The sequence below is a fragment of the Pongo abelii genome, chromosome 8 (genome assembly GCF_028885655.2).
Source record: "Pongo abelii isolate AG06213 chromosome 8, NHGRI_mPonAbe1-v2.0_pri, whole genome shotgun sequence".
NCBI lineage: Eukaryota > Metazoa > Chordata > Mammalia > Primates > Hominidae > Pongo > Pongo abelii.
This window is the reverse complement of record NC_071993.2, coordinates 131,072,752-131,215,346: the sequence shown is the minus strand read 5'-3', so window position 1 is coordinate 131,215,346 and position 142,595 is coordinate 131,072,752. Positions and strand designations below refer to the sequence as shown.

At 50.9% G+C, this 142,595-nt stretch overlaps 1 protein-coding gene and 1 pseudogene across 9 annotated transcripts; one reads left to right on the top strand and one right to left on the bottom strand.

The window, feature by feature from the left end:
• Positions 1–39,318: 39,318 nt before the first annotated feature.
• Positions 39,319–128,705, top strand: CHST15 (carbohydrate sulfotransferase 15). Of its 9 annotated transcripts, none has more exons than XM_054523007.2 (8): positions 39,319–40,926; positions 89,337–90,394; positions 91,135–91,474; positions 93,669–93,815; positions 97,484–97,640; positions 113,461–113,617; positions 122,350–122,497; positions 124,327–127,120. In XM_054523007.2, the coding sequence occupies exons 2-8, from the start codon at positions 89,849–89,851 to the stop codon at positions 124,365–124,367; spliced, it is 1,536 nt and encodes a 511-aa protein (XP_054378982.1). In that variant the 5' UTR covers positions 39,319–40,926; positions 89,337–89,848; the 3' UTR covers positions 124,368–127,120. The 9 variants fall into 9 exon arrangements, with proteins under 9 accessions (XP_054378982.1, XP_002821284.3, XP_009244163.1 ...); XM_002821238.5 differs by having other exon boundaries at positions 39,322–40,926; positions 124,487–127,120; XM_009245888.4 differs by lacking the exon at positions 124,327–127,120 and adding an exon at positions 128,227–128,705 and having other exon boundaries at positions 39,323–40,926.
• Positions 128,706–132,319: 3,614 nt separating this feature from the next.
• LOC129048384 (Y-box-binding protein 2-like) lies at positions 132,320–142,331 on the bottom strand (annotated as a pseudogene).
• Positions 142,332–142,595: the final 264 nt, after the last annotated feature.

The following is a 142,595-nucleotide window of genomic DNA, read 5'->3' as shown; positions in this document are numbered from 1 at the left end:
GCGTCTGCAGGGACGTCCCAGGACGTTGAGTGCAATGCTATCAATGACGCTATTTCAAAAGACTTTTTTTCTGACTTCATTTTTTTGAGCTACTTGGATTCCTTCTTTATCTTCTTATCCCATTGCTCGTGACCCCCAGGCTCCTATCACCCCTCGCTATTTTCCTGCTTTCTGGGTTCATCTCTGTCCTCTGGACACATAGCATATGCCTGGTGGTGACCTGAAATCTGGGAGCATGAGGGAGGCTGAGAGAGGAGTGAATGACAGATGGGAAAGCCAAGCAGGAGAAGCGGCGGAGCAGGAAGAGGAGCAGAAAGAGGAGCTTTCTACCTGCCCGTTCTGTTGCCCTGCAATGGGGTCACTTGTGCCTGTCCCTCAGGCTTCAGACTCCCCCCGCCCCAGACAATGGGACAGCACCTGGGAGCATGTGACTGTCCTGCCTATGATGTGCTAGCCATGAGCCCTGGGTGAGTGGGCCTTTCCACCATGCCACAGCATCAGGGTGCTCTGCATTCTTGGGTGGCTGCCTCAGTTTCCCTGTTCAGCAAACTAGGTCTTAAGCTAGTCCTAAAACGTGTCCTGAGCTGTGGCCTTCTTGGCTGGAACCCTGACAAGCAGGCTTCACTTCTGCTCAGACAAGGCAGCCTCTCTTGTAGCACCCACAGCTGAGTTATTTTCCAAAGTCCCTTTACACTTTCCTCTGACTCCAGCAGGTGAGTGGAGGCTCTGAGGCCCCTGTGCATCTCAGGGCTGAGCCATTGTGCATGACAGTGGGCTTGGACTGTGCACAGAGACTGCGGGGTCCCTCTTTTCTTCATCCCTCCACTCCAAGGAAGAGGCAGTGCCTCCCAGCTCCCCCAGGGAAGGCTCTAGGAGGGGTGGCAGGTGCTCAGCAGGAGATAAGTTTGTTCATAGTGATCTGGCAGCTCCTAGGGCAGGGAGAAGGGAATGGCATTTGGAGAACACGGCTTAGTCCTGGCCCTGCTATTCCTGAGCGTGCGTGTGGCACTGTATAGGATGCCTAGCACCTCTGGGGCTCAGGTAGCACACCCGTAAAACCAGTGACCTACTTCTCGGCTGCTGCAAGAGTGGGGCGCCCTGGCTGGGAATCACACTAGGCTGCATCCTAGCTTTGCTCCCTGGTGGCGACAGCCGGCTGCCCCTGCTCCTCCAACCTCAGAATCGGGCAGTCTAGTTTCACATAGCTTCCCCTTTGGAGACCAAGAATCACTCTTTATAAAAAGAGAGTGGAGAGGGAGAAATGGTGGCCCAGCCCTCTGGGAGAACCCAGGCAAGGCCTTTGGGTGGGGTATGCTTTTGGGACAATGGCTGTCTGTCTCCCTGCATTGCACCTAGACACAGGCCTGGATCCTAGAAAAGTGGGACTCCTTCTTTAACAATCCCTGGAACAGATGTAAGTGGATGGGACTCCTTGGAGGACACACATGGGAAAGGCTTAGGTGCTTCTAGGAGTATCTCAGGAGGATTTGTAGGAGGAAATCCAAGCTGAAGCAGGAATCATCATTGGAAACCCCTTTGTGACATTAATTACTCCTCTTGGAGATGAGAGCCGTGTCTTCCCAGGAAGCTTTTAACATCCTGCATTACGGCCACGGATGTCTCAGGGCTCCACCAGAGAGAAGAAAGTCTCGTCAATTATACATGGCCTGCTGCCCCGAGAGTGACTCGATATTGACAGGCAGGAGTCTCAGAAGGATGATCTGCTGGGAGAGGGGATGGAATGCGGCTCATTTCCCAGGCCGCCCCTGCCTGGCCTCGCCCCACATAGGCTGGGCCTCCCCTCAGAAGTTCCTTGGGAGTGAAAAAAATATTATTTGTAGGTTAAAAGGGAAAATAACTGTTTGGAGATGTGCGTAAAATGGGGCTAGTTAACATGTGTGGACGTGGAGCAGGAAGAGCTTGGTCTCTGGCTTTCCCGGGCCTGGGCTGGACCCTGGAGTTTGGATTTTTAAAAGCTTCTGCAGGAAAAGCCTTGAACGACATCTAATCCATGTCCCCAGTTTACAGTGAGGCTGCACAGAGGGGAATGCAGTCGTTTAAGGCCACACAGCAGGTCAGAGAGAGTGAGATGTGGCAGAGCTGAGGGTGAGCACAGAGAGGCTGCTTGGAAGGAGCCTGGGAGCCTGGGATGGGGCAGAAAAAACTGCTCGCCCTGCTAGGTTTTGTGGCATCACAAACACGGGAGGCCGAATGTCTGCTGGTCGCTCCTGGCCAGAAATTCAAGTGTCCTGAGGCCTCCAGATCCTGAGGATTTGGGGAGAGAACCATGACAGCAGAAAAGGAAGGAGACAGCAGGGTCACAGGAGGCAGGGGGAGGAGACAGAGCTAGACATGTGATGGTGACGTGTGCACAGGAGCGGGAGTCGAAGCCACCTGTGTCCTCTGCAAAGAGGAGGCTCTGGATAAGTATTTTCTAGGCACAGACCCTGCACCCAGCAAGGGCTAAGCACTTGTCACATGTCACCTGCTGGCATCCTCTCAACGGCTGCCCAAGACAGGTACAATTGCTATCCTGTTAACCAGAGGTGACAGCGACCCTGGCTGCAAGAGGTCAGGGACTTTTCCAGGCTCCCAGTCAGCAGATGGCAGAGCCGGCCTGGGCCTGTCTTCTTAACTAGACAGCCTGTTCCACCTCCTCCAGCTGTGGGCTGCTCCCATGACCCCATCCCACCCCGCTGTCCCCACCACGGCCCTGCCTTCCCTTCTGGGCCTGCCCTCCCCTTCCAGCATGTGGAGGGAGAGTGCTGGGCTGAAGTCCAGGACCTGGTCCTAGTTCTGCTCCATGGGCCAAACTGTGGTCGCAGGCAAATCATTTGTCCCCTCTGGGCTGGGCCGTCCCATCTCAGACCTCTCCCGGGCTGGCATTCACCGAGTCCATCTTCTCCGGTGGATTCCAGATGGTTCTCACCCACCCCTCCCACCCACAGGAGGTGGAGTCTCCTGAGTTCTCTTGTGACCGCTATCCCCACCCTCAACACCCCCATCCTCATGAGGAGGAGAAGGGGGCCCCAAAGCAGCCCTCCAGGCTGGTGTAAAAAAGTGGCAAAGTAGTTTCTGTCCACCCTGGGGATTGGCCCCAATTTTAAATACACACTGTTTAGAAATGTTCTCGGTGTGTTTTGAGATTCTCTCCAAGCAGTAGTCATTGCTAAGGACCCTACGGGCAGTTAGAGCAGTGTAGGACCAGGACAGGCCTGTGCAGGCACAGCTTGCAGTGCCCTCCAGCCTCCTGTGCCTCTGTCCAGTGCCTGGCCAGCCGAGCAGGGTGTAGGGCAAGGCTCTGTTGCAAGGAAGGAGTGGCGGGGGAGGGAGGACGATGCCCCTGTGTGGGCCAGGCCTTTCCATAGCACGTTGACTCACAGCCACCCGTGAGGCTCACTGGGTCATCTCCTTTCCCCAGAAGAGGAAACCAAGGCCAGGAATCAGGAACAGCGGGGCCACAGTCAGAGGCAGCAGCGGCAGAGTAGGGACTTGAGTCTAGCCTGCCATCCTGAGCCTTGCCCCCAACCTGACCAATGTGGGATCCCAGGCCATGCCAGGAAGCTCCGGCTGAAGCCTGCCCATACCTGGCACTGTCCTCAGTCCTTCTCACCAGGGATGACCCTCAGTCCCACTGGCCAGCCCTGCTGTTCTAGGGCCAGGATCTCTGCAGCCCCCAAGAGTGTGTGGAGCGGGGAGGGTGGCCGTCCCAGTGCCTACCTGGTCATGGGGGCCACAGGGCCCATCGAGAGGATGGAAGGAGGCTTTGGAAGGTCAGGCTGGGCTCGGTACTGCCTTGTGAGAGGAAGATAGTGGCAAAGGAAGTGGGCGCTAGGGCTGATTCTGGACAAGAACTTATGTCTTTCCAAAGGAATGTTGCCACCTGGTCATGGTGACCATCTAAGTAGGTCACTCTCCTGCCTGCCACCCCTGGAAGCATGTCATTTCCCACTTTCCTTGGGGACCAAGGGCCAAGCCCTCAGCACGGCCTGGGGACTGCCCCGAGCAGTGGCTGTGGCTGGAGCCTCATCTTTGCCTACACCCAGCTCACTGGCCAGGGCCCCAGTGTCTGCCTCACCACTGCCTTCCACTGCCTCTCCAGTCCTGCTGCTGAGTCTCCTGGGAGACATATCCCTGCTTTCCCCCTCTGCTGACCCCTCCCTCCTTTCCTTTGCATCTTGCTGGGGTTGGGAACAGAGCTCAGCAAAGGAGTGCTCAAGCTCAGAGGAGGAGGCTGAGCTTCTCCCAGCCCGGTCCACCTCCACCGCAGTGCTGGGCTGGCTCTGCAGGGGGGATCCTCTTGGCCCTTGGTGAGGCTGGTGCCTAGCCTGGCATCCTGGGTGGCAAATAAGCCATGGACTTCTCAAACCATCAGCTGGCCAAGGCTGCAGCTGAATCCCAACACCAGAGCCTGGCCAGGTGAGGGGGCAGGAATGGCAGCTGTGGCCATGTTTTCAGAAGCCCCTCTGTACCCACAGCAAGGAAAAGAACAAGATGAGGGCCTGGGGTGGGCTCACCAGCCAGTGAGTGCTAACAGGAGGAGCAGCTGGGAGGCTGATGGCTGTGGAATCTTCTGGGGGCCGCTCAGGGTTGAGTGGATGGGGGGATTGGGGAGGGATGATCCTTCCTAGGCCAGAGCGGCTGGAGGGGGTGGGGTGGGGTTGGAGGCCCTGGTGAGCACAGACTGCAGACTGGATAAACAGTTAATTTCTGTAGGCAGCTGTGCCACCCCTCCCCCAGGGTCCCACTCTGCTGCTCAGGGGGCCTCCTGGGTGAGGCCCAGTTAGGGTGAGGCAAGCCCGGTCTTGCCCATGGGGTCATCACGGGGGCTGCCGCCTACTCCAAAGAAAACCCTGATGGCCTGGGCTTGTCCAAGGAGATTCAGGTTCCCTGGGGCCAGGGTCCCTCAGGTCTCTCAGGGACCAGGGGAGGCTGGAGGGCTGGTGATGCAGCAGGGGGCCAGGCCACTCCCCGCCAGCAGGAGGGCCTGCTCGGAAGGGGTGACTGTAGGACCCTGGTAGGAGGGACCCATGGACAGCAGGGTTAACAGATCCCTGGGCCGCTCACTGAGCACCTGTGCTGGACTTGCTGCACCAACTGTGGGCTTGACCCAGTTCATTTCTCCCTCCCAATCTCCTGGTTTACAAGCCAGAAACCGAGACTCATTCGTGTTCCGATCTGGTGTGTCTAGAAGCTTCCACCCCCTTGGTTGGGCCAACTGCCCCTGTTGTCATCCTCTCAATGATGTCCTGAGCATCGGATCTGGAAAGCTCTTCTAGGCTTATCCAGTGCAACCCGTGAAGGGTGCATGAGAAAATTGAAGCCCAAGGCCCCAGGGCCAGGGAGGGTCAGAACTGGGAGTGGAGGGGAAGCTGCCTTCCCGACACCCTCACCCAGGCAGTGAGCTTCCTTTAGAGTTGATCTTCTTTTAGAGTTGAGGCCAGCACCTCATGCAGTGGGGACGGAGGAACTGCCAGGGCTCTGTGGAAGACCCAAGGCCTGGGGCTCAGGAGAAGGGCTGCCTGTAGGTCTAGAGGATCCAACAGCTCAGAGGCACACTGATGTTCCTGATAAAGAAACCTCAGCTCTGAGGTGCCAATTACAAACATTTAGAGAAAATGCCAGCTTAAGTTCTCCCCACCGTCAGGCAGGATTGGCAGAGCGCTAGATCATGGGCCCAGTGCGACCAGGAGGCAGAGAGCTAGACCATGGGCCCAGTGCGACTGGGAGGCAGAGAGCTAGACCATGGGCCCAGTGCGACCGGGAGGCAGAGAGCTAGACTATGAGCACAGTGAGACCAGGAGGCAGAGAGCTAGACCATGGGCCCAGTGCGACCGGGAGGCAGAGAGCTAGACTATGAGCACAGTGAGACCAGGAGGCAGAGAGCTAGACTATGAGCACAGTGAGACCAGGAGGCAGAGAGCTAGACCATGGGCCCAGTGCGACCAGGAGGCAGAGAGCTAGACCATGAGCACAGTGAGACCAGGAGGCAGAGAGCTAGACTATGAGCACAGTGAGACCAGGAGGCAGAGAGCTAGACCATGGCCCAGTGCGACCAGGAGGCAGAGAGCTAGACTATGAGCACAGTGCGACCAGGAGGCAGAGAGCTAGACTATGAGCACAGTGAGACAGGGAGGTAGAGAGCTAGACTATGAGCACAGTGCGACCAGGAGGCAGAGAGCTAGACTATGAGCACAGTGAGACCAGGAGGCAGAGAGCTAGATCATGAGCACAGTGCGACCAGAGCTGCTGCTCCCCTGCACACAAGAAGGTGCTCAGGGCATACTGGGTGAGTGGAAGGCGGTGGAGGGGACAAGCTTGGATGTCTGGTCTTGGCCTTGCATCCAGGCTGTCCTCAAAAGCTGCTCTCGGTCTCCAGTTCCTCATCCCTCACCAGAGGGTGGAGTGAGGCCATCTCTTGGGCTCCTTCCTCAGGCTCCAAAACCTCCCACTGCTGGTATCTGCTGCCATCCCCGGGTGCTCAGGTCTGGCGTCCTCGTGGGTGCGTGGAAAAGGCATCCACAGGGACCTTGCAGGAAGACCCGGGCCACAGGCATCACAGGGGTCCAGCCAAGAGCCCCACGTGCTCACCCTGGGGAAGAGGCTGCTGTGGAGCATGACCAGATGTATCTCTAAGTTCTGCTTCCACAAATGGGCTCCGTGCAGTAGCTGAAGAAAGGCCAGGGTTTTGTAACTATGAGTTCAAAATGAGAATAGATTTGGTGTCTGGCAAGAATACCATATTGAGGAGTAATTTTTTTCCTGTTATAAATCCATTAGGAAATTAAAAATCTAGGCTGTGACTTTAAAATATGGAATGTAATTTTCTTCTGAGCCCCCTAGGTAAATTTTTTTCCTTGTTAAAGGCAGAAATCTGATGAATCTAAATCTTCTCATTGAGGATAATGTTCCCAGAGGCGACTGCTGCGCCTTAGCTATTCACTGACATGCAGCTAGGATCAGATTTTCAAAAAAAAAGTTAACATAAAATCTGACAATGTTTGCCCTGGGCTGGAACTGAAAGCTGAAGGGTATTAAGAAATACCTACTGTGTGCCGGGACACAATGGGTGCTGGGCCAAGGTGTGGAGAGGGGAGGGGAAGAGGGACGGGAAGACTCTGAGATACGATCAGCCCTCAGCGGCTCCCAGCTCAGTGTGGGAGGCACAGACTGGAGAGAAACAGTAAAGAGATGGTTTGACGAATGAGCATATCAACCAGGACAAGTGTACAACCAGGAAAAGTTAGTGTACAACCAGGATTAGTCAGTGTACAACAAGGACAAGTTAGTGTACAACATGTGAACACCCTAACACTCCACCAATCTAGAAATCAGAATGAGTAAACCTGGATCTAGAATAAACTCGAGATGTGGATCTGGGGCTGCAGAGAGAAGTCAAGTCGGGCTCTGCAAACCCTGGCATTTGACTGTGTGGGCAGAGAAGCTTCGGTCCTCCCTCATTATGTGTTCTTCTATGAAGGTTTGAGTGGCAAGCAGCAGCACCTCCAGCCTCACCAACCGAGCCATCAACAGCAGCCAGGAACCAGAGAAAAGACCCATGGCGAGCCCCAGGGCTCAGAGCCTCACACGCTACCTCCGATGGAGCAGGTGTCTCCGTGTTAGCTCATGCCCCTAGTGGTGATCTTAAACTATCAAGAAAATTGTAGTCATCCTATTACGTGAGAATCCAAGAAATGCACAAAACATTTTATCAAGGTTTTTGATCAATGTGGTTGAATTTTAAAAACGTGTATCACTGGTCTGGGATAGTTGATTTCATTGGATGCACATTCTCCAACCATGCTGGGTGAAGTGCAAGTGTGTGTGTGTGTGTGTGTGTGTGTTATATGTGTGAGTGTATGTATGGTGTGCATTGGTGTATGTGTGAGAGTTTGTGTGTGGGTGTGTGTGTGAGTGTGTGTTGGTGGATGTGTCAGTGTATGTGTGAATGTGTGTGGGGGGAGGGGTTAGATGTGTGAGTGTGTGTGGGAGTGTGAGTGCGTGTGTGTGGGGTTATATGTGTGAGTTTGTATGTTGGTGTGTCAGTGTGTGCAGTGTATGTGTGACAGTGTGAGGGTGTATGTGTGAGTGTATTGGTGTGTCAATGTGGGGGGGTGTGAGTGCATGTATGTGGGTGTGTTATATGTGTGAGTGTATGTGTGAGTGGGTGTGTGTGCGGGTGTTGGTGTATGAGTGTGTGTGTTGGTGTGTCTGTGGGTGTGTGGGTGTGAGTGCATGTGTGGGGGAGGGGTTATATGTGTGAGTGTGTGTGTGTTGGTAGGAGTGTGAGTGCATGTGCGTGGGGGGTTACATATGAGTTTGTATGTTGGTGTGTGTGTGGGTGTATGTGTGTGTTGGTGTATATGTGAGTTTGTGTGTGAGTGTGTGTTGGTGCATGTGTGTGTTTGGGTGTGTGTGTTGGAGTATGTGTGAGTTTGTGTGTGGGCGTATGTGAGCGTGTGTTGGAGTATGTGTGAGTTTGTGTGTGGGTGTATGTGTGAATGTGTGTTGGTATATGTGTGAATTTGTGTGGGGATGTATGAGTGTGTTTGGGGGGCATGAGTGTGTGTGTGTAGGTGTATGACTGCATGTGGGGTGTGTATGTGTGTGTGTGTTTATTTGCTGACTACTGAAGTGCCAAGGAGATGTCGACCATGGGCTTAACTGGTCAGGAAGGGTTTTAAAGAGAATGGGAATTTGCGATGACCTGAAAGGTGGGGAGAGTGTGTTGTAAGCAGGAAAGGTATAAACAACTGAACATACTGTTTTGACCTCCAAAATCAGTGAACAGTTTTCTCAAAATATTTTTGCACAACTTGGTTGCATCTAAGCCCTATCAACAAAAAGACGTCCCCTTGGCAAACATCCCGACAGGGCCATTGGAGGTTTAAGAATGTTACAAGGAACTTGTAGATGTAATTCCTGAACAGGGAGCTCTGTCATATAATCTATGCAGTGCTAGGAGACCAGGTTCTGGTTCCATCTCTGCCCCTGCCTAGCTGTGTGACCTAGTACAATGATCTTTCTGGGTCTCATTTTCTGTAAAGTCTGTAAAACGAGGAAGTTTGTCTAGACTTCCAGAGGATCGTGATCAGAGTTTGTATCAGAACCACCTAGGATGCTTTTTCAAGATGTGCATGTCCAGACCATCCACGAGATCTACTGAACCAGGACATCCGGGGTGGATCTCAGGGGACCTAAGATGTCAAAGAAGGTCCACACGTGATTTTAGTTGTGAGCCAAAGTTGGGATCCGATCGTGTTAGATGACACTGGCTCCTGTAACGAACAACGCCTCAAATCTCACTGTTCAACATGATCCAAGTTTGTTCTCATTCATGTGTCAATCCATGCAAATGCACCAGCAGCCAGCCAACTTCCAGGTGGACGATTGGATGACCCTGCCTCCTCTGTCTTGTGTCTGTCATCTTCAATATCATCTTCAGCTACCTCCATGGTCTCAGTGTGGTCATCTCCATGCTGGTGAGTTGGAAGGGGAGACAGCGTGGGACATACTATGTGGAGATGTGTCGATGGGCCAGGCCCAAAGTAGTGCACACCACGCCCACTTCTATCCCTGTAATGGCGACGCAGTCACCAGCCACTCCTACTGCACGGCTAGCTGGGGAGGGGAAGGTTGTCCACAGGAAGCAGGGAAATGGGTCAGGGTCACAGCTGTCAGTCTCTGCCACCAAACTAACATGAATAATTTTTTTTTTTTTGAGATGGAGTTTCGCTCTTGTTGCCCAGGCTAGAGTGCAATGGCATGATCTCGGCTCACCGCAACCTCCGCCTCCTGGGTTCAAGCGATTCTCCTGCCTCAGCCTCCCGAGTAGCTGGGATTACAGGCATGCACCACCACACCTGGCTAATTTTGTATTTTTTGGTAGAGTTGGGGTTTCTCCATGGTGGTCAGGCTGGTCTCGAACTCCTGACCCTCAGGTGTTCTGCCTGCCTCGGCCTCCCAAAGTGCTGGGATTATGGGTGTGAGCCACCGCACCCGGCCCATAAATAATTTCTAAGATTCTTTTTAGCTGCAAAGTTCTGGAATGTTTATCTTTTTGCTGCCACAGTCCTCACTAAGAACCTCTACAAAGAGCTAGTTTCTTTCCACCTTGCGTTCAAGTGTTTATCTGTGTCATCATCCGCCCCAGATGGTGCTGTCCCTGAAGCAAGGTTGCACCTTATTCATCATTGTTTCTGTTCCCCAAAGCACCTAGCGCAGTATTTTGCACATATTATGAACATAATATTAACTGAGTGAATGACTTAAATGCATGATTTAGAAAAAGTTCATTAGCCCAAGGAGGAAGGGCAGGAGGCCTGGTGTCTGCAGACACAGGATCCGTCACAGCGCTGTCTTGTACTCAACTGTAGTGCCTTCCCCAGGCCTTGGTTTCAGTAGAATTTGGCAACAGCAGAACCGGCTCATTAAGTTGTTGAAAGGATTAATGAGATAATGGTTGTGAAGTGCTGAGCACAACATCTGGGTGAACAACTGCGTCTCCTTTCATCTTGGCATGGGCTCGTGCTACCTCGAGACAGTCTCAGCGGAGGTCATATTCACAACCGGCAGGACCGGGACTGATCAGCTCCATTTCGTATTTGCAAACGGCCTGGAAGTTTGGCATCATGGAAAATCACATCTAGAATGGTTGATACTTTATCCAGGGGGCCCAGCAGACTCTCGTGAAGTCCTGGCAGGATGAGGGACAATGTAACTGTCGCTAGAATTCCTCATATTTATGCAGTGCTTTGTGGTACTCCTGGATCTTTTACATTTGTTTTCCCAGTTCAGGGTTCAGAAAACATAGTAAAAATGTTAGTCTTTGCAGGCCATAGAGCCTCTGTCACGACTACACAACTCTGCTGTTTTAGTGTGAAAGCAGACACAGACAATGTGTGAATGAATGGCTGAGGTCATGTTGCGATGAGGCTTGATTTACACAGACAGGTGGCAGGTGGGATTTGGCCTGCTCACAGCCCCACTGAAGGCTCAAGCTTGGTCAACTCGGTGTCACGCGACTCTTCCTGCCGTAGCTGATGGACTAGGGGTGATGGAACCCAAGACCAGCCAGGGTTTGGCCAGTGACCAGTCAGATTCTTTCCTTGGAGAACTGGAAATACCAAGTGAGCACATGAGGACCAATCTGCCCTACTCACTCTGCATCCCTTTTGCTTCTCAGTGCCTGGGCGTGGTGGGCACCTTTTGGATACCCAGTCAGATGGAGGAATGGCCCAAGCAACCTGGAGACTAGTAGAGGGAATGTCAGCACTGCAAGATCCTGCACACTGGATCCTGCACACCGGGTCCTGCATACTGGATCCTGCACACTGGATCCTATATGCTGGATCCTGCACACTGAATCTTGCACAGTGGGTCTGATCAGAAGAGAAAGCAGAGAGGCCACGTGGCCCAGGAAGAAAGGAGAGGGGAACAGAGAGGCAAAGAGAGACACAGGCAGAGACAGAGATGGAGACAAAAAGACACTGAGTCCTATTGACATTCCAGCTCCACCTGAATTCTGCTGATTCTTAAGACAAACTCCCCTTTCTGAGCTTTCTCGTGTGGGTTTCTGTCCTGGCCAAAGCAATGGTATGGTGAGAATCAGGATTCAGGCTTCCCAAGTCTATCTGGGCAGTTTTCTGCTATCAACAGTTCCCAACCCTTTACCTTTTAGTCTGTGAGTGGCTCTCCCAAAACCCCTGGGCTCCTCCACGTTGGACATGGAAGCAGGCTTCCTGAGAGCGTGGCCCCAAGTCCTGGGTGTCCTGGGCTCCATGCTGTTCCGAGCTCCTGACACCTCACTGCACGCCATCCTCCCATCCCCGGGATCACCCTGGGCCTGGAGAGCTCCTGGGGGTCAGGACGCACCTCAGGCCACCCCATCCATGGGTGGGCTCACTCCACAGCCTGTCCACACCACACACACACACACACACACACACACACACACACACAATACATCCATATACACACCACACACACCCCCCCATATACACACCACACACACCCCCCACACATATACCACACACACTATACTCCCATATACACACCACGTACCCACACCCCCATATACGTACCACACACACACCCCACACGCTATACACCCATATACACACCACACGCTCCACACACACACAAACAATACATCCATATACACACCACACACACACCCCCATATACACACCACACACACCCCCCACACATATACCACACACACTATACTCCCATATACACACCACGTACCCACACCCCCATATACATACCACACACACACCCCACACGCTATACACCCATATACACACCACACGCTCCCCACACACACCCCACACACTATACATCCATATACACACCACACACACACCCCCATATACACACCACACACACCCCCCACACATATACCACACACACTATACTCCCATATACACACCACGTACCCACACCCCCATATACATACCAAACACACACCCCACACGCTATACACCCATATACACTCCACACGCACCACACACACACACACTATACATCCATATACACACCACACACACACCCCCATATACACACCACACACACCCCCCACACATATACCACACACACTATACTCCCATATACACACCACGTACCCACACCCCCATATACATACCACACACACACCCCACATGCTATACACCCATATACACACCACACGCTCCACACACACACACACAATACATCCATATACACACCACACACACACCCCCATATACACACCACACACACCCCCCACACATATACCACACACACTATACTCCCATATACACACCACGTACCCACACCCCCATATACATACCACACACACACCCTGCATGCTATACACCCATATACACACCACACGCACCACACACACACCCCACACACTATACACCCATATACACACCACACACACACTCCACACACTATACACCCATATACACACCACACACACACTCCACACACTATACACCCATATACACACCACACACACACCCCGCACATATACCACACACACTATACTCCCATATACACACCACGTACCCACACCCCCATATACATACCACACACACACCCCACACGCTATACACCCATATACACTCCACATGCACCACACACACACACACACACACTATACATCCATATACACACCACACACACCCCCCCATATACACACCACACACACCCCCCACACATATACCACACACACTATACTCCCATATACACACCACGTACCCACACCCCCATATACGTACCACACACACACCCCACACGCTATACACCCATATACACACCACACGCTCCCCACACACACCCCACACACTATACACCCATATACACACCACACACACACTCCACACACTATACACCCATATACACACCACACACACCACACACACCCCCATACATGCACCACACACACTATACATTCATTTACACACCACACACCACAGACACCACACACACCCCCATACACACACCACACACACTATACATTCATTTACACACCACACACCACACACAACACACACCACACAAATGCACCACACACATCACACCACACATACATCTCTCACACACACACCACACACGCACTCCACACACACACCACACCACAGACACCACACATACATACACTCACATACACCACACCCCCATATATACCCCACACACCCATATATACACTCCCCACACACTACATACCCATGTACACACATGTACACACACACCACGCACACCCCCATACATACACCACACACACTATACATTCATTTACACACCACACACACACCACAGACACCACACACACCCATACATACACCATACCCCCCCCACACACACCACACACAGGCACCACAAATACACATGCCATACACTCATACACATATCACATGTACATCACATACCACACATACCACAGACACCACACACATCACAGACACCATATGTATACCACATCACATATTACACACACCACATATCCATACCACAAATACACACCCTACAAATACACACACCCTTCACACACCACCCCCCACCACCCCCCGCAGACACCACACAAATGCACATACCACACACCACACCACCCATACCACAAACACACACACTCTACACACATCACAAACACACATCCACACACAAAGCACACTCTATACACACACCACAGACACCCCACCCATACCGCAAACACACACACCACACCCCCCACATCCACCCCACACGCCCTGCACAACATAGACACACACACACCCCACATACGCACCACATGTCACACACACATCAGACACGTCCAACACCCCCAGCTTCCCACACCAGTTCCTGTTTTTTCACTGTCAGGCCCACCCTCTTGGGCCTCCTCTCCACACCACCCGCATCTTCTATGCAAGGCTCCTGAACAACTGGGCAGGATTCAGGTAGCATTCCCAGGCCCCCTCATTTCCGCCTATTGTTCCCGGGGACTGTGTCTGGTGCACGTGGGTTTGTAAGGCGGAAGCTGCCGCAGGATGGACTATGTTTGTCTGGTTTATCAGTGATGGGGAAGGTGGCTTCAAATTCTAATTTCTGGAGAAGAAACACAGAGGGGAGGCAATCCCAGTGCCTTTCTTTCTGGGCACTTTTTAACACATTTAACACAAATTTGCAAAATATTTGTGCAAGTGCCTGGCCAGGCACTAGAAATGCTGGTGGGAACTAGGAAATGCAAAGGGAACTGGGAAAGGCCCGGCCTCAGGGGCAGGAGGGGCTGCCCATGGTCACGAGGGGCTCAGGGAAAACAACACCGTTCGCTGGGCACTGTGGTGTGCCTGGGACTGTGCTGACCACGCTCTTCCCCCTGCAGCCCCAGGAAGGTAGGCTCCGCTTCATCCCCATTTTAGAGATGACAATGAGGCTCTGATAGGAGGTGACACAGCTACTAAGTAGAAAATCTGAGACCTGAACCCAGGTCTGCCAGGGCTGGGTCACCAGCGGCCCATGAGACAGGAGCTGGAGTACAAAGAATTTAGGCAGCAGCCAGGGTGAAGAGCAGGCTCCTTGGCAGAGGAGGTCCTGAGGGAGGTGGAGCAGTGGCCAGTTCTGTGTTCAGAGGGGAACCTAGGAGCCCAAGGTGGTGGGAGTGCCCATGCCAATCTCGAGGCTCCTAGGGCCAGGCCCTGCCCAGGGTCAGGGGCTGAGTATCCCCTGCTGCATCGGGGACCTTCCTTCCTGGCCTGAAGGGGCTTGGATCCAGCAAAGTTTCCTGCCCTGGCCTGCCTCCCCTTACCTCCTCCTCCCCATCTCCCATCCCTATCCCGCCTCCTCGTCCCCATCTCCCATCCCTATCCTGCCTCCTCGTCCCCATCTCCTATCCCTATCCTGCCTCCTCGTCCCTTCAGGCACAGCTGGTGGGTGCGGTGTTCGATGAGCTGGGGCTCTTCGTGTCTGGAATGAGCTTAAATGTGAATGTTTCCCTAGAAAATTGCTTATTTCACAATGTGACAAACGAAGAGCTATCTTTCTCAAACGTATGGAGCCCTGGTCTTAATAATACCCTCCAGTGAGAAAGGGAGATGGCTCTGAGCCATCCTTCAGAGTGCTGGCATACGTGGGCTGACTCACCTGCAGTTGGCAAATTAAAATGGCACAGGTGGGCAGAAGCTCCGCTTGGGCCACAGCTCTGTTACCAGGGAAATCAGGAGGTCGCCTCCCCCCTGGACCCTGCGTGCTGCTCCCAGAGCCTGGCCCAGGCAGTGCAGGGAGCTGGGGTCCTGCTCAGGCTCTGAGATCAAATCATGGTGTGACCTGGACAAACTTCTCTCCCCTCTTGGCCTTGGTTTCCCCACCAGTTCAGTGAAGTTGTTGGACAAGACAATGGCTGTGTGTTAGAATCTATGAGGAGCTTTAAGAACACGACTAAGCCCAGCTCCAGCCCCAGTGATTCTGACTCCATTTGATTGGGGTGGGACCTGGTTATTAATGTTTTTTTGTTTGTTTGTTTTTGTTTTTGTTTTCCGAGATGGAGTCTCACTCTGTCACCAGGCTGGAGTGCGGTGGTACGATCTTGGCTCACTGAAACCTCCGGCTGCCTGGTTCAAGGGATTCTCCTGCCTCAGCCTCCCAAGTAGCTGGGATTACAGACATGTGCCACCACGCCTAGCTAATTTTTGTATTTTTAGTAGATTCGGGGTTTCACCATGTTGGCCAGGATGGTCTCGATCTCTTGACCTCATGATCTGCCCACCGCTGCCTCCCATAGTGCTGGGATTACAGGCGTGAGCCACTGTGCCCAGCCAATTAGCACTTTTAAAAATATACCCCAGCAGATTCTATCATTCAGCCAGGGTGGAGGGCCACGGGGCCAGACGGCCGCTCCCGTGCTCCCCCAGGTCTCTTGTGGTGGGTGGGGTCTTTTTCTTGGAAGGAGGCACGAGTCCATTTGGAAATCAGAACTGCTTCACTTTCGTCTGCATCTTTATGTTGTTGATCAACTCAGAGAGTTTGCAGGTAATGTCATTGCATGGTTGGCTAATGCTATTGCATCATTCTGGAGTGTTGGATGAATGGCCAGCGTGGTTAGAGTCTGACACGGTAGCTACCAGCCACATGCGCCTACTCAAATTTAAATGGATAGAAATTAAATAAAAAAGCCAGTTCCTCAAGTGCTCAATACCCACACGTGGCTAGTGACAGCTGACCTGGGCACACAGATGTACAAGTTCCCATTAGCGCAGAAAGTTCTACAGCACTGTGATGATCTAGAGGTTATAGTCCAGCCTTTTCACTTTACAGGTGGGGAAACTGAGGCCTGAAGCGGCTAAGTGGCTTCCTCTCTGTCTCAAAGCTGAGTGAGGCTGGGAATCCTGGGATCCTGACATTCCGCGCCAGAATCCTTCACTCTGGGGGAACTGGGGAAAGAGTCTGGACATGCGAGACTCGAGCCTTCTTGATCTGCACCTTGTTTGTCTTCCTATCTGCCTTACCCGCTAACATGGACACTCAGTGTCTATTCCCCCCTGCCAGGGCCTGGCCCAAAGTGGGTGCTCAGATATCTACTGATGGAATAAGGAAGAGCAGGAAGCTGGATGGAACCCTGCAGGGGTGTGCATGGTGCCAACGGGATGGGAAAGAGACCAAGGCAGAGAGGGAGGGTGGCCCCTAGTGACAAGTGCTGTCCAGAGGCTAAAATCAGGACCAAAAATGTGCAGGGGCCTTGAGGGCATTTCATGGCATCAGGGCTGAGGGCAAGGACCAAGGCAAAGGACCGAGTTTGGGTGAGGCCAGGTTTGCACAGCCCCTGGCTCCATGTTTGGCTGTGTTCCTATTCTTCTGGAGACTTCTATGCCAGGGTGTGTCCCAAAGGGCTTCCACTTCCTTGCCCTGGATCCCCATTCAGCTGAGGATGAATAGGCAGAGCACTGGCCTATGAGGGGAGCAGACCACGCTGGTTACCTGAAGAGCTGCCTTCCCTGGCAGCTCCCTTTCCTGCCACACCAGGTGCGGAAGAAAGTGGATCTTCCTCCAAGGTCCCTTGGCTCTCAACCCCAGAACCTGGAGCTCCAAAGCCTCTTGACGAAAGGGTGCTGATTTGATCAAGCGTGGCTCAGAGCCAAGTCTGTTATCTGAAGAGAGGCCTCAGCTGGGCTGCTGTTAGCCCATGGCACCTGGAAACAACCTCCCACTGAGGCCTCCTCCTTCTCCTGCAGGCCTGGCCCAGGCTGTCCCCTGGAGCCCCCACAGCCATGTCTTCACACTGAAATGAAATCCCAAGTGGAAGGTGTTTTTAGAATAACATTGAGTGGATTTTTAAAAGTACAATTTCATTTCCTTTTCTTTTTTCGTATTCTCAGTGGAGCATATAACTATTAGTATTTCGGGGTGTTTTTAGTATTCAGGAGGCTGAGCCATGGCGATTAGAACAGTCACTTTAAAAATTCCACCCCAGTGCTCTACAGTGGTGTGCTAATGGTGATCAAATTATAAGTGTTAGCAGGCTTCCTACTGGAAGGAGGAAAAGAAGGGAGCAGCTTTGCGAGTTTGTGTTCTGCTTTGCGAGTTGGGAGCAAGAAATAACGCTGGCAGGAAGGTGCCCTCGCCCCTGCAACACGGTTGAGATGTTACAAGCCAACAACACAAAGATGTGTGCTGGCATCCTTCGCATCCCCATTGCGAGGTAGGAAGGAGGTTCTGACCGCCCCTTGAGATGCAAGGCTGCCCCATCCTTAGGGAGACCACACAATGTGTACAGTGGATGGGCTGAGGTCAGATAGCTGGCTTCCCTGGTTAAGTTGCCGAGTTCAACTGAAAGCTGGAGTCACTTGGTGTCATGCCACATCCATATAGACTCCAGTGGGGATGGCATTAGGTTTAAGAGGCCAAAGAAGAGACCCAGAGCCAGCGAATGAGACATGGGGTTTTACTGGGGGCTACATACAGAAGAGAGAGTCCAGGGCCAGTGGGCTGGACAGGAGAACCATAACCACTTGCAAAAAGCATGCACTTTATGTAGCATTTTCACTTAGCACACTCCCCCTAACGACCTCCACCTGGCAACCTTCATGTAACCCAAAACAAAGGGCCTCAATCCCCTGTATGGCCAGTGCTCCACGGGACAGGCTGGAGACTCAGATGTTCCCTATAGATGAGGAATGAGCCTCTGGGTTGGGCATTCCCGATTCCTTAGCTCAAACTCTGAACTGCATTCAGGTGCATCTTCCATACAGAGTCATTCTCAGGGGATGCACAAGTTATTGCTGTCAGGTGCATTTACCATACACTGGGGAGGTCTCTCAGCCAATAAAGGTGAAGTTAGGATTTGAACCCAGATTTGGGACTTTAAGTCACGCAGGGTTTTGCCTCAATGCACTGCAAAAAACCATCCTTTGGGAAGGCTTCCTCCTCTTTGTGCCTCAGTTTTTCTACCAGTAAATGGGTTTATTGGACAGACTTGACGAATAGTTTGTAAACGAGGTAGGATCACTACCTTTTCAAAGCAGGGTGGGGGTTCCATGTGTGGAACGGGTATTGGGGAATGGTTAAGAGCCTGGCACTGGAGTCAGACTGCCTGGGCACACGTCCAGCTCTGAGGCCCCCTCTGTGGCTGGGAGCAAATTACTTAACCTCCCCAACCATGTCCATGTGACTGGAGAATGGTACTAATTCTCCCTTATTATCTTGTTAGAATTAAGAAGGACAATCTATGCACAGGGCTTAGAACAGGGCCCGCCATGTGTAAACATGTGAGTAGTCCCTGCAGCACTATTTGTCAGAAGCTCCAGGGAGGTGAGTGATTTGAAAAGTACCCCAAAGTGTCTTCTTCTAAAGGGACCATAGGAGCCTGGAGGGGGTTGCCATCCATCCACCCATCCACCCATCCATGATCTCCTCACCTGATTGTGCTTAGGGGAATGTTGGCCTCATAGAAAAGCCCAGCAAATACTTGAGTGAAGATTTGCCCAAACCAGAGCCACAACTGGTATTTGAACAACCACCCCCTGCCTTGGTTTCTTCCAATCCGACGATCCATTGACCCATCAGGAGGTTCTGTCCCTTGGTCCTGCCATCTTCTCACTGTCCCCCACCCCATCCTCACCCAGCTTGAATTCCCTGGGCTGTCATCATGACCACTGCCTCACATCCTTCTCCACGCCCCAGCCCCTTTTGCTTTTTTGTGCTTTCTGGGTAAACCACACCCCTCTTAAATCTACCTTTCTGCTACGTACCCTGGCCTGCACTCTGGAAGCCAAATGTGGCTGGAGGAAGACACAGCCACAGTGCCTGGTCTGCCTTGGGATGCTGGTCCAGGACCACACGCAGCTGGCCATATGTCCACTCTCCTGTCCCTGCAAACCCCAGGGCCTCTGCCCCATCTCCGCTCAACACTGAAGGCCTTGTACCTACTTTAACGAGAAAATTAAAGCAACCCAAGAATGTCCGTAAGCGCCCCACCCACCAGCCTGTTGGCCCTCACAATCTTCTCTCCTATTACTGTGGACAAACCATCTCTGTGTCCAGCTAAGGTCAATCTCTGGTGCCAGATCCCATCTTCTCTTTCCTGCTCTAAAGGATACTGTTCTAGAAATTTCCCCCTCCTCCTCCTTCAAGGAGGTTTCTCTCTTCATGGGTTCATTCCCATCAAAACCCAAACGTGCCATACTTTCTCCTTGTATGGAGAACCCCTCCCATGACCCCACCTGCCTTCCAACTCCAACCCACTCAGTTCCTTCCCTTCACAGCTAAACTCTTGGAGAACCTGGTCTCTGCTCACCATCTCCAATTTCTGTCCTCTTATCCTTTTATTTCTCCTTCCCTGATGTACGTTTTCTCTTTACATTTTTTGCCACTGAAGTGTTACACATTTTACTTATTCGTCTCATCACCTGCCTCCCTACTAGAAGCCAATCTCTCTAAGGGCAAGGATTCAGTCTGGTTTACTCATGACTGTAACCTTAGTACCCAGAACAGTGCTGATGTATTTGGGTTGCTTTAATTTTCTCGTTAAAGTAGGTACAAGGCCTTCAGTGTTGAGCAGAGGTGGGGCAGAGGCCCTGGGGTTTGCAGGGACAGGAGAGTGGACATATGGCCAGCTGTGTGTGGTCCTGGTCCAGCATCCCAAGGCAGACCAGGATATATATATATATATATATATGGAGAGAGAAAGAGAGAGAGAGTTGGAGTTTTGCTCTTGTCACCCAGGCTAGAGTGCAATGGTGCAATCTCAGCTCACTGCAACCTCCGACTCGCGGATTCAAGCGATTCTCCTCCCTCAGCCTCCCGAGTAGCTGGGATTACAGGCATGCACCACCACGCTTGGCTAATTTTTGTATTATTAATAGAGATGGGGTTTCACCATGTTGGCCAGGCTGGTCTTGAACTCCTAACCTCAGGTGATTCACCTGCCTCGGCCTCCCAAAGTGCTGGGATTACAGGCGTGAGCCACCGCACCCTGCCAATAAACATTTTTAAATGAATGAGTAGATGCATTCATAGATTACAGAATGCTTTTATGTACAGCAATGAGTTATTTCATTGGATTTTCACATATGAGGTGGTTTTCAGTGGGTCTCACTTTGCAGCCAAGGGGACAGAGACATAGGGGGTCTCATGGGGTAGGATGAGGGTAGGATGAGGGTGGAGGCAGCCTTGGATGCACATCTCTGACTCTTGGTTCAGTGCTCCATCCTTTGCCCACAGCTCACTCCAGCAAAGTGCTCCCATCTCTGTTTTCTAGGCCCCTGGTGGGAGGGGCTTCCTGCCCACCAACTTTGTTGATGGCCAAGAATGAGCAGGAGGCGCTGCATTGAGCCCACTGCCCAGTGCTTTAGTGCTCCCCTGCCCCCGCCTGGGGCTGCACTGCCATCGCCTTCCAAACCTGCCTAGTTCGGCAAAGCATCGATTGTGTGGTGCATTGGTTAAGATATTACATGTGGGGGTGTCATTAATTCAAAGGCAATTAGGTGTTCGATATTTCTTATTCTGCCTGCCAGTAGGAATTAATAGAAAACCTTTCAATCAGCAACAACTGCAAAACAACTTCTGGCCCCAAAGATAATCAATATTAGCCAGCAGAGCCTTCTTCTGTCTTCAGGAGGCTATTCATTTCTGGTACTTTCAAAACCAGAAACGGACATTTCCATTTCCATCTTCTTCAGAAGCCCCTGCCCGCACAGTTCTTTAGACACAGTCTTTACAGTCATCTATACGGCTCTCTCGGGCCCTCCCTCCCCATGTCATGTTCCCAGTGCTAGGAGTATTCATAGAATAGCCTGCCCAGTGGGAAGCAGATGAATGATGTTCGAGTTCTTAGGAACATTGGTCGCCACCTTCCCCTGAGCATCCCGACCAGAGTTGCTGGGGCTCATGATGGGAACCTAAGGATATAAGATGCTAATCTTGCCACTAGGTGGTATGTCCTGGAACTCCTCCAGAGCCAACGAACCTGACATCATCCAAGGAGCCCCTCTGGAGCACTTGATAGTGTCTTCCCTTCCCTCTGCTCTACAGGCCCAGTCCCAGGGCTGGCTTCTGCCTCAGTTTCCCTGCTTGGCAAGGTGCCTGACATCCTATCCAGCTCTTGCCAGCCCTCTCCCCTGGATGGGGCTGAGTGAGGAGGCTGTGTAGAAGGTTTATTGTTGAATTCTACTCCCTCTATCTCATATCCCCTGACTTTTCCTGCGCTCACACCAATGTTCTGCTCTTAAGCCGGCAGGAATTATGAGACGGACTCTAGAATAATGTCCATCAACGGCCTGGGAAGGTTTTTCCTCTGCTATTAGGGGAAGTCGATCTCAGACCCCCATATATACAACAGGGTAAGGGGGACTCTAGGTCAATCAGGTCACAGAGGAGATGCAGAGAATGATCTAGAACAGTGGCATTTTTTGCACCAGCTTCCCAGATATGTGGATTCATTGGAACTGACACCATTTATGTACTTTCTGGCTTTTCCATCCTCTTGTGGAAACTCCACAGGGTGAGTGCCCAATACTTTGGGTTCATCCTAATGCTGGCCACATAGGCTGCTGTCTTGGAGACACCATGGGAGTTTTGAAAGCTCATGGAAAAATGACCACATAAGCACCCCTGCTGAAGCTCCTCACCTCCGCCTCCTTCCCTGACCCTTACATAAGGGCAGGGGGACATACGGGGCTCAAAGAGTATGAAGTCAGAGGTGAACCGTGAGGGTGTCCCTGGCCAGCTGAACCTGAGGGTGCTGGTGAAATTGGAGGAAGCCTGTGAATCCATCAGGGTGCTGACAATCTTGGTTTGTGATAAGGTGGATTAGGGAGGGGTGTGGCTCAGCTCCGGCCAACACAGAAAGTGCTTCATTGGACTTTCACAACTGAGATAGGCCTCGGTGGGTCTCATTTTGCAGATGACTGATAAATAAACTGTTTAAGCGGAACCCAACAATGTAATATTGAATCTATGGCAGAGAATAAAATTTTAGGAGGCTAAAAATCATGGTGAGAAAACATGAAAAAGCCAGCCCTTCTGTCACCTACACATTACACCCTCCCTCCCTCCCAACTGAACTCCCTGCTTTCAATTCCTCCAAGGAACCCAGCTCCTCTGCTCTCCCTGACATGGACCTAACCCTTACGGAAAAAAATCCCCCCTCAAACCGCCATGTTACACTTGCCGAGGAGAGACCACCTCAAGATCATCCAGGCGGGAAATGACAGAGCCGTGATATAAGCCCAACCAAGTGTGATTCCCCGTTCCTGCCCCAATAGGTTCTCCCAAGAGATTTCAGATGAACTCCACACCAATGTCCTGTAAGCACCCTGAGCATCTGTTGTCCATGACCCAACAGTTAATGAGCATTTAGGATACACAAGGTGGCTGCCTCGGGCAGGGTGGCTTATCGGAGTAGCAAGCGTATAGGAGAGTAAATGCCCTAATTTCGTGATCTGTTTTCTTCTCCCAAGTCCCCACACTGACATTTCTTGGGCTTTAGGTCTGAGATTTACTTCTTCGTTTATTAAAGGGAATAGGAGGTGATGGCTGTGATTATGTGGTTGTGTTTTCAATGAAACATGCTTTTTAATGACTGTGTGCTGACACAGTCAGACACACAGTCACTCCGCTTGTCTCTGTGGGTGGAGAGACAATGCACGTTGTGCCTCTGCAGAGTTTTACTCATGTCGGCATGACAACAACAGTGGGAGCCGTGTTGCACTGGATGCCTGATGTCCTTCTAGGTCATGGCGCCATCTCAGCAGATGGATAGGCTGACTGCTCCATGCAGGGGCTTCCCATCTCTGGTGAAGATTCTCTGCAAAGGTGGGGCTGGCATGGACTGGTAGGCCCCTAACTCCTACTAGATTCCAAGCCTTCCTGCTTTTGGCTCCTGAAGCCTCCTCCTGACAATCCATTTCCTTTATAGCAGCCTCATGTTTTTTGACCAGGCAGTGACCATCAACCATCCATCCATCCATCCATCCATCCATCCATCCACCCACCCACCCATCCATTGATCTGTCCATCCATTGATCCATAGATCCATCCATCGATCCATTCATCTGTCGATCCATCCATCCATCCATCCATCCATCCATCCATCCATCCATCCATCCATCCACCAGCATTCATTATCTATTCTCCATTGCCCCAGGATAAGACCCGGACTCCCAAAAACATCCTTAGGATGATGTTGTTATAAGCAATAGAAGGTCTCAACTCAAACTAATCTAAGACTTAAGGACATTTGTCATCTCACAGCCCAGAAATCCTGACAGGGCATGCTCCAGACAGGATGTCAAAGCTCTGACTTCACTTCTCCTGGATCCCATGAGCTCTGCCCATTGGCTTCATCTTCAGGGTGGAGGTGAGGTGCAGCTGCTCTGGGCATCACAGCCAGACACAAACATGACAGTATCCCAAGGGAAAAGAGGGGCTCTCTCTTCCACTGTCTCCTTCCTGCAGATGGTGGAGGTGGGTGGGGCAGGAGACGGCTTTAGGCTGTGGATTTTCTAATCCCCAGGAGAAGCTGATCATGAAGAGTGAATTCAAACCCCACAGGCTGTCTCAGTGGGTCTTCAGGCAGGCCAGGCAGAGCAGAAAAAGACAAACAACTACCTTCGGCGGGTTCCCGAGGCCCAGTGACCAGTCAATTGGGTACAGCCATGCCAACAAACCCCTGCCCACGGAAGGCAGAGTCCCTCTCTTCTGCCCAGAGCTTGGCACCATGCCACCAGTCATGGAAGGACAAACTCCAAACTGTCTGCTCACCTTGCAGCCCTCCTCCTTCCATCCAAACCCCCTCCCAGAGCTGACCACCCACCCACCCCCAACTCCTCGGGGACTCTCAAACAGCCTTCTCACTTGTCACCTTGGCTGTGCTTTTCTTTTGCCCAGGAAGGAAGACAATTGGCATAATGGTTCTTTGTGCTGGATGTGTCACCAGAGCAGAGGCTTCCAGAGCCCCTGCAAGCTCCCCTCTTCATCCTGGCTCCCAGTGCCCCACCCAGTGGCTCAGGCCCAGCTCAGCCATCTCATCCTCCCTCCCCCAAACAGAGGTGGTGAGAGGCAGGGGCAGTCACCTGGGCGCTGCTGCCAGAGGTCCTGAGGCCAAACCACAGCCTTTAGATGAGTGTCAGGGTGGATGCAAGCGAAGAGGACTGTGGCCAGCCCATCCTTCTTCAGTTTTCTTTTGAACAAAGAAAGGAAAAAAAGGCCCATCACAAAAGTACCCTGCAACTTGAGTTGAGGGAAAATGTCTGGAGTCACCTGCCCTGGATGTACCTTCCTGGGCACAACTTGCCATTTGTCCCCAGTGCCCAATGGGAAACCCACCCCACTCGCCCAGCCCCAGGCTCCACTGCATAAAAGGAAGGTCAGAAGGTGGAGCATCTTTTAGGTATTCATTCAACAAACTTCACCAGGCTCCCACTGTGGGCACCCCTGTGCTAAGTGCTGGCTGTGGATACTGATGTGGAAAGCATGTGGGCTTGGACAGGCTGTCCCTCAGTAGCGGGGTGGCTAAACAAGCCACTTAACCTGTAAGAACTCAGTTTCTGGGTTGGCAAAATGGGAATAGTATAGACCTCAGAGGGTGACTATTGGGATTAGATGAGATGTGTAAAGCATTTAGACAGAGCTCAGAACATGATAGGCAGTGATGGCAGCAATGACTATATTAGTCCATTTCGCATTGCTATAAAGGAATACCTGAGGCTGGGTAACTTATAAAGAAAAGTGGTGTGATTGGCTTATGGTTCTGCAGGCTATACGAGAAGCATGGGTCCAGGATCTGCTTCTGGTGAGGACCTCAGAGAGCTTCTACTCATGGAGGAAGGCAAAGGGGAGCTGGCATATCACGGAGTGAGAGGAGGAGCAAGAGAGAGGGGAGGAGGTGCCAGGTTCTTTTTTTTTTTCTTTCTTTTTTTTTTAACAACCAGCTGTCATGAAAACTCGCTTGTTACTCTGGTGGACGGTACCAAGCCATTCATGAGGGATCTGCCTCCATGACCCAAACACTTCCCACCAGCCCTCACTTCCAATATTGGGGATCACATTTCAACATGAGATTTGGAGGGGACAAACACCCAAACTCTATCAGACACAAAGCTCCTTCCCTCAGGGAGATCACAGGATACTATGGAAGCACCGCTTGGACTTGAGTTTAGCTGGGGGCTCCTAGAGGAGTGACTGAGCTGGGCTTCGCCAGGCATAGCAGTCCACGTATGCGTACTCGGCATCCAGGTGTCTTTGCAGTGACTCAGGGACTGTGGCTGCCTTGACCTTGGGGGTCCTTGGTCTCATCCTGAGGGAGACAGCACTTGGGGAGCTCCTCTGGGCCTCAGCTGGAAATGACACTGACCATCCTGCTCTCCGTCCCTGGATCAGGACTCACCACGTGGCCCCACATCACTGCAGAGGGGCTGGGAAATGCCGGGAAGCACATGGATACTCGACCAGCTGTAAATGTGCACCAATCAGAGGGTGGGGCCAGGGGGCTTCCAGGCCGGGAGAGCCGGGACAAGAGGCAGAAGGGCCTCTGGGAGCCGTCAGTGCTCCAGGTGCCTGAAGGGTGATAGCAAGGAAGGTGGGTGGGGGCTGCTTGGTGGCAAGGATGAGACGGTGGGTGGGGCTGGGCTGGGCCGGGCTGGAGAGCTCTGGCTACAATGAAATGAAGGCAGTGGAGTGTATAGGACACAGAGACCTTTTGGGAGGCTGTTGCAGAGATCTACACCCGGGGGATGGACTCCTGAACTGGGGCTATGGCAGTGCAGTAGGGGAGGAAGAGGCAGGGCCTTAAGCTATCAACAGTGGAATCCAGCTGGGGAGGGGGCAATTCCCAGACTCCTCACTTGGGCGACTGTCATTCACTGAGCTTGCGATCAGGAAGGCTAGGGCAGCTTTGGGGAAAGATGACGGGCTTGTTGATGGATTGCCCCAACAGGCAGCAGGATACAGCGTTAGAGGGCTCAGAGAGACCTGGGCCAGAGTCATCAACCTGCTGAACACCAGGTGCCCTGGCCACCTCCCCTCACACCCTGCAAAGCACCCACCGCCCTTCTGCCCCTGACCCCTGCTGGGCAAGCTTAGCAGCCAGTCCCCAAAGAACAAAGGGGAGCCTGACAGATTAAAAAGCCGCGTGTGTTATCCTGGCAACTGAAGCTCAGAAGCCAGTGATCAATTCCCAGTCTGAACATAAGTAATCCCAGGACAGGCAGGGGTGGTATCGGGGGACAGACATGAAGGTGCTCATTATGGCAAGTGGAAGGATGCTTTTAACACGGAGACGGCCAGGGCACATCACGTAAATATCATGCTTTGCAATTGTGGAGGTAATTGAAACATGATTAACCCCCCTGGTCTTTGGTCGTTGGGATTTGGAATCCAATATATTATGAACACTCTGTTCTGAAACTGGCTCTGTTGGCCTCTCCTCTGCAGACAGGAGCTCTTCTCATAAGCATCATAAAAAGCTTTGTGCATTATTGAACAGTGGAGGTAGTTTTCCTGTGCCCTGAAGTCCTTTGCCATTTTCTCTGTTGCATTCTGGCATTTATTTCAAAGGCTCCTTTCAAGTCAACACGGGCCCACCCGTTCAGCCTCCAAGGAGCCCCCTCAGCCCCAAACACAAGCCCTCGCCTCTCACTTCTGGGAAGAATCAGGTTATCTGGAGGTGAATCAGAGGCTAGCTCTTTACAAATCAATCAGCGTCTACATTACATTCTAGCCATTTCACAGATGGGTAAACAGAAGTGCAGAGGAGTTAAGTCATTTGCCTAGTTCACCAAGCAAAACCAAAATAGGGTGAAAATAGAAACTGAAAAACCTGCTCTGACTTAGGTAAATCATGGCCGCACCCTGTGCTCTGCAGAGGGAAAACACAAGCTCTATTGGACAACTGAGGATGAAGCTACCCTTGAATAATCCCAGTGGAAAGTGGCAGGCTTGGGAAATAGAGTCGTGCTCGCTAGAGCCTCTCTGCCCCACCGAGAGGCCTGAGTGCCTTTTATTAAACAGAGGACTATTCAACAATAAATATTTCTCACGCAAGGCCGGAGAAGTTACCACACTTGGCTCCCTCCCAGCCTGGCTGAGTCAGCAGGGAATTTGCCAAGGTGCGGAAACCTTGTGTTCTGTGGTTTTGGTGTGTTGATATTTTTTAAATACTGAGCTGGAAAGCCTGAGGACTGCAAAACACACATGGATGGACCACCCCCATGGGTTCTGATCCTGAGAAACATGGGTTAGGCTCCTAGGGTGCTGGGAAGCTACAGCGGGGAATGGGTGGGTGGACGGATGCTACAGGGGATTTGGGAAGGGGTCAAAGGCAATGCTCTCTCTCAAATACAAGTTTCCTTTTCTATAGAATGGGTCGAATAAGGTGTAGACCCAGGGATGCTGTGAGATTAAGATTTTTAAAGTGCAGGGGCTTTAGCAGGGAGAGCACTGGACTCGGATTTCAATCCTTCCTGATACAGTTATGACTTATCGGCTGTGAGTCCCTGGGTAAGAGGTTTCCCCTTTCTGAGCTTATTGTTTCATTTACAAAATGGGGCATTAATATTTCCTACATGAACCTTTAAGAGATAGGTACCAGGGCCCAAAGAACTGGATGAATATAAATGCGTTTGCACAGAGATACTTACGGCATGATTATTTTTGGTGTGTTGCTACTGCAGCGCTTTGCCTGGGGCAGGTCCTGTTCAGCCTCGGGACCTTGTTTATTTGTATTAGGCTTTTTGATGAGACTGGGGAGAGCTCCTTCACTAGGACTTCACAGAAAAGAACTCGTCTGTCAGTCCCTTCACATAATTAATATTCCAAATAAGAATTACACAGCCATTTCTATTAATATTTTATTCCTTGCCTCTTCAACTATTGGCTCAGTTTTCCGACTGAGATGAAAGAAGAAATAATTGTTTTTATAGCCACTCCTACTGAGGAAGCGGCTGTAGACCCTGATCGCAGCTAGGGAAGTAACAACTTTGTTTGGCCTGAGGACAAGAGGTGGGATGCCTGTGTTAGCCTCGGTGGTTCCTGCGGGGACAGAGAAGCCCCCCTCGGCTGCTTTTGAGGCAGATCCTGAAGGAATCAGCTTCTGAGTTCTGAGTGCCTTGGAGGCACGGGGAAGGCCTGCTGGAAGGCTGGTTCAGATGTGCTCCCTGCTGGGAAGAGATTGGTGCTCCGCTCCCAGGACTTACAGAGGCCCAGCCTGGGGGAGGCAGATAATTAGCAGGTGGGGCCAGAGGGTCACTCTCAGCTTTGTCTCCAACACAGCCCCTGTTGGGCACCTGCAGGAGGCAGACAAGGACCTGGCTCGGAGGACGACTGGGCACGGCCTCCTCATCTTGGTAAAGACGATGGGGCTTCCCACTCTGGAAGGACAGAAGCCAGCCCTACACATGGTGCAGGGCCTGGGGGCCTCTGTGGTCCAGGAGATGTCCTTCTCCACTCCTTCACTTCTCAGAGGCTGGGCTCCTGCCTCCTGGAATTGCCCTCACCTGGGGCCCAACCAGAAGCCAGAGGCATGGGGATAGTGAGGGGGTAGCCCCTGATCAGAGTCTCCACCTGGACTGAATTCTTAGAATTTTACGTTGCCCCAGCATCCATTTTGAATATAAATTTAACTTTCTCAGACTAGAGGTAGAACTTAGACCTGCCTGACAGTTTCCACTTCTCTGGCTCCTCCCAGTTCCTCAATGTGTTTGATCCAGACATCTACCTTATACCAGGCCTCCTGGTGGCCATGACCCCCACCACCTATGGGACAGCTGGGTACAGCCTACTCGATTCACCCCACCGATGTCCAGACTGCATGGACTGAGCAGATATGCCGCAGCGACCCCCTCTCGGCCACAGCAACCCCATGGAACGTGTGCCTGCTTGCTCCAAACCCAACAGCTAGAACTCCCATGGGAAACCTGCTTAGGTAAGGCCCTGGACCCCAGTAAAGGTTCTGGCCCATGGATCCCCCCGGCCCTGTTCCCGACATGCTGATGGAGCCTGCGTGCCCCAGACAGCTCCCTGCTGCTTGCTGGCCCTGAGGCATGCTGCCCTCTTCTCTCTGGGACCTGTAGGTAATAATACCTGGTTCTGTTATTTCATGTGTTTTGCTGAGTTGCCTCCTCTGTGTCTCACTTCACTGAGACACCCAAATCTACCTTCCCTCTTGTTCAGTGCTGTCCTAGAGAGTGGCTGTCCTGGTAGGAATAAACTGGACAAAAGTCAGGCAAGAGTCACAAGGGCATCTGCCAGCACAAAGGACAGGGACACCTGGTCATGGGTCAGACACTTGGGCCTCAATCAGGTCGTTCCCCAGGGCAAAGAAGCATCCCATGAAAGGTACACAACCACCTCCCCTGCAGCGCTGTCAGGGCAGGGCTAGAGCTTATAGTTGCTCTCCTAGGAGAGATCTGAAGGCCACATTAGGGGACAATATAACACCAGCCTTGGAGCCTTTGCAAATTCTGTTCCAAAGCAAGGAGTCATTGTGATGCCATGTTTAGAGGCAGGTGGCCCCAGGCAGCAGGGACACCATCAAAGGTGGTGTCCACCGTGAGTTGTGCCCCATCTGTAGGCCCTGCTCCACCTCTGTTTTGTCCTAGTCTCAGCTCCATCACCCCTCTACCCTCTCCCATGATAGAGCCTGGCCTGTCTTGGGAATAAAAGGAGAAAACAGGAAATAGCAAACTGCCCCAAGGATTCTAATTGTGACATTGTCATCTGAAAATGTTTGCAGTCCTTGTTGGCATATGCTGCTGGAGCAAAAACATGCAAATCTGGAGCAAGGTGACAGGTGGCCCTCAGGATCCTGGAGGAGACCCCTGGGTTCCAGTTTGGTTCTAGTCTGCTGGGGTGGGATTCTCAGACAGCATCTGGCCCATTTCTGGGTTGGATGGTACTCTGAACAGGGCACTGATTCAAGGGCCAATGAGTCCCATCCCAGCTCCTGCAAAGCTGTGTGCATTTTGCCAACCGCATGAGCTTATAGACGGGGTAGTGTCCTCTTAGCCCTATTCAAGCCCTTGCAGGCTCAGCTTAGCTGGAGCACCTGGAAACCATTGGTGCAGAGCTGCAGACTCAGCCGCTGGTGTTTATCACCCCAGAGGTTGCAAAGTGATGGCCTGTGGGACTCTCCTGCAATCTGATGGCATTGGTTCTCACTGTGTTGTACAATTATTTTTTCTGATTTAGTTGCCAATCCAAGATTTATTTTTTAAATTGGGCTATTTCACAATAATGTTCAAGTTTCAGACTCCCATGCTCCATCCAGTGGGAGCTGAGACATAGCTGCTTCCTTGGATGGGCGTGTGTGCTCCACCGTGCTGAAGACCCGTTTCCTGTTGGCCACCTCAGGTCCTCTCATTCATTTCCCAGCCCCCCTGGCCTGGGTGGGTCAGGACTGCCCAACCATGCTCTACACCATCTAAGAGAAGCCAGAACAGGGCAGGTGGCAGGCTGCGGTGTCTTTGCCTGAGCTAACAGGCATGCCCTAGTATAGTGCTGGCCACAAGGTCAGTGTGGGATGAGCATCCTCTTGCCCTGTCCCTTGCAGTGAGGTCAGGAGAACACTCACTGCCCCTAGACCCTGTGCTCTTTGAGGGGGATCAACTTCTACTCCCATCCTTCCCCTGTAGCTTCAGCACAGCCAGTAGTTTGCTATAGCCTTGCTCAGCCTCTGTCCTTGGAGACTGGGGTGGGCTGGAGACCTGGACTCAGAGAGGCCAAGAGGCCAGGAGGCCTGGCCTCACCAGGGACCCTAAGGCCCAAAGCCCAATTCTGGATGGAGGGACCAGCCGTGAAGCTGGCCTCCCTCAGGGTTTCAGGGATGTGGCCCACAGGTGTAGGCCCCTGAGCTGTGCCTGGGCTGAGAACACGACACCTCAACCTCCTCAAATGCTCAGGACATAAGAGGCTTAGCAGACAACGAAGTACTCCCCTCTTAGACCTGGGGATGGCGGGAGGGGCAGGGTTTTCACTGGATGCTGAAACCAGGGTATGGAGGGCCCTTGGGCCCTTTCCCAGAGCAAGCTTGGGGCAGAGGGTGGGGAGCATGAACAGTGCTTCCAGGTCTTGAGTCTTAAGGGCAGGGGGATTGCAAGTGGGACCCAGAGAAGAAGGTCGGGTCCTGAGGTGGGAGGAGGGGCCTCGGAGGCCATCTCTGAGCCCGAGCTTCCCTTGCCGGAGTAGATTCTCCCTGGCTGCTTCTGGTGCTCTCTCCATCCTCTGGCCCCTCTCCCACCTGCATTCCTCTTCCCCCTGCACACATGCAATGTGCCCAGACAGGGCTCACCAAGACCACAGGGGATCCTAGGTGATGCAAACATCCAGCACTAAAGACAGCAGGGCCACAGACTAAGAATGGCATTTTGTTATCAGCTTTCTTAAAATCAGAAAGATAAAAATAAATCTGATGCATCTTCTTAAAAACTGATCCCTGTGAGAAAGCCTGCTGGACCCTGGGCCCTAAACTCTGGCACTCACTCATATTCCTGTTAACAAGGAAAAAGGACTCATTAGTACCTAGTTGGAGTTGAGTAACTTTGTTTTCTTTTCATTGTATTTACTTTGTGACTTTTTTTTTATGGTAAATGATGGTGGTTTTTCCTTTGTGATGAAGACAAAAATTGTCATTTAAAATGCATTTTTAAAACACTTTTTTAATGAGTTTCCAAATATAGACCAGAAATAGGGATGAATGCCAGCATGCCACCCGCCAGCCTCAATGACCTTGGTTAGTCTCATTTTTTGACACCCCCAGCTCATCCCACAGCCCATTATTGAAGCAACTCCCAGCCACCATAGAACTCCACCTGTGTATATTTCAGTGTCAACTGCTTCTGTGTGACTATATCAAAAGAACATGGTGAGTCAGTCATTGCGCAGGAAGTCCCCATGTAAAGCAAATCCCTGAGCATGGCCTGGAGTGATGTGGCTGGGAACACTTGCCTGGGCTGGCTTCTCACTGAGTGCACAAGAACTTGCACCTGATAGGGGGCAGCCACCTGCCCCAGCCCTGACGTGGGCATGGCACCTGGTTCTTCCCTATCTGTAGCCTTTCAGACTGTGGGCCTCCCAAGGATAGGGCGGGAGTCCTGGAGGCTCATGTGTGATGTCCCTGGAGCCTGCTCAGAAAATATTTGCTGAAGAAGTGGGACAAGCTAGCTGGTTGGAACTCCTAACATAAAGGGTGAGGTAGGTCGAATTTTAAATGACCCCTGGGATGGTTAATTTTTTGTGTCAACTTGGCTGGGCCATGGGGTGCCCAGATATCTGGTCAAACATTTTTTTCTGGGCCTGTCTGTTGGGGTATGTATTAGTCCATTCTCACGCTGCTAATAAAGACATTACCAGAGACTGGGTAATCTAAAAAGAAAAAAGGTTTAATTGACTCACAGTTCAGCATGGCTGGGGAGGCCTCAGGAAACTTACAATCATGGTGGAAGGGGAAGCAACACGCCCTTCTTCACATGGCAACAAAAAGGAGAAACACTGAATGAAGGTTGGGGGAAAGCCCCTTATAAAACCATCAGATTTCATGAGAACTCACTCACTATCATAAGAACAGCATGGGGGTAACGGCCCCTGTGATTCAATCACCTCCCACCAGGTTCCTCCCACAACACATGGGGATTATGGGAACTACAATTCAAGATGAGATTTGTGCAGGGACACAGCCAAACCACATCAGAGTGTTTTGGGATGAAATTAATATTTGCATTGGTAGACGGAGCAAAGCAGACTGCCCTCCCCAGGGAGGGCGAGTCTCCTCTAATTCAATAAGGGCCTTAATAGAACATAGGGCTGAGTAAGAAAGAGTCCTCTCTCTCTCTGCCCCACTGTCTTTCACCTGGGATGCCGACCCCCTCCTGCCTTCAGAGTCAGACTCAGGCTGAGACTTGTGGGCCAGGATTCCTTAGCTTCCATGATCATGTGAGCCAATTTCTTATAGTGCACAAATACATACATGCATGCATTTATACATACATCCTATTGGTTCTGTTTCTCTGGAGAATTGTGACCTTTTCCCCCATCACCTTTACCTGTGCCCTGGTGTCATGCTCGTGAATATGTCGGGTTACGTAAGAAATGAGACTCTACAAATGTAATTATGGTTACTAATCAGTTGACTTTAGCAGAGGGGTTTATTTTTGGATTATCCTTGGTGGGCTTAATGGAATCACATGAGCCCTTAAAAGCTGGCAGAAAAGGAGGGCAGAGGGGTTTGAAGAGTGAGAAAGGCTTGAAATGCTGTTGCTGTTTGGAAGGTGGAGAGGGCCACATAGAAGGAATGTGGGTGACCTCTAAGCATAGAGAGTGCACCCACGTTGGCACCCAGCAAGGAAACGGGGGCCTCAGTTTTATCAACAGCTAAGACTTGGATCCCTCCCCAGGACCTATAGGTTTGAGCCTAGCCTGACTGACACCTTCCCTTCATTCTTGTGAGACCCAGAGCAGAGACCCCACCAGAATTCTGGTCTACAGCCTGTGAGATTAAAAAAAAAAAGGATGCTGCTTTAAGTCATGAAGTTCTGGTAATTTCTTACTCAGCAACAGATCAATTCAGAGAGGGAGGAAATCCCTTTCTGTTCACTTCCCACAATGAGTGATAGTGATTTTGGATGACCCTGGACAGGGGACAGTCCCAGAAGAGAATCCTGCTCCACATTTCATGTCACGGGATGTGAGGCTCAGAGGGGGTCACAGCAAAGGAGGAGTGGAGCTGAGGTCAGAGCTGGAGTCTGGGTGCTTGCAGCCCATGTACCAAGTGCTCAGGTGAGCCTAGCACGGGTCTGGTGGGGGTGGGGCACACCCCTGAACAGGTGCTCACACTGCTCCCCGCCCCCAGCTCTCACCCACATCCATAGCCATACCTACAGCAGGCTTCAATTTTGCCTAAGCAACTCCTAAGAGCCAACCCCCATCTAAGAGCAGAGAGTCCCTGGAAGTAGACACCAGTGTTCTGTGGTGACATTGTCACAGGACTCATCTTTTCAGAACCACTCTGTCTATTGCCCCTGAGCCACTTTGGGAAGCCATGTGGGTGGAGCTGATGGGTGTCTGGGAGCCAAGGAGGAGATCGGCCCAGGGAAGAGGCAGGACCACAGCTGCACGGCCTGGCAATGTGGACTCGGACCTGGCTAACCTTGTTGGTGCAGTGGAGGTGCTAAGGATGGGCATCAAAGGTGTTTAGTCATGGGGCTGACAGGATCAGATCTGTGTTTTGGAAAGACCCTGGCTGTGTAAGTAGAAAGAACCAGTTAGCAGATGTCGGGAGAGGAGGCAGGGAAAGTAGCAGGAGGAGGATATTGTGACAGCCCCAAGGGAGACATGAGACCGGTCCAACCAGCAGCTATCAAAGGTCAATGCGAGCTGAGGGAGCTTGTTAAATCCACAGGTGCCCAGGTGCCACCCCAGACACTCTGATTCAGATGACTGGCCCCACCCCACTGTAATAGAATCTCTGGTATTGGGGCCTAGGAATCTGCATTTTGAAAACTGTCCAGGTACTTCCAAGACGAGCCAGGCTTGGGAAGAGGACGGTGGCTCACTGAACTGGGGTAAAGGAGCGGCAGTAAAGATGTCATGGAGACTTCTCCCACAGGCGCCACCTGAGAAGGTGCACAGTGGACACTCACAGAGCCCGGGGTGGTGGGGGTGAAGCAGGTCTGGGTTGGAGCTGGCAGCAAAGCTGGGCTAGGGAGGAGTGCCCATCATGATGCACTGCTCGCCACGTCTGCCTGTGGGTGTTCATTTCTATTATCCTCCTAAACACCGCTTTGTAACATTTCACTGCATTAAATGCTCAACCAGGAAAATGAAATTTATTTAGAAGGCTGAGGTATTTCACATCTAGGGCAGGCAATGCTGCTCTAAATTTACCAAGTCAACAGCTCATTTTTGCTGTTGAATGGGTTGTAGATCTTATGACAGAAGCAAGTAAGTGAGAAAGCTACCAGCTGTAAACTTTATCTTATTGGCGAAATGTCTATTATGCAGCTAAAAACACCTACTTAATAGGTGCTGTCCTTCAACAGTTGGTAGCAACAGAGTCTTAGGTGGTGATAACAATGACATTATGTCTCTTTTATCACCTGTAGGTTCTTTGTATTGTCAGTTACTGGCTGCATATTCCTTCCGGCCTCAGAGGCTGTAGGATAAACAGGTTGCACCATTCTGATGAGGTGGTCATCCCTGGAGGCACTGGGGGTCTGCATCTGATTTTCCTTCAGAGGCTTCTGCCTGTATTTTAGGATCCCCAGTCTTCATCAGGACATAGTGAAAATCATATGAAGCTAACTAAGTCTGATGGATGAGTAAGTGCTAATCAAGCCAGGTGATTCCAACTGTGTCATTTGTAAACATTTACAGGCTCTGAGCTAGGGGAGGGGAATGCAGAGACATACAGGACTCCATTGCTCTGGAATAGAGTTCTGAAATCTTAAAGCTGCAGCAGCACTTTTGGAACAAGCGAACCGCCCCTCAGGGGGACCCTGTAAGAGCACACGGCGCTCGTGAATATACAAGTCTGGACATTGGTTTAAAACAAGCCCCATTCCTTTTTTCAGTGAAGGTTTGATGCAGAGCCAAAGTCTGCTGTTCTAAGGAACCACTAGTTGTTATTGTCCTAAATCCGGTAGAGGTTTTGGATGGGGTGTAGGAAATTTTCACAAGAACCCAAATTTCATGTTGATTTGTGATGGATTAGCATACCAAAATGGGCTTAAAGTGCACTTAATGGATGCATTACTGCAGAAGGGAGCCGCCTAACCAGAGCATTGCTAAATTTATGAAATTGAAATGCACTTCAGGTTACTGAGCAGTCTAAATTTGTCAAAGTCACAGAGTGGGAAGCAGGTCGTTACTGGTGGCAGAGGTGGCAGAAATCTGAAGCCAGGGCTCCCAAAATGAATTTGAAGGCCTCCGCAGTGACCCCAAGGGCTCCCTCACACCCAGGCGCAGCCTTTTTCAGTAGCAGGAGCAGGACGTGGGGCTCCTGAGCCTCAGTGTTTACTGAGCCCCTCCTAGCACGCAGGAAGCAGAGAGTGACAAGGTGTGTCCATTCTTTGCCCTGCCCCACGGTGCTTCCCTAATGGGTCTGCCCACTATGAACTTGAATTCATTGGCACTGGTGCACACTCATGAAATAGGCATGGCCTTTTGTCTTTGAGTGTTTGGTTTGTAAGCCTCAGTCTCCTGGCCTGAAAAATGGGGATAAGTAATACGGGCCTCATAGGCATGGGAAAGTGCTTAGCACAGTGCTTGTCACAAGGTGGGACTGTGAAGGTCCCTTTCTTCAGGAGGGGGCTGAGTCTTAGTGACCTTTGTGGTTCCCACATTCAGCCCTGTGAGTGGCACACAGCAGGTGTTCAGAGAGTGTCTGCTGAATGAATGAATGAATGAATGAATGAGTGAGTGAATGTGATTTTAAGGATTCTGGCAGGTCCCTGACATTCCAGGTTGCTGGTGTCCTTGTAGCATCTCTTACAGAATCTTTATTCAAGTTATACTTATTAATGGATTCAATTCATTACATAATTGCATGTTAACAAACATTCAATTATGTGACTATCATGGGTAAAACTACTTGCAATAATAATGATTACTAATAAGAACTACTATTTTCAACTCTTACTGTGTCCCAGGAATTGTGCTGAGCATTTTTAAAATACTTTGTCTTCAGTCTTGACACCAGCCCACTGAGGCCATGTATCAGCCAGCTACAGCCACAACAATGCTGCGTAACAAAACACTTTGCAACATTCAGTGGCTTGCAACAATAAGCATTTTCCCTGCCTTGCTCATGTTCTGTAGGTTGCCTAAAGCAGCTCTGAGTCCTGCTGTATGTGGAGTGACATGGCTCCAGACAGCGAGTCAAGTTCAGGTTTCTTCCTTGTGTGTTCATTCTGAAGCCTCTCTGAAAGAGGCAGCCAAACGTTCATCTCATGGTGGACCACCAGAGCAGAGGAAAGCAGGTCTGGCCCTGCAAGCACATTCCAAGCCTCTGATCCAGTTATATTCCCCATTATCTCATTGTCTAAAGCAAGTCCAAAGTCAAGGAATGGGGAAGTACAGTCCCTGCACTGGAAGGCTGTGACAAGGATGCAGATGTGTAATAACCAGCACAAGAGAACGAGGAGCTGGGATCAACAGCTCAATTGACTGCTCGTAGGTGCTATCAGAAGCCTCAAACTGAGGCACGGAAAGAAGTGACTTGCCTACTGTTGCTCAGCTAGTGGGTGGCAAAGGTAGAATTTGAATTTACTTCTTGAATTTACAGGCAATTTAAATCCACAGTTGTGGGGGCCTAGAGTGTACACACAGGAAGCGGGGATTTATTTTCTGAAAGTACCTGCATTTTTTTTTCTTTCTTTTTTCTTTTCTTTCTTTCTTTTTTTTTTTTTTTTTTTTTGAGAGGGAGTCTCACTCTGTTGCCCAGGCTGGGGTGCAGCGGTGTGATCTTGGCTCACTGCAACCTCTGCCTCCTAGGTTCCAGGGATTCTCTTTGAATCTACAGGCATGCGCCACCACGCCTAGCTAATTTTTGTATTTTTAGTGGAGACAGGGTTTCACCATGTTGGCCAGGCTTGTCTCGAACTCCTGACCTTAAGTGATCCACCCGCCTTGGCCTCCCAAAATGTTGTGATTACAGGCGTGAGCTACCGTGCTTGGCCAGTATCTGCATTTTTTTCAGCCATGACTTGCTAATACCATGTTGGTACCAATCTCTCTTGCAGTTACACATTTATTTGTCTATCCTTCCACCCATCCACAGGGACCTGGCATTTGGGTGTTCTTTCAATTCTCTGCAATAACAGGCCCAAGTGCAATTCTTGGGTAATTTTTTGAAATTAAGGTTGAGAGGAAAAAATCACCCTCTAGTTAATCTCAGGCACGTGTATAAATACCTTTGGAAAGTCCCTGGTGGAATTCGTATCAAAGCGGCACCGTGATTTTTACTTAAAAACAATTTGCTCCATGTCAACCGTGGTTTCTGACACCTGAATTTGAAAGTGATCTGGGTGGGCCCAGCGCCATCTCCATAATGGAGTTATGTGTTTACTTGGAGGGAGGAGAGGAAAGGCATTACTCCCTGGCAGTATGTGTGGCCCTGGAATAATGTTCCACACACCCTTACAGGAGGGGATTTCCTCCTCGCTGTTTCCACAGACCCTTCCCTGTGTTTGTTTAAACCCGTTGCACACTGGTCTGACAGCTGCCTGGCCCAGGGCCTTCCTTGCAGACGCATGTACAACCAACCCTCTTTAACAGCAACCTGCTCTGTGTCCCCTGATGCAATTACTCGAGTATATAAACCTCACTGAAAGGCAGGCTTTTCTTGGGAGCTAATAAATAAGCCCCAAAGCCACAACGTGTGTGAGACCTTGAAAAATGGCATCATCATCTATTGGGAATTGTGAACGCTGCAAAAAGCAGCTCATTGTATTTTCAGAAATAGGTTTTTGTTTAAAAAAATAATAAAGAACAAAAATCACCAAGTGGAGTCTATATGGAAAAGGCAATCTAGTCTGAGATTCTAAGGCAAGTCTCTTTGCTACATTCATCTTTCTTCGCAGATTTTATGTAAGAGGCATTATTTGTAGGAAAACAAGACAGGATTTTAAAGAACTCCCCTCTCATCCCGGTTTCCCATCTGCAGTTATAATCCTCTGATGGTGACCTCTGCATTAGTTGCCATGGATGCTGAGCAGAAGTTTATGACCTCAGGGTGGACTGTAGCTTCAGGGGGGGTGAGATGAAGCCTCCAGCAATAAAGAGATAATGGGGAGAAGCCACTGTCAGGAATGACCCTTTGGTGGCATGCAGTCTATAGTTAACGGAGCACTTTCATTTCCCCTTCTGGTTGCTTCGAGGAAGAGGGTGCTGGACTCTGGCCACGGGAACACAGGCCGGCAAGACTGCAGATTCTTTTTGTCTCTTGGACCTCAGTTTCCTGAGAGGCTGGGCTTGGTGCTCCAAGCGCCCTCTGAGCGAATCTGCCAGAGTTTCATGTGTCTTTTCTTTAACTGATGGCATCTTCAGCCCAGAGTCAGTGGAGTCGGCCACTGGTGCCGCTTTCTCGCCCTCGGGCTGTCCAGGTGGTTCCCTGGGGCAGCCGACTCCAGGCCACTGCGGCAGGCAGTGGCGATTGGGGTCCTGCAGAGCTTTACCTCCCCGCAGAAGCAAACACGCCGGGCCACAGAGCCGGGCCAGCCTTCCCGGGATGCAAAAATACAACAGAGGGCGCCGAACTCACCAGCGCTGTGGCTTTGAATATTAATGTATGGGCTGGCTCCAGACCACCAAGTTCCTTAAAGATGTCTCTGGGGGCCGGGCGCGGTGGCTCACGCCTGTAATCCCAGCACTTTGGGTGGCGGAGGCGGACGGATCATCTGAGGTCGGGAGTTCGAGACCAGCCTGACCAACATGGAGAAAAATACAAAATTAGCCTATTTTGCGTGGTGGGGCATGCCTGTAATCCCGGCTACTCGGGAGGCTGAGGCAGGAGAATCTCTTGAACCCGGGAGGCGGAAGTTGCAGTGAGCCGAGATCGCGCCATTGCATTCCAGCCGGGACAACAAGAGCGAAACTCCGTCTTTAAAAGAAAAAAGTATCTGGCAAGGTGTCACTGCCAGACTTCAGGGGTTTCGATGTGCTTTTATTTGGAGTCACCGCAACACACAAGCAGTGTTGACTCGGAGGGGAGGGGGCAGGGGCCAAACCCACCGCTCGGCGCACACGCCTTGATCTCGCATTCCAGACTGGAGCTGATGTGTGTCAGCGCGACATGGGGCGGGGGGAGGGTTCTCTTCGGATGTTTCATTCGCCGTCTGCACGTCACTCCCAAACTTTTCCTCCCAGCGCTCGAGGAGTCAGGTTGACGCGCCCTAGATGCCGGGCTAGAGGCTCGGGGCTGGGCGCGCTCTCGCGGAGCCGGAGTCGCAGAGGCTCCCGGGCTGGACTCAGGCTTCTCAGGTACAAGTTAGGTGCCAGACGCCGAGGTGGGGGCGGCGAGGAGCGGCGGTAGTAGGTCTGGCCCTCGGCTCGGGGCTCCGGCGCCCCTCCGCGGGTTCGGGCCAGGCAGCGCCGGCGGCGGCCGGGGCTGGGCGTAGGGAGTCCAGGCCGGCGGAGGCGGCGCGCAGCCTCACTCCCCGCGGCGCTCCCGGCGCGGTGGTGGCGGTGGCGGCGGCGGCACAGGCAGACAATGAACTTGCTAGCGCGACGAGCCGAGGCAGGTTTGGGCCCCGGGCTCCTTGGCCCGGCCTCCCCGAGGCTTCAGCGATCCCCAGCGGCAGGAGTCCCTTCGCCATTGGTCCTGGCCGCGCTCAGGGCGCCCTGCGCGCTTGAGGACCCCGCGGGAAGGGTTACCCAGCGGCGACGCACGCCCCCTCCCTCGCAGAGAGGACGCGGCCGGAGCGAGGGGACAGGGGACCGAGCAGTGGCGTGGTGGCGCCGTGGATAGCCGGAGGCCGGCGGGGGGCGCACGCCGCGTGGAACGCACCGGCGGGCTGTCCGGGAGAAGGAGCCCAGTAGTCGGAATCGGGGCGCCCCTGCACCGCCTAGCTCTGGGAGCCGCAGGCGGGGGACCCACCGACGGACAGACCAGTGCTTTCGCGGCGTGAGCGCGCGTCGTTTGGTGGTAGGGGACGGGGATTCCCCCCAGCCTTGCGCTCCGCCCCCACACCCCTATCGCACTTTGGGGAAGTTTCCAGGGGCGGCCCGGGGCAGGTAAGTGGGCATCCGCCACTCTCTCCCCGGTCTCGAGCTCGGATGCGCTTCCAGAACCCTGGCTCTAGCCTTGCGGCGGTTGCGGGCGGGGAGGCCAGAGCTCTCCCGCGCCTAAGCCCGTGGGACCCGGTTCAGGGAAGGGGGATGGCGGGGCGGGCCTGGGAAGAGATGGGGGCGCGGCTGAGCCCCGAGCGGTGTGAACTTTTGCTCCCCACCCCCTCCTCCTTCCTCCTCCCCGCCCCGCCCCCACTGCTGTCCCCTCCCTGCGCCCCGCCGCGTCTCGGGAGGCGGCGTGACTCGGGAGTTGCCGGCGCTTCCCGGCGGTGGCGGCGGCGTCCCTGGCCGGCCTGGGTGCGGCGAGCCGAGCGAGGCAGGTCTGAGCCGCGCGGTGGGGCCAGAGGCGGGGAGCCGGGGCTGCGGGGCGGCGAAGCTGGGGAGCTGGGCGGCAGCGGCCGGGGCGCGGAGGCAACGCTGGCGGTGGAGATGTAATGCGAGTCTGTTGGGTTGTGTGTGCCGGGAGATAGGACGCGGTGGCTGTGGGTGGCTGGGTGGCGGGCTGTGGAGCAATTGGCACCCTGGGATGGCAGGATAGAGGCGCCGGGGCGAAGAGAACCTTGCCTTTGGGAGAATGAATGAATGAAGAGCCGTGGAAGCACCTTCCCGACTCCTCCAGGCAACCGATTGGCCGGCGTGCGCCCGAGTGTGTGCGTGTTGAGGCTTCGGAGCCGCCTGGGTCCTGGGCACAGCTGCTTGACCGCCCCGTCGCGGTCCGGGTGTCCACGTTGCCCGCCCGCTCTGCGCCCGGGGCCGGCCGGCGCGGCTGGGACCGCGGGTATAGAGGAGGAAGGCTGGGGCTGGGTTGCCGGCTGCTGGCGGCTGGAGATCCGCGCCCAGTGTAGGGAAGTCCGCGAAGGAGGCTGCCAGGCTGGGGGCTGGGACCAGCTCCTGGGGGCTGAGGCCCTTCTTCGTCTGCCTGCGTGCGCGGAGCCGCTGTGACAGCTGGGCGCTTTCGCCTTGTTCACGTTGGGTAAGTTAATGGTACCGAGTTGTCGGGAATGAAGTGTGGCTCCGGGATGCTCCGCAGAAGGATGTGACAAGCCGGTCAGTGAGGCTGAGCAAACGGGCTCACCTTGCCTCTGGGCGCCCTAGCAGTGCCCCCAGCCCCTGTTTATCAGCTGCAATTCCTGAGTGTTGTGGGATGCCTCGGTGGGTTAGGGTAGCCACCCAGTGTTGGGGCAGAAAGGCCTCGGAGGGCATCTGCACCCCCCTGAGGGGCCCTGAAGTAAACTGAGGCCTAGAGATTTGCTCAGCGTTTCTCGGGGACCCTCCTTGGACCTTCCTGGACCACTATCCATCCCCCGCTTTCCTGCTCCTCCTCCCACGACCAGCAACCTTGCAAAATCAGGAACCCTCCCTTCCAGAACATGGCACTTACTAATTTTACAAACTGAATGTTGAACTAGGATCTCTTGATTGATACATAAAGACATACATAGATCATATATGATTTTATTCAAAGTAGTATAGGAATAAAAATGCCTTGTAAGTAGATAGGTTTTTCCAAACAAGTTTTTCTCCCCCAAGTTCCTGAGAAACTGTCAGAAGATTTTCTTTCTTGCCACCTCCTAGATGGGCACACTGAGGTGGCGAGGTAAAGTGGCTTGTTATGGCCTTCCTGTGGGCACATAGGTGAGCTGGAGGTGGAGCTGCAGGTCTGGGCTTCCCTCCAAAGTCCAGCTCCCGAGGAGAGCCAGCTCAGGGGCCCTCTGCAGAAGTCCAACCCTGTCTTTGCGGCTCTGTCCTCTGGGCATTGGATGATTGCAGTGAGCTGGCTTGTAGGTGAAGCATGCAGGGATAATTCATCCAGAATATTGTCCAGGGGGGTGGCAGGCAGGTTGGCCCACAGTGGTCACATGTGTGCCTTGCTTTTCTGGGACAATCAAAGCTCTCCATGTCTGAGCCACTGTCCTGGCCAGGGACCCAGCACAGTCACCGTGGCTGCTGTGAGGGCTGCAGTTTCCTTCCACAACTTTGTCATCCCTGGTTGCTGCTGCCCCTGGCTGGGAAAGGTGAGATATCAGAAGCATTTGATTTTTCACATGCCTGGAAGAGAGAAGATTAATTCCTTCGTCAAGAAGAAGTGTTCGGGGAAATGTTGGTAAAATGGGAAGCAGATTCTACTTATTTGGTGTCTTGAGAAACGGCAGACAAGAAACTCCAAGTTAACTAGCTGGGCCCCAGGAGTCTGCAGTAGGGGAAGCTGTAGATTAGTGCTGGATTGTAGTAGTCCAAGCCATTTCGAGTTCGGCTGGAAGGTCCCCTGCTAGTGGAGGGGGCTGGGGAGAAGAGGGAGACCCCAGGGCTGTCCTGAACAGGTGAGCACATGCCCATCTACAGGGGACAGACTCAACTCAGCTCCAGTCAGTTGGGGGGAAAACAGAGTCGACAGGTCTTGTGAATTTTCGAGAGGATTCTCCAGCCTGGGTATTTAAATGTGGGCTCAAATTCTAGAAGTATGTTAGAGGGTTAGGGGTGAGTGCCCTTCCAGGATATCTGCAGCTTGCCATCTGGCCCGGTGCTTATCTACTGGGAAGGGTGTCACTGCATCAGAGAGCAGGGCACAGGAGCCACACCCATTGTGGGCCCAGGGACTAAGAACTGATGGCTGCCCATTATGCCTGCGGCCAGGTCCCTAGGCTGGAGGTGAGGCGGGCAGAGCTCCTTCATGTACTCATGTGCCATGTGTTCATTCAGCAGCTGTTGAATGAATTCTCATGATGTAGAAAGTCATCTGCATGAACCTTTTCATATAATTCCTTTCACCAAATAGATCCTACAGCTGAGCCTCTGGGATGATTTGGCAGGGCTAGGACAGACAGGGTCCCAGCCCTCATGGGATGGGGACAAGCGGAATTGGCTGTGTAGACAGACAAAAATGGTCCAGAAGCTGCTATAAGAGCCCAGAAGGGTGGTGATGCAAAGCAAGGCTTGGGAGCAGGGGTGGGGGAGTGGAGGGTGGACTCAGGGGAGTGTGCAGAGTCTCCTTTTCCAGATGTGGACATTGAATTTCAGAGCAGTGGGTGAGAGGCACCCACCCCCTGAGCAGGGGATGCTCAGGTATGATATTAAGTTGGGAGTGACTTGCCCAAGGTCACATAGCCAGTAAGTGGAAAGTCAGGGGGTCTCTGATCTCCAGCTCTTGGCCAGCTCCTTCATCTCCACTGTACTGGGCTGAAGCCTCTTAGAAACTCCCAGAGGAGTGGACACTCCCTGTAATTGGCAGCTCTCATTTTTCCCATCTACACGTTCAGGCCCTGTCCCCGTTCCTAGGGCCTCAGCAGGCCCAGGATTGCAGAGATGCCCTTTGGAGCGCATTTGTATGAAAGAAGAGTCGTCTAAATTCTAAAAGCAGAGACTGTTTTTAAAAGTGGTAGCTGACTTGGGAGTGTCATTGATCTGAGCAATCAGCCAGCGGACGTCTCTTTAGCAGCTTGTGATTTGGAAGTGACTCAGTCGCTGGTGAGAATCACGCAGCCTCCCTCCCCTTCTGGTCTGTAAATAAAGGGGATGCTCAGGTATGAGATTAAGTTACTTCAAAGGGTCACTCTGTTCCTGTGCTGTGAATGAGGAGATCATGTTTGCACTTAGCTGGCTAAGTGTTGGGAGACTGAGTGTTTCCACTGCTCAAGGCATTTCTTTATTGGCCTCCAGTATGAGGGTCTGATTTCTTTACTGAGATAGTTTTTCCTTTCAAATAAAGCACTGGGACAAAATGATTTATGTATAGACCTGTGTCTCCACAGCAGGAGATGGAGCATAAAGGGAACAGTTATCTAATTAGTGTTCCAGTCTAAGTGTCTAGTTAGGAGTGTCCAGGAAGGAGAAAGGATTTGTGTCCATTTGGGCCAACATAGATTTTTTAAATTGTAAGTATAGGAGTTGGGGAGGAAGACAGTTCATCGCAAGACCTATCACGTGCTGCGTGTGTCCCTATAGGTTTGAAGCTGGCCCTCTGCTAGGCAGGTCACACAGGTGTATCCCTTTGTGTCCTTTAGAGGGCTGGGAAGCTGTTGGAGATGACACACACCAAGCTCTCAGCCATCCGGATGTGCAGGAGGAGGGATTGGGAATGATGGTGGAGGCAGGAGGGAAATAAGGGGGTGAGGGGAGAAGAACAACTGTGGCTCCAGAAGGAGGAGGCGGCGTGAATCAGCAAGTGGTTAAGTTGTGGGGAGGTGGCAAGTGGGAAGCAGTTTCTCATCTTCGCTGATTTCCAAAGGGATGGAGAGGAAAGGAGACTGTCTGCAGCAGGACCTGCAGCATTTCTGCCCTGCAACCCTGGGCCAGGTGCATGGGGGCAGAGAGTCAGCGCTCAGCACACAGCACAGCACTCAGATCAGTGGGCGAGGTGGAGCTCGTGCAAGTCAAAGTTATATAACGCCGTTGACAGGCACCTTACGGGGCTTGGCAAAGTGCAGCAGGAGCCCGGGGTAGCGACTTTGAGATTGGAGTGTTCTGGGAAGACTTCGCCCCCTGGCTTGAGGGCGGGTGTCTTTTCAAAGAATTAATACCTGCCAGTGCTTGGCACAGTGCCTGGCATCCAGTAAGTGCTCAGTAAACACTGGCTCGGGTGATATTCTTCAGCCCCGGAGCTCCTAACCATGCATGTCTCCATATTTGATTCCAGTATATTCTACCTCAAAGGATATAGGCAGGAGTCCCTGCAAGCCTTGGCTCCAGCTAGGTTTCCTTAGGGTAGTGGCTTCACTCTCTGGACTCTGTCTCCTCCTCTGTGTGAGGAGAACACTGGTAAACAGCTACCCTTCAAGACCCTTCAGCTGACCTTGCAGCCAGGCTGTGGAGCAGCTCGGCTGTGCCCATATTTGATACAATTAACCAGAGAGAGGAGACCACGCGGCTCTAGGTGGAACTGTGCTGGTGTAGCTCGCTTGTGAATGTTACATCTCGCCCCACTCTCAGCTTAAAAGAGCCCAGAGGGGGTCTGAGGGGGGGGGGGCTCCTGGCTTCGGCAGGCTCTCCCTGATGCCTGTTTTACATTTCTAGAACTTATCGTGGCCCAGGCCTTTTAGATCTCTGAAGAAAGTAAGGTTGGCAGATCCTCAAAAGTAGAGGGTATCATTATAATGGAAACTTGGACACTTTCCAGAATTGCATTTGTGGTAAAAATATTGAAACAGACAGCCCAGGCACCCAGGTGCCTGGAAAATACCCCAACATGGGCAAATAATTAGATACAGGCCAGGCACAATTATGTTTTTCTGACAATAGGCTGGAACTTGGTGGCTTAGCATTTTCTCTTGAAATGGAATACGCCCCTGCCAGACCCTTTTGCTCCCTGTGGTCAAAAAGATAGTGGTGTGGCCACCAAGGGGGAAGGCATACAAGGAGAAGTGGCAATCCCATCCCTCCCAGGGTGGCCCTGGATCTATCTCAGGGAGGTTCTGTCCTGCTTTTGCTTTTCTGTGTCCCTGTAGGTAGCTGTCCCGAGGGACTGGGCCCATGGCACCTTTGCTAGGAGGCCAGAGCCTGCATTTCAGAGTCTAAGAGGTCGAGAGAGGTGTAAGATGTATCATCTTACCCTTCCACGAAAGCGGTCTGGGCAGCTGTGTTCCCTTTTGTAACCCCTGGCAGCTCACTCATGCTGATGGCGGTAAGTTCACCTGTACCTTCACGTTTCTTGTCAGCCAAATGTTTGGCGCCCATGACATGGACACTCTTTTAGCCCAGGTGTTAGATCTCATAGGCACTGGGTGGGGCAGGGCAGGTAGTAGGTTGATCCTGGGATCCACGCTGACTCAGGTTCAAGTTCATGCAGTGCTGCTTCGTCCCATTACTGTGACTCTGGACAAGTGGCTTAGCTTGCATCTGGGTTTCCCCATCTGTAAAATGGGGTTAATGATCTCTACCTGGTTGGGTGGCTTGAGTATTTGAAATAGCACAATTCAGGGTTCAGGGGAGCTCCCCACATGGAACCACTTTTTTCTGGGCGAGGTCTAAACCTATGAAGAGATAGAGGAGGAGGAGGAAGGCAGGTGGAAATCCGCATGCGATGGCCGTTCCCGACTGCAGCTGTTGTTGGAGAATGTGGCTGAACCAGTGGGCAAGGAAGTGGGGAACAGGGGCGGTCAGGCAGACCCGCCCACCCCATCGCCTGCGGAGCTGGAGGAGCCTCTCCCAGCAGGGCAAAGGGCCTCCTTCCCATGAGGAAAAGCAGGGCTGGGCTGTCATGTCCAGGCCCTCCTTCCATATTCCTGGGATGGTGTAGAAACCACCAGGTATAGACAACAGGAAAGTTACACAGGGGGAGCTTCCTCCTCATGGAAGGAAACATCTGGAGTGGTGGGGAAGAGTCGCCCCGTGGCAAGGAATATGATGTGCTGGGCTCCGTGCCCGGCCCATGGTTAGAGGGTGGTCAATGGCATCTGTTAGGTACGTACTTGGTAGAGGTGGCCACAGTGTGTCAAATAGGTGTTGTTGTCTGCTCTAGGAAATAATCTGGCTTTAAATTCAAGAACATCTCTTTCCTACTTGTTGGCAGAGCATGATTGAGATAATGGTGAGCCATGGATCTCAAGGTCACATTCTAACTTGAACGCAATTCACAGGTTGCTGAGGTAGTGGTTGACTCCTAGCCTGGGCCTGGAGAAGCTTCTCCGCCTCCTCTCTCTTGGTCCCAGCCCCCCACAGGGCCTGTGCTTCTACCAGACCTGGCTCTGTCTTCGCAACGAGACGCCTGGCCAGCTGGGCCTGGACCTGCTGCACTTGGGTCCACCGGCCACTGGAGAGGGGGAGCCCCCACATCTGCCTACTTCATCATCAACCCCCCCCTCCAACCCCCACTGCCTTCAGGAAGCGTTTGCCAGTCATTCTTGCTATCTCCTCCCCGTACCTCCCTCCCCCATCCAGGTGTGGAGCCTTCCTCCTCTGAGCTTCTGCAGTTTTCCTCTATTGTATTTCTCAATCTTGACTCTGTCCCACACTGTGCTGGGCTCTAGTTTCCTGGGTGCAGTCTGCTCTCCCACACTGATGAGCCTCTTCTCAGGAGGAGGGTGTCTGGGGCTCACGGCACATCCATGTAGCTGGACTCTCACTTAGTGGCCAGTGACTGCCATGTGTTGCATTAATGCATCAATTAAAAATGATTCTTCCAAAGGCTAGTTTCTCCTGGAGGTTTTATGTGAACCCTAAGTTTGATAGTGTGGTACAGGAGAGCTCACACTTGTCACTCAATTTCCCAAGGAGTCGAGAGTCTAATGGAATAACCTTGGATTTCCTGGCATTAGGTTTTGGGGCTATTAAAACGTAGTGACCCCAGTTTTTTGTGTCTTGAGAGCCTTAGGGGAAAATGTTATGGAAATTTGGTTGTTGTTTCAGGAATATAAGCGGAGCCGTCTACTCAGGCGAGAAATGTGGAGGCTGCTGGTGTTTCTTATAGCTGGTATAAATAGCTTGGCTTCAAGTTCCATGCTCCTTTGTTTGGAATGTAAATATTTGCATTAAAAATATAAAGTATGTCCTGGCATGTATTTTTAGGGACTATAATTTCCAAACCCCAAATCAGACTATGGGTCTACTGAGGATTAATTTTATCTGCTTTGTGAACCTGTGTATGTAAAGAGTCTTCCAAATGTACACACCAAACCCTGTTTGCTTTGTGCATGGAAGGAACCACCAGGATTACAAGAAAGCAGGGTTGCCCCGGGGAGTGTGGGCCGAGGGCTTGCATTTCTCTCCACACACTTCTGATGGTTCTGCCTGGTAGCTGCAGCAGCCCAGGGCGCTGGGGTGGAGGAGTTTTGGCCGAGATCTTGTTGGTATCATCAGGGGCCTGGCTTCTCTGTTGTTGGTTTCATGGACCTCCAGGTGGGGATTTGGCTGCAGCTGGCTGACCTCTGTGTCACGTAACCAGACACTTGACTTCGGAGTTGCTGTTGCTCTAGGAAGATGTTCGGGAGTTTTAGTGCCCTTTCTGTGGTCTGCTGGAGGGAGCAGGAAGTTCTCATGTCCAGTTCAGAGGTGAACTGTGAAGGCCTCTGTGTGGTGTCTTCCTCCACTGGATTCCTGGGGGCTGTTTAGCTTTAATTTTTCTATGAAGGACAACCCAGGTGATTTGTTAATCCCTTACTGTGGGTGGGATGTCGTCTCTGGTCTGGCCTCGGCCCGTTCTCGGTAGTGGGGGGCTTGGTGGGGCAGCAGGAGCTGGGCAGGCCATTTGCCCCTGGTATGGGGGAGCTTGTTCCTAAGGCTCTCTGGGCAGCCTTCAGTGGACACCTTCTGGCCCAGAGGTTCTAATGGAGAAGGCTGGGCCGTGGAGGTCAGCTGGCCTGCAGGGGAGGACCGAATGCAGGTGGGCCCCCAACTGGCAACCTCCCTCTTGTCTCATAATAGGATGAAGGACAGATGAGAAGACAGCCAGGAGGGTCCTGGGCCCTCAGCTGTGACTCCCCAAGAGGCAGGTACCAAGGGCTTCCTTTGTCCTTGCTTCACAGCCAGCACATGGCCCCTGCCCTTGGGAGGGTCAGCTCCTCCTCTGTCCCACTGAACACTGATGCCTCAGGATTGGACTCCTTGGAGCAGCGGGGACCCTTCTGTCTTTTCTTCCCTAGCTCTGCCTTGCAATGGTGCAGCCTCCTGAGCCTCAGAGTGTCTGACATCTCTCTGCCTGGACACCCTCTCAGAAACATTGTGTGGGCTTAGAAACCGTGAGCCTTGGGAGGGACCGTCTTCCTCTGAGCTCTGGGTGTGTTGAACTGTGGAGGCTTACCACTTCCTCGCCTGTGGTCATCTCCAGCCTGACCCACGGTGGCGTGATCCTCTCTCATCATCCGTCACAGTTTTTAATAAAGAAAATATGTTCCAGAAAGGCCGAGTCCCATGCCGCATCAGGTCAGTGATCCAAGTGCATTATAGTGAAAGTCAGAGGAAATAGCTGCTTTTAGGACATGCTGAACTTGCCTAAGAAAGTTATTACTGGGAATAAATGAGGGGGAAGAAAGCACGCTCCGACTAACGAGAACAGTATCAGCCTGACATTTTGTGTCGTCCTAACTTTGAAAAGCTATTTATACCCACTTGATAGCAGTTTCTATGAGAAATTAGATATGAGGAGATGTGCAGAAGAGAAGAGTGGGAGCTGGGTGACTGTGAGCTCCTCCTCAGAAACATCTTCCAGGCAAAAAAAAGAAAAAAAAAAGAAAAAGAAAAAATCATTTGCTCACCTATCGACAATTGAAAATCCAGGGATCTTTTTCATTGTATAAAATTTGGCTCAGAGAAGAAAAATGATGTATTGAAAAGAAGATGAAGCTTCAGTTGCCATTTGAGTGGTAGAAAATAAATTTGCTTTTGGCCGTTAAAATGGAAACAAGTCAATAGAAAAATGCAGGCCTGCCCCCTTTTGAGTCAGCAGTTTTTTTGGTTTGTGGAAGGCTGAGAAGACTTGCTCACTGAAAGTCACCCACTGGATCACTTAGGAAGCTGCAGAAGTGTTGAAAGCCATGCATGTGTATCTTTCAAAGTTCTCAACTGATTTATTAAAAAAAAATCCTAAAGCAGACTTTTGAAAAACCTGTTCAATCTATTCTTCTTTAACAGCTTTACTGAAATATAAGTCACACACCATAAAATTCACCCGAATTATACAATTCCATGTTTTTTAGTATATTGACAGATATGTGCAACCACTACCACAGCTAATTTTAGAACTTTTTTTATCTCAGAAAGAAATCTTGTATCCCTTAGCTATCACCCCTTTATCTCCCCATTCCCCCACATGTACCCTTCAGCCTTGAGCAACCACAAATCTACTTCCTGTCTCTGTCCAATCCAGTTCCTCTCTTGTGGACTTTCGTATGAGCAGAATCACATAGAATGAGGTCTTTTGTGACTGGCTTCTTTCACTCTGTGTAACCTTCATGGTTCATCCATGCTGTGGCATGCGTCAGTGTTTCCTTGCTTTTCGTGGCTGAATAATATTCCATTGTATGGATAGACCACAGTTTCATGGATCCATTTGTCCATTGATAGACACTTGGGTGGTCTCCACCTTTGGCTCTTATGAATGAGGTGGCCATAAACGTTTGTGTACAAGCTTCTTTGGGTGTGGACATGTGTTTCCGTTTCTAGGGTTATGTTTTATGAGATGTTTTCACTTTCTTCTAATACTAAGATTCCTTTTTTAAACAATGCTCTTTCCCTGGCCCTAGAAAAGGCTTTCTTCTTAGATGGGATCCCGATCCCCCTGTCAGCGATCCTGGCTGAGATACTGAATTGTCTGAATTTTAGAGCTGGAAAGGCCTTCAGGCGAACGTGGTTCAGCCCCTTTTTATAGATGGGGAAGCTGAGGGCCAGAGAGGCCATGCATAAAGAGACAGGATTGAATACAGGTTTTTGGAGTTACAATCCAATTACTCCAAATGTTCTTCCTAAACTCTTACTAAAACCCCAGGTTGCCTTCTTGACTGGCCTGGGGTAGCAGATTAAGGTGGGTTGGGTGAACAGACAGTGGTTAGCTTGCCCTCTTTTGTGTGATTATGGGTCAAGGTTTTCAGTTATCCAATGTACTCTTGCCTGTTTTCCTTTCACCCATCTGTCTGTCCATCCAATGTCCATCTGATGTCCAAGAACCAGAACATCTCCCCATCCACCAGCAGCCAAATAAGAACTGCAACTTGTGGCGCCAGCATCTTTCTAGTTCTTTCTCCCCTGCAGTGATGGGCGGCCCAGCTGCTTATCCGGGGAATAATTAAATTAGGAACCAATTTAGAGAATGAAATTTTATCTGATCTGGCCAAGCCCATAAGCAAGGGGCTGTAATTGTGACTCCAGGATACATTAGGAAGTTATTTTTTCAAGTGTACACTGGGTGAAAGCATTGAAAGAAATATGTGGAGGCCAGGCCGGGAGATCTCCCTGGGCCAGGTTTCTTGCATGGCCTGGGGGTGTGGTCCCACGGGGCGGCTGTGTCCTCAGGCTGGTCCTTCCAGCGTTTATGTTTCCAGGCACCATTTAGCTCTGATGAGGTAGATAAAAGTGTTTTGTGGCTGGAGTGTTCTCTGTGCTTAGGAAAGTTCTATTAAAATCCTCATGGATATCTATCTCATTGTTATCACTGATATTCTAAAGCACCTTTACAGCTGTAATAAGAAGTAAACTCGGCAGAAACTCTCTTGCTGTAAATCAGGGGCGCCGCTTTGCAACCCCCATGGAGCTTATTGAAAGAAATGCACACACTTTGGTCCTACATCAGCTCTGTTACATCAAATCTCTGGGGATGGATGCTGGGCATTTGTGTGTGTGTGCATGCGTGCATGTGTGTGCATGCGTGCATGTGTGTGCATGCATGGACCTGGATTCGTTAAGCTCTTTAGCTAAGAAACACCAAGGGAACTTAGCAGTGATTGTAATCATTCTTCTAATGAGAATTTCCAGTTCTCCTATGGCAAAGATAAGGGACAGATAATTAGCACAGCGGTCTCAGGAATGAGCCTCATTTGTCCTCAATCTGTGATGAGACTTTGTGACTGTCTTTGAGTTTCATGTTCAGATTCCCTGATTGTAACTAACACACGTTGTTCATCACTTGGTAGCAGTGGTGGAATTTTAGATCTGTTTTTCTCTTGGGGAAGGACCCCATTCTCATCCCCACAGTGGCCCGGGCTGTGGCCCAGGAGTCTCCTTTGACAGATAGCTGGCCAGCGCAGAATTGCCTCCCTTCTGTCTCTGCCACTGGAAGGTTATCTGTCCCTTCAGAACAGGAAATGTGTCTTATTCAAGGTGGCATCCCCAGGGCCTAGTCCATGGGAAAGAATGATTGGACTGATGGACAGACAGATGGGTGAAAGGAAAACAGGCAAGAGTATAGTGAATAATGAAAACTTTGACCCATAGTGCAGGGATGGTGAGTGTCTTTCAGATTGTCTGTTTATAGCTGGGGAAACAGAGACCTGCAGAAGTCAGTGACTTGCCCCAGTCCTTCAGCTTTGATCAAGAAGAACATTTGGGAGCCTGGCCCTTCGATGTCTTCAACTCTTCTAACAGGCTCTGCACATCCTCTTGAGAGTCACTCTCCAGTGAAAAGAACTCTTTATTGAGGCCCTGCTGTGTACCCCATGCTGTCCTAGGAGCTGGGGATCTAGCAGTGAGTTAGACACACAGGATCCCAGTGCTCACAGAGGGCATATCCTCATGGAGAGGGCATATCCTCATCGAGAGAGACAGGCAGCAGACGGCATATCCTCATCGAGAGAGACAGGCAGCAGACAAGGTCGCAAATATCAGAGAATAGACAGGCATAAGGGCCATGTGCTGGAGTGACCAGCTGGTGGGCGGGAAAGGCCTTTCCACGAAGGTGACATCTCCGTTGATTCTTGAATGGTCAGAGGGTGCTGCTGTGTGATGCTTGGAAGGAGGGAACAGTCAGTGCCAGGACCCCAAGGGGAGAACCTGTTGATGGGATGGGATTCATTTATGCTCGGGAGAAAGAGACTTCATTTATTGGACGCCTGGGTTGATCTTCTTCTCTTCTGTATCCTCTGCACTGACATCTGCAGCTCTGCCTTCTCCCCATCCCATCTCCGGGTAAAGAACACCTGTCCGATGCTCACTGGCCTGCAGCTGCTGCAGAGTTTCAGAAAACAGGGCTAGCAAAAAACAAAGTAAAACCCCAGTGTCCCTGTCCTCTCACTAAGGGCTTGGCTGGGGAGGCAGAGTTATTTTTATGTAAGCATATGCTCGAGGGGGGACGTCTTGGGGTGGGCAGCTGAAACCACACTCATAAAAACAAGACCGAAATAGGACTGTGAATGCCCAAAGGTGAACACAGGCCGTTAACTTGAATTTGGTGACAGTTCCATGCAGCCTAGGTCCTGGAGCAGGAACCCTTTGGAGGGGGATGAGGCATGGAAAACTGTTTGCTGGTTTGGCCTCTTCTTTAAGCATTGCTTTCCGGCCCTGGCTGTGACAGAGACCTGGCCCTTGCTCAGGATTTGAGCCCTCTTAAGGGGAAGTTCTTCCTCCCTCCTGGTGCTGCCTCCAGCTCTTTCTGTCCCCTCGTCAGTAAGAACCTCTGTTTCTTGAGGGCCCTGCTGTTGGTTGTCCTCTTGTTGCAGCCACCTCCCTACCTGCGAGGGAGTGGGCCCCAGGCTGCCTCTCCATCCCAGGTCCTGCTGTTAACCTGGGTAACCATGGTCTCCATGGAGCAGCACTCTGGCCTCCCAGGTCCTGCATCAGGACAATGAACCTTGTCTACTCCTGGACTGCTCCATACCACATGGAGTCCGTCCTTGTTAATGACGTGTTAATGCCAGGCTTTCTTGTGGAAACCACACCCAAGACACCAGCTGGTCAACCTGACACACAGTAGGGCCTCAACGGATTGTGTCTATCAGTTATTTTCATAAACTTTAAATCTATTTCTGGTCTCCCCAGACATCCTTAAGAGTGATCCTTTGTCACATTGCAAAGTTTCCCCAATAAATACTGATCAGTACTTGTGACAGTAATATACATCTCCATTTTATGTTGTTGACTAATTTTTAAATGGTGGACAAACATAAATTTTTCTGCATTTTAATAAATGGAAAGATAAGAGAAATATTTTTTTCTGAGTAGTTTGGTTTAGAGTCATTCCAGTTGTTCATTCAGCATCTCTTCCCAAGTCATGTGAGGCCCACACCAGGAAGCTGTGGCTGTATTGATATGCTGAACGCTTGTTCAGAGTCCCCATAATCTGTTGGCACTCCTATATGCTGCTTCATACTTTTATTTTAACTTTTTATTTTGAAATAATTTCAGACTCACAAGAAGTTGCAAAAATAGTACAGAGTCCCTGTGTACCCTTCACCCAGCTTCCCACAGGGAGAACATCTTATGCAACCCTCAGACGTGATCAAAGCCAGGAAACTGACACTGGTACAGTACCATTAACTGAGCTGCAGACCTTATTTTTCTTATCAAACCTAGGGATCTACAGCATTTTAGAAGCATTTTAGAATTTCATAAGCTTTAGCATTGTTGTTTGTCTTTTAGAGGATGTTTCAATCCCTTCCAATTGACAATCAATTAAAATTCGTTTCCATAAGTTCAACAAATACTGGAGGATGAATTTCACAGGTTCCACAGGTCCACATGGCACTCTATGGGTGCATCGTCTCTGATGCGTGCACACAGGTAAACTTCTACCCCAGATCTGAGAGATTCTCAGAGATAAAGAACCTTAGACAGTAGTTTGGTTCATAGGACAGACCAGGGGAGCTGGAGCTCTGATAATGGAAACCAAGCTGCATTGAGTACTTAGCATGCTTTAGGTTTTATCTATTTTATTTCATTTCGTACACTCAGCAACCTTTGAGGTAGATACAGTTAACATCCCCATTTTACAGATGTAAGAACTGAGTTCGGAGGAGTTCACCCTGCCCACATTCCTGCAGCTGGATGATAGAGTTGGGCCTGGAATATAGGCAGCGTGAAGTCAGAGACTGCTTGTTCTTACCTTGCCGGGCTCCCTCCTTGGCTCAGGCCTGCACAGTGACTGCTCTGTGCCCTGGGGCTATCCTGACTTCTCTGAGTCTCTGTTTCTCTACCTGCAATGCAAGAAGCTTGTGTGAGATCTGCCGTGTCCCTTCCATTTCTGAGTGCAGGTGGTTTTATTGGTGAAAACAATTCTACCTGTAGAGCTAGAAATGCCCAAGCAACATCCAAATGAAATTTATACCTTGCCCCTTGTAGGTGCTTTTAAGGTTGGTAAAATTTCTGCAGCCTAGTTTGGTTTGATGGGAGCCTCAATTCCAATTGAATTATGCTCTGGTGTATTTTAATTAAACCATCTACAAGCTGATTTTATAAAGAGAGAGAATCCCCATGTAGTGAGCTGTGCCTTGCCTCCCTCTGCGCTCAACTCCAGAGCCGAGTGAGGCTCGTAATAACCAGAGGACTGTGCGAGCTGCTCACGCTCGGCCTCATGGGCAGCATTAATTGTGAGATGCCACCGGAACGAGATGCGAGGGCATTATCAGCATATACTTAATTGATTTTGCATTCTCCACAAAGGAAGGTTAAAATTAAGCTTGTTTGTAAATGGCATTTAAACTGCGCAGGCTTGGGGATGAGTTGCAGAAACTAACAGAGCAGGGCACTGGTTGGAGGGCCTAATTTTCTCTTTAGGTGGTGGACAGAGCTCATCACTCAACTAAGGTAAAGATTTTCCCATTTAAAGGGGCTGAAAGAGTGTAAGCCTCGGCTCGTAAATTTGACAGACAAGGCCTCTGCTTGAGTGCCTCGGGGATGGTCTGGACTCTGGGGATGAATGTGTAATCACATTAGTGTGATGAATTAAAGGGCCCCATATTTTTAAATCATCAGGCAGAGCTGCATTAGAGAAGATACTGTTCAAGATCGGACTTATGATAAACAGGCTCATGGAAACAGCCTTTGCTATCCTCATCCCTGGTATAGAATGTAAGATTCTGATTGTCATTCTGACATGCCCCAGGAAAGGTCTCTGCTCAAACCCAAGATGAGCTTTAAACCTGAGGCGGAATGCCATTCTCTAAGTATCTGTTCTTTGGCTCTAACATATACCAGGAATGAGAACAGCACTCTGGGTGTGTTCTCACTCTCCTTTAATCCTGATAAGAAAACTTTTTAGGTATCTCCAGGACCGTCTATATAATTTGCAAGATGCAGTGCAACATGAAATGCATATTAAAAATTATTAAGAATTGGCCAGGCGCGGTGGCTCATGCCTGTAATCCCAGCACTTTGGGAGGCTGAGGCAGGCGGATCACAAGGTCAGGAGATTGAGACCATCCTGGCTAACACGGTGAAACCCCGTCTCTACTAAAAATACAAAAAATTAGCCAGGCGTGGTGGTGGGCGCCTGTAGTCCCAGCTCCTCGGGAGGCTGAAGCAGGAGAATGGTGTGAACCCTGAAGGCGGAGCTTGCAGTGAGCCGAGATCGTGCCACTGCACTCCAGCCTGGGCGACAGAACGAGACTCTGTCTCAAAAAAAAAAAAAAAAAAAAAAAAAATTAAGAATTTAAAAATAGGGAAAGCAGAACAATACATCCTGTATAGGGTGTTTCTGAGCAAAGGGCCCTGTGTGATTGACCATGGGTCCACGTCCTTGGAGCTGGCTCTGGGATCTTGTAGGATGCTGATCCTAGACCAATGTGATTTATAGCAACTTGTGTGAATTGTGAACTCCCTAGGGGCACGGGCTGCAGCTGAATCACCTTGGTGTGCTGGGAGGGGTCTGGCTGGAGGCCTGACCCAAGCACACGCTTAGGAAATGCCCTCTGAGCTGAATCAACTAACTCATGGAGCCATCAGCCTGGTCTGCTGGGGAAATTTCATGTGGCTTTCTCAGTCTCCACGCATCGGGAATCTGGGACAGTCTACTGCTAGGCTCTTCAGAACAGACAGGGAAAAGGACCAACATTCTCCAATGAAACTCACTGACTTGACAGCTCAGCTTTGAGAAGAGAAAACCGGAATACAAAACCCATCTACATTATGTGTGTGTATAAGCCTCACATCCTGGTGATTTTTCACTGTAAAAATTTTTCACTGTAAAAATCACCAGTGGCTCTCCAGTACCTCTGTGTGGTTAATGTGTGTGTCTGTCGTGACTCTGTGGCTCAGTCCCGAGAGAGGGGCAGCCCATCTCCCCTAGCTTTTCATCCCTGATGTCCTCTCTCTGTGAGCTCTGCCCCTCCCAGTGGAGTAAAAAGCTCCTGGAGACAGTCTAGGATTTTAGGGGCCACTGTAGGTCATCCTTGTTATTCTGGATCCCGGAGAATGCCACCTTGGAAAGTTGAGGGGGGCATCTTGGTAAGGAAATAAAATCTCTCCCAGGAAGCATCTCTCCCTGGAGCAAGAGGCTTGGAAGGGCCCGGGACTCCTTTGTGCTGACTCTTTGTTCCCTCCCTGCAGGCTGGCCCAGACTCAGATTTGCCCTTTCCCCTTTGCCAGTGGAGAGGGAGAGAGGAGCATCCAGGGCCGGCTGCCAAAGACAGGGGAGGTTCTAGCCAAGGAGAGCCAGGACTTTTCAGGTTTTAAATTGGAAGAGGGGTTCTTGAATGAGCATTAAAGTTACTTTTTTATTGGAAGGGAGTGTGGGGGGTGGATGCTGTGCTCAGAATACATCAGGAGAGAGCTGCCCAAGTCAGATCTCTTACGAGCAGCGTCCCGGGGGAGTGACTGTGCACCGCCGCTAGATTTTCCTCCCTTTGTCCTCGGTTTGTACAGAGGTCACTGGAGATGTGAGCTCAAAGGGAGCCGGGACGCTGTGCTCTCCTCTCATTGTCACAAGTCGATGGGCCTGAATAGGCTGTGACACTTGAAGAAAGAAAGAAACCATCCTTTATACCTCCTGGCTGGGGAGACAGGCAGGGCAGGAAGCCCGCAGTGCTGGAGGCCAAAGCTGCTCCCGTGGAGCCTCAGATGTGTGGAGGGAGGTCTGTGCTGTTCCTGGGTGTCTGGGATTGTACCCTCCCCACCATGGGGATGCACAGCCTGTTCTTAACTTATTCAGCAAATAACAAACATAGCACCTCCATGTTTAAGCAAAAGCTGGCTTTATTTATTTTCCCCATTAAGCTATCCACAGTCATTGTTTTCACTTTCAAAAGCAAAATAATAGGAAAAAACTTCACAATATTTGTGTTACCTGATGTGGGAGTCTGAGAGAACTTGAATAATAAATCTGGTTTAAAAGTATTAGGGGAAAAATCTTGATACACAAAAGAGAAACAGAAACATGAAAAGAGGAACGTGCTGAAACAGTCCTCCGTGCAAAACATCATTAACTCCGCCGGGGCTGGGAGCCTGTCTGTCTTGTCCACACACTGCACCCCCCCTGCCTAGCACAGCTGCGTTCAGAAGGAAAGTCAGCTCTGGCTGCTGGGAGGCAATGGCGAGTGAGACATGCCCAAGTCCTGTCCTCATGAAGGTTAGAGTCTAGGAGGTGAATGAGGTGGAAACACTTAGGCAAAGGATCATTTAATTTCAGTTGTGATGAGCTGGGGACAGGAACGGGAAGTGGTCTGTGAGCGAGTTTGCTGATGCCGTGAGCCCGGTCTAGCAGAGGCGTGGGCTGCATTGGAGAGCTCCAGGTCATAATGGAGGAAGCTGCAGGGAGGGAGAGGAGGCAGAGACTGCAGACATGGCGAAGGTGTTGGGAGTGCAGGGGGAAGTTATGTAAGTACCCAGTGAGGTCTCATTTTAAGGCTTAAAATGTGCTAGAATCCTTGTTTCTAGAGACTGGATTGATGATCACAACTGGGCGATGCTCCCACCCAGGCCCCCGCCCCTACCTGCCACCCGAATTGTGCCCTCTGCAGTCGGGTGGCACACTGTTTAGTGTCTCCTGCTCACTGCCTCCAGGGTTCCAGGGACTTGCTGATTTTGTCTCTACTGAGAGATTTGAGAAATTCTTGAAGCAACTTGCCAAGTAGAAACTGTCTAATGGCATCAGTGCAAGGATTTGGTGTCTTTCCCAGCCGGGGGGGCACTGGCCCTGCAGAGATGAAGTGGAAAGATCCCGGGAGGGAGAGCAAGCTACCTTCCCTGGGGGTGCAGCAGGAGTGACTTGAGCTTGCGCCGATCACACCCACTTCTGCCCTGAGAAAGTCTTCTATGGAAAGAGGCTAAAAACACTATGTGGAAAATATCTCTTTTAAAGCCCCCATTTGAGACCTCTCCCCTGCCCTGTGTGTGCCTAGCCCGTAGGTTGCTGCCAAGCTGAGCAGGCCCGGGATGTGGCTGGGGAGGATCTACAGCCTCCTGGCCTAGTCCACCCGGGAGGAGCCATTTAAGACCCTGGAAACCCATCAAACCTGGCAACTGGAGGTCATTAGCTGTCTGACTGAGAGGCGGGTCGTAAAATAAGCCCTAAGTGGTTATGAGCTCTGTTAACCATTTTAAAATGCACGAACAGAGGAGCTTTGGTTTGGCGCCTCTGAAAGGAAATGGGCGTCGTCTGATGGGAGAACATTCGCCTTCAAGGCGCAAGGACCAGCCTGCATTGGCTCATTCATGCGCCTGTCGAATGGCTGCTGTGCCCTTTGCCTCTTCCTTGGTTTCTGATGGGGCAGAAACTTACCACCATGTATCTAGCTTTCTTTTTTGGTGAACTTTTAAGGAATTGGAGTATAACCTTCATGCATTAAAGAGCATCTATCCTAAGTGTGCTGCTTGATGGATTTTCACAAACAGAACTCACCTATGCAACAGTACCTAGATCAGGTATACAGACAGCACCCCAGGACCCCTGGGCTCTGTTCTGGTCATTAACCACCTCTCAGCCCCCATGCAAGGGAAACCACTATCCTGACTTCCGCAGCCTAGGTGTTTGGCCTGTTTTGTGTTGTCTCTAACTGGAATCGTGTGTGGTTCTCCTTTGTATCTGGGTCTTTTGCTCAGTGCTACATCTGTGAGATTCTTCCCTGGTGAAGCTTGTCCATTTTCACAGCTGAATTGTATTTATCCGTTCTACTGTGGGTAGACACTGTGTGATTTCCAGTTTTTGGCCCTGCAAATAGTACAATCAGCGTTCTAGTTCATGTCTTTTGATCAGCATATGGATGCCTTTCTGTTGGGCACGTAGCTAGGAGTGGAATTGTGGTCTTTGGGAATGAGTATGCCCAGCTTCAGTAGATAATGCCAGTGTTCCAAGCAATTGTACGCATTTACCATTCCCATCAGCAGCGTATGAGTCTCTGGAAAGATGAAATAAGAGCCCGGAAAAAATGTAAGGTGAGACTGACTCCCTTTTGTCCTCTGCCCAATTTCCCAAAAAGAGAAGACCCCGGGGGATAACAGCTGGCACTTTTTACATTGAATGGGTGCACTGGAAGAGAGAAGGCTTCTGGGATGCCCCAGAAAGATGCCCCTGTCCCTCCTGGGGTTCTGCCCACGTGGTCACATTTCACTGGAAGCCAGTCTGTTTCTGAACTTGGGGATGGGGTTGGCTGGTCTCTGAGAAGAGCCCAGAATTCAGCATTTTAGTCTCCATGCTTTGGGTGTCTGCATGCAATGAAGCAAAGCCTCCAGGCTCATCTTTGAGATGAAAGTGGCTGGCCTGGTACGTGGCCTGGGTTTTCTCTTGGGAGGGCTTGAGAGCTGCCACCATTTAATGGCTCAGTCAAGAAAGGTTTTCATTTGTAGATCAGTCTAGTCTCAGAACCAACTGGTTCTGCACCCACCCTCTGGACTTCCAACCCGGTGTTCTAGATGGAGAAAGAGCTTTCCTTGTGCCAAAAGCTGTTGTTTGGTGTGATGAGGGGTCCAGAGCAGTGGGAAGAGGCAGCTGACGTTTACTGAGCCTCCTGCATGCTCACGAGAATGCTGAATGCAGGTGTGCTAGTCTCCCCAACCACGCAGGAAGTAGAAGAAGAGTCTCCCCAACCACGCAGGAAGTAGAAGAAGCTGGGGCTCTGTCCCTGAGCAGCAGAGCCCCAGCTGGGGTGTGTGTCCTGCCCTGGCTCTGTCAAATTTGTAACTCACAACAGTGGCAGTGGCTGGATAAAGGAGACTTGGAAGGAAGGAAAACCTGTGGCCAGGTTATTGCCCAGCTGTCTTCCCTACCCCAAGTAGATTCAGTAAATCTGGGGCAGGGCTTGGAAGCTGTTTGTAACAAATGCCTTAGGTGAGTTTTACTCAATTTGGGGAAGCAGTGACTTCCCAGGGCCTTTTGATGGGAGGCTGGGTAAGGAGAGGAATGGAGGAAATAAGAAACAGATCTCACGCTCCAGGAGCTCCTGGCCTGAGCAGCCTCGTGCAGGAGGCTCTCTGAGGAGCTGGACAAGCTCTGTGTCTCCTGCTCCACAGGGTCATGCTTGAAATGTGACTAGGACGGCCGAAGAATGGAAATTTTACATCTCATTTAATTTTAACTAATTTAAATTTAAAAGCAGATACTTAATTCAGTTATTAGAAAACTTTTAAGAATGTTTGGAACAGCTTGGGTCCATAATTCCTTTTCCGACTCTAAGTCTTATGAAATCTAGATACAGCTAAGGTACTTCAGATGAAAATGTAGCATCCAAATTGAGATGGACCTAAGTGTAAAATACACACTGGAATTTGAAGACTTAGTATGAAAAAAATGCAAATTTTTAATTAATAACTTTTATACTGACTACATGTTGAAGTGGTTAGTTTGGGTCTATTCGAGTTGAACTACGTGAAAATTAACTTCACCTGGAACATTTAACCAAGGTATGGGCTCACACTCTGTTTTTGTTGGGCAGGGCTGCTCTGAGGCACTTTCTTGCTGGACTTCGACTCAGAGTGCCAGGGAGTTGGAGGAGAGGAGAGAAGCCCCGGCTGTGGCCCCTTGTTTGGCTCACGTGGGAGCAGGGTTTCAGGCTGATGGCACACCTGGCGCTACAGATGGCCACAAGGCAACCTGTGATGGGTCCGTTGGGCTCTGGCTGGCCTGTCCATCTCCTTGGGTACCTTGCCCAAAGAAGGAAACTGCCAGTTACCTCCAGGTAGTGCCTTTAGAAAATGAGAATCTTCTCTAACGCTCTGGGCTAGGAAGAGAGAGCTGAGCACGTCTCACCCTGGGCTGCACTGCATCTCACACAAGTGGGACATGGCCTTGCTGCTGGTCAGGGTGAGAACTCTGCCTTTAAATTAGAATCAAATCAAATCAAATCAAATTGAATTCTTTACCCCAGTGGGGTAGAGAGCACCGCCAAATACTAAGCTACAGGAATGTGGCCCAGAAAGCAAATTAGGTTTTATTTCTGCCTCCTGCCTTTGCTCCGCTGTTTCTGGAGGAGACCCCGCAGACAGTGCCATGAAGGGCAGCCTACGGAGGCTGTGGCAGGCAGGGACTTGCAGGTGAGCTGGGTAGTGGGTCGGCAGGTTCTTATCCATGGCGCTCAGCCCGTCTGAGGTCATCTGCCCTCTTCTTCATTGGGTTCTGGAAGCCTCCCCACCAGCCTGCGAGATGCAGCTGAACAGAGACTTGTTTTGTTTACTGCTGCATCCCAGGGCTCTACACTTGGGCCTGACACAGAGTAGGGCTTTAATAATCTTTATTGAGGGCCGGGCACAATGGCTCACTCCTGTAATCCCAGCACTTTAGGAGGCCCCGGGCAGACAGATCACGAGGTCAAGAGATCAAGACCATCCTGGCCAACATGGTGAAACCCCGTTTCTGCTTAAAAAAAAAAAAATCAGCTGGGCATGGTGGCGTGCACCTTTAGTCCCAGCCACTCAGGAGGCTGAGGCAGGAGAATCTCTTGAACCCAGGAGGCAGAGGTTGCAGTGAGCCGAGATGGAGCCCCTGCACTCCAGCCTGGTGATAGAGCGACACTCAGTGTCAAAACAAAAACAAAACAAAACAAAAAACACTTTATTGAATGGGTTCATTTGGAGCATGCCCCCTAAATCTGATGGTCAAATATGGCCTTTGTGTTGACCTTCCCGAAGTGACATCCCTGTAGGTGGGCATATGCGTTTCCCTTGAGAGAGATTCCCAGAGGGGCCTCTGGCTTGGGACTGGCTAGGAACCTCAGACCTACACTGTGTTTTTACTCTAGATCTGTAAGTGCAGATTTTTCTTTTTTTTCCAGAAACTGTTTCTTGGACAATACTGCAACTACTTTCCACTGCAAAGAAAAATCCTGTCCTTTGTGTGCTCTCTACAAAGCACTCACACAGCCAGGCTATATCATTTGTTCCTGACAACATGCTGGGGGGGGGGACATCACCATTTTCTGCATGTCCCCAGGAAATGGGCGGGACCACTTGTCCAAAGTCCTACAGCTAAAGGGAGGCACAGTGGCACCTTAGATTCAGGGGAACTCCCATCTTGGGGTGGCTTCTTTGCCCTCATTATATTCCACATGTCATGGAACCTAATGGATAATCTGGTTTGGTCGGGCCTGGAGTGCAGAAATGTTAAAGGCAGGCAATGAGAGAGAAATCTGCGTCCTTTCTCGAGGGATAAGCTGGCTGACTGGGAAGGTCCAGGCTCAGGCTGGCCTCTGCCCAGGTGTCCTATGGCAGGGGCTCTTGGAGGAGCACCGTTCCTGTTTTCTGGGTCCCCTGCTCTGCCTCACCTGTTTAAAGTCAGTGACTCAAATTTTTAAAACTGTGAAACCGTAAACTATCCATCCCTGTTCAGCCTTCCCCAGGCCACGAGCCCTGCACCCGGCACTGCTTGTTCGTGGTTCTCCTCTGTGCGGCCTTTGAGGCTCACTCATCTTGATGACTCAGAGACTTGCCAGAGACCCTGGACTCCCTGTCCCAAATTCCCTGAGCCTGGCCCCGATGATTCTTGCAATATTCCTCTGTTCTTGGTGCCTCTGCCCCATTTCCATCTGTGCCATATCACCAATGGTGGGGGGGTCCGCCAAACAACAGGGACTAACTTGAACTTTGCAAGACTCTTGAATTTTCTGGCTATATTTATGACCTGTATGGCACTGATTTGTACTAGAGCTGAGCCTGCAGAAGTCAGTTGAACCCATCCTCTTTATATTCAGGAGGACTACAGGATGTAGGAACTCAAACGGGATGTGGATCTGTGGGAGTTTGCAACTTTGCCTAGCAGCATAGAACTCCTCCTTGGGAGAGGCCTCTGGGGAGGGATGCTAAGCCGATAGATGTCTGTGCAGAGACAAGAGACTGTCCTCTTCACCTGAGAGGCCGTTCTCATCCTGCCTAGTCTTGTCTGATTCACATCTGACCCCAGCTTAGCCCAGACAGAGACATGCTAAAGCATGTTCTGATACTTTCTAGCTTGGATTATCTCCTTGTATGCTTTCTTTGTATACTTAGGGCCCAAAATACCATAAGGCGGAACATTCTAAAGTAAAAATGATCCCCTTTTTATTGTTTGAAAATTTGTGTTTATTAAAATAGAACATTTTACAGTTATTCACAAGACAAGGTCTTACTTTAAAAATAACTGTTTTCCTCTGTCTTTCTGACTTCTTTTTTTAAATTCAAGAACAGGGATATTAAGGCAGGTGATGAAAGCAGAATTTTTAATAAGAGCATAGGGATGCTTTTCACAACGGACTTAGAAGACATTAAAATATATGTGTTTTGATCTTTTTCTGGATTTGAATATGAAGGACTAGTTATTGCAATAGACAGCAAAGTAATTCATTTCGGATGCATTTCAGCAAGCCAGCCCTCCAGGAGACGCTGGAATAAAATGTGGAAGTGTGTGACACAGACCAGACCGGACATGTACCCGGCCCATCGGCTAAAAAGCTAAAGAGCAGGTGGAAACAGGAATAACAGTGACAATGATGGTTACCATGATGAGGAGCACTGCCAACGATTCCAGCACCTCCCAGGTGCCCTGTCCTTGCTTGGTGCTGCCCATGGAGCATCTCAGTCCTCCCTGGGGCTCCATTACACTACATATTGTCACACCATCCCAATTTTTCAGATAAGGAACTGAGGTGGGCTAAGTGTCAGGCCGTGGAGCCAGGATGAGAACCCCAGCTGTCTAGACAACCCATGTCCTGGTAACCGCCATTGTGCTCCCGAGTGGTCAGCACGTAAACCACTGCAGCGTGGGGACTGGCTTCACCATCCCTTGGCTCTGCCTCTGACCCCCGGAGCAGGTGGGAGCTCGAGCCAGCTATTCCCGGAATTAGCCATATGCTCATTTTTTGCTTCAGTTATTTCACTAATTAAGGCAAAGATTCTGGTAATTTGACATTAAGTATCTGGATAATTGCCTCAATGTATCATTTTCACTTTGCGCCCTCAGACACAACCTTTAATGAAACTTGAAAACCCAACTCTACTTGGGGGAAATGATATTCACTTCTGTTTCCAGGCCAGGCGCAGTGGCTCACGCCTGTAATCCCAGCACTTTGGAAGGCCGAGGCCAGCAGATCATGAGATCAGGTGTTCGAGACCAGCCTGGCCAACATGGTGAAACCCCGTCTCTACTAAAAATACAAAAATTAGCTGGGCGTGGTGGTGGGCGCCTGTAATCCAGCTATTTGGGAGGCTGAGGCAGGAGAATCGCTTGAACCCAGGAGGTGGAGGTTGCAGTGAGCTGAGATCACGCCACTACACTCCAGGCTGGGTGACAGAGCAACACTCCGTCTCAAAAAAACCAAAAAAACAAAAACCGTCTGTTTCTAAATCTGTTTCTGAAGGTAGTTGAGGGCTCAGACTTCCAGTTATAAGCTTAATTGCCCAACATGCAGAAGAAGTCTCCAACTTCCCTGTTTATCAGTCTTGAAAGTCAGCCTCGGTTTGGGGCAGATGGCCTGCTCCTGGTCCTTATCTGGGAGGTGAGAGGTTTCAACAGCGTGATCTCTCAAGTGCTTCAGTTTGGATCTGAGCTTCTGTTCTAGCGGCTTCCATGCCCAACTGGATTGCACGTCTTAGGAAGCAGGACAGAAGTGCGCCCGCACTAATTACTGAGCAAATTAGTCTGAATAAGTGCAGTAGATGCCAGAGATTTCCACGAATGATGTGAATGTGAATCACTGGCCAGAAAATATCCATGGATGATAAATATCTGGGCTTCATGCTCTGAAAAATGTTCCTAATCTCTTCTTTGTGATCCCCAAAGAGACTTTTAAGGGAGTTTGGAAGTATGCCGCTTGCAGCAGTCCTGGTGTTCACAGCATTAAGTGCAGGATGTGGAGTCTGGAGTGCGATTGTCTTGTCACTCAGATGGGGCTGCATGCCCAGCACAGTGCTAAGTGCAGCCAGTTGCTCTGGAATGTGCAAATGGCCCCTCTGCCCCAGCTGCAGAGCCCATTGGGGGTTGCTCAGGTCCTAGTAGGGGTAGGAAGAATGGGACAAAAGGAGGAGGCTAAGCCCAAGGCATGTGCTGTCACCAAAAGTCCCGGCTTTGTCTCAGAAAGCTGTGGCTGGGTTGGGCTTGGTTGGTCAGGGGAACAGGGAGACGCAGCCCAGGAAATGAGCTGTGGCTGGGCTGGAGCCCACCTCCCCAGGAGGGAGGTGCATGGCAGCCCAGGTGGGGGTGCTCCCATCCTAAGGTGAAAGGTCTCCACCTCTTGCTTAAATTGTAAGGTGAACACTTTTGGCCATATCTAAGGAAAAGCACCTTTGGGATTTGTTCTTCATCCTTCATTTTTGCTCAAGGTTTTGGGTGTGAAAACCTCAGAAAAACTAAGTCAACCAAAGACTTTCCAGCGATGTCATCGACTGTGTTGTCATCCAAAGGGGAAAATAATCCCAGCTTATGAATATTTAGAAAGAAGATAATTGCAAATTGCTTTGTGACCGTGTAAACTAGTTTTTTATTTTTTCCCCCAGCCAGTTACATAAGAGGAGGTGTGGATCAGTCCCAGAAATAGATGCAGAAGCAGTGACAGAACACGTCTTGGTGGTGGTGGAGACAGACAGCCCTGGGTTCGAGTCCCAGACTCACAGTGTGTTAGCTAAAGAAGTTTGAGAAACATCCGTCTCTTTCTTTCCATTTCAGCCTCCTCCCCCTTCCCCTAGCTGGTCGACACTCAAAGCTCTCCTAGCGCAACACTCTGTAACTTGATGAATAATTTTTTAAACCCCCAAATCTAGTCCTCCCATAAAACCCAGTGAATCTCTCAAATTGATTAAATGGAGGCACTCATTTAATTAGATAGGTAACTGGTATTTTGTCTTTTCTGAAGGGTAGAAGAGGGAAAAAGTGACTGAGGGGACCAAATAAGAAAAAAAGACAAAAAGAAGAATTCGGGTTTTTAGTTGATTCCGAATACTCGATGCTTTTGAAATGTTTCCAAGTTTCCTTTACGGGAAAGGAATGAAAATGATCCAAAAGGGAGGAGGGGTTTTTTCCCCCTTCTTTTGTCCTGAGCTCAGTACCTGGGATTTTGTGGCATGTGCTGAAAAATTATATCTTCTGGGTGCAGAAATTTGCCTGAAAGAGTTATACGAAACTGAGAATGGGTCAAAACAAAACAAAACGGAAAAAACAAGACTTCTGGCCACAGATAAGAATCATATAATTTACCGAGACATATCATTTTGGCATGTTTTGTTAAGGGTGAAAGCTAATTTGGAAGAGGCAGGCAGGGGCTCTTGAGGTTGGTGGGAATGAGATGCCGTAATGGGGCCCGCAGAATCACCCTTGTGTCTGCTCCCAGCAGGACTGAGGGGGGAGGGGCAGGGAGTAGCTCTCTGTGGGTGTCGGGAACCCTAGGGCCAGTGAAGCCTGGGGCCAACCCCAGCAGTCCCACAGCAGGGTTGGGTGACAACAATTCGCCTGAAAGTCATGGAGAAACAGGTTTTCAGTGACATAGAGACTAAGCCTAGAGGCAGAATTGTAAAACCTACCAAGTTTTATTATTTATTTACTGTTTTCTTCTTTTTGAGATAGGTCTTGCTCTGTCACCCAGGCTGCAGTGCAAGTAGCATGATCATGGCTCACTGCAGCCTGGATCTCCTGGTTCAAGAGATCCCTCCACCTCAGCCTCCCAAGTAGCTGGGACTATAGGCACCACCACTATGCCTGGCTAATTTTGAAATTTTTTGTAGAGATGGGGTTTTGCCATGTTGCCCAGGCTGCCCTTGAACTCCTGGGCTCAAGCCATCCTCCCGCCTTGGCCTCCCAACATGTTGGAATTACAGGCAAGAGCCACCGCGCTCAGCCCAAATTTTAAATTCAACCCCCGCCCCCAACATGTATTGGGCATTCTCTCTTTATGACTGGGCTATGTCTTTATATGTGTTGCCTGCCTACCTTTATAATTTTCTTCAGGACTTTTTTTGTAAAAGTGAACAAAAGAAGAGACTCTTTTGCCTTCACAAAGCTGATAAGACTATCAGCTGGTTAAGGCAGATGCTAGTCAGACAAGCACACACAAAAAAGGGAACTGGGAAGAGTTGGAGGATCAGGGCAGGGCCAGTGTGGTCTGGGGTTTCAGGGAAGGGGTCCTTGCCTGAGATCTGAAGGGTGAGCAAGAGTGAATGTGTCTAGCAGGGCCAGTGGTGTTGGGGAAAATGGGATCTGGCTAAGGAGCCTGGGGGAGGCAGAGATGGACACACAGAGACAGCAAGATAAAGGCAGCCAGCAGGGGTGGGAGGTCAGGGGTGGGGTTAGGGGGGATACAGTGCTGCAAGGGGGATTGAATGTTCCCAGGTACAACCCAGCAATGAAGGAGGGGCTCAGAGGTTGGGGGACCCACCCAAAGTCACAGAGTGGGTGTGGCTGTTTCATGATCGCGTGGTGTCTCCTGGGCTGCAAGCCCCACAACGCCAGGGCTGTGCCTACGCTGCGCACCCTGAATCCCCATGGACTCCAAGTCAGGGGCTTGCGTTCTGCTCCGTGGCCGCTGCTGTACCTTTGCAAGGATGGAGAAGGCCTTGGGGAGGGGGAGGCCATCACACAGGCACTTTGATCGCATCGAGCAAAATTCTTACTTATTCTGAAATGACTTCAGGTCTGAACAACTGCGTGCTTTGATCAAATATTTATTTTTCTGAAACAGAAACCAGAGCAGTTCTTGATTGTACCAGTCAGCTTGAACCAGTCAGCTACGATGACTTTTTATAAGTCCATTTTTTTTTTGAGATTTCGTTTTAGCCCAGGAGGAAATCTGCTATCTGCAAAAAAGTCCTGGCCTTCATAATGAGGCCTGAATGCTTTCCAGATCTTTATGAGAAAGATTCCACTCTTCTGCGATTAATTCAGAGAGGTTACTAATTTCTCATACCATAGATCATTTGCTTTGTGGGAGACGACTGTGCTTCAGCCAAGATCCACTTATTATTTTTTGAACAAGTTTTTTTTATTATCATGTTTACATAGCACTGAGGACACAACGCTTGAAGCTCAGCTGTCTGATTCATACGCTGTATCGCTGCCTCTCACTTCTCCCTTCCCCTCTCTGCTCTACCTCTCTGCAAAAGAATGCTTTCCCTCCAGAGCTGGCAGCTGCCCCTGTTTCTTGACAGGATGAGCAAGACAGCGGCAGTTTAAGCAAGGTCTTCGCTGTGTGCTGGAGAGACCTGGGTATTCTGGGGGAACATGCGTTTGTTATAATATTTATTGAATGTTCACTTTTCCAGCTCTGAGTACTGAAGCTTAGTGAGATTTTTTTTTCAAGCCATGCCCCATCAACACTTTTAGGTTGTCTCTAATGGAAAAGAGAAAAGAAAAAGATTCCTTTTTGATAGACTGGGCATATCCAAGTTCAGTGTCTTGGGTGATAGGTCTATAAATAAATACTTGTTTGACCTATTTTACAGAGGTTGGAAATCTAGATTCTAGATCTGAGTGGAGTTATCAGAAACTAGGTCTGTTATCTAAAAAGCTAGAGGAAGTTGACAAGGAGAAGGAGGGTCTGAAATGACCTTTTTTTTTGAGACGGAGTGTCACTCTGTCCCCCAGGCTGGAGTGCAGTGGTGCGATCTCAGCTCACTGCAACCTCCACCTCCCGAGTTCAAGCGATTCTCCTGCCTTGGCCTCCCGAGTAGCTGGGTTTACAGGCGCCTGCCACCACGCCCAGCTAATTTTTGTATTTTTAGTAGAGATGGGGTTTCACCGTGTTGGCCAGGCTGGTCTCAAACTGCTGATCTCAGGTGATCCACCCACCTAGGCCTCCTGAAGTGCTGGGATTACAGGCATGAGCCACTGTGCCCAGCCTGAAATGACCATTTTTAAATTAGTTTCTTCTCTGGGTCTCTCTCTCTTTGCCTCCTGGTGTCTTGGTGGGACCAGCGTTTTCATGGCCACATCAGGGTGGAGAAGGGCTCTCTCCCAGCCTCTCCAAAGCAGTTTTGTTCAGACATTGCTGTTCTGCATGCAGCTTTAGCCAAGCCCCCCAACTCTTGAAAATGGGAAACTGCTTGATGAGTGAATGTGAAAGTACATGTCCCCATCCTCCATGAGGTGAGAGGACTTCAGCTTGCATTTAAGTCCAGCTCTGCCTCTTACTTGCAGTGTGATTTAGGGCAAGCCACTTCACTGTCAGAGCCTCGGGCTCCCTTCATCCTTTTTAAAAGTACTCGGCCACTGATTCCGGCTCGGCTGGGTCTTTATACACCAGGCCAAAGTCCTTACTGTTGGAGCTGAGATCCTGTTTGCAGAAACGGGAGGGAGGAAAGAAAAAGAAATGAGGCTGGTGGTGGTGGTGGTTGCCGTTTGTTGAGCAGTTGGAGTTGGCAGGCACTATGGGCATATTTTTGTGGGGATTTTCCCATCTAATCTCCACGCCTGTCCATGGGGTCAGTACTGCCGTTAATCTCCCTGCTACAGATCAGCGAAGGGAGGCACCGAAGTGCAAAGCAGTTTGCCCGAGGGCACACAGCTGGTAAGAGGTTGATACAAACCAGATGGCATGTGTGGATGTTTACCTGCCTCTGCGTTTTGGCTTTTCATCTTTCTTCCCCGCCACGTTTCTCTTTCCACAAGGGTATGTGCCCGTTCCTATGTGCCCAGTAGCTGTGTGGGATGAGATCCTAGGCTGCCTCTGTCAAACGCTCTTTGGGCATTGGTGAACATTCATAAAACAGCATCCTCTGGGGTCACATTGTCCTTTTTGCTCTTGGAGCTGGAGTTCCTTTGGTCTGTGTGTGTGTGTAAAGATGCACGCCCACTCCAGGGAATTCTGTGGTCTGCTTGGGGTTTTCCATTGCAGTGGCAGAGAAGACAAGGGAAAATGTCCTTCCCGGTTGCACTCCCAGGCCTGTCATTTGGAGTTGGATGGTAATAGAAGGGTTTTTTTTATGATTTATAGTATGTCTTGAGGAAAGATGTTATTAATTCAAAGATAACTTGAGAAAGGAGGGGACACAGTGCAGCTTGGACAGAGCTTCCCACTGGTGCTTTGCACAAAGTCTTTAGCCCACCTCTGCCTTGCCTCGTGTGGTCCTGTGGCCTCATTTCAATTCCCTATTTCACCTGATCTGACGAGGGAGGCAAGGAGTACCTGCATTTTCAACAGATAAAGAAACTGAGGCTCAGAGACGTGTGTTACTGGATGTGAACTCACATCCTGGAGGCCTAGGCCCAGTCTGTTTTCTATTTGCCGCACCATTTTTTGTGCAACATTTATTATTTCTTCTTTATTATCTTTGTAGTTATCAAAGTGATGCTTGCTCTATGTAAGTAAAATTGGAAGCAAGATGGAATGTGTAAATAGAAAGCAAAGCCCCCCAAATGCTACCCACAATCAACAATGGGAAACAGTGTGGGGAGTGTATTAGTCCGTTTTCACGCTGCTGATAAAGATGTGCCCAAGACTGGGAAGAATAAGAGGTTTAATTAGACTTACAGTTCCACCTGGCTGGGGAGGCCCCAGAATCATCGTGGGAGGCAAAAGGCAATTCTTACATGGCCACGGCAAGAGAAAATGAGACAGAAGCAAAAGCGGAACCCTCTGATAAACCCGTCAGATCTCGTGCTTATTTACTATCACGAGAATAGCATGGGAAAAACCAGCCCCCATGAGTCAATTACCTCCTCCTAGGTCCCTCCCACAACACGTGGGAATTCTGGGAGCTACAATTCAAGTTGAGATTCAGGTGGGGACACAGTCAAACCATATCAGGGAGTGAATGTGAATGTGCATGTCCCATCCTCCATGAAGTGAGAGGCAGTTTGGGCTTCAGCTTGTGTTTAAATCCAGTTCTGCCATTTACTTACAGTGTGATTTAGGGCAAGTCACTTCACCCCACCCAGAGCCACCATTTTCTTATCTGCACAATGGAGCGATTACACCTACCTTTAGTGTTGTCTAAAAGTCAGAAAGAGATGAGAGGAAGCAGGTTCCCAGCTTAATGCCTGCCATAAAACAGCAGCTCATCCTGGTTCCTTTCCCTTTCTCCCTACACCAGTGCTTCTCAAACTTTCCTCTTCGTACTCAAAGGTGAAAGACAGTGAGAGCTCCCTGGGGTTCCCCAGGCTGGCCCCGACAGCTTGCAGCCAGCAAGGCAAGCTGGATCTCTGCAAATTTTGTGTCAGTTAGTAATATATGTGGATGTAACTTCATTTGAAAACAATGTTTTCAATGTTGGAAATTTCAAATTTTTTAAACATGGAAGCTTCAGTTTGTCTTGCGGCTTCGTACAGCTCCTGGCTAACCTCTGCACATTGGAGGTAGAGGGGCTGGCACACCTCCACATGCCCACATGCCCCTGGGGGAAGCACACCTTTGCACACTTCTGGTGGGGTTGGCACACCTCCACATGCCCCTGGGGGTCTGGCACAACTCCACACATCCCTGGGGGCCTGGCACACCTCCACACACCCCTGGGGGGCCTGGCACACCTTTGCACACTCGGGGGGGACACACCTTTGCACACTCCTGGAGGATCCTGGCACAACACATGTTTCTGGGGGGGCAGACACACCTCTGCACACTCACTCCTGGGGGAGGTACACTTCTGCACACTCCTGGGGGCGGGGCTGGCACATCATACACTCCTGGGGAGGACCAGCACACTGAGAGGGGAGGTTGGAACACCTGTGCACACACTGCACGGGGGCTGGCACACCTGTGCACACACTGCATGGGGGCTGGCACACCTCTGCACACTCCTGAGGCCCCTACAGCCAAGATGGGTTGGTACTGGAGCTGTTCTCCTCACCTCTTGGCAGGCTTAGTAAGGGCTGGGTCTGTCTGGGGGCAGAAAATGAATGTCAGCTGACTTCAGGTGACCCCCTGGAGAAACTCCACTTGCCTGGCTCTAAAACCCTCCAGGGGACCTCGTCATTTATTTGGGTTGCTTGGTCTTTCCATCAGAAAGAAATAAATTCCAATGAAGGGTTTTCAGGCCATTCTTCTCATTGAAGGGTTAACCAGGTTCTTATTTTGCTCATCTTTGGAAATAAAACAATGTTTAGAACTACCCGGATCAGCAAGGCCATCTGGTGGGGAGTGTGCAGCTGCTCCCCTTTCAATCGCGCCGCCTGTAATGGATTCATTCTAGGGTGCGTCGTGCATCTGCAGAATCATGATTTGCAGTTGGTTTTGAACGTGTGAGCTATGTGTCCATGCGAGACCTTTCTCTTCTGCCCATCCTGAAGGACATCTGGGCTGGGCATCTTCCACTGTCCTGCAGCCTTTTCGCTCTTCGTGAAGTCAGGTCAGAGTGGGCAAGGGGACTCTGGGGACCTGAGGGTGGACAGAGTCACCCTGCTCCTTCTGTCCTTAATCTGTAGTCTCTGTGCATTATACTCTGGGCTGCTTCTTTTCATTCATTTCTCTATTTGTGTCAAGGAAAAATTGTTGGACAGCAACTAGAATGTACCACTCATCTTTGTAGTCTAAATACACCACAGCAAGAATGACCCCTAGTCTGAAAATGGATCACTTTTTCCTGATAATTAAGGTTTGATGTTGCAGGTGTTTGAACCCCAAAAACGTGCAAAAAGAATAATTATGACATGTATTAAACATCCTGGGCTCCTGAGATCACTGCACCCATGTAACAATGCTGAGCCTTCCACATTGACTTTGAGATGAAGAGAAAGAGGGTCTAAATGGTGAAGGGGTTTGCCTACGGTCATGTGGCTGGTTAAACCGTGTGGCCGGTGTTCAGCCTAGGCCTTGGGTCTCCAGCTCATCCCTAGGCCAGCTCGCTCTCCTGTATTCTGTAAGCCATTTGGGGGAGGAAGTGTATAGCATTAAATTCTCTGGGCCACAGTTTCCCCACCTGTAAAATGTAAGTAGTAATTGTACTGTCCTCTTAGATTATGACATTTAAATAGAATAATCCATATCAACCCCAGCCTGGTGTCTGGACACAAGGAAGCCCTCAACACATGCTAGCTGGTGTCACTGTCGTTGTGACTCAGCAATAAGAACTCTGTTCTGGATATTTGCTGGATATTTGCCATGCTTTCTGGAGCTTGTTCCCTGACTCTTTAATTTAAAAGTATTTATTGAGCACTTACTCTGTGCTATTCAGGATTGAGCACCACTGACCCTGGCCTTTTATGGATCTTCTAGTCCAGCCTCGCCTCCTTGCAAGGGAGACGGGTGGCCGGTGGGCTGAGTGATGGCTGACCGTGCTCCACTGTGAGCCTTGAGTTTTGAGCAGGTTCCCCTACAGCTGCCAATAACAGCTTCATTCGCCTGCTGCAGGAGAAAGGTCACAGGCTTTGCAGCCACACAGACCAGCGGTTGGATTTTGGCCCCACCACTGGTGAGCCCTGTGACTCAGGGTTATGTGTTTAACCCTGCTGTGCCTCAGTTTGCCACACATGACTTGGGGAATCTCAGTGCTGACCTCAGAGAGTGCCTTCAAGAAGGGACCTAGCATGATCCTCTGCAAGTGGCAGACACTGGACTATCAGGCATTTCCTTCTTCTTTTGCTGCCATCCCTGGGATCACTTAAAACCCTAAACTGACTCTGTGTGCTGGTGAAATGCTTTGCAGCTATATGACTGTCCTCGCTTTGTTCCCTAGAGCCATTTTGGTAGATGCACTTCTCGGCACACTCTGTAAGCTCCTCTTGGGTAGCCTCTGCCTTATTGGAAAACTGGAGTCAGTAGATATACAAGCATGAGAAAATCTAGTCCCTACACTGGTGTGATTTACTACTGGAAATAATAAAATGAGCACTCTGAAATAGTTTTTCTCTCCACTTGGTTTCAGAAAAAATTACTGATTGTGTCACAAAGACCTTTAGAGTCTTTTGTGCACATTGAAATCATTGGGGGAGAACTGCAGCATGAACATATTTGAAGTCTCTGGTCCACCCTGCCCCTTCACTGAGAAAACCTGATTATTTTGTGCATTTCAGAGAGACTGGGACATCTGCTGTGTTTGGCCCATATCTCGGGTGGTTGCACAAGGGAGCTGGAGCTGATTACCCTATTAGAGAGCAAGCTATCACAGAATAGGAAAAAGACCCCATTCTCCCTCCTGCCTGACACGGCCAGAGGCCCTGGTTCACTGAATCACTGCTGTTGTTACCATGCTTGTTTGGCTTCCTGGAGCAGAGCTAGTTCTTCTGCAGATTCTCTGGGGCTGGGTGGGCTTCACGGCTGTCCTTGAAATGGGATATACAGTCCCCAATGTGGGCATTTTTCTGGAGCCTCTGGGGTCTTTTTTCTGGAGTTAGATGGGATGTTCCCAGAGAACCCAGGCTGTTCATTTTTTTGTCTGTACAACCGGACACGCTGCAGCCCAGGCCTGTATGACAACACGCTGCGGTCTTTGTCTTTGGAGCCCCAGCAAATGCAAGCCCTACACATAGTAGGTGTTTAAAGAAACATGTGCAAAAGTGTGTGGGCCACTAATCTGGAGAAAACCCTGTGTCTCTGTTGGATTAATTATCTGGCTAATAAAGCAAGTGCTGCAGCAGCTAGTCAACGCTCACTGCAAAATCACTGGCCTCTGAGCAGCCCTGAAAGACATAACGGATGAAGATAATGAGTTTTTATTAAGGAGAAATTAACTTCAAATCATACACCGATGAGTGTTATGGCCAAAAGGGGTAGTCCCAAATCCATATCTTATATACGGAGAAACAGAGGCCCTGAGAGATGAAGTGACGCTCAAGGTGACCAGCCAGGTTAGTGATGAGGACACCAAGCAGCTCCCTGCCTTGCTGGGGAGGTCCCTTCTTTGCTGCTCTGAAGTTTTAAAATGCAAATTATCATGGAAGCCACCACCTGGGCCGCAGAGTGTCCGGTCGTACAGGCCTAGGCCTGAGAGTGTCCCGTCGTACGGGCCTAGGCCTGAGAGTGTCCAGTCGTACGGGCCTAGGCCTGAGAGTGTCCGGTCGTACGGGCCTAGGCCTGAGAGTGTCCGGTCGTACGGGCCTGGGCCGCAGCGTGTCCGGTAGTACAGGCCTAGGCCTGAGAGTGTCCGGTCGTACGGGCCTGGGCCGCAGCGTGTCCGGTAGTACAGGCCTAGGCCTGAGAGTGTCCGGTCGTACAGGCCTAGGCCTGAGAGTGTCCCGTCGTACGGGCCTAGGCCTGAGTGTCCCGTCATACGGGCCTAGGCCCGAGAGTGTCCCGTCGTACGGGCCTAGGCCCGAGAGTGTCCCGTCGTACGGGCCTAGGCCCGAGAGTGTCCGGTCGTACGGGCCTAGGCCCGAGAGTGTCCGGTCGTACGGGCCTGGGCCCGAGAGTGTCCGGTCGTACGGGCCTGGGCCCGAGAGTGTCCGGTCGTACGGGCCTGGGCCTGAGAGTGTCCCGTCGTACGGGCCTAGGCCTGAGTGTCCCGTCGTACGGGCCTAGGCCCGAGAGTGTCCGGTCGTACGGGCCTAGGCCCGAGAGTGTCCCGTCGTACGGGCCTAGGCCCGAGAGTGTCCGGTCGTACGGGCCTAGGCCCGAGAGTGTCCGGTCGTACGGGCCTAGGCCCGAGAGTGTCCCGTCGTACGGGCCTAGGCCCGAGAGTGTCCGGTCGTACGGGCCTAGGCCCGAGAGTGTCCGGTCGTACGGGCCTAGGCCCGAGAGTGTCCGGTCGTACGGGCCTAGGCCCGAGAGTGTCCGGTCGTACGGGCCTGGGCCGCAGCGTGTCCGGTAGTATGGGCCTAGGCCCGAGAGTGTCCGGTAGTACGGGCCTAGGCCCGAGAGTGTCCCGTCGTACGGGCCTAGGCCTGAGTGTCCCGTCGTACGGGCCTAGGCCTGAGAGTGTCCGGTCGTACGGGCCTAGGCCTGAGAGTGTCCGGTCGTACGGGCCTAGGCCTGAGTGTCCCGTCGTACGGGCCTAGGCCTGCGAGTGTCCAGTCGTACGGGCCTGGGCCTGAGAGTGTCCGGTCGTACGGGCCTGGGCCTGAGAGTGTCCCGTCGTACGGGCCTGGGCCTGAGAGTGTCCCGTCGTACGGGCCTGGGTCTGAGAGTGTCCGGTCGCAGAGGCCTGGGCCGCAGCATGTCCGGTAGTACAGGCCTAGGCCTGAGAGTGTCCCGTCATACGGGCCTAGGCCTGAGAGTGTCCCGTCATACGGGCCTAGGCCTTAGAGTGTCCGGTTGTACAGGCCTGGGCCTGAGAGTGTCCGGTCGTACAGGCCTGGGCTGCAGCGCGTCCGGTCGTACAGGCCTGGGCTGCAGCGCGTCCGGTCGTACAGGCCTGGGCTGCAGCGCGTCCGGTCGTACAGGCCTAGGCCTGAGTGTCCGGTCATACAGGCCTAGGCCTGAGAGTGTCCCGTTGTACGGGACTAGGCCTGAGAGTGTCCGGTCGTACGGGCCTGGGCCGCAGTGTGTCCGGTCATACAGGCCTGGGCCTGAGAGTGTCCGGTCGTACAGGCCTGGGCCTGAGAGTGTCCGGTCGTACGGACCTGGGCCGCAGCGTGTCCGGTCATACAGGCCTGGGCCTGAGAGTGTCCGGTCGTACGGGCCTGGGCCTGAGAGTGTCCGGTCGTACGGGCCTGGGCCGCAGCGTGTCCGGTCATACGGGCCTGGGCCTGAGAGTGTCCAGTCGTACGGGCCTGGGCCTGAGAGTGTCCGGTCGTACGGGCCTGGGCCTGAGAGTGTCCGGTCGTACGGGCCTGGGCCGCAGCGTGTCCGGTCATACGGGCCTGGGCCTGAGAGTGTCCGGTCGTACGGGCCTGGGCCTGAGAGTGTCCGGTCGTACGGGTCTGGGCCTGAGAGTGTCCGGTCGTACGGGTCTGGGCCTGAGAGTGTCCGGTCGTACGGGCCTGGGCTACAGCGTGTCCAACTGCACACAGCCCAGGCTTCTTTGATGTGCAGGGACAAAATAGGAGTTGGGGGCTGCGCACCGGGGCCTACCTCCTGTGCATGGGGCCAGTTCCATTCCTGTCCATTGTCTCAGCTGCAAAGGTAACTGACAAGGGACAGCCCCGTCTCTCCCTCCTCCCCTGCCCCTGCCCGCCTTGCTTTCTGTCCTTCCTTCCCCTGTCCCCACACTTGGCAACAGGCCAGCCTCTACACATCTCCGTTCCGCCATCTCTTGTCTCTGTCCTGGAGCTGTACCCATCTCCTAGCACACGTCTCCTAACACACTTTCCCGGCTGCAGGAAACAAGCCTGAGCAATGAATAGAGTCTAAATTGAGACAGTTTAAGACTCAATGCCCCAGGCCGACAAGGCGCTCGAAGGAGATTGAAGGAGGTAGGGGAGTTTCATCCCATCGGCTGCCTCCTGGGATGCTTCCCTCACCTTCCTGTCCTGTGTCTCTGGGTGAGACTGCAAATCTGTTTTCTCGGAAGGGATTCCTCAGAAGGTTGGAAAGGGGAAGGGCACCAGGGGCCTGGAGAAGCCGCTGGACTGTCTGAGGCCAGGCCTGGGTGGTAGGGGTAGAGGTGTTAGGATGGGCTCCCTCTTAAGGGATGGTGGAAGACTGAGTGTCAGGCTCCTGAGGCCTCTTGCCCCATCTTTCTATAATGGGCTACATGTCCTTGGGGAAGTGCAGACCACACTGGCCTCGGTTTCTCCTCTATAAAAGGCAGGCTGGATGCAGGTAGCCGCAGGTTTGTACTGGCAAGTTGATGATTTGCTGGAGCCCACCTGGGTTTTGCCCTGGGCCTGAGTGTACCCACCATCATTGTTGAGGGGTTCCGGGTGTTTCTCACTGTGAGTGACTTCAGTAGAATCCTCAGGGATCCCAGGAGCTTCACTGTCTTGCATTTCCCATCTGTACAGCAGTGGCTGGTTTACCCCGGATCTTTGGGGATGGGTGCGTGTCTGGAAAGTTGGCCCTTGCTGTTGAGCACTGAAACAAGTTCTGGATGGACATGGTCATTTGGAGGGGGGTGAGCTTTTCCAGAATTTTCCCCACAGCTGTGCCAGGCTCGCCAGAGCTACGGGCCCTGGTGACAGGGGTGCCCAAATGATCCTGGCCAGCTCAGCTTTTTAGTACCTTGTTCTACTATAGAACTTGGGTGTTACTTCCTGCATCTGTGTGGCCACCTGCCTCTTCCAGGGCATCACCTCAGATGAGTGGCAGACAGGAAAATTGGACACCGGTGTCTGGAATTATAATATATGCACACTGAACGCAAGTAACCCTGGAGTGAGGACCCAAGGGTCTCTCCAGTAATAACGCAAGGAATCCGGGTCATTTACTGAGAGGCAGGGGAGCCAGAGATCACCTCCAACCGCCTCCTCATGAGCTCTTATGCGGGCTCCTCAACTGCATCCAGAAGCCAACTTGACACCAGGCAGACAAACAAAAGGAAAGCAAACACGCTTTGTTAGTTTTACATGGACCTAGGAATCTTCACAAGAGAGTGAAGTTTGAAGGAGTGGTCAAAGCAAGATGTTTTTAGACCTTTTAGACAAAGAACAATCAATTTCAGAAGAGACAGAACAGAAGGGACCTGGTGGAGCCATATACATTTCTAGGGGAGTCCCTGGGAGATATATGGGTTGTGTAACACAGTGGAAGAGAAGGGTTACTTTGTGAAGTGTATTTATCCTGGGCCATTGCAGCCCCCAGTTCCCCGGCTCTGCTGAGGAGGGCCATTTTCTTGGCCTGGCAGGGTAAGGGTACTCCTCCCAGAGGAGTCTATGGCTTGGAGTATGCAGGAAGAGACAGGTCAGCTGGCCCTTTCTGAAACTATAATTTCTCCAATGTTTTCGACTCAAAATAATCAACATATCAATTTGGCATGTTTTGGGATGGCTCATCCTTCCACGGTGTGTGGGGTACTAGACTCTGGGTTAAGCATTTTGTGTATGTGACCTCATTTCTTCCTCACATCCACACTAGGAGACTGAGATCATTTTATTCCCATTTTACAGATCAGGAAACCTAGTCACAGAATGGTCAAATTCGTTGCCTGAGATCATAGAGCAGTTACAGACTTGCTTCGGGTTGAAATGCAGGTCTGCCTAACTCCCAAGCCTGGCTTAATGTCTTATTTTTGACTGCTTGGAAACCATTTTTCCCACATCCCATCTTTCTACCAAGTTGAGAATCAGTGACCTCAGGATGCAGGGGAGGCGCTGGCTGCATATTGTAGAGATCTGATCTTGGGGAAATGCCTGTTTATTATGGATATGGCTTATGGACTAAAACAATAGCATTGAATGTACTTTGTATGTATGTAAGGTAGTTGTGATTAACCAAAACCAATGTTGATGACGAACTTAACAGAGAGTCAAGTGCGCTTTAAAAATAAGCTTAAAAAACTGCCTGGGTTTTGTATGCACAGATTTTGGGACAGACAGGAAGATCCCCCAGGTTGTGGTTTGAGAATACCTGTTTTAGACAAAGCACGGGTGATGTGTCCCAGTCATCGTGAAAGATGAAATCTGGCAAGGAAACCATAAGGATCAGATTACAGGAAGGGCTTGCTCAGGAAAGGGAAGGAAGCAAGGAAGAAATTGGTAACTGAAAAGAGGCAAGGAGGAAGGCCTCTTCATCAGGAGGTGGGAGAGTGTGGGGCAGTGGATAACTAAAACAAAACAGCTGTGGTTGTCATAAACACGTTTTGTCAGAAAATAACCTGGTGTGTTATTTTCCGATGTTTCAGCCATTGTGTCTTGATTCAAGAACAGCTCCCTTCCGAGTTTCTTTTTGTTTGTTTGTTTGTTTCTGAGAGAGGGTCTCACTCTGTTGCACAGGCTGGAGTGCAGTGGTGTGATCACGACTCACTGCAACCTCAACCTCCCCAGGCTCAAGCAATCCTCCCACCTCAGCCTTCCAAATAGCTGGGACTACAGGTATGCACCACCACACCCAGCTAATTTTTGTATTTTTTGTGGAGACAGGGTTTTGCCATGTTGCCCAAGCTGGTCTAGATGACCCTGGGCTTGAGTCATCCGCCTGCCTAGTGCTGGGATGACAGGTGTGAGCCACTGTGCCCAGCCTCCCCTCTGAGTTTCCATCATCACATTGGCATATCTGCTGCTGGTGGTAGCCAGCCTCTGGGAGGCAGAGGTTGCAGTGAGTTGAGATCACACCACTGGACTCCAGCCTGGGCGACAGAGTGAGACTCCGTCTCGACAAAAAAAAAAAAAAAAAAGAAAGAAAAGAAAAATCAACCCTTTATTATGTCTCTGGTGTATTTAGGAATTGGCTGGGATCCAGTGGGTATTGGCTGCTCTGGGTGGGCTCAGCCAGGTGGCCCTGCTCCACCTGTCTCCCACTCCTCCTGGCCAAGCAAGTGTGCAAGAGGACAAATGAGTACACAGGACATGTCTTAGGGCCTGGCACGTGCCAGCCTTAAGCCCACTTCTGCCTCATTCTGCTGGCCAAAGTGAGCCACCCAACTCAAACCGAAGGGTGGAGAAATACGTCACTCCTGTAGCTGAAGGCCCTCCAAAGTGGCAAAGAATGTGAACATGGCAAGAAGAAAAAATTGAGACTAATAATGCAATCTATTGTAAAGAGTAATAAATATCAAATTCCCACTGTGGGCCAGGACTGTGCATCTGTAATACCAGCTAACATTTATTGAGCACTGACTATGGGCCAGAGACTCTTTTTTTTTTTTTTTTTTTTTTGTCAGACTCTTGCTCTGTTGCCCAAGCTGGAGTGCAGTGGCGCCATCTTGGCTCACTGCAACCTCTGCCTCCTGGATTCAAATGATTCTCCTGCCTCAGCCTCCTGAGTAGTGTGGATTACAGGCGTGCGCCACCACTCCTGGCAAATTTTTTATTTTTAGTAGAGATGGGGGTTCATCTTGTTGGTCAGGCTGGTGTCGAACTCCTGACCTTGTGATTTGCCCACCTCAGACTCCCAAAGTGCTAGGATTACAGGCATGAGCCACTGCGCCCGGCCGGGCTAGACACTCTTTTAAGCACCTTACATGAATGAGTTCACTGAATGCTTACAGCCCTGCCATGATACAGGTCCTGTGATTATTCCTAAGTCATATCCAAAGAAATGGGGAGAAGAGACGTTTAATATCTTGTTCAAGATCAAACCTGGGCAACCTGGCTCCAGCACTCGGGCTCTTAATTCCAATGCTGTACGTGATTTGTTGCTAGCAGGGACTTCTTTTGAAAAATACAGAGGCCCAGAAACCTTAAGTGATTTGTCCAAGGCCACTGGGTGGACATGGACTTGGAATCCTAACCCGTGTGACTGCTGTGTCCTCTCCGCTATGCTATGGGCCAGTGAATGTTGATGGAGTGGTGTGGCTTTATTCTGCTTATTGACTGGGATGTGATCAAAACTGTCAAAGTCCAGGCAGAAGACTGAATCTGATGATTTATAATTTGTACAGAACTCTTCAGTCTTGTTGGCTTTCTTCTCAGTCTCAGCAACAACCTTCTATCTTTGAGCTACATGTGAAAAATGTTCCTTCTCCTACTTGTTGATTAATATTCCTTGAAAAAATATATTTCCATATATATAGCCTAAAGAGGAATGTCAGCAGTTAGACATACTAATCAGAAGAAGGCTTTGTGTTTTAGTAAAGGTTAATTAAGACCCATTGAATTTTTTTCCTTAAAACATAAAAGTAAAATAATGTAATTAGCTATTTTTTTGCCTCTCTGTCCCCAGAGGGCAAATGTAAATGTTCTACCTAAATGAAGCTATTTATTTAAATCCATCCAGATTTCTTCTGAAGTTTCATACATCTTTCTTCTGCTATATCAGCTTATAGCTACAATAATTTAATAAGTTTTTCCTAGGGTGAAATTGGATGCCCTTTATCGATCTTACACTGAGGGGGCATTCAATTACTTAATCTAAAGTGGTATTTCTGGGTCTCTCAATTACAATTTCGTTATAAATGGCTTGCTAATGATGCTTGGGTGCATAGGTTAATAGGGGGTGTCCAAGCAAGGGCTGGGTAATTGAACACTTTCTATTTTGGGACCCGTTATCTGATTTCTCTCCTGGTGCCAGGTTCCCACAGTGATGGTCTGCAGCCATCAGGCTCAGAATTGAGCCCAGGTGGGAAGCAATCTCACTGAAATGTATACCTGAATCCTTTGGTTTAATACATGAACGGAAGTGCCAAGGGCCCCGTCTCGTCTGAGTCGACCGGCACCAAATGTGGACATTCCAGACAGGTGAAGTGCAGGGGGCATACATGACTCCTTTCTGAAGGAAGAACCACTTGAGTGTTAGGTTTCTGAATGACTGTTCTTGGGATAATTTGTGGCCTATGGAAAAGGCCAGATACAGAACATAACAGCAATCCATTTTCCTTTCAATACCACCCCATTAATTGGATTTTTCTTCCCTGAGTTATGTTCTTTAATAGTTATACATAGTGTAAAAATTCTTTTGAGGCCAGGTGTGGTGCCTCATGCCTGTAATCCCAGCACTTTGGGAGGCCAAGGCGGGCTGGATCACTTGAGGCCAAGAGTTCGAGACTAGCCTGGCCAACATGGTGAAACTCCGCCTCTACTAAAAATGCAAAAATTAGCCGGGCGCGGTGGTGCGTGCCTGTAATCTCAGTACTCGGGAAGCTGAGACAGGAGAATCGCTTGAACCCGGGAGGCGGAGGTTGCAGTGAGCCAAGATCGTGCTGCTACACTCCAGCCTCGGCCACAGAGTGAGACTCCATCTCAAAACAAAAAAAAAGAATATGTAGTATGCCTTCCTTCTTGCACTCGAGCAAATCCCACCCCTGACTTTGGCCTTCAGAACTCTACAGAGCCTGGTCCCTGCCTCCTCTCCCATCGGATTTCCACCTCCACCAGCCTGTGCCCCAGGGCCTACCCTGCCAGTAGCCCTCATGGGCTGGGACTCCCCACAGCGTCTCTCTATGGGGCCTTTGCTTCCCCTGGTCTCCACGTGACTGGCTTCTTTCTTGTTCAGGTTTCTCCTCCAACGTACCCTCTGAAATCAGGTCTTCCCTGTCACCCTGTGTATCATACCTCCCACTATTCTAAGGCAGTAGCTCCAGCCCAGTGCTGATTATGCACCCCAGGGGTGATTATGCACCCCAGGGGACATTGACAATGCCTGGAGGGAGACGTTTTTGGTTGTGACATCTCAGGGGAAGGGGTGCTATGGCATCCAGTGGGTGGAGGCCAGGGTGCTGCTAAGCATCCTACAGTGCGCAGGACAGCCCTGACAACAAAGAATGGGCCAGCCCTAGGACGGCACAAAGAATTCCAAAACACTGTTCCAATGGTTTTATTGTTCTCTCCCCCTTTTCTTTATTCTTTTCTGCATAGCCTTTATCTAGCAGCGTCTGTGATTATCTTATTCATTTGGGACTTCTTTATAGCCTGTGCCCTGCAGCCCCTACCCCTGGTGGGACAGAAGCTCCACTTGGGAACAGGCCTCCTCTCTAGGTCAGCCCTGCACCACTCGCACTTGTCAGGGGAGGTCTTGTCTGGAAGCCGCTGGGCTCTAGGGCCTTCACTTACAAGGGACTCACCTGGTCTTCAGGTTGCTTGTCCATCTTACTGAGTATCTGACATACTATACAGTGGCTATCGATTTTGGTAAAAACTTGTAAATGTAAGATAGTTTTATGTTTTTTTCTCAGAGAGGCCCCCCCCCCCAAACACCAACCCCAGCCCAGGGGTATTTTCCAACACCAGCAAATCCTCCAACTCCAGAACCTAACTGATTATCCTACCATTCAATTCAAGTCTGCCCCTACCAGAGGCAGCCTCAGACTCTACAGGTTTGAGGGCTTGGTCTCACCAGACTGCCCCACTTCAGATGCCAGTCCCAAGTATTGGGTCCCCAGGTTACCCACACATCTGTCCAAATTGGCTACGAAGGCAAGAGTGTCCCACAACCTCCTCAGGTTCAGTAATTCACTAGAATGACTCACAGAACTCAGGAGAGTGCTTGACTCATCATCAGTCTATTATAGCATAGAATGCAGAAACAGCCAGCAGATGAGACGCATGGGGCGAGGTATGGTGGAGGAGGGTGTGTGGAGCTTCCACGCCCTCTCCCTCCACTCCACCCTCCCAGCACCTCGAAGGATCCACCAACCTGGAAGCTGCCTGAGCCCTGTGGTTTAAGGGTTTTGATGGCGGTTCCATTACAAAGACATGATTGGCTAAATCACTGGCCACTGGTGATTGACTTAATCTGCAGCCCTTATTCCCTACTCAGAGTTTGGGGGGTTTGCTGAAAGCTGCTCACTGAGGCTTGGTCTTTCTGGTGACCAGCCCCCATCCTGGAGCTATCCTGGCCTGCAAAGGGTCACCACATCAGGATACACTCAGGTGTGGCTGAAAGGGGCTTGTCATGAATGACGAAAGGTGCTTCTCTCACCCCATCACTCAGAAAAATTCCAAGGATTTTAGCACCTGTATACCAGTACCTGAGGATAGAGACCAAATACTCATCTCTTATTTCCACATCACATCCCTCATCTTGTATTGGCTTTTGGTCTCCCCCTACGTGGACATGCGCAACACTCAGCTGTTCTTCAAAAGGTATTTGTTGAACAAATGAATGAATGAATGAAAGAATGCTAGGAGCTGAGAAAACACTGTATCTGAGTGTTTTGCTAAGGCTCTTGCAGCATCTTGAATTGCCTCCTTAGGTCTTTCTGTTTAGGAAGCGGGACTCGCAGAGGCCAGGCTTGTTGGTGGGGGCGGCTGCCCCACAGACATGCTCTGTGGACCCGGTCCGGGCACCCCATCTTCCCTCCTCTCTGTTGAGACTGTCGGCTGCTCATGTTTTTACTTTGTTTGAAATGAGCTGCCCCTGCCCTTGTTTAGGAATGTTTTGTCCATTCGTTTGGGTCCAGATTATGTACATTCCTGTCTTGGAGCTTCAAAGTCCGTGTTTTGTTTGCTTTTTAAAGAATCTAATTCGATTTTCTGCAGCAGAAAGACAGAAGGGTGCGAATTCCCTCCCCGCTGAGCTGCTGGTTGGAGTCTCATTTTTAACCCCGGCTTGGCCCTGTCTTGGACATGTGAAAAAATGTTTTCTTGGCTTTAATGATGGAGTTTCCAAGTAGGGGATCTTGCCCTTTTGTTTCTTTAGTTTGGAAGAATTGTTTGTAGCAAGCGATGGGTCAGGGGTGGTTGAGCAAGTTTGAAGCAGAGGTTGATCCTTGAGGTTTCTGACATGTCCCTTCAGCTGCCCTCATGTCCCTCCAGCTGCCCTCAGGGATAAGAGATGGGGGTAGGGCCTGAGATGTCTGGCCTGGCTTCCCAGAACTGGCCCCTTCCGCATCCCCGCCCCGGCGCCTCTGCAGGACTCAGGTCTCAGCCTCTACTGACCAGCCTTTCTCAAACTGGCTCCTTGATACCCTAGTGAGATTCCTTGGCCAATTATGTACTTCCAATTTTGTGTATTATATTCCTCTCTTGTGGATTCACAGAGCTTATTAGCATATCAAAGGACCTGAAAAGTTCAGCTGTAAAGAATTCTGTGTAATTTTGTCCATTCCACATTTTCTCCAAATAATTTAAGCACAGAACACTCACCAACGGAAAGCAGAACATTTTGTGGGAGGAAGACGTTTTGGGAAACACAGCTTGGCTATCTCTTGGCCACCATATTTTGAGAAAACATGAGGTTTTCAGTCCAAGGGGCATGAACATTTCTTCTGTTGAGTTCTGATTGTTTAATCCTTCAGCCAGTACATGGAGATCTTGATGCGGGGTTAGTTAATGCTGCCCCTATGGAGACAGTGAGGGTTGTTTCAGGGGTGGTGTGTGTAGAGTTGGAGATGAGTCTACCACTCTTGGGTAATTTTCAATTGCTAAAGAATAATCATGTGGTATAGGATCTCTCATCTTTGATTCCATTTCAAATGTTTCTGGCATTCACTGACAATGAAAAATCATAATAACAATAGTTGATGATGCTATTATTATCAATGCTATCTACCTTTTATGGTACGCTAAATATGTGTCAGGCATTATTCAAACTGTTTACATGTAGTAGCTAATTTAGTACCTGTTAAGGTGTCCTTATTATCCTAATTTTACTATTGAGGAAACCAAAGCTCAGAGAGGTTATGTGGCTTGCTCAGGGTCACACAGCCAATTAGTGGTGATCTACCACTGCTAGAAACTAAGTAGGTCTCCTTTTTTGCTTATCCATGGCTCTTTTTATGACATCTACAAAGAAGTGTCATTTGGGCAACAATATATTTTATAACCACAGGATTCTATTAATGGGTTTTTAAGAATCATATCTTGCTCGAGATGATGAAAGTGAAAAATTATGTCAGGGTCTGAAGCTCTGTGTCACTCGAGGGAATACTATACATTGGATTTAATTGCTTGATAACTTAAAGTCAAGTGGTTTTTTAATATGATACATTCTACTGAAGGAGAGACTCATTTCATTGTTTCTAAATTTCCATTAACTTTTGCTTCCTAATCTGATAATAAAGGTTAACTCTAAGAAAGAGAATGCTGATGCCAGCGAGAGGGAAAAAACACATTTTCTCTGCCTGCTCCCTTTCTAACCATCCTCCTTAGTATTCTTGAGATTTTTCATTGACTGAAAAGCACTGATATTTCAATTCATCCCTCAAATTTGTAGTCATTGACTGTGCATGAATCTGAGAATGATCACAACATCCTGGGATTCAGAGATCCTATAACTGAGATGTATCAAGGCAGAGGGATTAGGGGAGATGTGGACTATGCACAATGTGAGATGTTTGATGTGGTGCTGGTGGTGCTGGGATTGGGGCCATGTTTGGTGGCAGAAATTGAGCCCCAAAGCCAACTGCAAGGACCTGAAACCTCTTCCTTTATCCTCACGATTTTCTATGACTTGCTTAGAACCAGGCTGGCTTGGCTGGACTTAGAGGTGGAAAAGAGAGTGAGCATCTGTCTCTCCTTGGAGGATGAGCTTTGGGCTATTGCTATTACCACACAATGTAATAAAGCTTCTTGTCTTTCTGTGTAGGAAATCTGGCATTTTTTAAAGTTTGCGACCCACAAAGAGGAAATATTCCAAAGTTACTCAGGATGTAAAAGCGGAGATCTTCACAGATGCCTCCGTGGATGGCATGGCAATCCATCCATCAATGAGAAGACCATGGTTTCTTTTAATTTTGTGTGTGTTTCCACATTCCCCAGCGAGAATTCTTCCACCTTTTTTCGTGCCATGGGAAAAACCTGAAGGGCAGGCAGAGCTGCTCCCAAACTCGTGACCTTCTCTGAGGTTGCAGCGGCTCTTGTAGAACATGACTCTGGGACATCACTTCCTTTTGTTTTCTTTCGGAGCTGAACCAAAGAATGTGCATCCTCTTTCTCTAGTGCTGTGGTGTCTGCTTATTTTTGTATTTGTGCTTTCCATCCATCTTCTGTAATCACAAGGCATTCTTAAGGTTTTCCAGCACGACTTGTGGACATCCGGACTCCTGGGGGGCCCACCCATGGCTCGGTAAGCCAGCAGCCCAGGGCACTGGCACTACCATGAGGCACTGCATTAATTGCTGCATACAGCTGTTACCCGACGGCGCACACAAGCAGCAGGTCAACTGCCAAGGGGGCCCCCATCACGGTCACCAGGCGTGCCCCACGTGCAAAGGAGAAAACAAAATTCTGTTTCGTGTGGACAGTAAGCAGATGAACTTGCTTGCTGTTCTCGAAGTGAGGACTGAAGGGAATGAAAACTGGGGTGGGTTTTTGCGCTTCAAAAAGGGGAAGCGATGTAGCCTCGTTTTTGGACTGATAATAATGACCTTGGTAATGGCTTCTTACATCCTTTCTGGGGCCCACCAAGAGCTTCTGATCTCATCACCTTTCCATTACGGAGGCTTCCCCAGCAACCCCAGCTTGATGGACAGCGAAAACCCAAGTGACACAAAAGAGCATCACCACCAATCCTCTGTAAATAATATTTCATATGTGAAGGACTATCCAAGCATTAAATTAATTATCAACAGCATCACAACTAGGATTGAGTTCACGACCAGACAGCTCCCAGACTTAGAAGACCTTAAGAAGCAGGAGTTGCATGTGAGTAGCTTTGTGCTAATCTTGACTGATTGGTTGATTTTTAGAAATGAGTGCTTTTCTTTCTATCACCATCTTTGGGAACACAGAAGGAAAATGACTAAAAAATGTCTTCGATGTAGCAAGGATCATTTGACAGCCTTATGGATTTGAATGCACTGAGACAGTGCTGTTTGCTTACGCTATGGAATGCCAGGAAGGGAATCTGCTGTCCTGAACGCTGGGCTAGGCATGTTCAAGGGCCGCTGGCTCTCATTATTGTGTTCCAGGACTTCTTGCTTGACATGTGGTCGTGGTAGTTAAAAGTTGTTTTTGCAGATAGATCACCATCATTTGGGATTTTAAAGTTGCGTTAAATTTGATTTTCTGCTTCTATTCTACATTTTAATCTCTAACGGCAATTTAAATATACAACTAGTAAAAAGATTCTGTTTAATTACCGTGTGTGCGTGTGTGTTGTGTAAGTGTCAGAAAGGTAAATTATGGTAGAATGGATTTTAATTAAACTTTTATCTTTATTCTCTCCAAGTTTCTTTTTTTTTTTTTTTTTTTTTTGCGGGGGCACGGGGGTGAGGAAAGCACAGTCATTGACCGTCTACCAAGCTTTGCTTTATTTGTTAATCACTGTCAAATATTAGTTCAAATTTGAACACGGTCGTCAGTCTCAGGGCATGTTCCCATTGCGGTTAGATTGTGTCTGCTCATTTTCCCCTCCTCTGTGTCTCTCCTCTGTTTCCTTGCAGATGTTTTCAGTCATCCCCAACAAATTCCTTCCAAACAGTAAGAGCCCCTGTTGGTACGAGGAGTTCTCGGGGCGGAACACCACCGACCCCTACCTCACCAACTCCTACGTGCTCTACTCCAAGCGCTTCCGCTCCACCTTCGACGCGCTGCGCAAGGCCTTCTGGGGCCACCTGGCGCACGCGCACGGGAAGCACTTCCGCCTGCGCTGCCTGCCTCACTTCTACATCATAGGGCAGCCCAAGTGCGGGACCACAGACCTCTATGACCGCCTGCGGCTGCACCCTGAGGTCAAGTTCTCCGCCATCAAGGAGCCACACTGGTGGACCCGGAAGCGGTTTGGTGAGTGCCGGGTCCCAGGGCTCCTGTCTGGTCTCGTTCCTTCATTCGTTCATTCCTCCCACAACGTTAGCGCTGGGGTTGGGGGGCGAGGGCGGCAGAAAGAGATTGCACAATTCCCTTGTTAGGAGGCTGTTCCCAGGCAAAGACCCAGCAGGGTCTGGAACCCGGTTCCCAGCCATGCAGTGAGCATTGATTGCCAGCTGTGTGCAGGACACGGGGACGAGTCAGAACTGGCAGCTCTTCTTGTTCCGAAAGCCTGGGCACATGACCGGTAAGTGCCAGTGGCCAGTAAAAGCCAGCAAGAAGGGCGTGATCCGGGCTCTTGGCTCCCAGCTGTGTGCTGTTCCCTGCTCTGTGCCGCTCCCAAGCTCTGTGCTGTTTCCTGCTCTGTGCCGTTCCTCTGCTCTGTGCCGTTCCTCTGCTCTGTGCCGTTCCCTGCTCTGTGCTGTTCTCAGCTGTCTGCTGTTGCCTGCTCTGTGCTGTTCCCTGCTCTGTGCTGTTCCCCTGCTCTGTGCTGTTCCCCTGCTCTGTGCTGTTCCTCGGCTCTGTGCTGCTCCCTGGTCTGTGCTGTTCCTCCGCTCTGTGCTGTTCCTCCGCTCTGTGCTGTTCCTCCGCTCTGTGCTGTTCCTAGCTCTGTGATGTTCTTCTGCTCTGTGCTGCTTGCTCCTCTGTACTGTTCCTCTGCTCTGTGCTGTTGTTCCTCTGCTCTGTGCTGTTCCCCTGCTCTGTGCTGTTCCTCTGCTCCGTGCTGTTCCTCTGCTCTGTGCTGTTCCCAGCTATGTGCTGTTCCAGCTGCAGTCACTGCACGTGGGGGAGACTGAGTTGCTTCAGGCCTCAGCTTCTCTGACCTGCCCCGTCTGCCTTATGGGTTCCATATGATAACCACATGGAGATCATTCTGGAGGCCTTGCTCTCAGCCCTTTGCCGCAGGCTTACCGTGACCGCTGCCCATCCCTCTCTGCTCCAGCTTAGCCCCATGCACCCTGCGGTCCTCAGATCACTGTTTCCTCTCTGTAACCTTTTCCTTGTGAGAGGAGAGGTTTGGTCACTGGAGCTGAGGGGTGATACGTGCCTATTGTCAACCAGAGTCCTGGCAGGCCACGAGGGTGTTTTCCAGTAATGGACTCAGGTTGACTAGAAGGGAATCTTTAAAGTTTTCCCTAGACCAACTCTTAATGTGTTTCCTGACAAACGTTTGCTTTCATCCTTTTGATGTTCGTCCTACAGTGAGCTAAAGTGTAAATGTTTCTTTTGTGGTTTAGCAGCGGCCGCTGTAGGAGCCAGGGTTTCACATCCCTATGCATTTGCTGGACGTGTCAGAACACACTCCCTTGCTGTAGGGTGCTCCCCCGAGGCTCACAGTGATTTCCCCTTAATGAAAACCAGCTTCCTACTGGCAGGAAAGGAGGAAGAACAGAGGCGGGCCTCTGGAATCTATTCTTCAATGTCACCTTGAACCTCTTGTTGCTTTGGCCACGGATATTCTCTTTCCAATTTCCATTGACTTCAGGAGTTGTGTTGTTGGGAGGTGGATTTTTAAATGTTTGCAAGTGAAATTTATTTATTTTTCAGGCAGGGGGTGAATTTAAGCTGTATGTGGCCGATGTCAGAATCCATGCCTGTCTAGAGTATGATCTGTTCCCCTTATTGTTTGGACAAAGGGCAGGGTATTTGATTGAACAGGGGAGGAGAGAGAACATCAGGCAGGTGCTGGCTGGGCCCCATGAGGAAGGCATCATGGAGTTTATAGGATACTGCCCTCCTCTCTCCTGTGGGCTGCCCTTGGTCCTCTCTCCCTGTTTGACACAACACATGCATCCTGGGTGTCATCGCTGCCCAGCCGCTGAAGAGTCCCACCTGTGCACAAGTTAACCAGCCCCAGACTTTGTCCCTCCAAGCAGACATGTTTCTAGCTCTTGAATAGGTGTTCCAGCCTTTAATCTGCCACTGTCTAGCTTAGTGGTGGTATCTTCCAGCCCTTGAAGCATGCATGGATTGAAGTGGGTACCCAGGCCGCATAGACCCCCACCCCCATCCCCAGCGGCCCTTTCTGAAGCTTACCTGGGCTGAGCCTCTTGCTGCTGTAGCCAGGCCCTTTAGGCCTTTCCATCTCTCTTTGGTTGCTGTCTGGGAGGCCATCGCTCCAGCAGTAGCAACTTTGTCCTCAGTATCTCCTGCTTCTTGGTTCTCATAGGAATCGTCCGCCTAAGAGATGGGCTGCGAGACCGCTATCCCGTGGAAGATTATCTGGACCTCTTTGACCTGGCCGCACACCAGATCCATCAAGGACTGCAGGCCAGCTCTGCAAAGGAGCAGAGCAAGATGAATACAATTATTATCGGTAAGGCTTCTGTGTCACTCTGGCAGGGCTAACACCCTCCCTGGGGTCCTGGCTCAGGCTCCAGGCCTAGCCCAGCTCTGCTTCACCTCCAGAACATTTGCATGGTGGCAGCAGACTTCTTTTGAGCCTCCACTTCTCCACCTGGCTGTCACTCTTACCAATACATAAAATGTTCACATCACTTGAACAGTTACTATAAAGCAGAAATGTTGACTTTCTAATTCTATGGAGACTTAAGGACAGCTGATGGCTTTCTTGAGAAGTTGCCATTTCTTTGTTTTTAAGAAATTAAGCAGGGATATTGACTTCTTTTCCTGATGTACTGATCTGATAAGTTTGGATGGGGAATTATAAATGCAGTTAACTGGTTAGTCATCGATTTGCTGCTTGGGGCTTTTGTAATCCCTGGCCACTGGGACCATATAAGATGGAGGCAGCTTCTCCTGAAATAGACTTAGCTCTGACACATCACCTATAACTAATTGCTGTTTAAAAAGCCTAGCCCCTGTCAACCTAATGCCTTTGGGCATTCAAAGTGAGGTTGATTAATAATAATTTGTTTTAAATATTCACAAGAATATTTTATAAGTAAACATACATATTTACTCTTTTTAAAATTTATTTTTTATTGTATAATTTAAGATGTACAGCATACTGTGATGTTTTGATGGAAATAGAGACAGTGAAATGATTACTACAGTAAAGCAAATTAACATAGCCATTTTTTTTTCACAGTTACCTTTGTGTGTGGGGAGGGGGGTATGTGTGTGGTAAAAGCACCTGAAATATACTGTCCTGGAAAATTTCCAGCATGCAATACAGGATTAATAGGATTAATAACTACAGTGCACATGCTCTACCTTAGATCTCTAGACTTGTTATTTGTCTGACATAATTCTTTTTATTGGATTCAGCTTAGAAGGCGTTTATCCATTGATGCCTTCTAAAAGAGAAATTGAGTCACATTTTGCTTAAATTGTTTACCTTAGATAGTGATCTATTTTTTAATTTTCCTAGATCTGTTATATTTGCAATCTCCAAATTAAATAAATCTATTAGCTACTAAGAGGAATTGTAATCAGCCCTTTGAAAGATGACTTTTTAACTTAAGACTCTCCTGTCCAAGGGGACAGGCTTATGTGCCTAAGTCCTGACTTACTCTTTTTTTTCTTTTTAACTCAAAGAAATTAAGTCACTGGGAGTCACCTCCAGTATGATTTGGCTGTTAGCTAGTTTTTTGCAAACTTGGGGGTCCAAACTCCCCAAATCTCAAGTCTGACTTACATTTCATTGTGACTCCTATACCATATGCCTCTGGGAAAATCACATGTTCTTATGAAAGAGCTGAAAATATGTATTCTCGGGCCAGGAAACAGAGACTAAGATAATGAATGAAAAAGGAAAGCCTCAGTTTGGTCTCCTAATTTTGCTTGCTCCAAGATTTTGAAAAGAACAAAAAATAAAATCACTGTGCTGATATTTACTTAAAGCAGAGTTTGGTGAGTTCTGTGGTAGTCTTGTGGTGTGACAAGTATCTAGCCCTGCTTGGGCCAGCGGCCAGCTCTGTGCCTTGCGGCCGGTCATTTTTCCTGTTCCTGGACTCTGTCTGCACCTCTGCAAAGTGGGATTGTTGGACCAGGTCAGTTCTAGACTCCTTCCAGCTCTGAAATGCTGCTGACTCAGCTCTGCCCCAGCTCTTCCTCTTTGTTAGATTCCGGGCAGAAACAGCAGGATCTTTCATCATCTTGGGCCCCTAGGTCAGAGAGGACCTCTCTTCTGCTGTCTTTTTGACAGCTAGAGTCACACAAGAGGTTCAGGATTCAAGTGGCCTGAACGTGGTGGCTGAACTTGGGGCCAGAGCTTTAGACACGTTCAAAGTCTCCTGCCTCTACTCCCAGGTACCCCATGTGGTACTCTTCGTTTCTTGAATTGCCGTCATCCCCTTTATGTGTTAAGGTCCGAGAGAGGAGGGGCCGTGCTTTCCTCCCCGATCTGTCCCTGGTGCCAAGCACAATGCTGAGCACAGATTAGACACCAAATTAATGCTTCCTGGATGGACGAAGGATGGATGGTGGCTGGATGGAAGGAAGACAGTCAGGTGGATGGACAAACGCCTCCATGGCTCTAAAACCAGTTCATTTTTGAGATCTGACAGAATTTGTGCCAATTTAGCTAGAGAGTTCACTTGTCCTTTATGTTCTTATTCATTGTGAGTAGAATTTTCAAGGGACTTCTGATTCACTTGTTTTTTCTGTATCCTAGGGTATTATCTCTTTAAAAAAAGAAAGAACAAAAGGCCAGAACAGAGCTGTTCACCTGGATGTGATTACGCATCCGACAGAACTGATAGGGGCCTGCAGGGATATGATACACTTGTCACTGACCAAAGAGACTCAGTCATCTGGCTCAGTCTCTCCCCAGATAAGTAACTTTCAGATGTGTCCTGTGGTCCTTGGCAAACTGTCAGGAAATCAAGTGTAGAGCTGATTGATGGATTTGCCTTCCTTTTTAAATCTCTGAAGACTTTCCTAAACACACACACACACACACACAGACACACACACACACACACACACACACACTGTCTCTCCTCAAACCCTCAGGAAATTTGGCTTCATCTTCTGAGAGAGTCTGTGCTGTTGGAATGCCTGCCTGTGTCTTGGCATCACCTCTGTGCTGGGACGTGTGTTTGCCATTTACATCCTTCACTCGTGAGGACCATGATGAAATGTGAGACTGGCTGGGACCCGGTTCCCGTTCACCCAGTCTGCACTGAGTAGGCACCAGCTGTGTGCAGAGCAGTCTTCTCGCAGGAGACAGGGCGTGTGAGCCCTGTGGCAAAGCCCCTCTCTCTTTTAGTCTTAGAGTATGCCCTGTGATGAACAGTTACGGCTTCAAGGAAGGAAATCGCACTCAAATTCCTCATAAGGGTCAGTGTTCCCACCCTCCTCCTTTCTCCTGATGCTTTGGAAGGAAATCATCTAGTACCAGCTCTAGGCTCCTGGTCTGCTAGACCAGTTCTCGGCTCCTGCCGGCTCTGAAACATGGCTCAGCTCTGCCCCAGCTCCTTCTCTTTGTTAGATCCTGGGCAGAAATGTCAAGGCCTTTCATCATCTTGGGCCCCCAGTTCAGAGAGAGCTCCATCTATTATTACTAGAACCATCTACTATGTAGAACGTATATTGGAAAACTATACAGGAAAACCATTTTCAAAACCACCTATAATTTCCCGCCTAGATAACTGCTGTTTATGTTTTGGTGTATTTTTCTCACAGACTGCATTCTCAGTGGGCCCTTAAAATGCCACAGAGCTGTGCACCATGAGCAAAGTTAAATACTGTGAAACTGGGGGCCCAGGTGCTAGTGAAGGTTTTTATTTTTGCTCCCCTTGGAAAGAGGAGCTGAGGGGTAGGGGCACTCAGTGTTGCATGGATCGCCTGGACTTCCAGACAGAGGTTTTTGGGGTGGAGGTGGGGTGTGGCTGTGGCAGGGGTGGGCATCCAACCTTCTCTCTTTGGAGTCCCAAATGCTCACAAAGGCTGACAGCTTGGCCTCTCCCGCTGCTTAAGAGGAAGGCATTGGGGCCAGGTTTGGCCTCTGGCACCTAGGGCCACTTCGTGGGAGCCCGAATCCCACCCCTGCTCACTTGGAGTGTTTTCTGTTTCCAGGGGAGGCCAGTGCCTCCACGATGTGGGATAATAATGCCTGGACGTTCTTCTACGACAACAGCACGGACGGTGAGCCACCGTTTTTGACCCAGGACTTCATCCACGCCTTTCAGCCGAACGCCAAACTGATTGTCATGCTCAGGGACCCTGTGGAGAGGTGAGCAGTTTCTGTGTGTTGTATCTGGGGTGAGAAGAGGAACTTTTGAAGAACGGTGTTCCCCTCTCATCACAAATAAGATTTTGTGTTCTTTAGAAGAAATTAAACAGGCCGGGTACAGTGGCTCATGCCTGTAATCCCAGCACTTTGGGAGGCTGGGGTGGGTGGATCACCTGAGGTCAGGAGTTCAAGACCAGCCTGGCCAACATGGTGAAACCCCATCTCTACTAAAAATACAAAAACTACCAGGTGTGGTGGCACACTCCTGTAGTCCCAGCTACTCGGAGGCTGAGGCAGGAGAATCGCTTGAATCCAGGAGGTGGAGGCTACAGTGGGCCAAGATGGTGCAAATGCACTCCAGCCTGGGCGACACAACGAGACTCCATCTCAAAATAAATACATAAATAAATATAAACAAACAAAAATAAACGGAACTTGCAATGTTACTGCTGTTTCTTACGTAAGTGTTATTCTTGAGGCTGTCCTCACTGAGTTGACACACGTTGCAGATTGTTTTCTTAACCATTCTGATCCTGGTCTGTGTGACTTCAGCTCCAGCGGGCCTGACCAGGGACACAGGACAGTTCCTTGGTACTGTCAAAGTGAGGGAAACACCCTTAGAATCAGGGGCGTAAGCTTCTCCACGTGGTTTAACTCCTGGAATTCTGTGTCTCTCGATGTGATCGATGCCTTTATCCTTGTCTGCGTTGAATATACAGTTTCCAGCTTTCCTTGAGAGACCAGAAGGAAGAACAATGATGAGCAGAGCAGCTTTGCTTTAAGATCAAGGGTTGCCCAGTGTGGGTGAGGCCAGCGTAGTGGGATATTGAACAGCTACTATGGGGCGGCCCGGCTGGCACTGGGCGCTGCTTGCATCATTGATGCCTGTGTGAACGCAGAATCTCAGGGCTGCCAGGACCTTACAATTATTTAGTCCAACGCTCCCTCCAGTACCACCACATCAGAGCTAAGGGGGCGCCTGTCTAATCCGAGGTCCTCTGAGTCAGGGAATTCTCCACGCAAGATGGCCAGTGTAGCTTAGGACAGCTGTGTTCCTATTTTGAGACCAGGTCTGTTTTTGGGGAACATCCACTCATTGGTCCTGTTTCTTCTCCATACAGTCAGACAGACCAAGTCTAATCCTTCCAAAACAGGAGAGGCTGGCAATACTTAAAGACAGCGACCACAGCCCTTTGTGTCTTATTTTCCTTTGGGCCAACTGCATCTTCTTATGGATTGAATTATGCCCCCCAAAAAGATATGCCGAAGTTGTCTCCCCCAGTGTGTATGACTGTGACCTTATTTGGAAATAGGATCTTTGCAGATGCACTCCGGTTAAAATGAGGTCGTACTGGATCAGGGTAGACCCTCATCCACCCTAAGACACAGGGAGCATGCCTCGTGACGAGGCTGGAGTGATGCTGCCACCAGCCAAGGGGTGCCAAGGAATGCTGGCAGCCACCAGAAGCCAGGAGAGGCGTGGAACAGATTCTCCCCTGGCACCGCAGAGGAACCACCCCTGCCCCACACCTGGGTTTCAGACTCCAGCTTCCAGGACACTAAGGGAAGAAAGTCCTGTCATTATGTACCACCAGTTCGTGGTGATTTGTCCTGGCAGCCCCGGGAAACTGACCCCTGGGATCCCTTCCTCAGGTGGCATACCTTCCTGGCCCCATGTATTTGCCAATAAGGCATGTTTGTTGTGGAAATTTTGGAACATATGTTGGAAAACTGTTTTCAAACTATTAATTTCTCACCTAGATAACTTCTATTTATGTTTTGGTATATTTTCTTCCAGACTTCTTTTCTATGCAAATAAGTGTATGTATATGCGTGTGTGTGTGTGCACGTGGGTGTGACGGGACAGTCTTATGTCCTGCTTCTTTCACTTTGCATTGTTGCCCCCAAAAAACATGCTTTAAAGTCTGCCCTGGTCACACTTCTGAGCTGATGTCCCTCTTGTGGAGTCTGCATGGCTCCCGCAGCTCTGACTGTGACCTGGTCGGAGAGAAGCTGGATCTGCCATCCCTCAGCCCTGGCACCCTGAGCCTGAGCTCTTGGTGGCTATCTTGGTGCCATGCCTTCTGGCAGGTGCCAGGTGTGGTTTCGCTCCATGCTCTCTGCATCTCCCAGCCCAGGACTTCGCCCACTCTGTTCTGAGGCAGCCACTGACTTGCCGTCCCTTGCCATGTCCCACCTGCTGGTTCCCGTTTTGGAGGCAGAAATTGGCCCTGCTGAGTGGTCTCCCTCCGTCCAGCAGGGCTGACACACACTAGCTGAGCTCTCATGGTGACATAACTGTCACCTCAAGCTGACCCCTCGCCACTCCCGGAGGTGTTTGCATAGCTGCTCTGCCTCCCTCCCCCACACGGCCCCCAGCTGAAGGGCGCAAGTGCTCGGTGTGCTCATCAAATGTTTTCCTGTCACTGTTGCTTAGTTCCTCATTCTGAGAAAGGTCAGACCACGCCTTAACCTCAGGGGCCGAGAGTGCACACAGCAGCCTTGTGTACTGTCTGGGCACAGAGAGGTGGGGGCCCATCTGTCGGGACTGGGTTTGGTGTGTGTCAGCCCTGCTCTGGGCCCTGGGAGACTGGAGCTGCCAGTGGGGACGTGGGCATGGCTGTGGTTGGTTGCAGTTCTTCAGAGTAGGAGGTGGGGAGAGTGGGCCTCCTGAGTGGGGAGATCCAGAAGGAATTGACCTGGAGAAAACTGATGCCAGACTGGGTTTTGAAGGATGAATAAGAGTTTGCTGTGTAAACAAGGCAGGAAGGTGGGTTAAGATGAAGAAGCCTTCCAGGCAGATAGAAGGACAAGTGCAAAGGAAAGCACCACATGTTCTCCTGTTTGGGGTGGAGCCAGAATCCCTGTTACGGGGTGGAGCCAGGGTCCCTGTTAGGGGGTGGAGCCAGGGTCCCTGTTAGGGGTGGAGCCAGGGTCCCTGAGTGTGTTTCTTTCTTCCTGGAGTTCTGGTGCCACCTCTGAGGACACCAACACCACAAAGGTGAGCGTTGGAACAGAAGACAGCAGCACCGTGCAGGTGCAAGCAGCTCAGCTAGGAGCAAGACCTGCCAAACTCTTCTCTCTTACACCAGCCTGAGTCTGCCAGCTAGAAGGAGGCTCACAGTTCATAGCATTGTCCCCCCAAGTAGCCACCATGTTTTCTTCTTTTAATAACAAATGCTCTATGTATCCTAGGAACTGAATGTGAAAGCTTCTTGCCTCCCTGGTCCTCAGCCTAACAGAAATAGTTGGTCAATTCAAACACATATTCAGCCCCTGCCACAGGCTGGGTGCTGTACTGGGCACTGAGCATATGTGCCCTGGTGAACAACAGTGGCGACCCAGTGCCCTACCCCCTGGGAGCTGGTGCTTTATCAGAGGAGTGGGCGGCAGCTTCGTCATGGCGCATGTCCTGGGGAGAAGGGCAGGATGCCGGGACAGCAGCGTGTGTTAGGACGCTGACCCAGGCCTTGCGTTACCTGCTGTACTAGTTATGTACTGCTGCGGAACAAGTTTGCCAAAACTTAGCAGCTTCAAACAGTTTCTGGGGCTCAGGAACCTGGGTGCAGCTTTACTGGGTCCTCTTCTTAAGGTTTCTCATGAGGCTGTGACCCAGCTGTTATCAGGCTGGGGCTCTTCAATATGCTTGACTGCAGAAGGACCTGCTCCCAAGCGCACATGGTTGTGGGCAGAATATAGCACCTCAAGAGCTGTTGGAATGAGGGCTTCACATCTTTGCTGGCTTTTGGCGAGAGGCTACCCTCAATACCTCGCCACAGGGCCTCTCCAGTATGGCTGCAGGCTTTATCCAACCCAGCAAGCTAGAGCGTCTGCTAGCGGATTAGAAGTCACGATTTTTTCTAACCTAGTCATGAGTGTGAAATCCCATCATCATTGCCATATTCTGTTGGTTAGAAGTGAGTCATGAGGTCTAGCCACACTCAATGGGAAGAGACTACAGGGTGTGAATACCAAGAACCGGGGATCACTGAGGACTGTCCTAGGAGTCAGCCACCTCCCATTCTGCACCTGATCCTCAGGAAACTGGGGCCTGGGCTTTGCAGCCGGGAGAGTAGCTTCCAGCTTGATCCCAGCTCTAGTGGCAGAGAAAGTATGTTTATGTGCATATTTTCTGTGTAAGTTACTGACATAGCAGCTGTTTCATTTCTTCTTAAACATTTATAAAAATAAGTAACAATAGGAATTTCTTCTTTTTCGAAGCCCGTGACTCATGGCCTATCTGAAATGGCTGGCGCGTTTCCCATCTCAGCTAGAAAGGATGATAAATACTGTGTGTTTAGGTCACTCTTGAAGAAACAAACACTCTGAGCCCAAGTTCCATTAGTCTAACGGGATCCTGGGCCGTTAGCTCTGTTCTGTGGCCTTGCATTTCTGTAAGCAGGAGATTTTGGGGGCTGCTGGCTGCAAGCTGGATTGGTCCAAGTTGTTCTTTTCCTTCTATAAATTGGCTTGGAGAGGGGAAATACCACTTTTATTTTTAGTTTTAGGTTCACATTCAGCCTTTACTTCTATAATTGATCCAAAGTAGAGGGTTTGAAAACATTGGAATTTTAAGCAAAGTCAAATCACTTTTAAATTTCCAGAGAAGGATTCAAGTGGCAAGTCCATTTTTTTTTTTTTTTTTTTTTCTGGAGGAGAACAGAGGAATAATGGAAAGAAGTGGACGGGATGGTTCATATGGCCAAAGAAGCCGGCCAAGAATTCGTGTTCCAGTTTCCTCTCTGTAAGAGATCATGACAATTTAAAACTAGCTTGATGCATTCCTATGCTAAATTGGCCCAGTTAATTAAAAAGAAGCCACCAATTGCAAGCAGAATTTTTCTTTATTTAATCCCATTTGTAAGTGGTAAAGACTATTCTTTTCAAACGCATCTCACATTAGCCTCCTGCCTCTTCATTTGTGAGACAGTTGATGGCGTTTGTCTCTTAATTCGGAGGCAGTTATAGCCCCCATTAAATGTGAAAAATGCGTGGAAGGTGCTGGCACCTCCAACCTAGTTGCATTCCTCTTTTATTCAAGGGACATTTGGAGTGGGGTCATGTACCATCTGTTAAGGATTTTACAGTGTCTATGTTTGAGGTTTGATTCTGTGTGTAGTCTTAATGCAATGCCCAGAAACAACCCACCACAGGAACGGTTCGTTTTCCCATTGTATGATGATGAGTCCAAAGGGAAGGAGAACTCAGCTCGCTGAAGAATTCAAACTCGATTTTGACCCAAACCCCTGGAGTCTTGGAACCTGGCTAGTTCTTTTCTTCATCTGCTTATATAAACTGATTTTTTAAACAACCCCTTGGACTGGTCAAATGATTCAGTTATGACGATAAACTAGGAAAGGAAGCAGGCTTTTAATGAAATGGATTCTGTTATAGGCAGTCACTCATGGGGACACCGAGGAATAGTGGGGCTGAACATTTGGGCAGGAATCCTGGTTTCATCAGTTTCACTGTCTGCAGAGTGTGTGAGGGAGCCTGAGCGTGGTGCACAGCTCTCACCCGCTGAGTGTCTGGGAGGGGTACCGGGGTCATGGTGGCAGGGACACAGGCATTGGAACCCCAGCCCTGTCACTTACTGCTCTGTAAACTGGGACAAGAAACTTAACCTCTCTGTGCCTCATTTTCTCATCGGTAAAATGGGGGAAGATAGTCTTACCTCCAGGGTAGTGAGAGTTAAATGACTTAATATTTGTAGTAACGTGTTCAAACAGTGCTTGACAGATGGAAAATATGTAATCATTATTATTATTAGGTATCAGTTATTACTAATAATAACAATAAACTGATCACTCATTTACTCACTCCCCAAATAGAGTTGCAAACCACATAACCAAGTTTTGGTCAACAGTGGACCCCATATATGATGGTGGCCCCATAAAGTTATAATCCCGTATTTTCATTGTGCCTTTTCTATGCTTCAATACATAAATTCTAACTCTTATGTTACAACTGCTTACAGGATTCCTGTGGTACAGGCTGACAGCATAGGAGAGCAGTAGGCCGTACCTTGCCGCCTAGGTGTGTAGGGGGCTGTGCCATCTGGGTTTGTGTGAGCGCTCTATGACATTCACATAATGACATCACCTACTGACGCATTTCTCAGAACATATATATCCCTGCTGTTAAGTGACGCCTGGCTGTATTTATTGAACACCCTTGATGTGCTGGATGCAAGCTGTACATAGGAGAGGAAAATCCATCCCGTTGCTCTCACGGACCCTCTGTGTAGTTGAGGGAGTGGGGCCAGGCTTCATGTAAATGATTGAGCTGGGCAGCCCCTCAGAGCTATCTCTGGGTGAGGCTTCTCCCATCCACCCATCATTGGACAGGACCACCTGTGGAGGCTTAACCTTGGGTGCCGCTGGTGGTCTCTTCAGCTGAGGCTCGTTCCCAGGAGGGACTGAGCTGTGAGTTATTAGCAGGATGGCTCCCCAGTTTTGCAAAGCTCTGTAAATAGGAAGAACCCGGTCTTTGTGGATGCCTAAGCCTGGACGCACCTCATTCACCTACTTCCACATCAGAGGGAGCAGGATGCCCACCCTAGGGCAAAAGCCAGCACACACAGAAGGGAGCTGAGCCGGATTCATGCCTTTGAACTGCAGCGGAACTTTGACTTGAGAATCTCTCTTGCTATTCAGGCAGCACCGGAAGCTCTTCTCCAAACAGCTCAACTTCCCCCAGCCCCTAGAAGCACTGATTGAAAGCCCTGGATGTGTTCTCAATCAGAAGAGAGCCTGGTACTGGGAATGTCATGCGATGTTTTCTCTAGAACAGATTTGCACAAGGATTAAAACGCAGGCTGTTCCTAGCACTGAGGGATTCATTATTGATTTAAACCATCTCAAAGAGAAATTAGGAGAACGCCTCTGTGGAGAAGAGACGGAATGAGGAGAAAGCCGTGGGGGTGTAGAGGTTGCAGCAATAGCCACAGATCGATTTCTCTTCCTCGCCTCTCCCTCCAGCTCTCACTCTTTCCTTTTCTCTAAGATTTTGGAAGATTAAGAATTACAAGGGTCCTTGTGAGGACTACTGTAGTGTGGTGTCTTTATTGAAGCTGCCTGTTGACACCTTGATATGGGCCCTGGAAGCAGCTCGAGGTCACTTTAATAGGACTGAGCTGTTGAGCCACCCGAGGTCAAGGGGGTTGGCCTCGATCACAGAGCGGGGAGGGAGAGCTGGCAGCGCCCAGGCCAGAAGGACAGCTCGGGTCTTTGTGAAGGGGTTCTCTGAAGACTGTTCAGGAGGGACTGCCTGATGAGGCGCCACATCTTGTTATTGGTGGGAGAAAAACCACCAAGCTGAAAACTCCCAAGTGTTGAATACTGTTTATGTTTTGGGGAAATGTTTGTGAAGTCCTTGGCAGTCCTGTGTATTCCCACACGATTGTTTGGAAAGGACTGTTCCGAGCAGGAGGAACACTATAGGGAAAAAGAGCCCCGTTGTGTCTGTATCTGCAGAGATCCTAAGGTGAGATGTGTGCCCGCTGGGCTGGGATCCGGGAGGGCACTTAGAAATGACCCTGGGGCAGCCAGAGTTCAGGCACCTATCTCACCCGGAGTTCTGGGCTGCTTAGTGAGGTTGACGCTGTTGAAGGAGGGGGTGGCAGCACACGTCACATACTGGCACCGCACCGGTGTGCAGTGGCCATTGCCCTGCAGTGAGGGGCCCACACCCTGGGCCTGGCTTTGTAACCAGGGGTAGCCCGCCCATCCTCAGTGCACCCCAGTTTTCTTGCCTGTAGAAGCATCTGCCATGAGAGTCACTGGTGAATCACGAGAAGGTGCTTTGTAAACCACGCCAGGCTCGGAGATGTCAGGGATGCTTGGTGTCACCTCTGAGAAGTGCTGCCTCGCAGTCTGTGAACAGTTACCGGAGCCCTGTGATTGGATGCTCTGAAAGGAACAAAGAGGGGCTGGGAACCCCATTTGTGCACAAGGAACCTAGGGCCTGGTAGGAAATAGAATGGCCCCAACAAACAGGACACCTGTCATTCATTTGGGCGTTTTTAGGACCAAATATGGATGTTTTTAACTGGCAGAAAATGAGCCTCACCAGTGTCACCCCTGTGTTCAGTCTAAGGTGACCTTAGACAGTCCCTCCAGATCAGCTGGCCTGGCCAGTCCTGTCTCATCCAGCCTCCTGATGAGACAGTCACAGTTTGTGATTCAGTGGAACAAAAGGGCTCCGTCTCAGCTACATTAAATTGCCTTTTTTTTCCTGGTAGGAAAAAAATATAGAATCATTATTGATGGCACCATATCACAGGCTGGGAATTATTGATCAGTGATTTAAATTCGGATGCCAGCAAATGGAGCATAACAAGGCCAGGTGCTCTGGCTGCCTCTCATTACAACCCTCACGTGGCCACAGTACTGCAAGATGTTGTTGAGGGTGAACTGGAGGACATGAGTGTGTCCCCATCTTGCGTCCTCCTGCCTGAGGAAATGTGGCCGTTCCGGTAACTGTCATTGAGGAGCCAGCTGGGGGGTGTTTGAGGAGCACGGGGAGGTGGGCCAGCGCCACCGGGGTGAGCCAGCCCAGGGATGGTCACCTGCTCCCAGCCGCCTGCAACTTCAGCACCAGCTTGGGATCTTTTCTCAAAGGTGGCCCTCTGAGAAGTCCCATGCGTGGAGCAGTAACTGGAGGACATGTCAGAGCTCAAGGCCACCGCGCACCTGCCCTTGTCTGAGCTGAAGCTGAGATTGAAGCTTGTGCGTTTGGGTGCCTTTTGAGCTGGGTGATCTTAGTGACTTCTGACATGAGTCCCTGTGGGAACTGCTGTGTTAGAACCAGCAGTCGCTCGTCAGGGTGATGAAAACATCTTGGGACTGGGGAGTGGTGGTGTTCACACAGCTGTGTGGTGTATACTAAAAACTGGCGAATTGTTCACATTAAATGGGTGGATGTTATGGTACGTGGATCATTTCTCAATATAAAAACGATATGAACAAAAATACAAAAGGAGGAGGAACCCACTATGGAGAGAGGTTTTCCCAAACTAGTGGCATTGGAGCCGGGACCTGCAGGGTTCTCCACATAGAGGCCAGGCCGATGAACAACCACATCATCACTTAGGAACTGGAACCGTCAAACTCTAATGAGCTATTGCGATCACCAAGGAATATTAGCTTTTCCAAGAGATACAAGATCCCGCAGTGTGTTCCGGCTTCATGAGAGATGCCTGAATTCCCTTTTGCTGTTGCTGTCACTTTTCTAGATGCCCAGTGTGATGTTCCGTAAACACATTTGCTGTTCCCGACCGTGGCATTGGAGTTCCTCACGTTTTTCCTAAGTGTTTATTTGCCACCTGAAAACTATCAGTGCAGACGGCCAGCACCCACTCTAGTCAGCCGTGGATTCGTCTCCTTCCCTAAGCTCGGAGGGCAGGGGCCATGTCCTGCTGGGTGAGGGGGGCTTTGGGGTCAGGCAGGCCTGGGTTGGTTTGGGTCCCTGCCCTGCTCTGGAGCTTCCTGGGCTGCGTGACCATGAGCAAACTCCTTAACCTCTCTAGTGTCAGCCTTCTCCCCCATAAAATGGGGTGGCCCACATCTCATTGTGAGGTTGTGAAGATAGACGCAGAGCATGCGTGCAGCACCCTGCACAGAGCCTGGTGGTGGTGGGCTTCCCTACCCCTCAGCATCCACGTCAGGAGTGGAAACCGAGAACATTGCAGGTGCTAAACCCGGGAAGCAATCACGCAGACCCCTGTTGGGAGGAGCAGCAGCAGCTCCTGCTTTAATAGTGATCAGCTCACCGACCTCTGCTCACTGGCTCAGAACAGCTCCCTGTAAGTGTCTCTGAATGAATTCAGCAGTGGTCTTGGGTAATCATCCAGATTTTACATAGTAGGGCCTTGCCCACTGCTGGCAAGGGCTTGCCCACTTTGTCCCTTGGGGAGAGACATGGTCACTTTCAGAGGCACTGGATTGATGGAGCCCTATGCCCCCTCACATACATTTCCCATCCCACTGCTCCTCCAGGGGTCCCAGGACCCCTGCGCTCCACAGGAAAGGGGCTGAGCAGTACCCCATGAGCACAGGCCCAGTGTGAGGGGCCGCGCCGGCAGCCTTCTAAAATAACCGCAGCACAGAAGGCCTGGAATGCATTTGGACTTATATTTGGAATTGTCGTTGGAAACAGTCCTGGCCAAATGTAATACCCATCTGTTCGGGATGGTTTGAGAGTAAGAAAATGAGGTGGCTCAGCTGGAGGGGGCTGGGCAGCCCTGAAACTCAGGGCTGGGAGGGTATCAGGTCCCCTGGCCCCCACGCTATCCTGGAGCCCTCCTTCCCTCCAGCCTAGGCAGCTCCTGCCTCCTAGGACCATCCCGTCGTGTTGGGCTGCCCTGACTGGAGGTATTTCCCCTTGCCTGCAACCAGGCTTTCTTCCCGAACCTTGTGCCCGCTGGTCAGTCCTTCAGGAGTTCGGGACTGGGCTCCTTCCTGCTGAGTTTTTACATCTCCAGGGAGAGCAGCCAGGTTTGGTGCCCAGCACTGAAAGCAAGCGTCCGCTGAGGCCGTGAGCTGCCCATTGCCTGGCTCCACCCTCCCACATTCCTGATGCTGTCCCTCTGTTAATGCATCCTGGGGTTACATCCGTGCCCCTGCAGTTCTGTGATGATTCATCATGAGCTGTGTGTTTTCCATTCCATTGGTCTCCTTCCCCCACTTCCTCATGGAATAGTGGATTTTGAAGACTAAAAGGTAGACATTACAGTTTGTTTCTGTACGTTTCATCTTGTTCCACGGTGTGCCTGTCTGGCCTTTTGACGTCCAGTGGATACTTATTCTTGATATGTTTGCTGTTCTCAGCATTTTCTGAGTGGCTTTAACCTATCCGAGTGGCTCTCCCTCACCCAAGATTATTAACTCACTCTTTTCCCCTGGAGAGTAGTCGAGGGGGAAATGATAGCTTTGTTATTTGAAGACAATCTTAGGAAGCATTTGCTTAATTCTTGGGGAGAACCCAAACAGTGCTCCCCTGTCTCAGTGCTCCCCTGAAGGGAGGTGCTCCTGTCTGCATTTGCCTCCCTTCCTGCTTCCTTGTGGGAAACCTGGCCACATGGCCCCAGTCCTCCCCTACCCTCAGGGCCACTGTTCCAGGGTCTCAGGGTGGCAGAGAGGTGTTGGCAAAAATAACTCCTTGGAGTTATTGGTCTTTCTTAGAATTGGGGTTTAAAATCTGTTTGATTTCCTAGGGCAGTCATAATAAATCGCCACAAACTTGGCTTCTTAAAACAACAGAAATGTATTCTCTTATGATTCTGGAGGCCAGAAGTCCTAAATCAAGATGTCTGCAGGGTTGGTTCCCTCTGGTGGCCCTAAGGGATAAAAGCTGTCCCCTCCTTCCAGCTCTGGGTGGCCTCCAGCAGTCCTTGGCGTTCCTTGGCTCATAGACGCTGCACTCCAGGCTCTGCCTCCGTCTTTCTGTGGTATTCTCTGTCCTCTCCTCTTTTTATAAGGACACCTGCCATTGGATTTGGGACCACCGTAAATCCAGGAGGATCTCGTCTTAAGATCCTGCACTTAATGACATCTGCAAAGACCCTATTTCCAAGAAAGGTTACATTCACAGGGGCTGGGCTTAAGACTTGGACATAATTCTTTGGTGTCCACTATCCATCCAACTACGGAATCCAGATGGTGGCCATGGCTTGTGGTGAATCTAGTTCCTGTTCAGATGTCTGTGACACAGCGGGATGCCAGAGACCCAGCGTAGGTTCTCGCAGTGGGGTTTGAGGGGCTCCCAAAGCCCACTGCCAATTCTCTGAGCAGATCCAAAGTACCCAGAGGTGACTGAGAGGCCAAAGGAGTCTCTTTTCATCCAGCCCAGGAAGGAGCGTGGCCTGGCTCTCAAAGGCTGTACATGTGACTCACAGGAAGTGAGGTAGTGAGTTCACTTTAACCCACCTCAAACATGAAAATCAGCCGTTTCACCTGCTGGAGGTGGGCTTGCCTGGTTGGAACAGTAGGTATGTCCCAGTTTTTCCCAGGGATTACTTCTTGATTTCTGAAGAATTGTATGGAATCAGCAGATTCCTCATGAAGTGACTTTGTATTTAAAATCAAGACAAGCTTAGGTGCTTTTGTTTTATTTATGAGCCAAATATCTGCAAGAAGTGTTATTACCACAAAGAAAATTCTCAGTATGGAAACCTTCAGCCAATGTTTGGGTTTGTGTGAGGTAATTTATGTGATGGAATTCCAGTTCCACCAAACAATTTGGGTAGTTCTGTGGGCATCTTTGGTAAAAACTGGGCTTCGAATTCTTATTTAACGTGGGATTTTATGACAGTTTCAGAAGCATCTGTTACTTTTCATTGACGTAGTTTCTTGGGCTAAGCCATAATATTGACAGGACTCATAGGAAATGTGTAAGCCAGGAAGGGTACCCCTCAGACCAACTGCCGCCTGGCACCCCTCAGTGCACACAGCCAAACCTTGCTTGAAGGTTCACGCGTGTCTGATTTTGTCATTTATTGACCAGCCATTTAGGTCATAGTAACCATGAGCCACCCTATGGTGACAGATGCCATGTTTCGGTTTTGATGTGTCTTCTAATTCTGAGGAAGGAAAATAGCACAGGTGATGTTGGGGACACCAGTAATAAGCTGTTGTGGTGTTGTCTTGGGGAATATTCTCAGGCGAGTGTGGATCTGGGGAAATCTACTCAGTGACCACCGAGCACCTTTGCTGACTGTCCCTTTGGACAGTTTGGCTGGCCAGGCTGTGGTAGATGGAACACTCCTGTTCCGGTGGGTGTTTTGATTCTAGGAACTCTGTGGGTAGATCTCAAACCGCTCAAGACTTCCAAGAGGTGTCCTCTGTGGACATTGGCCGTGGATGAATTCTAGAGGGCTGTGTCAGAGGCACCCGATGTGCCAAGGTGGGCTACGGAGGTGGATAGCTTCTGGGCCTGTCCCTAAGAAATGCTGCTCCTCATATCATGACCTCAGTTAGAGGGGAGGGCAGCGGAGAAGGCGCATTTGCAACAGACCCTGCTATAAGGGAGCACAGTTTTTGCAGGATAGTGTGTGGCTGAAGGTCTGGGAGTGTTTGGAAGTATGGATGGCGGCTGGGCGTGGTGGCTCACGCCTGTAATCCCAGCACTTTGGGAGGCCAAGGCGGGTGGATCACCTGAGGTCTGGAGTTCGAGACCAGCCTGGCCAACACAGTGAAACCCTGTCCCTACTAAAAATACAAAAAATCAGCTGGGTGTGGTGGTGGGCGCCTGTAATTCCAGCTACTCAGGAGGCTGAAGCAGGAGAATTGCTTGAACCCGGGAGGCGGAGGTTGCAGTGAGCCGAGATTGCACCATTCCACTCCATCCTGGGCAACAAAAGTGAAACTCCGCTTCAAAAAAAAACACAAAGACGGAAGTATGGATGTCAGATACCTGGATGCATGGGTGCAGAATGAGAGTCACAGAACTGCCTTCCCTGGAAAGAGGGGAAGCCAGGTTGGAGAAGTTGAAGGAATAGAAAGTATAGAGCTTTGAGGAGAGAGAAGTGTGACCTTGTAGAGCCACGTAGGCCATGTTTTCCATAAGCCCAGTTTCACCCTTGGCCCAGAGATGCAGGTGTGTGTGCAAGAAGAGAGTGGGACATATGGCAGGAAGGTTGAAAACAGACAAAAAGGGCTGCAAGGAGAGATAGAGGAGAAAAAAGAGTAGGAAACTCACACCCTGAAAGTTCTGTTGAAGATAAAAACACCTCTTTTTTTTTTTTTTTTTTTGAGAGAGTTTCTCACTCCCATTGCCCAGGCTGGAGTGCAATGGCACGATCACGGCTCACTGCAGCCTCAGCTTCCTGGGCTCAGGTGATTCTCCCACCTCAGTCTCCAGAATAGCTGGATTACAGGCATGCACCACCACACCTGGCTAATTTTTTGTATTTTTAGTAGAGACAAGGTTTCACTATGTTGCCTGGGCTGGACTTGAACTCCTAGGTTCAAGTGATCCTCCCACCTCGGCCTCCTAAAGTGCTGGGATTACAGGCATGAGCCACTGTGCCTGGCCCTGACATTTGTTAAAATGGCAATGCAGGCCTTCTTCAGGACCATTGTGGTAGGTATAGGGACTGCCATGACAGTTTTCCAGTAGAGGAGAGAGACTCCCAATACAACTAGGAAAAGTAGGGATTTTAAAGCCGAGGCAGGTGGATCAGTTGAGGTCAGGAGTTCAGGACCAGCCTGGCCAACATGGTGAAACCCCATCTCTACGAAAAATACAAAAAAATTAGCCAGGTTTGGTGGGCAGGTGCCTGTAGTCTCAACTACTCGGGAGGCTGAAGCAGGAGAATCGCTTGAACCCAGGAGGCGGAGGTTGCAGTGAGCTGAGATCACGCCACTGTACTCCAGCCTGGGGGACAGAGTGAAACTCTGTCTCAAAAAAAAAAAAAAAAAAAAAATGCCAAGGAGCAGGGCGAGGGGGTTGGTGGCTAGAAAATTACTAAGGGGAAACATCAAGGGGGAAGGGGTGGGGATTCTGGCTAAACCAACCCGATGGGATTCTTGGTGGAGACAGGCCAGGTGGCCAGGCATCTCCTGGGGGTGGTGGACTAGGAACCTGATCAGATAAGAAGGGTGGTCAGTTAACCAAGGGTGGGGGATTCTGGCTAAAGCAGCATAGCAGTGTCAACAAACAATATTTTGACAAATTTAGTTTAGAGATCTCACTGGTATTTATTAGCACGGTCCAAGAACAGGGCAGCATCCCATTCCTGTAATACGAAGGTGCTCCTGTGGGCCCAGCCAGGTTCTGGCTTTATAGGCAGAAACGGGCTGAAGAAGCAAAAACAGGCAACGGAGAGTGGATTGTTCATTTCAAAGTGACTTTCCTTCTAAGGTTAAAGCAAAGAGGACGTCTGACTGGTTGCTGTGTATCCCCTGGTTTTTTGGAAACTGGCCCGTTCTGAGTTCAGTTCAATTATGTGGCACCTAGCACAGATGACTCTGTTCTGGCCTGTGGGGGCCTATTGCAGAAGCTCAGTCCAGAACAGTAGCCTCTCATACATTTTATTTAACAGCAGGATTCTTCCTAAAATAGGGTGATGCAGAGATGGACCTGGAGGTAAAAAGTTGAGGTCTAGTTGGGAGGAGGATACAGAGGGGCCTGAAGTGGGCCAAGGAAGACGATCAGCTCCTGTGCGGCAGCATTCTGCCATACGTGTGCGTGGTGTCTATGAACAGATATGTGTCCACGGGTAAACGTGTAAGTCTGCAGGCATTCCTGTGCATATGTGGGGGTGCTTTTACATCGTGTTAAAAACGAGGTCCCTACCAACCTAGAAAGATACATCTCATCATTTTTTTTTTCAATGTCAGGAATGTGTATGAAAAGGACTGGGAATTTCATGCGGAATTGTAATATTGTGAGAGCAACAGACGCTCTTATTTTTGTTCCCTTCAGTAGAGGAGAGAGGAATGAGAAGGTGCATAAAATTTTCATGACTTCTCTTTGCTAGTGTACTATTTTTGTAATCTGGTATTGTTTGAAGCTCCCTGTTACTGTGAAAACAGAGGCTGCCTGAGATGATAGAACAAGCAACAACATAAAAGCGGCCGGTGGTTTGTGTGGGGCCAGTATAGACATGTCTGGGTCTGGAAGAGCTTAGGTGGCCACGAGAAGGGTGGGAGCTCGGAGGGATGAGGGAGGTGGCTCCTCTGCAAGGGAAGGAAGAAGGGTGGTTGTGTTTCAATCAGGAAAACTAGATAATGTAATTGTACACTGATTTTCATTGTCACCCAAATGGTGTGATTGCACGTTCATGGGTGGTAAAAATATACATTTATTTTATTCACAGGTTGTACTCAGACTATCTCTACTTTGCAAGTTCGAATAAATCCGCAGACGACTTCCATGAGAAAGTGACAGAAGCACTGCAGCTGTTTGAAAATTGCATGCTTGATTATTCACTGCGCGCCTGCGTCTACAACAACACCCTCAACAACGCCATGCCTGTGCGTATCCCCTGAGCTGGCCCCTGGCAGAAGGAGCTGGTTTGTTGTTATGCAAGTGGCATTGTGGGTTTGGGTTTTAGCATAGGAACAGAGAGAAGCGTTTTAATGTGCAAATGCTGTTCCCCATTATTCATGGATGTAAAAGCTGAAAACTGATGGGCTCTTAGTCTGGCTCTCTGCCTTCTTCCCTGCTGGTCACCTGCCACCTCCCCCTCCCTCAGCAGGAGGATGAGGGTGCGTTTAGGAAGATTACCATTTAGCAAGACACCCGGCAATTAGAATCAGCAGACATGAGGACACCCAACTCTCAAATTGTCTTAAGAGCATTCTCTTGAGCAGTGGATTGTTTTGTTGGTTTAAAAAATTACCCATCAATGATTTTCAATGCTTCTTTGACAGAGTCTCAATTGAAAAACATTTTCTGTTGATTCCTCAATCGTATCTCTTGTTCTTCCTTCAGAACTATGTCTGTAAATTTCTAGCCTTTTTGAATGCAAAAAGCTGTTATTGGTGAATTCAGCACCTTTTAGCCCTGGGATAGTTTTCCATGCTGGGCTCCCTGGGCTGGCTCTGTGCTTCAACAACAGGGCTTATGCAGCGAGGCTAATGCTGCTGCCTGTTCTGGAGTGGCTTTACAAGCCTTGCTCTGCTCAGCGTCTCGCATGGCAAGGCACGAACAGGCCTGCTGTGGAGTCTTGGAAGCCCCCAGGTGGTGGGGCTTCAGGCCAAGATGCTCTGCCCCCTCTTTCTTATTACAGAGGCCGTGGGATCTGGGGAGGCAGCATACAGGGGCAGCAGGTGGGATTCCAGGCTGCCCTGTTGGACCTTGTAGTTTGGCAAGGAAGATGCCACAGGGACACAGGTAACCCCAGAGCCTGCTCTGGTGCCAGGTAGGAGGAGTTCACTTTGGAACCAGCCTTGGTGTGGGTCAGGTTTCCAGCTTGGCCGTTTGCTGGCTCTGTGACTCTAGGCAGTTGTCTCAGCCTCTCTGAGACTCAGTTGCTTTGTCATACAATGGGGTAATAATGCTGCTGTACAAGGCTGTTGTGATGGGTCTGTCTTGCATTCCTGCGTTCATTCTTGCCACTATGTCCCCTGCATGGTGCTGGGTCCTGGGGCCACAGCAGTGCCAGGACAGGTGTGGTCCTTGCCTTCCTGTGCAGCTGGTGGGGAGAGAAGATGGAGGCTGGGCAGGGAGCTCTGGCCACCAGAGAACCACCTAAGAACAGGGCTTCAGGCAGGTTCTTAGGAGAGGGAATGTCTGTGCTGAGGCCTGAAGGAGAGTTGGCCAGGGAACTGACAGCAGTGTGTGCAGAGGCCTAGTGGTCAGCACCACCTGCCATGCAGAACACAGCCAGCCTGGTGTGGGAGATGGGGGGCACTGAGGGAGGGGGCTTGGGTGCGTGGCACGTGGGGCCACACCACCGGGTCTAGCCTCAGAAGAAGTCTAGACTTCACCCTGAGAGAGATGGGACCCCTCAGAGGGTTTTAAGCAGAGGATGGTGTAGGAGTGGAAAAGGAATATCTCACTGCTATGTTCATGGCTGAGGCACCTGTAATAAAACACTAACGCGAGAAAGCACACATACTTGTTTAACGTAAGTTTCATGTAACCCGGGAGGGAGCCTTCATAAGGAAACGGAGACCTGGAGAAACGGGAAACCTGTGCGTGTTTGTGCTTGGGTTTCATGAAGAGAGCAGTTGGGGCGAGGGCCATGATTGTCAAAGGGGGAATGACTCAATGGCTCTGTGGCCACCGTCACAGGGGACACAGGGTCTCGGAGAAACTCTATTTGTGTGTGGCTTGACCAGCACAGCTTGTCGACCCGGCTTCGTGACCCAGAACCACTCTCAGCTGTGACTCTTGGCCCTGGACCCCTATGGAGTGAGTCTGACAGAACAGGCAGGGCAGCCCTCCCGGTCCTCAAGGCAGCTCCCTGAGGGCGGTCTCAGGGCTGGGGCTGGCAGGAGGAAAGGGGCGCTGGTGTGACGCCTCAAGGTGGGGTTGTGGTTTCTTCCAGCACTGATCATGATGCTGAGCAGAGAGGGGTGCCCAGTGTGTGCTGACACGAATCAAGTTGCAGCTGTGACTCAGGCCAGGCCCATTTCGTGCCACATCTACCCTTTCCTGCGGCAGGTGGCTCTTCCATCCTGCAGGCCCCGCATGGAGGACCTTCAGTCCTGGCATAAACAGTAATAGCAGCAGCTAAGAGCCAGGGCTATTATGGGTCAAATGCCAAGGTTGGCACGCAAATCGGGGAACGTGCTCATGGACTGGGTTTCCCCATCATCCTACCATGCCTGATTCAATCCACCCACGAGTACTTTTCCCTCTTTCTCCCAGTATTTCTAGAGAGCTCCACTGTTCTACCCTCTGCTGTTGCCCTCATTCAGCCACTGGCCCTTTCATTTGCAACCTCCACCTGCACAACTTCCCTCTCTCTGGGAGACAGCCCCTCCCCAGACCCCTTCTCACCGTGATCCATTTCACCAGGCATCTTTCTAAGATGCCGAACTGCCATCACTATTGATGGGGTTCAGGGCACACTGCCCCCAAATATAACAGCTTGGCATTTGAGAAAACAGCAGAAGCAGGAAGGCCATTCTTGCTTCCCTGTCCCCTCCTCCTCTGAAGCTGGCCATAAAACGCTCAGAGCAGAGGGGCCCTCCCTGTACATCCTCATCTTTGAAGATCCAGGGGCACAGAGGCGAATCTGAACAGACAGGCCTGGCTGTGTCTACCCCAGTGCATGACCATGAGATAATTCCCCCTTACAGGGACTCGTGGCTCCGAGCTCACTTCTTTGGCTGGCACTCATGCTGTCACTTAATCAGCCAATATTTATAAATGCAAAGCAAAGAGAGGAAATTCCCCAGCATTATTAAGTGATATAATTTGAAATCCTAAACAACTGTAATTACAAACAAAATGTGTGACATCGTCAGGAGACTGTCTCCAGGTGAATTTAAAGCATGGCTGGGGGATTCGCCTACTTCAGTGTGGGAAGCGAGGGTGCACCTTTGTCCCCCGAGGGTCAGGGGTGCAGGACCCCTCCAGGAATGAATCTTGAGGGAAAAGTCCAAGGAAAATCCAAGAGGAACCAAATAGGAGTGTTGTCCCGTCTTTGATAGGGGCCTCCTTTCAGGGAAGGAAGAGCTTGGTGCACGGCCTTCAAGGCTTGTCTGAGGCCAGCACCCTGACTGAGGGAGGGATGAGAAGGAGGAAGGCATTGGTGGTTCCCGGCCCCAGCCGACCAGGTGACCCAGTTTGCCTGGCCCCCTTCTCTGTCCAAGTGCCTCCTGGTAGACAACAGCCACCAGGTGGAGCCTGCCGAGGAGGCTGTGTGTGCTGGTCAGAGTATGGATGCGAAGTGATGGATTCAGCCAGTGTAGGCTCAGCACCAACCTGGCACTACAGCTTAACACAGGCCCTCCCATGCCTGGGGCTTCCTACTGGGAAAACTGAGTCTCAGGGAGGCAGCCTTCCTCTGGAGTCACAGCCAGTAAGCAGAGGATCTAGGACCCAAATCTAGGCCTTTTAACCCAGCTTCCCCTAGACGTGTGTTTGGCCTCAACATTTCCCCAACAATCTGATCTTCAGTGGTTGCTACGCTGCACCCATGGCATGGCAGGCCCTGATCCAAGAGAGAAGGTGCAGGACGGTGCTGTGACCAGTTGTGTGCTTGGAATGAGGCATGTGTCCCCACCTTGGCGTTTCTACCACGTTGTGCCTTTTGAAACTTTCTCCTGTTCGTGATCCTGCGTGACTCTCAAAACAAACCCAATAGGTGGGTGGGAAGACAGGAGTCAGTCAATGTCACTGTCAGCAGATGAGGACAGTGAGGGGCAAGGTATCCAGCTAATGTGGTCGTAGAAGGGGCCGGAGCTCTCCTCTGCAGGCCCTGGGACCACTGAGTTCTCTCTGCAGGAGACTGCCTGAAAAGGACTGCGAAAAGTGGGGCAGGTGTGGGCTTTGCACTGGGGACTCCTAGGAGGAAGCGGCTTAAGCTGGGCTGGGTTTAGATGGGCAGGGAGAGGCAGGGCAGGGGGGAACTCCTGACCCAAGGCACAGTTTATTTTAATAGCTTTAAATAGTGTTTCTTGCTGCGGAAGAGCTAATATCTAATATGCACGTGCAGTCTGCATGCTACCCGGCACTTTGTACCATGCAGAGTGTGCCGACTCCCATCCAGTACCCTGGGGGCAAGCCCTTGGATACTTTCTCCCACACAGAAGGGAGGGTGTGCCCCTGCCCTCCTGCTCCGGGTCAGCGCTCCGACTGTGAACTGGAGAGCACTGCTGAAACTGAGCCATTAGTTCATGGCATCATCGTGATCCTCCCTGTGTTGTGTATGCTTGAGTCTTTGTGATAAAAGGTGTCTAAAACTCCATCTGTGAGAGGTGAAAGGGATCTAACCTTTGTTCATTACTGCCAGCGCCTGTCAAGCCCTTTCAATGCATCATCTCATTAGAGATCCCTTGAAATCCATCCCTGTTTTACAGATGGGAAGACTGAGGCTCACAGAGGTTAATTCTCTTACCCATAGCTGGTATCAGGCAGGCTCGAGGTTCAATCCCGGGTCTGCTGGCCTTTGACACTCAGGGAGTTTTTGCCTTCCCTAGCTGACTCCTAAAAGCAAAGGGTTTTGCTGGCAGGAGGCCTGGGCTTTTATGTTCAATTTTGCGTTTTGCTGAGGATGACAAGACAGTAGCTTAGCGGGTGCCTCTGGTCAGAGGAGATCCCCAGGGGCAGGCCCAGTAGACAGGAGGGATGCAGCAGTAACAGATTGACCCTTAATCTTCTCTTCAGTCCCTGGAGAGCTCACACACCAGAGAAAGAGCCAGGCAATCAGAAACCCTCCTTATAGAGGTGAATTTTCATTTCTGGGAGGAGAAGCCAGTTCCCCTCCAGATGTGAGTCCCAGCCCTGGGAGGGCAGCTTTGTAAGGCACCCCGGCCCCTGGCACACCCTGCTGGAGTCATTCACCGCCTTCCTGTGGCACCTAGACGCAGGGGCAGCACAGACCCCTCTGCCTCTGGCCAGCCCCCGCCACTGTTCTGCAGCACACCCTACCCTGGGGGGTGCTCAGAGGGGCCAGTGAGCCTGCCTCAGAGCAGTGTCCCGAGAAGCCTGGTGCCTGGATGAGCAGCAGCCACAGCCCCTGGGAACTTGTCAGAAATGCAAATGCTCTGCCAGTCCCAGACCTGAATCAGAAACTCTGGGGACGGGGCCGTGGTCTGTTTCTCAGGCCCTCCAGGTGGGTGTTTGTGGGCTCCGGTTGGAGAGCCACTAGGGCTCTTGTCACCACTCCCCCCTTCGTGCCCTCTGGGGTGCGGGAGACTTACTCTAGGGCTTGCTTTACTCTGACTGTCTTCTCTGTCCACCCACTCCTTTTCTCCATTGTGTGCCTCACAAGGTGATTGCTCAAGTCTGTTTCTTTACCAGTTGAGCTCTGTCTCCATGAGATTGCAGCCTCCCTGAGGCCAGGGCCACTTCTGTTAGCAGCAAATCACCATTGCCTAGCAGGGTGCCTGGCACATGGTGGCATGAGCTCAGCTTATTTGCCAAATGAATGAATGGGGACTAGTGGAGAGGCTGGCTGGGGACTGCCAACTGAAATCCCTAGTAGGGGACGGAGAGGCTCGGCCAGGTACATGTTTGGGGAGAACGGGGGACTGGGACTGTGCTCAGCTCAGCCTCGGCTCTCGGTGGGGATTGCTCTTCCCTGGGGCCCTGCATGGGGGACAAGCTCCACATGCACAGGTGACCTGGCTTCAGGTCCTGGCTCCAAGGGTATTGGCCACCGACCCTGAGTAGCCGCCTGCCCTGCCCTGCACCTCCGTGTTTCTATTGGTGAATCAGCTGGCACAGTTAACTTCAAAGGCTTCTCACAGCTCTGATGTTTTCTAATTTTAAGCACATTGGGCACTTGCCCTAAATACCCTTTTTATTTTTGTTCTCTTTTGATTCTCTGTCCTATACTGGGAAAAGGTGAGGGGAAAAAATCTGCTGGGGGCTGTCTTTGCCCTGTCTTCATCGTGCGTATGGTGGCAGTAGTGATACTGCCTGCACCAGAACCTGTCACTTCAGGTGACCACACTCCCCCTGCCTGGCAAGGGGGCTGGGGGTTGGGGTGGGAATTGAGGGGCTTTGGGGTAGCTAGATCAGAGGGAAGGCACAAAGCTGGAGGGGAGCTAGCCCCGGGAGAAGCAGCCGAGCACCAGGAGGCCTTCCCCGCCTGCAGCCCCTGTGGTTTCCTCTTTTCCTCCCCTTTCTGGCTCAGCCCTGCCTGCTGAGGAGGGCCATGCTGCGGTGCAGGCCTGTGTCCACCTGAGACAGCGCAGGGGGCTCTCATGAGCATGGGCACAAACGAGGTTTCAGAGAACTATCTGTCAGGTGCAGGTGCCCAGCCAGGTGCTTGGACAGGCCACAGCTGCTCTAAAACACCCCAGCCTGCCACAAACACCTGGCTGCTTTCCTTCTGGAAAGTTCTCCTGTTGAAAGGCACGTTCTCTGGAAAAGAAAAACCTCATCAGACTGGTCTTCCCTACGAGGGATGGCCTACAAGCCTGCCAGGGAGAGAATTGAAAAGCCCTGGGAGGCGGGTGACTTAACAGCGAGTTGGTCTTGTCATGATTTGTCTGCGTTGGAGGCGACGCATGTTTATTTCTGAGACCGGCACGTTCTCATTTTCTCTTTAGTTTCGGCCCAGCTTGAGGTCTTTTTTCTGAGCTGGCATGTGAGGTAGCAACAAAGTGTGGGTTGGAAACAGCTAATGAATTTTGAAGGCAACTTATCCACTCTAATTGCTTTTCTTCCTCTCCATCCTCCTCCATGGGTAGAAAAATAATGAAATGGGAGAAGAATAGTTAGCATCTATACTTATTTTGCCCAATCTTTCATTGTCTTATTGTTAACACTGTATTCAGCAATTGCACCCGAGAACCATGTTGAGGGCCAGAGTGCAGGCTTTGCAAGGATGGGATGGTGGAGAAGCCACAGTCCCTGCCCTCAAGGTCAAGGTCCAGGTCAAGTTGGGCAGGAAAGGAAACGTGACATGAGAGTGTCTGCCTAAAAAATGGGAACTCCAGAAAGGAGCCTGGGGAGCCGGCAAGTGCTGCATATATGAGAGGATGAGCTGGAAGTTTAAGCCAGGCCCAGGACTTTCTACACATAGAAAGCCATGGAGGCTTTAAGCAGGGCTGGCTGTGGCCAGGTCACTGCTTTGGAAAGCCGATGCTGGTGGCAGGGTGCATATAAGAGTGCAGAGACCAGGGGAAGGAGGACCAGCCAGGAGGCTGTATCAGCTTCAGGCAGGTGTAGATGGGGCATAAACAAAGGGAGAGGTGTGAACTGGGGAGAGGTGGGAGATGAGAAGTTCTGGGCAGACACAGATAGGCAGAGCAGGGTCCCTGGGCACTTGGAGAAGGGGCAAGGGGAGAAGCCCTGGAGAAGGGAGCCTCACAGCAAAAGGGGAAGAGGCTGTTTTTTTTCTGGAAGCTTTGCTAAGAGTTCAGGGTGAACTGTGGAGTTAGAGGAAACTGTTCCCAAGACTGCTCTCACTTCTGACACCAGTTGCAAGTTCAGGAGAGATATTCTCCAACCCACCTTCAGGTTCAGTACTTTTCCAGAAGGATTCTCAGAACACACTGGAGGCTATTATGCTGTTGGTTATGATTTATTACAGGGAAAGGATGAAAATTAAAGTCAGCCAAGGGAGAGGAAGTGCAGGGGGCAGAGTCCAGGAGGGGCCCAAATGCGGAGCTCTGAGTCCTCCTCTCCCCGTGGAGTCATGGACGGTGTTAGTGCCACTGGCCATGGTATGTGACAATCCTTGTGGAGTATTGCCAGGCCAAGCCTTGGGGGTCCAGGCCTTTTACTAGGGCCCCGTCACATGCAGCTCCTGTGGCTGACCTTTAGTCTCCAGTCCTAGCAGAGTCAGAACTGATACCATGTGGCCCAAGGCCCCATCATCAATCTCAGTGTTAGCCTGCCTATGACCAAAGCCCTCAGGCCAACCAAGATACTTCTGTCAGATAGGACGTCCAGGGGCCCAGAGATCACCCCCAAGGAGCCGAGGGAAAGGCCCGAGTTCTCTCTGAGTAGAGTTAAATCTTCACCACACAGCTTGCAGTAAGGCACGAGAGAAGGAACAGAAGGGTGAAGACCCCGGAAATGGGTACTGGAAAGTAGAAAGGACTTAAATAGGAACATCCTCCTGTGTACTTGGTTCAGTAATGATTAGATGCTGACTTACACACACCCTTACCGTCAAGGATGTTCCTCTGGCATCAGGGTCTTCACTCATCTAGGTTGTCTTTGGGGTGTCTGTGGTTGACTTTTCGCAGCCCGTTGTGTGCTGGGCATAGAGGTCACACTGGGAACAGAGAAACAGCCAGGATATTGTGCAAGGAACATGTGCACCACTGGTGGCCACAACCTTGACCTCTTCCCTGCACTTCAGTCCTTACCTGTGAAATGGAGGCATGGAGCTACCCACAGGGTGTTGTGAGGATTCAATGCAACCCCTAATATAGGAATTCTTTGCACATGTAGCACAAAACCCCCCATAAAGAAGCAAGAACACCTTGTGTTAAAATCCAGCTTCTGAAAGTAACTTTGCTAGGATAACTCTTTTGTGGTACAGTGAAATGCCGTGCCACTTTGGAAAAGTGCCCTATGGTGTTGGGGCAACTGCTCCTGAAATAATGCCGTTCTTCTGTGGTCCTAGGTGAGGCTCCAGGTCGGGCTCTATGCTGTGTACCTTCTGGACTGGCTCAGCGTTTTTGACAAGCAACAGTTTCTCATTCTTCGCCTGGAAGATCATGCATCCAACGTCAAGTACACCATGCACAAGGTCTTCCAGTTTCTGAACCTAGGTATGAGTATGGTGCTTAGACTGACGGGGCAAAGCAAGAACTCTGTGGACTTGTTCCGGAAGTCCTCTGGGGCAAATGCAGACCTGGTCAACTGGGTGGGAATGGGCTGAGCTGGGAGGCCTGGGGATGTCCTTCAGGAGGCCTGTTAAGTACCATTTATTGAGCACTAGCTGTACACAGGTCATTGTGCACAGTATGGTGAGGGATTCTCTGGAGAGGAGGAGATGGTTTCCCTTCTGGGAGCTTATGGTCTAGTGAAGGGAGAGGAGGAAGCCATAGCTCACCTAACTGAATGACAGGTAGGGTGCCATGGGGAAGGTCAGCACTGTCACGCAAGGTACGTGCTGATGGTTTGGGATCCCAGCTACTGCAGGGATGAGGAAGCCTTCATGGAAGGAAAGGACCTGAGAGCTGAGCTTTGTAGGACCAACAGGATGTCACCGGGGGTCTGGAGCAGAGGACATGGGACTTGGAGGAGGGAACAGACAGATCATTGCATCATCTCGGGTATTCTTGGAAATTCCTGGAGTCAGAGCTGTGTGGCTGAGTTTTGGCTGATGGTCATGGATGCTGGGCCCCTGGGGCATGAGCGCCTGCCCTCAGCCTGTGGATACTAGCCCCCCCAGGGGCCTGAGAGTCACTTTGTGGTGACAGGCCACACTGCTGACTATGGTGATGGCTGGCAGAGGCATGTGCTGTCGGAGCGAGTGCTGCCCATGTGGATGGGGCACTCAGGGATGGCTTGAAAGGCTGAGCAGGCTCGAACAAGCCGCCCTCCTTCCCAGAACACCTCCTGCAGCCCTGACTAATGGTCTTGCTCAGGAACTTGGTTAATTGAGTATTTCTGGAAATATATCTGCCTGCCACTGGGACTTGGGCCTCTTTGATCATTTGATTTTGTTTCTCCTTTTTTTGGAGTTGGATGAGTTCTTACCCTTCCAAGGCTTAGAATCATCTTTCTTTGATTTGACCACATGTTGACTCTGTCCCATTAATGAGCTTGTCTTTTGTCCCCAAGATGGATAGTAAGGCCATTCTGTATCTTATATGGCCCTAGGATGCTGGGACATGCTTTTTCTGTATGTGGGCTATGGACTTTGGCCAGATCCCAAGAGCCCCCGGTAAAGAGGCTTGAGCAGTGATGGGTTACACCAAGAAGCTGTGGCCCAGAGAGTGGGGCGTGGGGATGGCAGTCCCTGCTGTTCTGTTTCAGGGCCTCTCACTCCAGAGCGCGGGGCGTATGGGTGACTGACAGCCCCTGCCGGCCTGTCCAGGGCCTCTCCTCACTCCAGAGGGCAGGGCGTGGCGGTGACTGACAACCTCTGCCAGCCTGTTCCAGGTCCTCTTCTAACTCCAGAGGGCGGGGCGTGGGGGTGACTGACAGCCCTTGCCGGGAGGCCTCTTCTCGCTGATCTCTGCTGCAGATGGAGGTTCAGCCAGTGGGCGCTCTGGGCACAGGTGGCCTCCTCCCAGCCCTCCTCCCTATGGCTACTTTACAGCAAGACGCACAGGGTGAAACTGTGCAGGCCCAGGGCCCTTGGCATGAGCAGCCTGAAGTAGAAACGATGATGGCGGAATTCCGGAGGGCTGCTGAGCAGGAAAACCGAAACCCATGGGCTGTGCCCGGCAGGCCGCACGTTCCTCCAAGGATGGGTTGACACCCATGGAGAGCAGCCCACCAAGGGCAATTGGAAGGGCATCCTTGAGGTCAGCCTTAGACGCTGTATCATCATTAAATGCCAGCTGGGCTCCCCCGAGGGTGGGCATCCTGCACCCACCGCAGAATTTCTTTGCAATTTCCTAATGGTGTTTCCACCTTCCTCCCTCAGTGCTTCCAAAATGGATCCAGCCAAAGAATTTTAATCCCTAAATACATTCTCTTAAAGGAAACTCCTGTCTGAATACGAAGCATAGCTGAGATTTTTGCAAAGTCCCTTTTACTTCCTGCCATGCCTCCTGCCTTACGGGACTGGTCTTCTTTTATTTTAGGGCCCTTAAGTGAGAAACAGGAGGCTTTGATGACCAAGAGCCCCGCATCCAATGCACGGCGTCCCGAGGACCGGAACCTGGGGCCCATGTGGCCCATCACACAGAAGATTCTGCGGGATTTCTACAGTCCCTTCAACGCTAGGCTGGCGCAGGTCCTCGCCGATGAGGCGTTTGCGTGGAAGACGACGTGAGAGCTGAACTGTTGCTGCACGTGCTGGGCCCGCCAATGCCGTCATCATCAGGATTTTACAAATCTCTTTGCGGGGAACTGTTTCACTCATGGTGTGGAAAACCCCAGGACTCTGCCACTCTAGGCACACATGAATTATAACCATTTTGGAATTTCCTTTGTGATGTTCAAGAGCTCAGCAATGGACCCCTCACAGAGCCCCTCTATCCGAGGCCATTGGAGACCCCAGTTTCTCAAGAATTCAGCTCTGCTCTGAGCGTCCTGGAGCTTGGGGATGCAGCCAGCTGGCCTGCACTGGGTGTGGAGAGAACACCTAGGGAAGGCAGCCTGGCCCTGCCCGCCTCCGCCTTCTGGAGAGCCTGAGTCTGGGTTCTGAGTCAGCAAGCCAGAGGTCATGCCACAGGCCTGGCTGGAACTTACACTTCACGTTCCCTTTTTTCCCCCTAGAGATGGGGTCTCGCCGTGTTGCACAGACTGTCTGCATTCAATGGCTATCTTCACAGGTGTGATCATACCACATTCACTTCTGAAACACTCTTGTTGAGATCGCTAACCTCACTGGGACAGAGAACCGCAGTCTTTCGAGAATGGAGGCTCTTCATTTTTTTTTCTCCTTTACTCCAAACTCAGCCCTCCAGTTTCTTCAGACATAAACCCTGTTAATGTCACTGTTTCCAAAAGGAAAAAAATAAGTCAGTGTTTGGCAGCACCTTCATCATTCTGACCTCCTCCTATTCCCTCCTTGTGGACTGATGTTTAACATAGAGAATGAATGCGTTTAAAACAAAACCACTTTCTGCATTTAACCAGTCCTGGCTCTCTCTCTGCTGCCTCTTTATACATTTTCTCAAGAACTTCAGTTTATAATTGGAAGGGAAACTTTTGCTGTTAATGCCAGAATGAGCAACCTCAAGGAATTGAATACTTCATGGAAATGAGGTAATTCAAGCCCTCATCAGGTTTACAAGATCATTAGAGAAACAGAGGATTTTAATTTTTAGTTCTGGCCGGCTACAGGCTGCATTTCTCTGCCTTCCCATTGGATATAGTTTATTTCCACATTCTCCACTACGTGTGGTCAAAGTTCCTCACCCAGCAAGGGACTATAGATACTCGTGTCCCAATTCCAAAACACAATGCACAAGCTGAACTTGGGCTGAACGTGGCGTGTTGAGATTTGGAATGAGGTTTCTAAGAGCCGTGTTCTTCATGGAATTTTCCAGGCTACTTGGCAGCGTGGTTTACTGATGGATGGGCTAGAGATCTTGTCATTTCTTAGAAGTCACAGGGAAGATTGAAGAGAACGCTTGAGTATCCTTGACAACAGCCCAGGTGGGACCTGGACGAAGCTTTGCACTCAAGTGTTGTCAAGGGAAGCTTCCTGTGAACCAAAGTTCTCAGGCCAAGGTCTCGCCCACCAAAGCCAGAAAGTGCAAGCACCCATCTACCCAGCTCTAACTTGTATGTGTGAGACAGACCAGGCTTCGGGGGTAGGAGGATCTGCAATTGCTCAGCCGTCCCCTTCTGGTGTTGTTGTCTTTTTGCCATCAGAGAAGGGACACACAGCCCGTTTGAAGGTGTGCAGAGGGCTCTGAGCGCCAGGATGGCCGGGGCAGTTTTTGCTACTGAAGGAGCATGTGTCCTGAACTCCCACTTGCAGGGACAGTCCCCACCTTCTCTATAGCCGGCACTGGGAGCAGCCGCCAGCAGGGAAATCTGGCCTGAGCACAAGGATGCTTTAGGGAGAGATCACTTCAGTGTGTGTGTATATTTATTTGCAGTACAGTGCGTATGTGTGTGTGTGTATGCGCACGTGTGGGTGAGTGCGTCTTCTGAGTGGGTTCTGTTCAGTTGCTAATGAGGCTCCTCCACTCTGGACACAACCCTTTTATAGATTAATTTCTCTGCCAATTAACTTGTCATTTTCAGTACATATTTTACTATTCCACACCAACCATAATTACAACAAGGGATTTTTCTTATGCACTCCTATGCATGTGAATAACATGTGGTGTAATTCTGCTTCTTACAGAAGTATTACTGAAGGTATTATTTCCAATATTATTTGGTTTATTATGCGGATCTTTTTTATATATGCAGTCCCATCCCTTCTGTGCCACTCAATGCCATCCAGACATGGTTTTTCCCTCCAGGGGCCTTTCTCCAGAGGGCACTTTGGCTGCCTCTGCTTCCTCTCATTCGAGGCCCGGCTCTTGCGACAGAATAGGTTCCATTCTGGGCGATGGTTCTCGAGCCTGCCATTCAAAACCAAAGCAAATTGGAGCATTTCTCACAACATGGTATTGAAGTTCCTTTTTGTTCTCAAAAGCTGTGACTGTGTTAAATTGTACTCCGTTAGTCCTGTAAGGTATGTTAAGTGAATCGCAGTTATGCTGTACTTTTATTAATATTTAACATAATTAAAGATGGGCCCATATGAGTGACGCCTGTGGAGCGCGTGCTCTTCCTCTGCAGCCAAGCTCTTCCTGGTGCATGAATGAATCGCAGTGGTTTAGTGTCGGACCTGCTCGAGTTGTGCAGGCTCTGTGTAAAGGGGAGTTACAGCTGTGCTGGCTGCTGAGAGATGAGGTGTGATTGTGCGAGCAACAGGCAGAAGAAAACTCAAGACCAGAGAGAAAAGGATTCAGATGTTAGCAGGGACTCCCTGTGCGAGTCCTGTTGGGGTGTGCGTCAGGGTGGGAGGTCTGGCCCAGCCCACAGTCAGGCCTAGCATTGTCTTCAGACCTTCAAATTTGAAGGTTAAGTGACCACAGGCCTCATTCCGGTGGCCTGCCTGGCCCCTGGCAGCTGTGAGTTTGAGACCCCCGGTGTCTCTGGCACATGTCCTTATTGCTGAGGGCAAGCCCGCAGAAGGAGGTGGTGTGCGCTCAGGTGGGGCAGCCGGGACAAAGACCACAAACAACGGAAACTGATTTTCTCAGTCTGGAGGCCAGAGGCCCGAGATGAAGGTGCCGCAGGGCTGGTTTTTCTGGGGGTCTCTCTCCTTGGCTCGCCAATGGCTGATTCTCTCTGTGTGTTCATGTGGCCACACACACTCGCCCCTGCTGCCTCTTCCTCTCCTTATAAGGACACCAGTTGGAGTGGATGAAGGCGTGCTCTGACAGCCTCATCTTAACCTCATCATCTCTTTAAACAACTTTATCTGCAAATGCAGTGACATTCTGAGGTACTCGAGATTGGGGCTTGAACATATGAATTTGGGGCACACTTTTCAGCCCATACAGAGGGGACATCTCAGGCTTAGGGCTCTGAAAGCTGGGCCATCCTGAGCACAGCGTGGACCATGGTGGGTCCCCCAGTTCTGGGCAGACCTTCCTGGGGGAGCTTTTCTCCCCAGCACTGCCTCCCACAGTGGTGTGTTGAGGTGGGGGCAGGTGTGTCCAGGCTGGAAATAGGGAAGACCCCATCTTTTCCTGCCACGGTCAGGAATGGCTTTACCCAGCAGGGAATGGAGGACGGGTGGGAGTCAGGAGCAGGACGGCTGGGGTGCATCTTTGAGGGCTGAGGGCACGACCTCCCTCTCTTTCAGATTTCCTCTGAAAGCGTCTCCCGTGAGGCCACCCACTCCCCACCGAGAAACCAGCCCTCGGGAAGGATCCTGATGAGGAGCGCGCCTCTTCCCCACAAAATCCCCCTGTTTGGGAACTGAAGCTAAGGCTGTGCTCTGGGTGGAGGAACTCCAAGGATCCCTGAATGTGGAGACAGGGATTATGTGGGTGGCTATTTTCCTGTTATTCCAGAAATCTGACCCTCCAGGCAGCTGTGCTGCCTATGGTGAGGTGGATCCCATGGGGACTGATAGGAAAACATCATCCGACGAATCGGGTTTTCCCAGTACTTCAGCGGGCGAGGCTCCCTGCAGAGCAGCAGAGACAGAACAGGTCCCGTGGGGCAGAAGCTGCCTCGGCCGGAGCAGCTGTCGGCCTGGGAGCTTTGTGAGTTTGTGTTGCTATAAAGGAGTACCTGAGGCTGGAAATGTATAAAGGAAAAAAGGCTTGTTTGGCTCACGATTCTGCTGGCTAAGGATTGAGCATCGGGTGAAAGCCTCAGGCTGCTTCACTCCTGGCGGAAGGTGAAGAGGGCTGGGTGCGCAGAGGTCGCATGGGAGGACAGGGCTGGGGGAGGGAGGTGCCAGGCTCTTTTTAACAACCTGCTTTTGGGGGAACAAATAGAGCAACAACTCACTACCCCCAGGACGGCACCAAGCTATTCATGAGAGCTCTGCCTCCATGACCCCAACACTGGGGATCAGATTTCAACATGAGGTTTGGGGTACACACATCCAAACTACAGCAGCTACTATAAATCACCCCAGACTTAGTGGCTCAAAGCAACAGAAGTTTATGATCTTACAGTGCTGGAGGCCGGAAGTCTGAAGTTGGTCTCACTGGGCTAAATTCAAGTGATGAGTGGGACTGGTTCCTTCTGGGGGCTCAAAGGGAGTCCGTTTTCCTACCTTTTCCAGCTTCGAGAGGCTGCCTGCACTCATGGCTCCTGGTTCTTTCCTCCATTGTCAAAAGCATGGCATCTTCAAGTCTAACTCTCTCCCTCTGCTTCAGAGATCACATGGCCTTCTCTGACCCTCATGCTCCTGGTGTCATAAGGACCCTCGCGATGACACCGGGCCCACCAGATAATCCGGGATCATCTCCCCATCTCCGGATCACATCTGCAAAGCCTCTTTTGCCATAGAAGGGAGCGTATTTGTAGGCTCTAGGGATTATGACGTGGATATCTTCAAAGGCCGTTATTCAGCCGACCACAGGAGGGTGGTGTGGAGGGCTGGCCTGTCGGGCAAGCGTGGGATGGAGGAGGTACCCCCTGGGCTGGTTCCCTGTGCTCTACTGTACACCCCAAGCAGGTCTGAGTCGGGAGGGGGCTGCCTTCCGCAGAAGGCGGAGCTTCTGGATGCATCTATTCCGGGACAGCGCATCTTCCCGTCCAGGCAAGGCCCTGTGACTGGGGTAGTGGAGTAGGTGAGACAGGGCGACGCAAGGGGTCAGGCCACAGACCCACCTCCTCCTGAGTTCACATCACAGTGTTTTTCCCACGGAAGGTCACCTGCTTTCCAAGAGTCAGCCTTGTCCCCCACAATGGAGACAGGACAATTTCTCCAGCTCTTGGTAGAAGTAATTTTTGAGTGCTTACTAGTTATTTACCTTTTTACTTTTTAAAAAAATTTTGTGAAGTTACTTTGTGAGTTTTCCAGGTTGTGTGTAAACTACACACATCAGCCACCTGGGTAGTTTTGAGTTGCTGAAGTTCAGCTGTTGTTGACTTCAGAGGCACCAGCTTATGAAAGTTACAGAAATAGTTAGAAGATTTTCCAGTCCCTGTTCAGGGGTTGGTGACCTCCTTAGCCCCCAGCCTCACGGCTTAGGGCTTTGGAAGGCTGGTGTCCAGTCTCACTGATGACTACAGGCTGGACTCACCCGCACCATCTCTGTCCTCACCAACCCTGTCCCCAGCCCCTGGCTCATCCCCAGTATCCTCTGCAAACCTGCTCCTATTCAGGTCTGGGGCAGCAGGCTGAGCACTGTGGGCCGTCCTGGGAGCCTCGGGCTGCACAGGTTGCTGAACTTGGACTGTAAGGGCTGAGTACGAAGGCAGAAGGTGGGGATTCTCAGGCAATGCAGCAGGCCCGCGAGAGATGCTGGGGAGGAGCAACAGGGCTCTCTCAATTGCCACCTGCAAGTGGCTGCGTCCTGCTGCCATGGGGCACCCAGGACCCAGCTCAGGCTTGCAGCTGGGTTCTTCATTGTTGAACCTGTGGCAAAGCAAGGAGGAGACTTGGTCTACTCCCCTAAGGAGGAGACTCCCCAAGGAGGAGACTTGGTCTACGCCCAACGCCCCCTGAGGAATTCTTTTCCTGGCAGGGCAGGAAAGGCGGGGGCTGGGGAATCAGGGTGGGGAAATCCCAGCTGCCTCTCCCTGCACTCTGGCCCATCTCCCCCAGGTCATGAGCCATCCCCCTTTGACTGTTTTTCCACCATAAGGGACTATGATTTGCATCCACCAAACTCTGCCCCCGACAGGGACAGTGTGGGAAGAGGGTAAGCCCTGAATTTGGAGCCAGATGAGCTGGATTCGAAGCCCAATTCCGCAGCAGAGGGCCTGGGACAGCCATCTCACAACCTTGGGTACACCACAGGCCCTTTCTCCACCCATAGGTCTGTCTTGCTCATGAGTAGGTCTCAGAGTTTACAAATATAGACTGAGGATCAGAGAGGCTGCACGCCTGCCTGAGGTCACACAGCTCAGATCCCCAGAAAGACAGCAGAATGGCAGCTCAGACATTCCGAGTCAGTGCTTTTAACCATAGTGCTGCATTGTATACCCTCAGCACCAGCCCCAGGCTTCCATCCTCAGCAGCCTGTCTGCATTTCGAGGGTCAGTTCTCCTTCCCCTCCATTTCAAATGCCCCCCTTTCAAGTTCCCTCGGGGAAGGCCAGTGGGTTCTGGGGTCACCTGGGCCAGGGGTTTCTGCAGCTCAGCCCATCAAGGGTCTAGGTGATGACTGGGATTTCTAGGGGGAAATAAGGGAAATAAACATGACTTTTTCTGCCAAAAGGCTCTCTCAGCTGAGACGTGCTGGCACGGATATTCTCTCTGCCCTGGGCTGGCTGGCGTGAGTTGTCTGTGCCTCCCTGAAGGCAGGCTTCAGGGGCTGGCTGTGATGGGCTAGCTGTGGCGAGGACTCCCCTGAGCCCTGAGTCACATCAGAAGCAGATTGCTCCACCCCAGGGCTCGGCCTTGCCTAGGGCCTCAAAGGCACCAAATGTACACACCTGAGCTAGAAAGTGTAAAAAAGCCAAAATATAATTTTCTCAGCAAATATTTTCTGAACATCTACTATGCAGGAGTCATTGGGCCAGGCATTGTGGTGAGGGTGGGACATTGTTCATTTGCTCATTCGTTGATTCCTTCACTGGTTCTTCCAACAAATATTGAGGGATCGCCAGCCATGTCCTTGGTATTAGAGGCACCTGGGAGAGCAGAGCTGGTCCCTGCCTGCATGCAGTGCAGCAGACAGATATCGATCAGAAACAGACAAGACATTGATCACAGCATTGCCTGAAGCATTTCAGAATTGCAACAGGCATGAGGGATGATACTGGGGACAGTGACATATTTCTGGTGAGATACCCTCATCCCTCCCCAGCTATTCCACTCTCTATGACCCCCACATCTGCCTCAGAGACCAAGCCCCAAGAGGAGGCTGGGCTGGAACTGACCCCCCAGCTTTCCCCAGGCCACACGAAGACCACTCCCAGAATGTTTCAGGCCTACCAGAGCCTCTACCTACCAGGTCACCCCCAAGGCTGTCATGCCCTGATCCTCAGGAAGCCACTGTACCTTGCATTGGGTCCTATGTGTCCCATGGCCCCTCATCCATTCTCAAAATGCCTCCTCCACTTTCATGCTGTAGCTCAAGATGACTGAAGTGTTTCCATAAAGGGCCAGATGGTAAATATATTACACTTTGTGGGCCCAAGAGGAAAAATAGAGATATTAGGTACTAATGTAACACAGAGAAAAGAGGTTCCACAAATATTTAGACATGGAATTCAAAATACAATAGTTGAGTACAATTGTTTGGTAATACAGCTCTGCTTATGAGAAGCAAGGGGTTCTTTTGGGAGTGGGTAACATGCTGCTTCATTGAGGGTCAAGTTGAGTGCACCCTGTCAGACCCTCCGCAGATGCTCGTCTGGAGACGCCATTCCTAATCCAATCTCCTGGCCCTGTTGACTTTGTCGACAGCTCTTCCTGAAACTCTCACTTGGTCTCCAGGACAACGGACTCCTCGCTGGTCCTCATCCTTCCTCCATGTCTGCACCTGTTCTTCTTTCTGGCCATGAATGTCACGGTGCCCAGTGGCTCAGTCCTTAGCCCTCTCCCATAACTGTTCTTATCCAGTCCGTGGCCTCAGACGCCATCTCTATGCCGATGACTCCCAGACCTCAGCCCTGAGCGCAGGCTGGTGCACCCACTGTGTGACAGGTGGCGCCCCCAGCATTAATGACTCAGAGCTCTTGGGTCTGTCCCTCCACCTAAGCCGCCTCCCCAGCAGGGTTCCATCTTCAGTCGCAGTGACCAGCCCATGCAGGCCACGTCGCTGAGCTCCACCCAGGCGCTGTTCACCCACACCCACCCTGGAACCCATCTCACCGGCTGTCCTGCTCCTTCCATCTCTTCTGCGGGAAGGCTCTGCCCCCAGCTTCCTCCTTCAGGCTGACAGCCACTTCCCAGTCAACCCGACCACCCTGACCAAACAGCCACCCCGCCCCTTCCCAAGCCACTGTCTCACCGTCCTGTCTTCCCCTGCCTCATAGGATCCACCATTCTCCCGGCTCTGCCCCCTCATCTTGACCACTCTGGTATTAGTTTGGTTGATTATTTTCTGTATTTTATGATCTTTTGACATCTTGCTGGCCTGGGAAGGACTGCCATCTCGGGACTAGCTAACCCCTAGATACAGCGGCACTTGGAGCACACCTTTTGTGTGCAAAACAGCCAATGCCAGCCCACCCCGACCATCTCCCTTCCTGAGCTCTTACAGTGGGCAATGCAGCTCCCCAGTCGCCCCGTGGGCCAGGGGCCAGAAACTTGGAAGCCCAGACACCCTGAGCCCCATAAAATTATTCAAACTCAGCTCTAGCCCTGCATAGCCCGGTTGCTGTTTGTCCATTTCTTCCTATGAAAACCACAGCAAAGGCTCTGGCTCACTATTTCCCCGAGGCTCTTTCTGCCTCCTCACCCTGGTGCTTCCCAGTGGCCCCACATAGCCCGGTGTGTCTCTTCCTCTTGGGAACTGTGAGTAACAAACCATTGTGTCAAAGGCAATCTTTTTTTTTTTTTTTGAGACAGGGTCTCACTCCGATGCCCAGGCTGGAGTGCAGTGGTGCCATCTCAGCTCACTGCAGCCTCAACCTCCAGGGCTCAGGTGATCCTCCCACCTCAGCCTCCTGAGTAGCTGGGACCACAGGCACCTGCTATCATGCCCAGCTAACTTTGTGTATTTTTTTTGTAGAGATAGGGTTTCACTATGTTGCCCAGGATGGTCTTGAACTCCTGGGCTCAAGCAATCCACCCACCTCAGTTCCTCAAAGTGCTGGGATTATAGGCATGAGCCACTGAGCCCAGCTAAAGACAATCTTCTGAGCTGTTGGTCTCACTTTACCTGAATAACAGTGAAACCTGTGCTTCAACACCCCCCACCCCCGCACCACTCCTGCAAGGTTGTGAGAGCCGGGGCCAAGGCCCTCCTGGCACCTCCACTGTCACTTTTCCCCTGCAGTCCTTCAAACCATGTCACTCTCTTCCTTGAAACCCTCCCCAACCCCCCAACACACCTAGGATGAAGGGCAAGACCTGTCATGGCCCTCGAGGCCCTTTCTGACCGTGCCCTGCTGACCTCTGAGACCTCAGCTGCCTGCACTCACCTCAGCCCTGGCCATGCTGACCTCACCGCCATGCTCAGCACACCAAGCCCTTCCCTGTACTGGCCTGTGACCCTGGGGTGCCCTGCCTGGCACACCCTTCCCTGGCCCTGGCCAGACCAGCACCTTCACCTCACTATGGTCGCTTCCCTGGCCCTGGCCAGGCCGGTGCCTTTGCCTCACTGTGGTCCCTTCCCTGGCCACTTACACAAAATAATACCTCTCCTGCATGTGCCAGACTCCCTGCTTGATTTGCTCACAGCTGTCACCTGAGACTGGACCATCTGTGTGTCTGCTGCTGCTTCAGCCAGCCCTCTGCCCATCAGGGACCTCTGCTGCTTGAGGTGGGAACTCTGTTCATGGCTGCAGCCTCAAAGCCTGAATCAGTGACTGCACATAATACTCACTCAACAAACTTAGATGGGGCAAAGGCATGTGTGATGATGCTGTAGAGCAGGCAATCCCCCACCCCTCGGGCACGGGCCAGTAGCAGTCCCGGGCTACACAGCGGGAAGTGAGAAGCAAAGCTTCATCTCTATTTATAGCCACTCCCCATCACTCGCATTACCGCCTGAGCTCCACCTCCTAGTGGTAACGTTGGATTCTCATAGGAGCTTCAACCCTATTGTGAACTGTGCATGTGAGGGATCTAGGTGGCACGTTCCTTATGATAGTCTAAGATCTGTTGCTGTCTCCCATCACCCCCAGATGGGACCATCTAGTTGCAGGAAAACAAGTTCAGGGCTCCCACTGATTCTACATGATGGTGAGTGTAGAATTATTTCATTATATATTTCAGTGTAGTAATAATAGAAATGAAGTGCACAATACATGTAATGAGCTTGAATCATCCCAAACCATCCCCCCTGCCCAACTGTGGAAAAACTGTCTTCCATGTAACTGGTCCCTGGTGCCAAAAAGTTTGGGCCCGCTGCTCTGGAGTGTGAAGCAGAGAAAGAGGACCTCACTGTAGGGGCCAGGCTCACTTTCCTAAGGAAGGAACAGGGAGAGCCTAGGAGAATGCAGGCCCTGTGCAAATGTCAGAACCTCCGGCAGAGGAGAGGGCTGCAGGGTGCCAGATGGCATCAGGAAAGAGGTGGCGTTTAAGCTGAGTCCCGAAGGCTGGCAGGATCTAGAAAGGTGGGCAGGCATGCCGAGAGGAGGGGCTGCGGTGAGCAGGGGCAGGGAGCAGGGAAGGCACAAGAGCAGGGAAGGTCTCAGTGCCTCCGGAAAGGAGCATACGAACATTCTGGGCTTTGGAGTCAGGGAGACCTGGGCTACAATCCTGGCTCTGCCACTGTCCTCTGTCTGACCTTAGGCAGAGGACTTGATGCTATTGAGCCTCTGTTTTCTTATCTGCAGAATGGGGATGCACTCAGACTCAGGCCCTCATGGCGATATTCAGGGTTCACGCATGTAATACCCTCCACATGGCATCTGGACCCTGGAGGTTGGGGCAGGTCACCTCAGCAATGGTCCTCAGGCACGATTGTTGTAGCAGTAGGAGATGAAGCCACTCAGGTAAGTGGGCACCAGGTCAAAGAGGGTTTGGATCTCAGGGTAAATGCCTTTGGTTGAACTAGTGGTGTATTGAGCTTCCCACACTGACATTTTCTGAGCAGAGGAATTACTTGGTTAGCACAGGGATTTAGGTCATTAATTTGGAGCAGGTAGAAGTGTCTGGAAATGGAAAGACTAAGGCTGAGGCTTTTATGGTCCAAGTGAGTGATCACAGGGGCTGGGAGCAGGAAGCACGGCTAAAGGGCCATCTCAAAGGCACTGTACCGGTGGGATGGTGACATCACTACTGATGGCACCCACAGAGCTGGGGTATATGCATGCTTATGCGTAACTTCCCATTTTACAGAAAAGGAAGCTGGGGCTCAGGGAGGTTAGGTGACTGCTCTAAGGTCACACACTTAGTACTGGACGCCGTGTAGGAACCCACCAAATCTGACCCACCTTGTGCTAGTGACTAACTGAAGGATGTGGCAGGCAATGGAGGCAAGGTCAAAGGCAAAGTCAAGCCCGAAATGGTCAAAGACAAGGATTAGACTTGGAGCTGGTGTCCAGCCTGAGGGTGGAGGGGTCGGGGGCATTTACCGTAGCAGGGGAAGGCTGGGTCGAGTCAACGTTCTTGCAACATCCGTAATTGCAGCATTAGCTGGGCAAGTTAGATGGGTGGGGAAGTCCTACTTAACCACACAGACATTTCTTAAACATTTTATTTTTACTTAAAATATGTAAAGTACAGCACATCTATTTGTCTGCCTTTTGGTAGGGAGCCAAAACCTTTTCTCTGAGCATGAGCCCACTGATTGGAGCTCTGGGTCATCTCTGTGGTAGAAACCACAGTGCAGTGAATCAGCACTGATTTCTGGTTTCAGTGTTTCTAAAGGGACATGAAAACTGGAAGGTGCTTGCAAGGCAATCTCGAGGCAGAGTCCTTCATTATTTGTGTGATTATTTTCCCCAAATCATTACCCTCATCTGTGCTGGGACTTTCCAAACATTCCAGCCTGGCATTCAGGGAGCAGCTCCCTCTCTGCATTAATATTTCATCGGCTTCCATCAGTGGCTCTCCGAGAGTGGCCCAGGGACCACTTGCGACCCTTTCAGGGAATCCAAAGTCCAAACTCTTTTCATGGTCAAACTAAGATGTTGTTTGCCCTTGATACTCTCATTTTCTCCAGAAGGTACAAATAAAGATTTTCAGAGACCCCAGCCCTGTCCTCTGACAGCCCATGGAATGTGTGCTTTTGTGTTCCTGTGCTTTGAAAGTCTCTCATCTTTAATTTCGAATATGGTAAATATCAATCAGTGCAAGCCACAGAAACAAAAGCTGTTTGGGATCTTCAATGATTTTTAAGAGTATAAAGGAAATCTTTAAACAGTTTGAGGCTGGGCACGGTGGCTTACACCTTTAATCCCAGCATTTTGGGAGGCCGAGGCAGGAGGATCGCTTGACCCCAGGAGTTTGAGACCAGCCTGGGCAAGATGTTGAGACCCTGTCTCTACAAAGTAAGTAAGTAAGCAAGTAAGTAAATAAATAAATAAAAATTAGCAGAATGTGGTGGCACACACCTGTGGTCCCAGCTACTTGGGAGGCTGAGGTGGGAGGATCACTTAAGCCCCGAAATTTGAAGCAGCAGTGAGCTGTGATCATGCCATTGCACTCCAGCCTAGGGGACAGAGCCAGACCCCATCTCTAAAAACAAACAAACAAACCCAACTAGTTTGAAAACTTGCTAGCTTATATGATATTTAATTAACCTGTGCATTCATAATATCAAGAACAGCTGGCATGAAAAAGGCTTGTGGGCAAACACAATTGACTTGTGCAAATACAAGATCAGCTGGAAGGTGTTTTGCCAAACGGCTGAAAGCCAGTAGAGCTGAGCACGCCCAGGATGTCTAGGGGAGACGGACACACCTGTCACCTGCAAGGGCCGGATGAGAGGCCATCCACGGTAAAGGGGATGAAAACGGTCATAACAGGGCCAGCTATGATTGAACACACGGTGAGCGCCAGGCCCTGCGCTGGGGCGTCTCCTCGTGTCTCAGATTCTCACTGCAACCCCCGGAGGAGGTTTTATCTTTATTCTGGTTCCGCCATTATAAAGGTGGGAGAATTGGGGCTCAGATGGGCTCAGGCCCCTCAGCTAGTAAGGAGAAGAGCTGGTCCTTGATCTCAGGTCTGCTGGTCCCCAGAGCTCGAGTCCCAGCCTCAGCTTCTCAACTCTGAGTCTCTGAAAAGGGTTTCCAAGGAGGCGGTGGAACCGTGTGGACTCAATGACTTCGGACATGGTCTGGGGCTGGGAGGCCAGACCTCCCTACCTGGGAGCTGCTGCAGGTAGGGAGGGCTGAGGTCAGGGTTGGGTGCCATCTTCAGGTTGTGGAAGCAACAGCAATGCCAGGACAGCAGGGCCTCCTCCTCCCCTGCGCCCCACTGTGTGCCCAGACTCCTAGGGGCAGAAACTCCGTCCTGGGCTCCACTGCTGCCTTCACTGCGTCCCCCCCCTGTCTCACGTACCCCTGCAGGCCAGAGCCGAGCTGAGTGTGCTGCTGGCCCTGGGAGGAGCCTCATGGCTTCGCAGGCGCCGTTGAGCAGATGGCACCGGCTGTGCCCTGGGCCCTTCCACCTCACAGGCTGACGCTTGCTCGGAGCCCAGGAACCTCGAGCCGCCCCAGACACGGCCAATTCTGAGGTCAATACGGGGCCCCGGTGGCCAGGGGCTCCAGCAGCTGAAGGTTGGAGTCACGGTGGAGGAATGGGGCGTGGCCGCTCTCTTCCCCAGGGCTGGGCTCCCGGCCGCGGAGGGGCAGCGGCTCTCCACCTCCACATGAGATAATCAGGAGGTCTCCTGCCATACCCTGCGCTTTCAGCATAATGGAATTCAGGAAAATTCCTGGGCCGAGCCACCCCGCAATTCCAAAGGCAGAGACCCGGGCAGCCGGCAAGGACCTCGGGATATGGGTACACTTCCTATCCCCACTATCTTTCTACTTCTCCTAAGAAACCACTTGCCTCCCGGGGCCCCAGGCCTCTGCCTCCTGCCTTTGCCCACGCGGTGGAGTGCCCACCAGGAGTGCCCACCCCCACATTGTTCAACCGAGTCCGCCGCTTAACCCCACCCCAAGGCCAAGTTCAAGTGCTGCTGCTTCCTCCATGATGGCTGCCTGGATTCCTCCATCCCTATCCCCAGATATGCAGCAGTGGAGCGATGTTCCTGAGGCGGAGGCAGTGGATGTCTGGAGAGAGAACCGAACTAGGGGGCCAGAGAAAGAGCTGGACGATCTTACGCAAGCGATTTAACCTCTCTGAGCCTCAGTTTCCCCAGCCTCTGAACCAGGTGGGAATACGGAGGATTTCAAGGGGCCCTTTCAGATCTGCCTATTTATTGCCTTTTGAAAACTCGCCGCTTTCCCCAAGCGGCTTGAATTCCTAAGGCGTTTTGCAGAGGAGCTGCGCGAAGGGTGTGGAAGGGGGCGGGTCCGGGAGTGGAAGCCCCGTCCCCACGCCCCTGGGGTTCTGCGGACCAGCTCGCTGGAGATCAAGAGGCGCCAAAAGGCAGCCCTGCGCTGCCCCCTGGTGGCCGATATGGACACTGCAGCCGGGAAGCCTTTCCCTCCCGGCCTTCCGGAGAGAGGCTGCCCGCTGGACACTCCGCGGGCTTCGTGGCTCACCTCTCACCAGGCTAGGGAGCTCCTGACACCAAGGGGGACCCCAGGATGACGGCGTTGGAGGGTGAAAGACTGGGTCTCAGCTCAGCCAATCAAGAGGGTAGTTCTGAAGGCGCCCAGTTGCGGGAAAGGAGTGAATGTGGCGGCCCCTAGAGGTGCGCCCACCTGCTCCTCCGTCTGTGGGCTTTTCCCACGGCCCTCTCAGGAGCGCCGCCCAGCAGCTCCGCTGGAAGTGGTAGGTGCGCAGACACCTCCTCCCCACCCTTCTGCCCTCCTAGTCCTTCCACCCTGGGACAGTTGCCCCTTCCCAACCCTCTCTCCTGAACCCTTGCAAAACCTTGTCCTGAGCCAGCTATACTTTGGCCTCATGCTCCCTCCTAGGACTGTGGATGGTGGAGGAGGGCCTCAGAAGGAGCCACCACTGTCCCCAGGGAGGCCTTGGAAGTGGGGGCGTGATAGTGATGGGGAGTTCCTGGAGTAGGATCAGGGGCCTGTCTGCAAACACACCAGGGCTCCTATTCTTTTTCACCATTGCCTGCCTCTGCCTTCTCCACTTCTCCCCAGCGTTCTGTCTTCCCTGGCCCCTCCCGTCTCCTCTCTGCATCTCTTCTCTCCTTCAGCCTTGCGTCTGTGTCCTCGCAGTCCTCTGCAGGCAGGCTCTGCTTATCCCTGTTCCCCGAACCATTCTATTCCTAGATGGAACAGGATGGAACAGGTTCAGGGGCCGCTGGGCTCCGACACCCCTGGCCCTATTCCCAGGGCCTCCCTGTGTTATCTGAGCACCTTCCCGGCCTTAGTTCAACACGCTGAGGTCTGGGATTTCCATCTTGGACCCAGGTGCTCATCCTGCTTGGCCCTGACCTTCCCCTCCCCTGTCCACTTTGCCTTTGAGTCCTTTCTGCTCTCTCCTCTCCTTTACTCGCTCTCTCCTCCTCTCCATTTGCTCTCGCCCCTTTCGCAGTGAAGGAGATTTGCTGGGCTGGGCTAGGCCTGGGATTGGGGTTCCAAGGGACAGAGGGTCTGGAGAATAAGCTGCTACTGTGCAGGCTTAGGAGTGTCCGCAGTCTCAATGAAAAGCCGAGATAACACAGATAAATCCACATGCCCTGCTCTGCCGAAAAGACACACTTAGAAGATCCAATCTGTGACCCTTGGCTGCACTTGTTTTTTTTTTTTTTAATTTTACTTTAAGTTCTGGGATACCTGTGCAGAACATGAAGGTTACATAGGTATACATGTGCCATGGTGGTTTGCTGCACCTATCAAACTGGTATCTAGGTTTTCAGCTCCGCAGGCATTAGGTATTTGTACTAATGCTGTCCCTCCCCTAGATCCCACCCTCCGACAGGTCCCGGTGTGTGATGTTCCCCTCCCTGTGTCCATGTGTTCTCATTGTTCAACTCCCACTTATGAGTGAGAACATGTGGTGTTTGGTTTTCTGTTCCTGTGTTAGTTTGCTGAGAATGATGGCTTCCAGCTTCATCCATGTCCCTGCAAAGGACATGAATTCATCCATTTTTATGGCCGCATAGTATTCTATGGTGTGTATGTGCCACATTTTCTTTATCCAGTCTATCATTGATGGGCATTTGGGTTGGTTCCAAGTCTTTGCTATTGTAAATAGTGCTGCAGTAAACATATGTGTGCATACGTCTTTATAGTAGAACGATTTATAATCCTTTGAGTATATACTCAGTAATAGGATTGCTGGGTCAAATGGTATTTCTGGTTCTAGATCCTTGAGGAATCACCACACTATCTTCCACAATGGTTGAACTAATTTACACTATCACCAACAGTGTAAAAGCGTTCCTATTTCTCCACAGCCTTGCCAGCATCTGTTATTTCCTTACTTTTTAATGATCGCCGTTCTAACTGGCATGAGATGGTATCTCATTGTGGTTTTGATTTGCATTTCTCTAATGATCAGTGATAATGAGCTTTTCTTCATATGTTTGTTGGCCACATAAATGTCTTCATTCTTTTTTATTATTTGTTATTTTTAATTTTTATAAAAAATAATTTCCTTGGCTGGGCTTGCTCTCGTCGTCCCCACCTTCCATGGTAGGCTGCTGGGGTGGCCTGGGGCGGAAAGGCCTTAGGTACCTGGGCGGGAATCTGGGCGGGGGGACCCGCTCATCTCCCTGCTGTTGGTGCCCCTCCAATGGGGCTGTCTCTTTGGTTGTACCCCATCAGTGCCCTCTATAGGCTGCTGCTGGTTGGGTGGCCGGGGGCCTCGCACAAACCGCTGTCGGTAGAAGGGTGGGGGCTGCCATCGTCTGGGCCGCTGCCCAGAGTCTTCGGCCCGCTCCCCTTCGCCGCCAGGTTCTGTCCCCCGAGAGGGGATCTCTGCTACCATGGGTGGTGGGGCAACTGAGGGAGGCCGGGGATGAATCGGCGGAACCTACGTCGGCTGGGGGCATAACGGGGCTCTTCATGGACACCACCGCCCCGGGCCCAGTTACATTAGCAGCTTCTGCGCCCTTCTCTCCTTCCAGGACATCAAATTCCACGGTCTCCCCATCTGCAACGCTGCGCAGAAACTTCCTGGGGTTGTTTCTTTTAACAGCTGTCTAGTGAACAAAGACATCTTCCTTGGTGTCATTCCTGTTGGTGAATCTGTAACCACTCTGGACGTTGAACCGTTTGGCAGTGCCCAGGACGCGGGTTGCCAGCACCGGCTTGTCCGCCTGACTCCGGGCCGGGGGGGACGGGGGTTCCCGAGGCCGCTGTCGCCGGGTTGCCAGGGGTGCGGGGGCCTGGCGCCGAGGGGGTCCCAGCAGCAGGGTCCAAGGCGGCTCTGTCCCCGCCACAGCCGCCCGCCCCGCCGCCTGCTTTCTGCGGCTCCCCTGCGGGCACCGGTACCACCACCGCTACCACCCCTGCCGCCGTCGCGGGCACCGTCGCCGCGGGGACCGCTGTCGCCACCGCTGCCGCCTCCACCTCGCTCATCCCGCCGGGTCCAGTACCGGCCCCCGCCGCCGCCGCCGCCACCGCCCCGGCCCCTCCCGCTGGCTCGTGAACCCGCTGCCCTGCGCGATCCTCGCGCCCGGAGCCTCGCCTGCACGCCCAATGTCTTCATTCTTAATTGCTGCACTTCTTTTTTTTTTTTTTTTTTTTTTTTTTTTTTTTGAGATGGAGTCTCGCTCTGTCGCCCAGGCTGGAGTGAAATGGCTGATCTCGGCACACTGCAACCTCCACCTCTTGGATTCAAGTGATTCTCCTGCCTCAGCCTCCCAAGTAGCTGGGATTACAGGCGTGAGCCACAACG

Excerpts from the sequence above, each read along its gene's own strand:
- CHST15 (XM_002821238.5), top strand. The coding sequence starts at position 89,849 with ATGAGGCACTGCATTAATTGCTGCATACAGCTGTTACCCGACGGCGCA. Across the intron at positions 93,816-97,483 it reads GATGAATACAATTATTATCG|GGGAGGCCAGTGCCTCCACG; the intron begins GTAAGGCTTCTG and ends TTCTGTTTCCAG. Across the intron at positions 113,618-122,349 it reads CCCTCAACAACGCCATGCCT|GTGAGGCTCCAGGTCGGGCT; the intron begins GTGCGTATCCCC and ends CTGTGGTCCTAG.